At 40.8% G+C, this 126,098-nt stretch overlaps 3 protein-coding genes and 1 non-coding gene across 6 annotated transcripts in view; 1 reads left to right on the forward strand and 3 right to left on the reverse strand.

The window, feature by feature from the left end:
- The window catches only part of frmd5a (FERM domain containing 5a), a 312,218-nt gene extending 303,296 nt beyond the window's left edge, over window positions 1-8,922 (reverse strand). For both annotated transcript variants that reach the window (XM_061925235.1, XM_061925234.1), the window contains exon 1: window positions 8,287-8,922. In XM_061925235.1, the coding sequence (XP_061781219.1) occupies window positions 8,287-8,388 (102 nt within the window). In that variant the 5' untranslated portion in view covers window positions 8,389-8,922. The remainder of the gene's footprint in view (window positions 1-8,286) is intronic.
- Window positions 8,923-28,891: 19,969 nt separating this feature from the next.
- Window positions 28,892-28,963, reverse strand: trnah-gug (transfer RNA histidin (anticodon GUG)). Its single transcript has one exon. It is a non-coding gene; the product is annotated as a tRNA-His (tRNA).
- Window positions 28,964-35,574: 6,611 nt separating this feature from the next.
- malt3 (MALT paracaspase 3) lies at window positions 35,575-84,139 on the reverse strand. Of its 2 annotated transcripts, none has more exons than XM_061925225.2 (14): window positions 83,887-84,139; window positions 83,668-83,813; window positions 72,828-72,987; window positions 71,441-71,616; window positions 70,903-70,999; window positions 70,458-70,493; window positions 70,178-70,381; window positions 64,059-64,236; window positions 63,890-63,964; window positions 63,662-63,789; window positions 55,730-55,879; window positions 51,905-52,059; window positions 48,098-48,214; window positions 35,575-36,351 (listed from the first exon to the last, which is right to left on the reverse strand). In XM_061925225.2, the coding sequence occupies exons 1-14, from the start codon at window positions 83,894-83,896 to the stop codon at window positions 36,010-36,012; spliced, it is 1,974 nt and encodes a 657-aa protein (XP_061781209.1). In that variant the 5' UTR covers window positions 83,897-84,139; the 3' UTR covers window positions 35,575-36,009. The 2 variants fall into 2 exon arrangements, with proteins under 2 accessions (XP_061781209.1, XP_061781210.1); XM_061925226.2 differs by having other exon boundaries at window positions 83,668-83,792; window positions 83,887-84,138.
- Window positions 51,454-120,087, forward strand: alpk3a (alpha-kinase 3a). Its single transcript, XM_061925224.2, has 15 exons — window positions 51,454-51,669; window positions 95,017-95,296; window positions 95,943-96,064; window positions 96,321-96,438; window positions 96,537-97,833; window positions 102,684-102,788; window positions 102,894-105,342; window positions 106,100-106,247; window positions 106,659-106,786; window positions 106,862-106,897; window positions 106,973-107,247; window positions 107,317-107,405; window positions 107,485-107,702; window positions 119,450-119,498; window positions 119,632-120,087. The coding sequence occupies exons 2-15, from the start codon at window positions 95,157-95,159 to the stop codon at window positions 119,954-119,956; spliced, it is 5,499 nt and encodes a 1,832-aa protein (XP_061781208.1). The 5' UTR covers window positions 51,454-51,669; window positions 95,017-95,156; the 3' UTR covers window positions 119,957-120,087.
- Window positions 120,088-126,098: the final 6,011 nt, after the last annotated feature.

The raw sequence follows: 126,098 nt of genomic DNA on the forward strand, positions 1-126,098 counted from the left end.
CAACGTTTACTCACAGCGTGCTCATAACCACATTCTAACTGCCAGCATACAACGCTTCTCAGGGCTACCGCGCATGCTCGTAACTATCGTTGCATGCTGGGTAGTGTAGTTGTTATATTTGCTAGCTCATAACAGCACATTGAGAGACACGCTTACGCGCTTAATTCAATACTCGCCGTCATTCCGGGTGGATTGACAAAAGACCTCCAGCCGCTAGATATTGGTGTCAACAGGGCATTCGAAGCTAGACTGCTAACTGCGTGGGAACAGTGGATGACGAAGAAGCGCGCGGTGCATGCTGGGATATGTGACGTTTCATTTCCATTTGTGTGTTTATGTAAAGACCCCAAAATGGCTCCTATTAAGTGTGTTGTCTGTCTAATTATAAATAATGCAGACGAGGCGTGTTAACTGAGTTCTCAACGTTTACTCACAGCGTGCTCATAACCACATTCTAACTGCCAGCATACAACAACGCTTCTCAGGGCTACCGCGCATGCTCGTAACTATCGTTGCATGCTGGGTAGTGTAGTTGTTATATTTGCTAGCTCATAACAGCACATTAAGAGACACGCTTACGCGCTTAATTCAATACTCGCCGTCATTCCGGGTGGATTGACAAAAGACCTCCAGCCGCTAGATATTGGTGTCAACAGGGCATTCGAAGCTAGACTGCTAACTGCGTGGGAACAGTGGATGACGAAGAAGCGCGCGGTGCATGCTGGGATATGTGACGTTTCATTTCCATTTGTGTGTTTATGTAAAGACCCCAAAATGGCTCCTATTAAGTGTGTTGTCTGTCTAATTATAAATAATGCAGACGAGGCGTGTTAACTGAGTTCTCAACGTTTACTCACAGCGTGCTCATAACCACATTCTAACTGCCAGCATACAACATCGCTTCTCAGGGCTACCGCGCATGCTCGTAACTATCGTTGCATGCTGGGTAGTGTAGTTGTTATATTTGCTAGCTCATAACATCACATTGAGAGACACGCTTACGCGCTTAATTCAATACTCGCCGTCATTCCGGGTGGATTGACAAAAGACCTCCAGCCGCTAGATATTGGTGTCAACAGGGCATTCGAAGCTAGACTGCTAACTGCGTGGGAACAATGGATGACAGAAGGCGAACACACCTTCACTAAGACGAGGAGGCAGCGCCAGACGACGCCAACATCTGCCAGTGGATCGTAAATTTGCCCAACTTTTCACTTCGGACACCGAAGACGAAGGATTTACGAATGAAGAATAACTTCAGAAAGTGAGCGCTATGTTTATTTTGTGTGTTGTGACATTAACGTTCGAGCAACATTATGTTGCTATTGCTCTGCACTATTTTGAATTTTACTATGTTTGTGATTGCACATTTGCGTACATTTTGGGAGTGAACAGAGTTGTTAGAACGCTGGTTTTTAATATATTATTAAAGTTTGACTCACCTATCTGACTGTTTTTTTGACATTCCCTTTAGCGCAGCGTAGGCGCGGCTTATAGTCCGGGGCGGCTTATTGGTGGACAAAGTTATGAAATATGCCATTCATTGAAGGTGCGGCTAATAATCCGGTGCGCCTTATAGTGCGGAAAATACGGTACTGTAATTACCTAACGTTACATTATTATTTTCCATAACAATTTAGCCCCCTCCACAATATTAACCCGACGTTAAAACAGAACTAGCTATTTATTGATTAGCAATTGCCGAATCATGTAACATAAGCTTAATGCTAAAAAGCCAGGTTACTATCACATTCTGTAACAGACAAATAATTTCATGTAGGCTAACGTTACCTACCTGCTACCTCTTGTCTTTTTCTCGTTTCTCCTCCTCTTCTTTTCTCTTTTTTCTTCCCTGGGCACCTGACAGTTTTGGCCGTTTTGACATCTTGTGTTGATTTTTTGTGATGTGGTGACGTCCAAAAAGAGTCATGATACGGGAAGGGAGGGGGCGCACCGTGCGGGGGTCGTAATGTTGTAACAAATAATATTTCTATTAAATAGGCTTTACTTTGCATTTTAATTAACGTGAGATTATTTTTTGTATTTAGAAATAATAGTAACAACTTTTTTTTCTCTTTTTTTTTTTCTCCAACATTTGTGGCACTGGCATGGCGCCCCCTGATGGACGGCGCCCTTAGCATTTGCCTATACGGCCTATGCCACGGGCCGGCCCTGCTTACAAGGCAGGTTAAAGTTTCTTTGGTCAACGTGTTGCTGAATATTCAGAGAAGTCTCCTGGGATGCCTTTTCCCACTACTACTGTGCAGCATCTAAAGAGCAACATGAAACTATTGTAATTGATGTGACAGCTTTCTTTTTCACCAACCCAGAAGGATGCAAAGCATGAAGGGAAAACAGTGCAGCAGCATCAAAAACAAGCATTGGAGGTGCAACAGCTAAAAATGGCTGCTTAGTACTCTACAGGTGTCCTTATTTAAATGTACGAGGCTTTTTAATGATGTTTTAACAGTAGCCCATTTATGAGCATGAAACATGATGAAAATGCACCATCTCCCTCACTTTTTGCTCCACTTTTGAGAGAAGAAGCACAATGAATCTGCCTTGTGCATATGCCCAAAAGTTTGGTTAAAACAAAAAAAAAAAAGGCTACGCTTCGCGAAAAGTGTTCTGTGGTCTGACGAGTCCACATTTCAAATTGTTTTTGGAAACTGTGGACGTCGTGTCCTCCGGAACAAAGAGGAAGAGAACCATCCGGATTGTTCTAGGCGCAAAGTTGAAAAGCCAGCATCTGTGATGGTATGGGGGTGCATTAGTGCCCAAGACATGGGTAACTTACACACCTGTGAAGGCACCATTAATGCTGAAAGGTACATACAGGTTTTGGAGCAACATATGTTGCCATCCAAGCAACGTTACCATGGACGCCCCTGCTTATTTCAGCAAGACAATGCCAAGCCACGTGTTACATTAACGTGGCTTCATAGTAAAAGAGTGCGGGTACTAGACTGGCCTGCCTGTAGTCCAGACCTGTCTCCCATTGAAAATGTGTGGCGCATTATGAAGCCTAAAATACCACAACGGAGACCCCCGGACTGTTGAACAACTTAAGCTATACATCAGGGGTGCTCATTACGTCGATCGCGAGCTACCGGTCGATCTCGGAGGGTGTGTCAGTCGATCACCAGCCAGGCATTAAAAAAATAGTCCTAAAAATGAGCGATCATAAATCTTCACTATGACGTCACTTTCGTCACTTGATTGACATTCACGGCACCCGAGGGTCTTCTGAGATGACGCTGGCTGCTGCCAGCTCATTAAAATTACCGACTGGAAGGCGAGAAACACTTTATTTCAACAGACTGTGGCGCCGTACCTGTCGTCAAAACTCCAAAGACCGACTGCACAGTTGCGCTAACAAAATAAGAGTCTCAGAAAGCTGGCGTGCACAAGCTAGCAAGCTACAGAGTTTGCCGCCAATGTATTTCTTGTAAAGTGTATACAAAGGAGTACGGAAGCTGAACAAATAAGATGCCAAAAACCAACCACTTTCATGTGGTATTGGACAGAAAGGAGGACTTTTTTTCTCCTCCATTCGAAAATGCGGACGTTTTTAGCATCACTGTCTGATTCCAATCAATGCAAGTCATCACAATCAGGTAATACACCAACGTATATTCTTGTCTTCATGAAAGAAAGGAATCTATATGTAGTAAACATGCTTGTATTATCTTTAAACACCTTTAATTTATTAACAATATTAACTATATGTGTTAAACATGCTTGTATTGTCATTAAACACCTTTAACTTGTTAACAATATTAACTATATGTATTAAACATACTTGTATTATCATTAAACACCTTTAACTTATTAACAATATTAACATTATGTGTTAAACATGCTTGTATTATCTTTAAACACCTTTAACTTGTTAACAATATTAACTATATGTGTTAAACATGCTTGTATTATCTTTAAACACCTTTAACTTGTTAACAATATTAACTATATGTGTTAAACATGCTTGTATTATAATTAAACACCTTTAATTTTTAACAATATTAACTATATGTATTAAACATACTTGTATTATCATTAAACACCTTTAATTTTTAACAATATTAACTATATGTGTTAAACATGCTTGCATTATCATTAAACACCTTTAACTTGTTAACAAAAACATATATTTCATAAATAAGTAAATATAAATGATATATATGAATGAGGTAGATCCCCACGACTTGATCAATTGAAAAGTAGCTCGCCTGCAGAAAAAGTGTGAGCACCCCTGCTGTACATCAAGCAAGAATGGGAAAGAATTCCACCTGAGAAGCTTCAAAAATGTGTCTCCTCAGTTCCCAAACGTTTACTGAGTGTTGTTAAAAGGAAAGGCCATGTAACACAGTGGTGAACATGCCCTTTCCCAACTACTTTGGCACGTGTTGCAGCCATGAAATTCTAAGTTAATTATTATTTGCAAAAAAAAAATAAGGTTTATGAGTTTGAACATCAAATATGTTGTCTTTGTAGCATATTCAATTGAATATGGCTTGAAAAGGATTTGCAAATCATTGTATTCCGTTTATATTTACATCTAACACAATTTCCCAACTCATATGGAAACGGGGTTTGTACAACCTTACTAGTGTTCACTTCACACCCACAAATGGTTCATGTACTTATTGATATTATTGACACATGTTTCAGTCACTGTGTTATTTAGTCAATAGTCAGTAGAGTAATTACAACTTCATCCACAGGAACCACATGGGTTAGCCTACTTTATACAGTATTTACAACCTTGCTAGTGTTCACTTCGCAGCCACAGATGGTTCATCTTAGTTATTTACATTATTTACACATTACTTTGGCATTTTTGCTTTGATGGCTCTGACATGAGGCTTCCTGGCAAATTTCTGGGCAGCTTGCATTTTCCTTTTTGTTTCTGCTTTAGTGGATTTTTCCCGAAATTCCAGGACTTTCTCAAATAAAAAACTGTTGCTAATTCAACATTTCTTGACCGATTTAAAAAATTCCAGCACCAACCAATTGAGCTCATGCTCCTAATCATTTCTTTAAAAATCCTGCTTTTCCCAAAATTCCCAAATTTCCAGGAAGTTCCCATTGAAATGAATGGGGACATTTTTGTTCCAAGTTGCACAATTCCCACATTTCTCAGCCTATTCAAAGCATTCCAACATCAACACATTCCACTCATCCTGGACATTCAAACTAACACTTTCCCGAGTTCCAAACCAAATTCAGGTTTCCCTGGAAATTCAAACTCTTCAACATTCAAACCATTCCAACATTCAAACTATTCTTACATTCATACTACATTCTGTCAGCATTTCAGTTCAACTTCATCATTGGAGCATTCACACGCAATTCAACATGTTTACTACTTCAACATTTCTCGACCGATTTGAAAAATGTCAACAAATTTCCCGGAGTTCCCGTTTTTGGGTAACCTATTTCCACCCTTCTTAAGTCCGATTACTCCTTTCACATTTCTCAACCCATTTCAACCGTTCCACTGTCAAATCACTCCTCATATTCAAGACAAAAACTAAGTCGGTTAAGGAACTAGAAAAATTCCAGGTTTTCCCGAAATTCCAGGTATTTCTCAATAGAAAACAGTTACTAATTCAACATTTCTCGACCGATTTAAAAAATTCCAACACCAACCAATTGAGCTCATGCTCTTAATCTTTTTTTTTTTTTTAAACCCACTTTTCCCAAAATCCCCAAATTTCCAGGAAGTTCCCATTGAAATGAATGGGACATTTTTGTTCCAAGTTGCACAATTCCCACATTCCTCAACCTATTCAAACCATTCCAACATCAACACATTCCACTCATCCTGGACATTCAAACTAACACTTTCCCAAGTTCCGAACCAAATTCAGGTTTCCCTGGAAATTCAAACTCTTCAACATTCAAACCATTCCAACATTCAAACTATTCTTACATTCTTACTACATTCTGTCAGCATTTCAGTTCAACTTCATCATTGGAGCATTCACACGCAATTCAACATGTTACTACTTCAACATTTCTCGACCGATTTGAAAAATGTCAACAAATTTCCCGGAGTTCCTGTTTATGAGTAACCTAATTCCACCCTTCTTAAGTCCAACTACTCCTTTCACATTTTTCAACCCATTTCAACCGTTCCACTGTCAAAAGACTCCTCATATTCAGGACAAAAACTAAGTCGGTTAAGGAACTAGAAAAATTCCAGGTTTTCCCGAAATTCCAGGTATTTCTCAATAAAAAACAGTTACTAATTCAACATTTCTCGACCGATTTAAAAAATTCCAACACCAACCAATTGAGCTCATGCTCTTAATCATTTTTTTTTTTTTTTAAACCCACTTTTCCCAAAATTCCCAAATTTCCAGGAAGTTCCCATTGAAATGAATGGGGATATTTTTGTTCCAAGTTGCACAATTCCCACATTTCTCAGCCTATTCAAACCATTCCAACATCAACACATTCCACTCATCCTGGACATTCAAACTAACACTTTCCCAAGTTCCAAACCAAATTCTGGTTTCCCTGGAAATTCAAACTCTTCAACATTCAAACCATTCCAACATTCAAACTATTCTTACATTCATACTACATTCTGTCAGCATTTCAGTTCAACTTCATCATTGGAGCATTCACATGCAATTCAACATGTTTACCACTTCAACATTTCTCGACCGATTTGAAAAATTTCAACAAATTTCTCGGAGTTCCCGTTTTTGGGTAACCTATTTCCACCCTTCTTAAGTCCGATTACTCCTTTCACATTTCTCAACCCATTTCAACCGTTCCACTGTCAAATCACTCCTCATATTCAGGACAAAAACTAAGTTGGTTAAGGAACTAGACAAATTCCAGGTTTTCCCGAAATCACAAGAATTTCTCAATTAAAAACTGTTACTACTTCAACATTTCTCGACCAGTTTGAAATATTTCAACAAATTTTCAGGAATTCCCGTTTTTGGGTAACCTATTTCCACCCTTCTTAAGTCCGATTACTCCTTTCACATTTTTCAACCGTTCAACCGTCAAATCACTCATATTCAGGACAAAAACTAAGTTGGTTAAGGAACTAGAAAAATTCCTATTTTTCCCGAAATTCCAGGACTTTCTCAATTAAAAAACTGTTACTAATTCAACATTTCTTGACCGATTTAAGAAATTCCAAGACCAACCAATTCCGCTTTTTCAGGACATTCATGCTCCTAATCATTTTCCAAAAATCCAGCTTTTCCCAAAATTTCCAAGAAGTTCCCATTGAAATGAATGGGACAATTTTTCCAAGTTCCACTCATCCTGGACATTCAAACTAACACTTTCCCAAGCTCCAAACCAATTTCTGGTTTCCCTGGAAATTCAAACTCTTCAACATTCAAACCATTCCAACATTCAAACTATTCTTACATTCATACTACATTCTGTCAGCATTTCAGTTCAACTTCATCATTGGAGCATTCACACGCAATTCAACATGTTTACTACTTCAACATTTCTCGACCGATTTGAAAAATTTCAACAAATTTCTCGGAGTTCCCGTTTTTGGGTAACCTATTTCCACCCTTCTTAAGTCCGATTACTCCTTTCACATTTCTCAACCCATTTCAACCGTTCCACTGTCAAATCACTCCTCATATTCAGGACAAAAACTAAGTTGGTTAAGGAACTAGACAAATTCCAGGTTTTCCCGAAATTCCAGGTATTTCTCAATAAAAAACAGTTACTAATTCAACATTTCTCGACCGATTTAAAAAATTCCAACACCAACCAATTGAGCTCATGCTCTTAATCATTTTTTATTTTTTTTAAACCCACTTTTCCCAAAATTCCCAAATTTCCAGGAAGTTCCCATTGAAATGAATGGGACATTTTTGTTCCAAGTTCCACTCATTCTGGACATTCAAACTAACACTTTCCCAAGCTCCAAACCAATTTCTGGTTTCCCTGGAAATTCAAACTCTTCAACATTCAAAGCAGTTCAGCGTTTAAACGCTTTCAACATTTAAACCATTTCTACATTCCTTCAGGAATAGCCTCTTCCAGTTCTTTTTAGACTTCTTCTCAGTAAAGGAGCAAATATTTACTACCTATTACCCCACTGACAAGTAACTGTTCCCCTAAAGCTGCAACGGTGACCTTTTATCCGAGCACTGCCTGCAAATGTGACGAGTTCTGACAATAGTGGGTCATGCTCGCATCACCCGAGATGAGCCCGCGGGTGCAGTTAGAAACGCCAACACCGGGAGCACACTGGCAGTGAAGACTCGCTTGCATGGTCGACAGGTGACTCACCTGAACGGTGCACGTATATTCCGAGTCGTCCAGAAGCCTGACGGTGCAGCTGTATTCCCGTTCCAGATTCCTGATGCTGCCACTCACCAATCGGCTCAACATCTTGCTGCGTCTCGGCCGAGTGGAAGGGAACAATAAAGTCAACACAACAGCGGTGTGTGCACGTGAACGTCACAAAGCCCACACTCCCGGGTCCCCCAAACGCACCGGAGCAGCCAACGTGTGCAGCATGGCTCGCTTCGGTCCGGTCAGTTTATCGTCGGCGATGCACATATATATATGTATATATATATATATATACCGCAGAGACGATGCATCCGCTGCGGGATTATCGCCATCCATTCACCGACGCCACTTGAGCCGGGCGGGCGGGACTCAGAGAGATCTGACGTCAAAGTCGACCAACGGGAGGGCGGAGGGAGGAGGGCCGGGTCGAGGTTTGAGAGCGTACTTCCAGGCTTGCGTTCATTAAAGAGAAAAGTCTGCACATTTTCAGCGAAATACTCACAAGATGCACGGCGTGCACACATGTGCCAGCTGGTCACGTTGCTGCAAAAAAACACGTCAAGGCGATTTTGTTGGCGAAAGTTGATGTAAACCTCCAAGAAAAAGCTCATGTTCCTTCGCGTGCACATGGAGAGGATTGGGTGTGTTCTACTGCCCCCTGCAGGATAAAAGCATTACTGCGCCCTTCAAAAAGCCTTTTCTGTATCTTGATGCATTTGTCAAAACATTTCCTCTTAATCAGGACAAAAAGACCAAGTTGTTTTTGAAATCTGCGTTCAAAGAACTCCGGCTTATTAGTGATTCCCAGAGCCCAAAAAAAGTCTGCGGGCTATAGAGCGTTTTCTATTGGGGCTCCAGTACTATGGAATGCCCTCCCGGTAACAATTAGAGATGCTACCTCAGTAGAAGCATTTTAGTCCCATCTTAAAACTCATTTGTATACTCTAGCCTTTAAATAGCCCCCCTGTTAGACCAGTTGATCTGCCGTTTCTTTTCTTTTCTCCTCTGCTCCCCTTTTCCTTGAGGGGGGGGGGGGGGGGGGGGGCACAGGTCCGGTGGCCATGGATGAAGTGCTGGCTGTCCAGAGTCGGGACCCGGGGTGGACCGCTCGCCTGTGCATCGGCTGGGAACATCTCTACGCTGCTGACCCGTCTCCGCTCGGGATGGTGTCCTGCTGGCCCCACTATGGACTGGACTCTTACTATTATGTTGGATCCACTATGGACTGGACTCTCACAATATTATGTCAGACCCACTCGACATCCATTGCTTTCGGTCTCCCCTAGAAGGGGGGGGTTACCCACATATGCGGTCCTCTCCAAGGTTTCTCATAGTCATTCACATCGACGTCCCACTGGGGTGAGTTTTTCCTTGCCTTATGCGTTGTGGCTTGTGCAGCCCTTTGAGACACTTGTGATTTAGGGCTGTATAAATAAAGATTGATTGATTGATTGATTGATTGAAGTTGTTTTTTGAACTGGAAAAATTCCCAAAATTCCAGGAATTCTGTAATACCATTTCAACATGTCACTACTTCAACATTTCTCGACCAATTTGAAAATTGTAAACACCAACCATTTCAACTCATTCAGACCATTCAAGTTGTTTTACCATTTTCAAGAAAATTCCCGCTTTTCTCGAAATTCCCATTTTTTTCTGAAATTTACATTGAAATCAATGGGACATTTTTCCCAAGTTCCACAACTCCCATATTTTTCATTTGATTCAAACTGTTCCAACTTCAAAATATTCAGCCTGTTCCGGAATTGTGTGCTCTACTTCAACAATTCTAAAAAAAAAATCCCGGATTTCCTCTCATTTCTTTTTTTTTTGTTGCATTTTCCCCATTCAAAATGAATTGGCCATTTTTCAAACTTCCACAATTCCAACATTCTTTAACCCATTCAGACCATTCCACCTTCAACACTCATCCTGGACATTCAAACTACTATTTTTCCACATTCAACAAATTTTCAGGAATTCATGTTTTTTGGTAACCTATTTCCACCCTCCACTACTCCTTTCACATTTTTCAACCCATTTCAACCATTCCACCGTTAAAACACTCATCACATTGAGGACAAAAACCAAGTTGGTTAAGGAACTAGAAACATTCCCGGTTTACCCGGAATTCCAGGAATTTGTCAAAAAAAACAATCTGTTACTAATTCAACAATTCTTGTCCGATTTAAACAATTCCGACACCAACCAATTCCACTATTTCAGGACATTCATGCTTCTAATCATTTTCCAAAAATCCAGCTTTTCCCAAAATTCCAAGAAGTTCCCATTGAAATGAATGGGATATTTTTCCAAGTTGCACAAAGCGTGCACATGCAGGCCATCATGGAGATGATTGGATGTGTTCTACTGACCCCTGCAGGATAAAAGCATTACTGCGCCCTTCAAAAAGGCTTTTCTGCATCTTGATGCATTTGTTAAAACCTTCCTCATGATACTAGAATGCTTCAACATTTCTCGATCCATCCATTTTTTGGGGTCGCGGAGTGTGCTGGAGATTCAAACTATCATTTTTCCAACAAAAATTTTTTCCAGGATTTTCCAGAATTCTTGCTTTTCCAAAGCCCTATTTCCACCGTTTTTTCTGGCGACTACTCCTTCCACATTTTTCAACCCACTTTAACCGTTCCACTGTCAAAACATTCCTCTTAATCAGGACAAAAAAACGAAGTTGTTTTTTGAACTGGAAAAATTCCCGGTTTTCCCGAAATTCCAGGAATTCCATAATACCATTTCAACATTCAACATGTCACTACTTCAACATTTCTCGACCAATTTGAAAATAGTAAACACCAACCATTTCAACTCATTCAGACCATTCAAGTTGTTTTACCATTTTCCCAAAAAAAATCCCGCTTTTCTTGAAATTCCCATTTTTTTCTGAAATTTCCATTGAAATCAATGGGACATTTTTCCAAGTTCCACAATTCCCACATTTTTCATCTGATTCAAACTATTCCAACTTCAAAATATTCAGCCTGTTCCGGAATTGTGTGCTCTACTTCAACAATTCTAAAAAAAATTCCCGGATTTCCCCTAATTTCTTTTTTTTTTTTTTTTTTTTTGCATTTTCCCCATTTAAAATGAATTGGCCATTTTTCAAACTTCCACAATTCCAACATTCTTTAACCCATTCAGACCATTCCACCTTCAACACTCATCCTGGACATTCAAACTACTATTTTTCCACATTCAACAAATTTTCAGGAATTCATGTTTTTTGGTAACCTATTTCCACCCTCCACTACTCCTTTCACATTTTTCAACCCATTTCAACCATTCCACCGTTAAAACACTCATCATATTGAGGACAAAAACCAAGTTGAAAATTGTAAACACCAACCATTTCAACTCATTCAGACCATTCAAGTTGTTTTACCATTTTCAAAAAAATTCCCGCTTTTCTCGAAATTCCTATTTTTTTCTGAAATTTCCATTGAAATCAATAAGACATTTTTCCCAAGTTCCACAACTCCCATATTTTTCATCTGATTCAAACTGTTCCAACTTCAAAATATTCAGCCTGTTCAGGAATTGTGTGCTCTACTTCAACAATTCTAAAAAAAATTCCCGGATTTCCTCTCATTTCTTTTTTTTTTTGTTGCATTTTCCCCATTCAAAATGAATTGGCCATTTTTCAAACTTCCACAATTCCAACATTCTTTAACCCATTCAGACCATTCCACCTTCAACACTCATCCTGGACATTCAAACTACTATTTTTCCACATTCAACAAATTTTCAGGAATTCATGTTTTTTGGTAACCTATTTCCACCCTTAAGTTCCACTACTCCTTTCACATGTTTCAACCCATTTCAACCATTCCACCGTTAAAACACTCATCACATTGAGGACAAAAACCAAGTTGGTTAAGGAACTAGAAACATTCCCGGTTTCCCCGAAATTCCAGGAATTTGTCAAAAAAAACAACTGTTACTAATTCAACAATTCTTGTCCGATTTAAACAATTCCGACACCAACCAATTCCACTATTTCAGGACATTCATGCTTCTAATCATTTTCCAAAAATCCAGCTTTTCCCAAAATTCACAAATTTCCAAGAAGTTCCCATTGAAATGAATGGAACATTTTTCCAAGTTGCACAAAGCGTGCACATGCAGGCCATCATGGAGATGATTGGGTGTGTTCTACTGACCCCTGCAGGATAAAAGCATTACTGCGCCCTTCAAAAAGCCTTTTCTGCATCTTGATGCATTTGTTAAAACCTTCCTCGTGATACTAGAATGCTTCAACATTTCTCGATTCATCCATCCATCCATTTTCTACCGCTTGTCCCTTTTGGGGTCGCGGGGGGTGCTGGAGATTCAAACTATCATTTTTCCAAAAAAAAAAATGTCCAGGATTTTCCAGAATTCTTGCTTTTCCAAAGCCCTATTTCCACCGTTTTTTCTGGCGACTACTCCTTCCACATTTTTCAACCCACTTTAACCGTTCCACTGTCAAAACATTCCTCTTAATCAGGACAAAAAAACGAAGTTGTTTTTTGAACTGGAAAAATTCCCGGTTTTCCCGAAATTCCAGGAATTCCGTAATACCATTTCAACATTCAACATGTCACTACTTCAACATTTCTCGACCAATTTGAAAATAGTAAACACCAACCATTTCAACTCATTCAGACCATTCAAGTTGTTTTACCATTTTCAAAAAAATTCCCGCTTTTCTCGAAATTCCTATTTTTTTCTGAAATTTCCATTGAAATCAATAAGACATTTTTCCCAAGTTCCACAACTCCCATATTTTTCATCTGATTCAAACTGTTCCAACTTCAAAATATTCAGCCCGTTCCGGAATTGTGTGCTCTACTTCAACAATTGTAAAAAAAATTCCCGGATTTCCTCTAATTTCTTTTTTTGTTGTTGCATTTTCCCCATTCAAAATGAATTGGCCATTTTTCAAACTTCCACAATTCCAACATTCTTTAACCCATTCAGACCATTCCACCTTCAACACTCATCCTGGACATTCAAACTACTATTTTTCCACATTCAACAAATTTTCAGGAATTCATGTTTTTTGGTAACCTATTTCCACCCTTAAGTTCCACTACTCCTTTCACATGTTTCAACCCATTTCAACCATTCCACCGTTAAAACACTCATCACATTGAGGACAAAAACCAAGTTGGTTAAGGAACTAGAAACATTCCCGGTTTCCCCGAAATTCCAGGAATTTGTCAAAAAAAACAACTGTTACTAATTCAACAATTCTTGTCCGATTTAAACAATTCCGACACCAACCAATTCCACTATTTCAGGACATTCATGCTTCTAATCATTTTCCAAAAATCCAGCTTTTCCCAAAATTCCAAGAAGTTCCCATTGAAATGAATGGAACATTTTTCCAAGTTGCACAAAGCGTGCACATGCAGGCCATCATGGAGATGATTGGGTGTGTTCTACTGACCCCTGCAGGATAAAAGCATTACTGCGCCCTTCAAAAAGCCTTTTCTGTATCTTGATGCATTTGTCAAAACATTCCTCTTAATCAGGACAAAAAGACGAAGTTGTTTTTTGAACTGGAAAAATTCCCAAAATTTCCAGGAATTCTGTAATACCATTTCAACATGTCACTACTTCAACATTTCTCAACCAATTTGAAAATTGTAAACACCAACCATTTCAACTCATTCAGACCATTCAAGTTGTTTTACCATTTTCAAAAAAATTCCCGCTTTTCTTGAAATTCTAATTTTTTCCTGAAATTTCCATTGAAATCAATGGGACATTTTTCCCAAGTTCCACAACTCCCATATTTTTCATCTGATTCAAACTGTTCCAACTTCAAAATATTCAGCCTGTTCCGGAATTGTGTGCTCTACTTCAACAATTCTAAAAAAAAATTCCCGGATTTCCTCTAATTTCTTTTTTTGTTGTTGCATTTTCCCCATTCAAAATGAATTGGCCATTTTTCAAACTTCCACAATTCCAACATTCTTTAACCCATTCAGACCATTCCACCTTCAACACTCATCCTGGACATTCAAACTACTATTTTTCCACATTCAACAAATTTTCAGGAGTTTTTTGGTAACCTATTTCCACCCTTAAGTTCCACTACTCCTTTCACATGTTTCAACCCATTTCAACCATTCCACCGTTAAAACACTCATCACATTGAGGACAAAAACCAAGTTGGTTAAGGAACTAGAAACATTCCCGGTTTCCCCGAAATTCCAGGAATTTGTCCAAAAAAAAAACTGTTACTAATTCAACAATTCTTGTCCGATTTAAACAATTCCGACACCAACCAATTCCACTATTTCAGGACATTCATGCTCCTAATCATTTTCCAAAAATCCAGCTTTTCCCAAAATTCACAAATTTCCAAGAAGTTCCCATTGAAATGAATGGAACATTTTTCCAAGTTGCACAAAGCGTGCACATGCAGGCCATCATGGAGATGATTGGGTGTGTTCTACTGACCCCTGCAGGATAAAAGCATTACTGCGCCCTTCAAAAAGGCTTTTCTGCATCTTGATGCATTTGTTAAAACCTTCCTCATGATACTAGAATGCTTCAACATTTCTCGATTCATCCATCCATCCATTTTCTACCGCTTGTCCCTTTTGGGGTCGCGGGGGTGCTGGAGATTCAAACTATCATTTTTCCAACAAAAAAAATGTCCAGGATTTTCCAGAATTCTTGCTTTTCCAAAGCCCTATTTGCACCGTTTTTTCTGGCGACTACTCCTTCCACATTTTTCAACCCACTTCAACCGTTCCATTGTCAAAACATTCCTCTTAATCATGACAAAAAAACCAAGTTGTTTTTTGAACTGGAAAAATTCCCAGTTTTCCCGAAATTCCAGGAATTCCATAATACCATTTCAACATTCAACATGTCACTACTTCAACATTTCTCGACCAATTTGAAAATAGTAAACACCAACCATTTCAACTCATTCAGACCATTCAAGTTGTTTTACCATTTTCCCAAAAAAATCCCGCTTTTCTTGAAATTCCTATTTTTTTCTGAAATTTCCATTGAAATCAATAAGACATTTTTCCCAAGTTCCACAACTCCCATATTTTTCATCTGATTTAAACTGTTCCAACTTCAAAATATTCAGCCTGTTCCGGAATTGTGTGCTCTACTTCAACAATTCTAAAAAAAATTCCCGGATTTCCCCTAATTTTTTCTTTTTTGCATTTTCCCCATTTAAAATGAATTGGCCATTTTTCAAACTTCCACAATTCCAACATTCTTTAACCCATTCAGACCATTCCACCTTCAACACATTTAACTCATCCTGGACATTCAAACTACTATTTTTCCACATTCAACAAATTTTCAGGAATTCATGTTTTTTGGTAACCTATTTCCACCCTCCACTACTCCTTTCACATGTTTCAACCCATTTCAACCATTCCACCGTTAAAACACTCATCATATTGAGGACAAAAACCAAGTTGGTTAAGGAACTAGAAACATTCCCGGTTTCCCCGAAATTCCAGGAATTTCTCAAATAAAAAACTGTTTGTTAAAACCTTCCTCATGATACTAGAATGCTTCAACATTTCTCGATTCATCCATCCATCCATTTTCTACCGCTTGTCCCTTTTGGGGTCGCGGGGGGTGCTGGAGATTCAAACTATCATTTTTCCAACAAAAAAAATTTCCAGGATTTTCCAGAATTCTTGCTTTTCCAAAGCCCTATTTGCACCGTTTTTTCTGGCGACTACTCCTTCCACATTTTTCAACCCACTTTAACCGTTCCACTGTCAAAACATTCCTCTTAATCAGGACAAAAAGACGAAGTTGTTTTTTGAACTGGAAAAATTCCCAAAATTCCAGGAATTCCGTAATACCATTTCAACATGTCACTACTTCAACATTTCTCAACCAATTTGAAAATTGTAAACACCAACCATTTCAACTCATTCAGACCATTCAAGTTGTTTTACCATTTTCAAAAAAAAAATCCCGCTTTTCTTGAAATTCCCATTTTTTTCTGAAATTTCCATTGAAATCAATGGGACATTTTTCCCAAGTTCCACAACTCCCATATTTTTCATCTGATTCAAACTGTTCCAACTTCAAAATATTCAGCCTGTTCCGGAATTGTGTGCTCTACTTCAACAATTCTAAAAAAAAATTCCCGGATTTCCTCTAATTTCTTTTTTTGTTGTTGCATTTTCCCCATTCAAAATGAATTGGCCATTTTTCAAACTTCCACAATTCCAACATTCTTTAACCCATTCGGACCATTCCACCTTCAACACTCATCCTGGACATTCAAACTACTATTTTTCCACATTCAACAAATTTTCAGGAATTCATGTTTTTTTGGTCACCTATTTCCACCCTTAAGTTCCACTACTCCTTTCACATGTTTCAACCCATTTCAACCATTCCACCGTTAAAACACTCATCACATTGAGGACAAAAACCAAGTTGGTTAAGGAACTAGAAAAATTCCCGGTTTCCCCGAAATTCCAGGAATTTGTCAAAAAAAAAAAACTGTTACTAATTCAACAATTCTTGTCCGATTTAAACAATTCCGACACCAACCAATTCCACTATTTCAGGACATTCATGCTTCTAATCATTTTCCAAAAATCCAGCTTTTCCCAAAATTCACAAATTTCCAAGAAGTTCTCATTGAAATGAATGGGACATTTTTCCAAGTTGCACAAAGCGTGCACATGCAGGCCATCATGGAGATGATTGGGTGTGTTCTACTGACCCCTGCAGGATAAAAGCATTACTGCGCCCTTCAAAAAGCCTTTTCTGCATCTTGATGCATTTGTTAAAACCTTCCTCATGATACTAGAATGCTTCAACATTTCTCGATCCATCCATTTTTTGGGGTCGCGGAGTGTGCTGGAGATTCAAACTATCATTTTTCCAACAAAAAAAATTTCCAGGATTTTCCAGAATTCTTGCTTTTCCAAAGCCCTATTTCCACCGTTTTTTCTGGTGACTACTCCTTCCACATTTTTCAACCCACTTTAACCGTTCCACTGTCAAAACATTCCTCTTAATCAGGACAAAAAAACGAAGTTGTTTTTTTTTAACTGGAAAAATTCCCGGTTTTCCCGAAATTCCAGGAATTCCGTAATACCATTTCAACATTCAACATGTCACTACTTCAACATTTCTCGACCAATTTGAAAATTGTAAACACCAACCATTTCAACTCATTCAGACCATTCAAGTTGTTTTACCATTTTCAAAGAAATTCCCGCTTTTCTCGAAATTCCTATTTCTTTCTGAAATTTCCATTGAAATCAATAAGACATTTTTCCCAAGTTCCACAACTCCCATATTTTTCATCTGATTTAAACTGTTCCAACTTCAAAATATTCAGCCTGTTCCGGAATTGTGTGCTCTACTTCAACAATTCAAAAAAAAATTCCCGGATTTCCCCTAATTTTTTCTTTTTTGCATTTTCCCCATTTAAAATGAATTGGCCATTTTTCAAACTTCCACAATTCCAACATTCTTTAACCCATTCAGACCATTCCACCTTCAACACATTCAACTCATCCTGGACATTCAAACTACTATTTTTCCACACTCAACAAATTTTCAGGAATTCATGTTTTTTGGTAACCTATTTCCACCCTTAAGTTCCACTACTCCTTTCACATGTTTCAACCCATTTCAACCATTCCACCGTTAAAACACTCATCACATTGAGGACAAAAACCAAGTTGGTTAAGGAACTAGAAAAATTCCCGGTTTCCCCGAAATTCCAGGAATTCCATAATACCATTTCAACATTCAACATGTCACTACTTCAACATTTCTCGACCAATTCGAAAATAGTAAACACCAACCATTTCAACTCATTCAGACCATTCAAGTTGTTTTACCATTTTCCAAAAAAAAATCCCGCTTTTCTTGAAATTCCCATTTTTTTCTGAAATTTCCATTGAAATTCCATCCAATGGGACATTTTTCCAAGTTCCACAATTCCCACATTTTTCATCTGATTCAAACTATTCCAACTTAAAAATATTCAGCCTGTTCCGGAATTGTGTGCTCTACTTCAACAATTCTAAAAAAAATTCCCGGATTTCCTCTCATTTCCTTTTTTTTTGTTGCATTTTCCCCATTTAAAATGAATTGGCCATTTTTCAAACTTCCACAATTCCAACATTCTTTAACCCATTCAGACCATTCCACCTTCAACACTCATCCTGGACATTCAAACTACTATTTTTCCACATTCAACACATTTTCAGGAATTCATGTTTTTTGGTAACCTATTTCCACCCTTAAGATCCACTACTCCTTTCACATGTTTCAACCCATTTCAACCATTCCACCGTTAAAACACTCATCACATTGAGGACAAAAACCAAGTTGGTTAAGGAACTAGAAACATTCCCGGTTTCCCCGAAATTCCAGGAATTTGTCAAAAAAAAAAAACTGTTACTAATTCAACAATTCTTGTCCGATTTAAACAATTCCGACACCAACCAATTCCACTATTTCAGGACATTCATGCTTCTAATCATTTTCCAAAAATCCAGCTTTTCCCAAAATTCACAAATTTCCAAGAAGTTCCCATTGAAATGAATGGAACATTTTTCCAAGTTGCACAAAGCGTGCACATGCAGGCCATCATGGAGATGATTGGGTGTGTTCTACTGACCCCTGCAGGATAAAAGCATTACTGCGCCCTTCAAAAAGCCTTTTCTGCATCTTGATGCATTTGTTAAAACCTTCCTCATGATACTAGAATGCTTCAACATTTCTCGATCCATCCATTTTTTTGGGGTCGCGGAGTGTGCTGGAGATTCAAACTATCATTTTTCCAACAAAAAAAATGTCCAGGATTTTCCAGAATTCTTGCTTTTCCAAAGCCCTATTTCCACCGTTTTTTCTGGCGACTACTCCGTCCACATTTTTCAACCCACTTTAACCGTTCCACTGTCAAAACATTCCTCTTAATCAGGACAAAAAAACGAAGTTGTTTTTTGAACTGGAAAAATTCCCGGTTTTCCCGAAATTCCAGGAATTCCATAATACCATTTCAACATTCAACATGTCACTACTTCAACATTTCTCGACCAATTTGAAAATAGTAAACACCAACCATTTCAACTCATTCAGACCATTCAAGTTGTTTTACCATTTTCCCAAAAAAATCCCGCTTTTCTTGAAATTCCTATTTTTTTCAGAAATTTCCATTGAAATCAATAAGACATTTTTCCCAAGTTCCACAACTCCCATATTTTTCATCTGATTTAAACTGTTCCAACTTCAAAATATTCAGCCTGTTCCGGAATTGTGTGCTCTACTTCAACAATTCTAAAAAAAATTCCCGGATTTCCCCTAATTTTTTCTTTTTTGCATTTTCCCCATTTAAAATGAATTGGCCATTTTTCAAACTTCCACAATTCCAACATTCTTTAACCCATTCAGACCATTCCACCTTCAACACATTTAACTCATCCTGGACATTCAAACTACTATTTTTCCACATTCAACAAATTTTCAGGAATTCATGTTTTTTGGTAACCTATTTCCACCCTTAAGTTCCACTACTCCTTTCACATGTTTCAACCCATTTCAACCATTCCACCGTTAAAACACTCATCATATTGAGGACAAAAACCAAGTTGGTTAAGGAACTAGAAACATTCCCGGTTTTCCCGAAAATTCCAGGAATTCCATAATACCATTTCAACATTCAACATGTCACTACTTCAACATTTCTCGACCAATTTGAAAATAGTAAACGCCAACCATTTCAACTCATTCAGACCATTCAAGTTGTTTTACCATTTTCCCAAAAAAATTCCCGCTTTTCTTGAAATTCCCATTTTTTCTGAAATTTCCATTGAAATCAATGGGACATTTTTCCCAAGTTCCACAACTCCCATATTTGTCATCTGATTCAAACTGTTCCAACTTCAAAATATTCAGCCTGTTCCGGAATTGTGTGCTCTACTTCAACAATTCTAAAAAAAAATTCCCGGATTTCCTCTAATTTCTTTTTTTTTGTTGCATTTTCCCCATTCAAAATGAATTGGCCATTTTTCAAACTTCCACAATTCCAACATTCTTTAACCCATTCAGACCATTCCACCTTCAACACTCATCCTGGACATTCAAACTACTATTTTTCCACATTCAACAAATTTTCAGGAATTCATGTTTTTTGGTAACCTATTTCCACCCTTAAGTTCCACTACTCCTTTCACATGTTTCAACCCATTTCAACCATTCCACCGTTAAAACACTCATCATATTGAGGACAAAAACCAAGTTGGTTAAGGAACTAGAAACATCCCCGGTTTCCCCGAAATTCCAGGAATTTGTCAAAAAAAAAACTGTTACTAATTCAACAATTCTTGTCCGATTTAAACAATTCCGACACCAACCAATTCCACTATTTCAGGACATTCATGCTTCTAATCATTTTCCAAAAATCCAGCTTTTCCCAAAATTCACAAATTTCCAAGAAGTTCCCATTGAAATGAATGGAACATTTTTCCAAGTTGCACAAAGCGTGCACATGCAGGCCATCATGGAGATGATTGGGTGTGTTCTACTGACCCCTGCAGGATAAAAGCATTACTGCGCCCTTCAAAAAGCCTTTTCTGCATCTTGATGCATTTGTTAAAACCTTCCTCATGATACTAGAATGCTTCAACATTTCTCGATCCATCCATTTTTTGGGGTCGCGGAGTGTGCTGGAGATTCAAACTATCATTTTTCCAACAAAAAAAATGTCCAGGATTTTCCAGAATTCTTGCTTTTCCAAAGCCCTATTTCCACCGTTTTTTCTGGTGACTACTCCTTCCACATTTTTCAACCCACTTTAACCGTTCCACTGTCAAAACATTCCTCTTAATCAGGACAAAAAAACGAAGTTGTTTTTTTTTAACTGGAAAAATTCCCGGTTTTCCCGAAATTCCAGGAATTCCGTAATACCATTTCAACATTCAACATGTCACTACTTCAACATTTCTCGACCAATTTGAAAATTGTAAACACCAACCATTTCAACTCATTCAGACCATTCAAGTTGTTTTACCATTTTCAAAGAAATTCCCGCTTTTCTCGAAATTCCTATTTCTTTCTGAAATTTCCATTGAAATCAATAAGACATTTTTCCCAAGTTCCACAACTCCCATATTTTTCATCTGATTTAAACTGTTCCAACTTCAAAATATTCAGCCTGTTCCGGAATTGTGTGCTCTACTTCAACAATTCAAAAAAAAATTCCCGGATTTCCCCTAATTTTTTCTTTTTTGCATTTTCCCCATTTAAAATGAATTGGCCATTTTTCAAACTTCCACAATTCCAACATTCTTTAACCCATTCAGACCATTCCACCTTCAACACATTCAACTCATCCTGGACATTCAAACTACTATTTTTCCACACTCAACAAATTTTCAGGAATTCATGTTTTTTGGTAACCTATTTCCACCCTTAAGTTCCACTACTCCTTTCACATGTTTCAACCCATTTCAACCATTCCACCGTTAAAACACTCATCACATTGAGGACAAAAACCAAGTTGGTTAAGGAACTAGAAAAATTCCCGGTTTCCCCGAAATTCCAGGAATTCCATAATACCATTTCAACATTCAACATGTCACTACTTCAACATTTCTCGACCAATTCGAAAATAGTAAACACCAACCATTTCAACTCATTCAGACCATTCAAGTTGTTTTACCATTTTCCAAAAAAAAATCCCGCTTTTCTTGAAATTCCCATTTTTTTCTGAAATTTCCATTGAAATTCCATCCAATGGGACATTTTTCCAAGTTCCACAATTCCCACATTTTTCATCTGATTCAAACTATTCCAACTTAAAAATATTCAGCCTGTTCCGGAATTGTGTGCTCTACTTCAACAATTCTAAAAAAAATTCCCGGATTTCCTCTCATTTCCTTTTTTTTTGTTGCATTTTCCCCATTTAAAATGAATTGGCCATTTTTCAAACTTCCACAATTCCAACATTCTTTAACCCATTCAGACCATTCCACCTTCAACACTCATCCTGGACATTCAAACTACTATTTTTCCACATTCAACACATTTTCAGGAATTCATGTTTTTTGGTAACCTATTTCCACCCTTAAGATCCACTACTCCTTTCACATGTTTCAACCCATTTCAACCATTCCACCGTTAAAACACTCATCACATTGAGGACAAAAACCAAGTTGGTTAAGGAACTAGAAACATTCCCGGTTTCCCCGAAATTCCAGGAATTTGTCAAAAAAAAAAACTGTTACTAATTCAACAATTCTTGTCCGATTTAAACAATTCCGACACCAACCAATTCCACTATTTCAGGACATTCATGCTTCTAATCATTTTCCAAAAATCCAGCTTTTCCCAAAATTCACAAATTTCCAAGAAGTTCCCATTGAAATGAATGGGACATTTTTCCAAGTTGCACAAAGCGTGCACATGCAGGCCATCATGGAGATGATTGGGTGTGTTCTACTGACCCCTGCAGGATAAAAGCATTACTGCGCCCTTCAAAAAGCCTTTTCTGCATCTTGATGCATTTGTTAAAACCTTCCTCATGATGCTAGAATGCTTCAACATTTCTCGATCCATCCATTTTTTGGGGTCGCGGAGTGTGCTGGAGATTCAAACTATCATTTTTCCAACAAAAAAAATTTCCAGGATTTTCCAGAATTCTTGCTTTTCCAAAGCCCTATTTCCACCGTTTTTTCTGGCGACTACTCCTTCCACATTTTTCAACCCACTTTAACCGTTCCACTGTCAAAACATTCCTCTTAATCAGGACAAAAAAACGAAGTTGTTTTTTTGAACTGGAAAAATTCCCGGTTTTCCCGAAATTCCAGGAATTCCATAATACCATTTCAACATTCAACATGTCACTACTTCAACATTTCTCGACCAATTTGAAAATAGTAAACACCAACCATTTCAACTCATTCAGACCATTCAAGTTGTTTTACCATTTTCAAAAAAATTCCCGCTTTTCTCGAAATTCCTATTTTTTTCTGAAATTTCCATTGAAATCAATAAGACATTTTTCCCAAGTTCCACAACTCCCATATTTTTCATCTGATTCAAACTGTTCCAACTTCAAAATATTCAGCCTGTTCCGGAATTGTGTGCTCTACTTCAACAATTCTAAAAAAAATTCCCGGATTTCCCCTAAGTTTTTCTTTTTTGCATTTTCCCCATTTAAAATGAATTGGCCATTTTTCAAACTTCCACAATTCCAACATTCTTTAACCCATTCAGACCATTCCACCTTCAACACATTCAACTCATCCTGGACATTCAAACTACTATTTTTCCACATTCAACAAATTTTCAGGAATTCATGTTTTTTGGTAACTTATTTCCACCCTTAAGTTCCACTACTCCTTTCACATGTTTCAACCCATTTCAACCATTCCACCGTTAAAACACTCATCACATTGAGGACAAAAACCAAGTTGGTTAAGGAACTAGAAACATTCCCGGTTTCCCCGAAATTCCAGGAATTTGTCCAAAAAAAAACTGTTACTAATTCAACAATTCTTGTCCGATTTAAACAATTCCGACACCAACCAATTCCACTATTTCAGGACATTCATGCTTCTAATAATTTTCCAAAAATCCAGCTTTTCCCAAAATTCACAAATTTCCAAGAAGTTCCCATTGAAATGAATGGAACATTTTTCCAAGTTGCACAAAGCGTGCACATGCAGGCCATCATGGAGATGATTGGGTGTGTTCTACTGACCCCTGCAGGATAAAAGCATTACTGCGCCCTTCAAAAAGGCTTTTCTGCATCTTGATGCATTTGTTAAAACCTTCCTCATGATACTAGAATGCTTCAACATTTCTCGATCCATCCATTTTTTGGGGTCGCGGAGTGTGCTGGAGATTCAAACTATCATTTTTCCAACAAAAAAAATGTCCAGGATTTTCCAGAATTCTTGCTTTTCCAAAGCCCTATTTGCACCGTTTTTTCTGGCGACTACTCCTTCCACATTTTTCAACCCACTTCAACCGTTCCATTGTCAAAACATTCCTCTTAATCATGACAAAAAAACGAAGTTGTTTTTTGAACTGGAAAAATTTCCGGTTTTCCCGAAATTCCAGGAATTCCGTAATACCATTTCAACATTCAACATGTCACTACTTCAACATTTCTCGACCAATTTGAAAATTGTAAACACCAACCATTTCAACTCATTCAGACCATTCAAGTTGTTTTACCGTTTTCAAAAAAAATTCCCGCTTTTCTTGAAATTCCCATTTTTTTCTGAAATTTTCATTGAAATCAATGGGACATTTTTCCCAAGTTCCACAACTCCCATATTTTTCATCTGATTCAAACTGTTCCAACTTCAAAATATTCAGCCTGTTCCGGAATTGTGTGCTCTACTTCAACAATTCTAAAAAAAAATTCCCGGATTTCCTCTAATTTCTTTTTTTTGTTGTTGCATTTTCCCCATTCAAAATGAATTGGCCATTTTTCAAACTTCCACAATTCCAACATTCTTTAACCCATTCAGACCATTCCACCTTCAACACTCATCCTGGACATTCAAACTACTATTTTTCCACATTCAACAAATTTTCAGGAATTCATGTTTTTTGGTAACCTATTTCCACCCTTAAGTTCCACTACTCCTTTCACATGTTTCAACCCATTTCAACCATTCCACCGTTAAAACACTCATCACATTGAGGACAAAAACCAAGTTGGTTAAGGAACTAGAAACATTCCCGGTTTCCCCGAAATTCCAGGAATTTGTCCAAAAAAAAACTGTTACTAATTCAACAATTCTTGTCCGATTTAAACAATTCCGACACCAACCAATTCCACTATTTCAGGACATTCATGCTTCTAATCATTTTCCAAAAATCCAGCTTTTCCCAAAATTCCAAGAAGTTCTCATTGAAATGAATGGAACATTTTTCCAAGTTGCACAAAGCGTGCACATGCAGGCCATCATGGAGATGATTGGGTGTGTTCTACTGCCCCCTGCAGGATAAAAGCATTACTGCGCCCTTCAAAAAGCCTTTTCTGTATCTTGATGCATTTGTTAAAACATTCCTCTTAATCAGGACAAAAAGACCAAGTTGTTTTTTGAACTGGAAAAATTCCCAAAATTCCAGGAATTCTGTAATACCATTTCAACATGTCACTACTTCAACATTTCTCAACCAATTTGAAAATTGTAAACACCAACCATTTCAACTCATTCAGACCATTCAAGTTGTTTTACCATTTTCAAAAAAATTCCCGCTTTTCTTGAAATTCCCATTTTTTTCCTGAAATTTCCATTGAAATCAATGGGACATTTTTCCCAAGTTCCACAACTCCCATATTTTTCATCTGATTCAAACTGTTCCAACTTCAAAATATTCAGCCTGTTCCGGAATTGTGTGCTCTACTTCAACAATTCTAAAAAAAATTCCCGGATTTCCCCTAATTTCTTTTTTTTTTTTTTTTTTTTTTTTTGCATTTTCCCCATTTAAAATGAATTGGCCATTTTTCAAACTTCCACAATTCCAACATTCTTTAACCCATTCAGACCATTCCACCTTCAACACATTTAACTCATCCTGGACATTCAAACTACTATTTTTCCACACTCAACAAATTTTCAGGAATTCATGTTTTTTGGTAACCTATTTCCACCCTTAAGTTCCACTACTCCTTTCACATGTTTCAACCCATTTCAACCATTCCACCGTTAAAACACTCATCACATTGAGGACAAAAACCAAGTTGGTTAAGGAACTAGAAAAATTCCCGGTTTCCCCGAAATTCCAGGAATTTCTCAAATAAAAAACTGTTACTAATTGAACATTTCTTGACCGATTTAAACAATTCCAACACAGACGAATTCCGCTATTTCAGGACATTCATGCTCCTAATCATTTTCCAAAAATCCAGCTTTTCCCAAAATTCCAAGAAGTTCCCATTGAAATGAATGGAACTTTTTTCCAAGTTGCACAAAGCGTGCACATGCAGGCCATCATGGAGATGATTGGGTGTGTTCTACTGACCCCTGCAGGATAAAAGCATTACTGCGCCCTTCAAAAAGGCTTTTCTGCATCTTGATGCATTTGTTAAAACCTTCCTCATGATACTAGAATGCTTCAACATTTCTCGATTCATCCATCCATCCATTTTCTACCGCTTGTCCCTTTTGGGGTCGCGGGGGGTGCTGGAGATTCAAACTATCATTTTTCCAACAAAAAAAATGTCCAGGATTTTCCAGAATTCTTGCTTTTCCAAAGCCCTATTTGCACCGTTTTTTCTGGCGACTACTCCTTCCACATTTTTCAACCCACTTCAACCGTTCCATTGTCAAAACATTCCTCTTAATCATGACAAAAAAACGAAGTTGTTTTTTGAACTGGAAAAATTCCCGGTTTTCCCGAAATTCCAGGAATTCCGTAATACCATTTCAACATTCAACATGTCACTACTTCAACATTTCTCGACCAATTTGAAAATAGTAAACACCAACCATTTCAACTCATTCAGACCATTCAAGTTGTTTTACCATTTTCCCAAAAAAAATCCCGCTTTTCTCGAAATTCCTATTTTTTTCTGAAATTTCCATTGAAATCAATAAGACATTTTTCCCAAGTTCCACAACTCCCATATTTTTCATCTGATTCAAACTGTTCCAACTTCAAAATATTCAGCCTGTTCCGGAATTGTGTGCTCTACTTCGACAATTCTAAAAAAAATTCCCGGATTTCCCCTAATTTTTTCTTTTTTGCATTTTCCCCATTTAAAATGAATTGGCCATTTTTCAAACTTCCACAATTCCAACATTCTTTAACCCATTCAGACCATTCCACCTTCAACACATTCAACTCATCCTGGACATTCAAACTACTATTTTTCCACATTCAACAAATTTTCAGGAATTCATGTTTTTTGGTAACCTATTTCCACCCTTAAGTTCCACTACTCCTTTCACATGTTTCAACCCATTTCAACCATTCCACCGTTAAAACACTCATCACATTGAGGACAAAAACCAAGTTGGTTAAGGAACTAGAAACATTCCCGGTTTCCCCGAAATTCCAGGAATTTCTCAAATAAAAAACTGTTACTAATTGAACATTTCTTGACCGATTTAAACAATTCCAACACAGACGAATTCCGCTATTTCAGGACATTCATGCTTCTAATCATTCTCCAAAAATCCAGCTTTTCCCAAAATTCCAAGAAGTTCCCATTGAAATGAATGGAACATTTTTCCAAGTTGCACAAAGCGTGCACATGCAGGCCATCATGGAGATGATTGGGTGTGTTCTACTGACCCCTGCAGGATAAAAGCATTACTGCGCCCTTCAAAAAGGCTTTTCTGCATCTTGATGCATTTGTTAAAACCTCCCTCATGATACTAGAATGCTTCAACATTTCTCGACCGATTTGAAAAATGTCAAAACATTTCCAGGAATTCCCCGTTTTTGGGTAACCTGTTTCCACCCTTAAGTTTGACTACTGCTTTCACATTTGTCAACCCATTTCAACCATTCCACTGCCACTCCTCATATTCAGGACAAAAACTAGGTTGGTTAATGAACTAGAAACATTCCCGGTTTCCCCGAAATTCCAGAAATTTCTCAAATAAAAAACTGTTACTAATTCAACATTTCTTGACCAATTTAAACAATTCCAACACCGACCAATTCCGCTATTTCAGGACATTCATGCTCCTAATCATTTTCGAAAAAAATCCAGCTTTTCACAAAATTCACAAATTTCCAAGAAGTTCCCATTGAAATGAATGGGACATTTTTCCAAGTTGCACAAAGCGTGCACATGCAGGCCATCATGGAGATGATTGGGTGTGTTCTACTGACCCCTGCAGGATAAAAGCATTACTGCGCCCTTCAAAAAGGCTTTTCTGCATCTCGTTTTTTTTTTTTTTTTTTTTTTTTTAAATCAACATAAAAAACACAATATACACTTACAATTAGTGCACCAACCCAAAAAACCTCCCTCCCCCATTCCCACTCATGCACACCCATCCACACAAAAGGGTTGTTTCTTTCTGTTATTAATATTGTGGTTCCTACATTATATATCAATATATATCAATACAGTCTGCAAGGGATACAGTCCGTAAGCACACATGATTGGTCCACTAATAGTACTAACCTATAACAGTTAATTTTACTAATTGTCATTAATTACTAGTTTCTATGTAACTGTTTTTATATTGTTTTACTTTCTTTTTTATTCAAGAAAATGTTTTTAATTTATTTATCTTATTAAATGACCTTATCTTCACCATACCTGGTTGTCCAAATTAGGCATAATAATGTGTTAATTCCACGACTGCATATATCGGTATCGGTTGATATCGGTATCGGTAATTAAGAGTTGGACAAATCGGAATATCGGACATCGGCAAAAAGCCGATATCCCTAATCTTGATGCATTTGTTAAAACCTTCTTCATGACTTTTGTATTAAAAAGAAAAAAAAGAAAAAAAGAAAAAAAAAGAAAAAAAAAAGTGAGTCCTCATGTCCAGCAAAGAGGGCAGGTGTTGGTTATTTTTCTTTTTCAAACAAGGTATATCATTATCGGAAAAAAATGTTACAAAAAAAAAAAAAGTCCCGTTGCCGTGACCCGGATTCGAACCGGGGTTGCTGCGGCCACAACGCAGAGTACTAACCTCTATACGATCACGGCGAACTAACAGGGACCGAGTGCCTGTCACTAAATTTAAGCCTTATATAGACTGTTACACTCTTCCATAGACTCACACGGTTGCTAATGTTAGTACTCAATCGGTTAAGTAAAGTTCTAGCGAGCACCGTGAAACAAACGGTAAAGACGACTATTTTGCTATATTCTACATATTTGTGAACTGCTTGTTGCCTTCAAAGTACTAAGTAGTCGACTTTTTGTCACTGATAAGCAGAGGTGGGACCAAGTCATTGTTTTGCAAGTCACAAGTAAGTCTCAAGTCTTTGCCCTCAAGTCCGAGTCAAGTCCCGAGTCAAGACAGGCAAGCCCCGAGTCAAGTCCAAAGTCAAGACTGGAAAGTCTCAAGTCAAGTCCTAAGTCCTGCATTTTGAGTTTCGAGTCCTTTCAAGTCCTTTTAACCACAGACTAATATATTAACACAGATTGTGTATGCTTTTCAAACGCTGTATTTATTTATTAAAACAAGTGCATTTTAAATTGCAGGAAAGAAAATTGTGCTGACATTGCACTTTATAATAGCACTATTAACCAGTCATTTTAAACATTAACTCATTCCTTTACAGAACAAACACATTGAAAAATAAAGTGCAAATGTACTTATTTGTACAAAAGTGTTAACATTGAAAAAACATGACATATACGTGAACATAACAAAAAAGTTGTACTTTTTATATGTCAGGGCCCTATGCTGCATTGCATTTGCAAAAGACCAAATTAGCCAAGAGTCTGTCAGTCATTTGTGCACGATGGGGGCGTAGTATGATGCCACCATGGCTGAAAACTCGCTCCACTGGAGCACTGGAGGCAGGCACTGCCAAGACTCTCATGGCCACTCGGAACAGTGAAGGAAGAGTCTTCATGTTCAATGCCCAGAACAAAAGGGGGGAGAGAGTTGTTTTGGGTTGGTGCACTACTTGTAAGTGTATCTTGTGTTTTTTATGTTGATTTAATTAAAAAAAGAAAATAAAAAATAAAAAATTCTTGTGCGGCCCGATACCAATCGATCCACGGACCAGTACCGGGCCGCGGCCCGGTGGTTGGGGTCCACTGAGGTAAACAACCAACAGTATGTCAGAAAGCTAGCTAAAACGGTACACATATTCATAATATAGTATACATTTTAACTGACCTTTATTTGACTATTTTTGTCTTTTTTTAGGTGGCTAAAATACGCGGTGCTGCTGACCGCCGTCTAACGTTACGTGTGATATATTGACTAACGTAACCCTGCTTAAAAAAAATCACTGAACAAAAAGTATGAATAAGGTAGTGAACTGCAACAGATTCCCGTGTTTGCAATAACGTTATAACGTTAGCAGTGAGTTTACAGCCTCACTGATTTAACTACACAGCAAATAAAAGTCACGTTACTTAGCCAATAAACGTTATCTTACATTCAAAACTTACCGTTCTTTGTGCAACTTCAAATGCCGGACGAAGTTGGAAGTTGTTGCCTCTCCATCAGTCATTTTCGAACCGCATGTGTTGCATACTGCAAAACCGTTTTGTGTTGACCACCTCGTAATTTTTATACCCAAACGAAATTATTTTAGGTATCATTTTTTGTTCACTGGTGTGTGGTTTGGACATGTCTTCTTCGTTGGTTGTCCTGCAATTTGATTGGATGAATGCTGTGTGATGAAAACAAAGTAGATCTAATTTGATTGGCTGTTGTACTGAGACCACACCAGCTGACACACGCAACGCTGATAGACAAGTACACAATGAAAAATACGGAGCGCTCCCGAATAACTTTTTCATCTTTGGGTTTTGGGGAAAGTAGCAAGTCATGTCAAGTCATGTCAATTCAAAAGGCTCAAGTCCAAGTGAAGTCACAAGTCATTGATGTTAAAGTCTAAGTCGAGTTGCAAGTCTTTTTACATTTTGTCAAGTCGAGTCTAAAGTCATCAAATTCATGACTCGAGTCCAAGTCATGTGACTCGAGTCCACACCTCTGCTGATAAGTGTTAAACATATTAATCGATGCTATTTCATAAATAATGTCCCGTTAATTAGTCATCGAGACAGTTAGTTAGCTGTAAGTTTCCTTAATGACTGCGCGTCTCCTGTCTTGCTTTATTAATACAAATGTTTATGACCAAATTGAAACTTTTATATTAAGACATAATTGTCTTCATCGGAGCATTTCCATCCATCCATTTTCTACCGCTTATTCCCTTTTGGGGTCACGGGGGGGCGCTGGAGCCTATCTCAGCTACAATCGGGCGGAAGGCGGGGTACACCCTGGACAAGTCGCCACCTCATCGCATGGCCAACACAGATAGACAGACAACATCCACACACTAGGGCCAATTTAGTGTTGCCAATCAACTTATCCCCAGGTGCATGTCTTAATTATTTTCAAAGCCAAATAGAACACATACTGGATTCATGTTTTGATGTATTTTTATGATGTTTCTTAGGGCTTAAGATCACATAATGTAACAAGTTTAAACTAGTCAAATATTGTTATGCAAAGGTATACTAACTGACAACAGTGACATCAATTGTTAAAATAAAAATCATGTTAGGTATTTTTTTCCTACACTTTGAACCCCGCGGCTTATAAAACGGTGCGGCTGGTTTATAGCTAGAGACGGACATAGCTTTGTTTTCCAAGCATGGGAAGGAAGTGAGTGTGAAGGACAGTGCTGAGAAGAAAGCAGATGATATTCACTGAATTGAAAAAATAAATCTTCAAAAACATGACCGAGCGTGTAGCAAACTATGTGATGCGATTTGAGCGTAGCACTGCTAGCCTGCACGATACTGAAGCAGATTGAGTCTAACGCCAACCAAGAATGATAAGCTAATATGTAAACCAGGGGTGCTCAATACGTCGATCGCGATCTACCAGTCGATCGCAAAGGTAGTATTGGTAGATCGCATTACATTATTTAAAAAAAAAAAAAAAAAAAAAAAAAATTTTTTTTTTTTTTTTTTTGTGTCCTGTCCAGCTTCTCAGGCAAATCATATAGTTGATGTAGATGCCCATTTCGGCTGTTCAGATTTACTTTACAAAAGAGAAGTGTAGGATACTTCTCTTGTTGCCTTATTTGTATTTGACTTTATTAAATGTATTTATATTATCATTTAGTGCAAACGGACTGCACAGTTGCACTAACAAAATAGGAGTCTCAGAAAGCTGGCGTGCACAAGCTAGCAAGCTACGGAGTTTGCCGACAATGTATTTCTTGTAAAGTGTATACAAAGGAGTACGGAAGCTGGACAAATAAGATGCCAAAAACCAACCACTTTCATGTGGTATTGGACAGAAAGGAGGACTTTTTTTCTCCTCCATTCGAAAATACGGACCTTATCAGCACCACTGTCTGATTCCTATCAAAGCAAGTCATCAGAATCAGGTAATACACCAACTTATATTCTTGTCTTCATGAAAGAAAGGAATCTATATGTGTTAAACATGCTTGTATTATCTTTAAACACCTTTAACTTATTAACAATATTAACTATATGTGTTAAACATGCTTGTATTATCTTTAAACACCTTTAACTTGTTAACAATATTAACTATATGTATTAAACATTCTTGTATTATCATTAAACACCTTAAATTTTTTAACAATATTAACTATGTGTTGAAACATGCTTGTATTATCATTAAACACCTTTAACTTGTTAACAATATTAACTATATGTATTTAACATGCTTGTATTATCATTAAACACCTTTAATTTTTTAACAATATTAACTATATGTGTTAAACATGCTTGCATTATCATTAAACACCTCTAACTTGTTAACAAAAACATATATTTCATAAATAAGTAAATATAAATTATATATATGAATGAGGTAGATCCCCACGACTTGATCAATTGAAAAGTAGCTCGCCTGCAGAAAAAGTGTGAGCACCCCTGCTGTAAACTGTAGTGATGGGTCCGGCAACACCGATGCATCGGCGCATGCGTCGAGCTCATAGAGCAAAACCCTGTGTCGGTGCGCGTACCGCTTTTAGAAAGTCACGTGACCGATCATGAGCTGTTTTGGTCACGTGACCGATACGCCAACTGTGTCGCCTCCTCTGTGGCCTGTGAGCGGCTCTTTTCTACAGCCGGAGAAATAATAACTAAGAAGAGAAATCGTCTAAAATGTAATACGTCGGAAAAACTTTTTTTTTTTTTTTTAAATAAAAATGTGTAAAAAAATAAAATTAAAACAATTCCCAGTCCACAATCATCCACAACACGTTCTCTTAGATTTCCATGTTATGATACATGTTCACATTATTTATTGACTTTATCTAAAAAAGATAAAAATATATTTTTATTTAAATGAAGATATGAAATAATCCTAAATGAAATATTTATATTATTGTATATACTAGGGCAGGGGTCACCAACGCGGGGCCCGCGGTCACCAGGTAGCCCGTAAGGACCAGATGAGTCGCCCGCTGGCCTGTTCTAAAAATAGCTCAAAGAGCAGCACTTACCAGTGAGCTGCCTCTATTTTTTTAATTTTATTTATTTACTACAAAACTCAAATAGAATTTGAAAATCCAAGAAAATATTTTAAAGACTTGGTCTTCACTTGGAATAAGCGGTAGAAGATAGATGGATGGATGGGTCTTCACTTGTTTAAATAAATTCATTTATTTTTTACTTTGCTTCTTATTACTTTTAGAAATACAATTTTAGAGAAAAAATACAACCTTAAAAATGATTTTAGGATTTTTAAACAAATATACTTTTTTACCTTTTAAATTTCTTCCTCTTCTTTCCTGACAATTTAAGTCAATGTTCAAGTAAAAAAAAAAATTTTTTTTTATTGTAAAGAATAATAAATATTTTAGCTTCTGGTTTTTCGACGAAGAATATTTGTGAAATATTTCTTCAAACTTACTATGATTAAAATTCAAAAAAATTATTCTGGCAAATCTAGAAAATCTGTAGAATCAAATTTAAATCTTATTTCAAAGTATTTTGAATTTCTTTTAAAATTGTTGTTCTGGAAAATCTAGAAGAAATACTGATTTGTCTTTGTTAGAAATATAGCTTGGTCCAATTTGTTAAATATTCTAACAAAGTGCAGATTGGATTTTAACCAATTTAAAAACATGTCATCAAAATTCTAAAATGTATCTTAATCAGAAAAAATTACTAATGATGTTCCATAAATTCTTTTTTTAATTTTTTCAAAAAGATTAAAATTAGCTAGTTTTTCTCTTCTTTTTGTCGGTTGAATTTGGAATTTTAAAGAGTCGAAATTGAAGATAAACTATGTTTCAAAATGTTATTTTAATTTTTTTCGTGTTTTCTCCTCTTTTAAACCATTCAATTAAGTGTTTTTTTCATCATTTATTCTCTACAAAAAACCTTCCGTAAAAGGAAAAAAAAAATGTACGACGGAATGACAGACAGAAATACCCATTTTTTTTATATATATATAAATTTATTTATTTAGCTATTCTTGTTTAAATCACACTTATGTGTAACTTACAAATGACAATATATTTATTTATTTAAGTGTGTATCAAACTGGTAGCCCTTCGCATTAATCAGTACCCAAGAAGTAGATTTGGTTTCAAAAAGGTTGGTGACCCCTGTACTAGGGCATAAAAACAGTGTCAGTTGAGTTGGTCCATAGGTTGCCTGTAGGGATTTTTAATGTCCAGCAGATGTCAGTATTTAGTGACACAGTATCAATACAGTTTTGCAATGTGTCGAAACGCTTCATGACGCCTCATCAACCCATCACTAGTAAACTGTCAAGACGTGGACTGTGAGGGTTTGTTTTCCCGGAATGCAAAGGAAAGTTGGAGCGGGCAAGGCGTGAAGGTAAGGACATATTTATTTAAACACTAACAAAAGGAACAAACGAAAAGCGCGCACAAGGGCGGAAGTACAAACTTGCCTAATGAAAACAAAAGACTAGCACAAAGGCAAAAACTATGAACATGAAATATACAACACTTACTGTGGCATGTAAAACGTGCATGGAACAATGGCTTGGAATAAAATGTAGCATGGGTAGTAGAGGGTAATCTTGGCATGAAGTGAGCAGAGGTAATGTCGCCAGGCAGACTGCCTGGCAACTGAAAGCTTAAATAATACCGACATGATTAGTGACAGGTGCGCGAGTGCAAAACGTGAGACAGGTGAAACTAATGAGTAGTCATGGAAACAAAGCAAGGGAGTGAAAGCAGGAACTAAAAAGTGTCCAAAAACCAAGCAGAACATAACTAAACAAAAACATGATCAACAGACATGACAGCAAACATTTATTCCTCAAAATATAGTGACGCTGCTGATGGTGTGTTTGACGAAGAGTAGGTGGAAAGAAATACAGTATCAGTTTTTTCTTACGTTTTTTTCAATCTCCGAATAAACTTCAGTCTTAAACAAAAATAATAAATTGTGTAATGTTTTAAAACATGTTACTCTTTTGAAGGCCTTTTGATCAGATGTCACAGGTAAAATAACTGTTATGCAAATGTATGCTAATTGACAACTGTGACATAATTTGATCAAAAGGCCCTTAAAGGGTTAAAACATTGCATGTTTGCTATTTTTGTTTATGGCTGAAGTTGACTAAGAAATTTGATTTAAAAAAAAAAAAAGAATCCAAACTCTTTGAAAAATTACTTTTATGTCTTGTTTGGCTTTGGTGTAGTGAATAATAACTGCCAGTGTATCTATCGTACACCAGTGAAAGAATTGGACATTAACATTTTTAAATTGAACATAAATAAAAACCCTCCTTGGAAAAAGTATGTATAATGGAATAACACAACAAAAATACAGCAAAGATGTACTGAAAGGACAAAAACGTCAGTCCTTGTCTCCTGCGGGTGAAATGATCAATACACCTTTTTGATTGCAAATAAATACTGTATCCAAGCTTTTCAGTTTTGAGTCATTGAAAACATATGATAAGACACACAAAACAACATTCAATTGTCATCATCATAAAGCGTGTACAAGTAGAAGGCTAAATTAGTAACAATACAATAGAAAAGGCCGACAATGGTTTAAAATTGACATATAAAGTCCATCCATCCATTTTCCTACCGCTTGTCCCTTTTGGGGTCATGTAGCTCATTCTCATCGTTCTCCTCAGGTTCGTTGCACCTTAGGACTGCCACGTTAGCGCCGCACTCGGCCTTCCTGGTGAAAGGGCGACGGGGACCGGCACGTGTGTGATCCACCACGTTCTTGCGGTGTGCGATTTTGCCAGTACTTTGTGCAGAAGCCGAGTCCGGTTTCATGGACGACTTAGTTTGAAGTGTCTCGTAAAATTTGCAGGAGGCCACCATAGGCTCTCCTAAGTCCACCCGTTGACTCTCTGTAAGGCGCGCCCTACTGTCCATGTGAGTATAATGTAGATCCACCTTGATGACCAGTGATTCCTGACAAAGAGCAAACATAACACTCACATTAGCTCTTGTTTCTGTAATTACACTGGTCAAAGGCTTTAAAACACCAACAACCAAAAGGACTTCCACATTATTCTGCAATATTCATGTAAACAGTTGGTCAGGGGTTCATCATGCAGCAATATCATCACTAAGGTTGTCTTTAAATAGGCAAATATTAAACGATTTGATTTGTGATCTGATTCCACTATCAAGTGGTTTTACAGTTGAATCGTCAGAGAGGCTAGTTAAAGATAACTTTAAAAAAAATAAAAATAAGTAAATAATAAAAATAAAAATAATAAATACATTAAAAATAAAAATAAAAATATAACAATAATAAATGAATAAAAGCCTGGCAGGCCACCAGACCGCAGTCCCCGCCGGCCGACGAGGCAATGAGGGGTGCGCCGAACCCCAAACCCCCCATGCATGTGTACAAGGCCCCCAGAGTGTCTACTGTGTAGTTAAAATTAGGAGGTCAGCCGTTACAGCCGACCTCCAGTCCCTATTGATGTGTGTACTGTAGCGTGAGTGAGATATGTATGCTTGTGGGAACTAATAATGCGATTAAAATTGGGGGACATCAAGGTCATGGTGGGTCCCAACCAAACCAAGCCCCCCAAATCCTAAGTGTCTAATATGCAGCTAAGATTGAGGGATGGACGAGCAGGGGACAAGACAGGAGGACTGGAGCCCCATTGGAGGCATCCTCAACCCCCCGCCATGCCTCCCCGCAGGACAATCCCCAAAGTCCTATATATGTGTGACTGTGTGCGCTATAAGTAGGAGGAGTAGAGGGCCCGGACATCCCCCCAGTCCACGCGGCCGACAACCAGGAACTACGGCCAGGAGGCCGCCACCCCCCGCCACAGCCCGTGACCCACACCAGACCACTTTAACGTGACGCCACGCGAGCCCCTCCCCCCGCCAAACAAAGCCAGCCCCCGCCCGCCCCAACCCAACCCTGCAGAGCCCATACCGGCAACCAAACGCAGAGAAACCGCACAGCCCCCACGCCCAATGCAAACACCGCATCCCGGACATCCACACAGCAACGTGCCCATACGAGTCCCGGCCAGGGGAAGGAGCCCCCCAACGGGGCAAGAAGCCAATGCATCCCGTCCGCCCGCCAGCCCCCAAACCAGCCGGCAAGCCAACGCCAGCCAGCCCCACAACCCCACAAGCGCACAGACACCAGCCACAGTCCCCCAACCACTCCAACCCAACACAGCGATGCCAACCGCTGGTATCACCGCAGCAACCATCACCACCACCGCCCGTCCGCAGCGTAAACACCCGCGGCCGCCGAAACCAAAACAAAAAAGCGACCGACCCCGTAAACCACAACAACGCACACCCCCGGCTACCACCGAGGCCACCAACCCACCTACCCCAACTCATCCACAGCCAGGCCAATTGAGCCACCGGACATCCACACCCATGCACACACCTACACATTCATATACACATACATACACACATACATATATGCATATACATATACATACACACATATACACACGCATGCATATACATATAAACATACACATCCACACATATATACACATTAATACACCCACACACATATACATAAGCCCACATATACACAAACACATACATACACAACACACACACAAAAAAAAAAAAAAAATAAATAAATAAATAAATAAATAAATAAATACAAAATTTAAAAAAAAAAAAAAAAAAAAAAAAAAAAAAAATAGAAAGAAAATTTAAAAAAAATAAAAATAAAATAAAAATAAACCCTTTAAATAAAATAAAATAAATAAAAATAAATAAGAGGCCTGTGTTGTTTGCCTATCATTCACAAGCCTTACGTGAGACAAATAAACATGGTTTTCTTTTTTTATGCATTCTAACTCGTAAATAAACGCTAGCAAGAGTCAGCTAACAATGGAGGTAAAGGTCTTCGCTCTAGTTCGCCTATTAAGCGCTCTAAAAAACCTCCATGGTTTTTTTAAACATGCTGTAAGCATATACAGTACCGGTCAAAAGTTTGGACACACCTTCTCGTTCAAATGTTTTTTCTTTATTTTCATGACTATTTACATTGTAGATTGTCACTGAAGGCATCAAAACTATGAATGAACGCATGTGGAGTTATGTACTTAACAAAAAAAGGACTATGGACTGGACTCTTACTATTATGTTGGATCCACTATGGACTGGACTCTCACAATATTATGTCAGACCCACTCGACATCCATTGCTTTCGGTCCCCCCTAGAGGGGGGGGGGGTTACCCACATATGCGGTCCTCTCCAAGGTTTCTCATAGTCATTCACATCGACGTCCCACTGGGGTGAGTTTTTCCTTGCCCGTATGTGGGCTTTGTACCGAGGATGTCGTTGTGGCTTGTGCAGCCCTTTGAGACACTTGTGATCTAGGGCTATATAAATAAAGATTGATTGATTGATTGATTGAATATCATCACTAAGGTTGTCTTTAAATAGGCAAATATTAAACGATTTGATTTGTGATCTGATTCCACTATCAAGTGGTTTTACAGTTGAATCGTCAGAGAAGCTAGTTAAAGATAACTTTAAAAAAAAAATGTTGTTTGCCTATCATTCACAAGCCTTACGTGAGACAAATAAACATGGTTTTCTTTTTTTCTGCATTCTAACTCGTAAATAAACGCTAGCAAGAGTCAGCTAACAATGGAGGTAAAGGTCTTCGCTCTAGTTCGCCTATTAAGCGCTCTAAAAAACCTCCATGGTTTTTTAAACATGCTGTAAGCATATACAGTACCGGTCAAAAGTTTGGACACACCTTCTCATTCTTTATTTTCATGACTATTTACATTGTAGATTGTCACTGAAGGCATCAAAACTATGAATGAACGCATGTGGAGTTATGTACTTAACAAAAAAAGGACTATGGACTGGACTCTTACTATTATGTTGGATCCACTATGGACTGGACTCTCACAATATTATGTCAGACCCACTCGACATCCATTGCTTTCGGTCTCCCCTAGAGGGGGGGGGGGTTACCCACATATGCGGTCCTCTCCAAGGTTTCTCATAGTCATTCACATCGACGTCCCACTGGGGTGAGTTTTTCCTTGCCCGTATGTGGGCTTTGTACCGAGGATGTCGTTGTGGCTTGTGCAGCCCTTTGAGACACTTGTGATCTAGGGCTATATAAATAAAGATTGATTGATTGAATATCATCACTAAGGTTGTCTTTAAATAGGCAAATATTAAACGATTTGATTTGTGATCTGATTCCACTATCAAGTGGTTTTACAGTTGAATCGTCAGAGAAGCTAGTTAAAGATAACTTTAAAGAAAAAATGTTGTTTGCCTATCATTCACAAGCCTTACGTGAGACAAATAAACATGTTTTTTCTTTTTTTATGCATTCTAACTCGTAAATAAACGCTAGCAAGAGTCAGCTAACAATGGAGGTAAAGGTCTTCGCTCTAGTTCGCCTATTAAGCGCTCTAAAAAAACCTCCATGGTTTTTTAAACATGCTGTAAGCATATACAGTACCGGTCAAAAGTTTGGACACACCTTCTCATTCTTTATTTTCATGACTATTTACATTGTAGATTGTCACTGAAGGCATCAAAACTATGAATGAACGCATGTGGAGTTATGTACTTAACAAAAAAAGGACTATGGACTGGACTCTTACTATTATGTTGGATCCACTATGGACTGGACTCTCACAATATTATGTCAGACCCACTCGACATCCATTGCTTTCGGTCTCCCCTAGAGGGGGGGGGTTACCCACATATGCGGTCCTCTCCAAGGTTTCTCATAGTCATTCACATCGACGTCCCACTGGGGTGAGTTTTTCCTTGCCCGTATGTGGGCTTTGTACCGAGGATGTCGTTGTGGCTTGTGCAGCCCTTTGAGACACTTGTGATTTAGGGCTATATAAATAAAGATTGATTGATTGATTGATTGATTGAAATAACTGAAAACATGTTTTATATTCTAGTTTCTTCAAAATAGCCACCCATTGCTCTGATTACTGCTTTGATTTGAACACTCTAGGCGTTCTCTCGATGAGCTTCAAGAGGTAGTCACCTGAAATGGTTTTCCCTTCACAGGTGTGCTTGAAGCTCATTGAGAGAATGCCAAGAGTGTTCAAAGCAGTAATGTGTTCATCCCGAAGCACCTGCTGTGAGCGAACTTGTCCAAAAAGAGGGCGCCCTAGCACTAACAATAACACACCTTTAGGCGCACCGTTTTTTAAGCAGTAGCGGCTTACAGTCCGGAATTTAGGGCGATTGTCTGCACACAAGAATATTTTACTAATAGTGTTGGGAGGGTATTTCTACAAACCCCGTTTCCATATGAGTTGGGAAATTGTGTTAGATGTAAATATAAACGGAATACAATGATTTGCAAATCATTTTCAACCCATATTCAGTTGAATATGCTACAAAGACAACATATTTGGTGTTCAAACTGATAAACATTTTTTTTTTTTTTGCAAATAATCATTAACTTTAGAATTTGATGCCAGCAACACGTGACAAAGAAGTTGGGAAAGGTGGCAATAAATACTGATAAAGTTGAGGAATGCTCATCAAACACTTATTTGGAACATCCCACAGGTGTGCAGGCTAATTGGGAACAGGTGGGTGCCATGATTGGGTATTAAAAACAACTTCCCAAAAAATGCTCAGTCTTTCACAAGAAAGGATGGGGCGAGGTACACCCCTTTGTCCACGACTGCGTGAGCAAATAGTCAAACAGTTTAAGAACAACGTTTCTCAAAGTGCAATTGCAAGAAATTTAGAGATTTCACCACCTACGGTCCATAATATCATCAAAAGGTTCAGAGAATATGGAGAAATCACTCCACGTCAGAGGTGGGTAGTAACGCGCTACATTTACTCCGTTACATCTAGTTGAGTAACTTTTGGGATAAATTGTACTTCTAAGAGTAGTTTTAATGCAACATACTTTTACTTTTACTTGAGTATACAGGTAAAAGCCAGTAAATTAGAATATTTTGAAAAACTTGATTTATTTCAGTAATTGCATTCAAAAGGTGTAACTTGTACATTATATTTATTCATTGCACACAGACTGATGCATTCAAATGTTTATTTCATTTAATTTTGATGATTTGAAGTGGCAACAAATGAAAATCCAAAATTCCGTGTGTCACAAAATTAGAATATTACTTAAGGCTAATACAAAAAAGGGATTTTTAGAAATGTTGGCCAACTGAAAAGTATGAAAATGAAAAATATGAGCATGTACAATACTCAATACTTGGTTGGAGCTCCTTTTGCCTCAATTACTGCGTTAATGCGGCGTGGCATGGAGTCGATGAGTTTCTGGCACTGCTCAGGTGTTATGAGAGCCCAGGTTGCTCTGATAGTGGCCTTCAACTCTTCTGCGTTTTTGGGTCTGGCATTCTGCATCTTCCTTTTCACAATACCCCACAGATTTTCTATGGGGCTAAGGTCAGGGGAGTTGGCGGGCCAATTTAGAACAGAAATACCATGGTCCGTAAACCAGGCACGGGTAGATTTTGCGCTGTGTGCAGGCGCCAAGTCCTGTTGGAACTTGAAATCTCCATCTCCATAGAGCAGGTCAGCAGCAGGAAGCATGAAGTGCTCTAAAACTTGCTGGTAGACGGCTGCGTTGACCCTGGATCTCAGGAAACAGAGTGGACCGACACCAGCAGATGACATGGCACCCCAAACCATCACCCAACCATGCAAATTTTGCATTTCCTTTGGAAATCGAGGTCCCAGAGTCTGGAGGAAGACAGGAGAGGCACAGGATCCACGTTGCCTGAAGTCTAGTGTAAAGTTTCCACCATCAGTAATGGTTTGGGGTGCCATGTCATCTGCTGGTGTCGGTCCACTCTGTTTCCTGAGATCCAGGGTCAACGCAGCCGTCTACCAGCAAGTTTTAGAGCACTTCATGCTTCCTGCTGCTGACCTGCTCTATGGAGATGGAGATTTCAAGTTCCAACAGGACTTGGCGCCTGCACACAGCGCAAAATCTACCCGTGCCTGGTTTACGGACCATGGTATTTCTGTTCTAAATTGGCCCGCCAACTCCCCTGACCTTAGCCCCATAGAAAATCTGTGGGGTATTGTGAAAAGGAAGATGCAGAATGCCAGACCCAAAAACGCAGAAGAGTTGAAGGCCACTATCAGAGCAACCTGGGCTCTCATAACACCTGAGCAGTGCCAGAAACTCATCGACTCCATGCCACGCCGCATTAACGCAGTAATTGAGGCAAAAGGAGCTCCAACCAAGTATTGAGTATTGTACATGCTCATATTTTTCATTTTCATACTTTTCAGTTGGCCAACATTTCTAAAAATCCCTTTTTTGTATTAGCCTTAAGTAATATTCTAATTTTGTGACACACGGAATTTTGGATTTTCATTTGTTGCCACTTCAAATCATCAAAATTAAATGAAATAAACATTTGAATGCATCAGTCTGTGTGCAATGAATAAATATAATGTACAAGTTACACCTTTTGAATGCAATTACTGAAATAAATAAAGTTTTTCAAAATATTCTAATTTACTGGCCTTTACCTGTATTTATAGAGAAGAAACGCTACTTTTACTCCGCTACTTTTATCTACATTCAGCTCGCTACTCGCTACTAATTTTTATCGATCTGTTAATGCACGCTTTGTTTGTTTTGGTCTGTCAGACAGACCTTCATAGTGCCTGCCTTTCAACAAATACAGTCACTGGTGACGTTCACTCCGTTCCACCAATCAGATGCAGTCACTGGTGACGTTGGACCAATCAAACAGAGCTAAGGGTCACATGACCTGACTTAAACAAGTTGACAAACTTATTGGGGTGTTACCATTTAGTGGTCAATTGTACGGAATATGTACTGTACTGTGCAATCTACTAATAAACATTTCAATCAATCAATCAAAACTGTGAAGGAAAAAAGACAATTTTTCCCGTCAAAAGCCTAAAGACTGACTGCACAGTTCCAGTCTTCACAATAAAAGTCCTGCTCCATCGCGCATGCGCTTTCAAAATAAGAGTCTCCGAAAGCCAGCGCAAACAAGCTAGCAAGCTACGGAGTTTGCCGCCAATGTATTTCTTGTAAAGTGTATAAAAACGAATATGGAAGCTGGACAAATTAGATGCCAAAAACCAACCACTTTCATGTGGTATTAGACAGAAAGGAGTAACTTTTTTTCTCCTCCATTTGAAAACGTGGCCGTTATCACTACTGTCTGATTACAATCAATACAAGTCATCAGAATCAGGTAATACGCCAACTTATATTCTTGTCTTCATGAAAGAAAGGAATCTATATGTGTTAAACATGCATGTATATTCATTAAAACACCTTTAACATGTAAACAAAAACGGCAAAATAAATAAATATAAATTATATACTGTATATATATATGTGTATATATATATATATACATATATATATGTATATATATATAAATGTGTGTGTATATACATATATATATATGTGTGTATATATATATATATGTGTGTGTGTGTGTGTATATAATATATATATATATATATATATATATATATATATATATATATATATATATATATATATATATATATATATATATATGATATGTGTGTGTATGTTACTCATCAGTTACTCAGTACTTGAGTAGTTTTTTCACAACATACTTTTTACTTTTACTCAAGTAAATATTTGGGTGACTACTCCTTACTTTTACTTGAGTAATAAATCTCTAAAGTAACAGTACTCTTACTTGAGTACAATTACTGGCTACTCTACCCACCTCGGCTCCACGTAAGCGGCATGGCCAGAAACCAACATTGAATGACCGTGACCTTCGATCCCTCAGACGGCACTGTATCAAAAACCAACATCAATCTCTAAAGGATATCACCACATGGGCTCAGGAACACTTCAGAAAACCACTGTCACTAAATACAGTTGGTCGCTACATCTGCAAGTGCAAGTTAAAGCTCTACTATGCAAAGCGAAAGCCATTTACCAACAACATCCAGAAATGCCGCCGGCTTCTCTGGGCCCGAGATCATCTAAGATGGACTCATGCAAAGTGGAAAAGTGTTCTGTGGTCTGACGAGTCCACATTTCAAATTGTTTTTGGAAATATTTGACATCGTGTCATCCGGACCAAAGGGGAAGCGAACCATCCAGACTGTTATCGACGCAAAGTTCAAAAATTATGGGGGTGCATTAGTGCCCAAGGCATGGGTAACTTACACATCTGTGAAGGCACCATTAATGCTGAAAGGTACATACAGGTTTTTGAACAACATATGCTGCCATCTAAGCGCCGTCTTTTTCATGGACACCCCTGCTTATTTCAGCAAGACAATGCCAAGCCACATTCAGCACGTGTTACAACAGCGTGGCTTTGTAAAAAAAGAGTGCGGGTACTTTCCTGGCCCGCCTGCAGTCCAGACCTGTCTCCCATCGAAAATGTGTGACGCATTATGAAGCGTAAAATACGACAACGGAGACCCCGGACTGTTGAACGACTGAAGCTCTACATAAAACAAGATTGGGAAAGAATTCCACTTTCAAAGCTTCAACAATTAGTTTATTGAGTGTTGTTAAAAGAAAAGGTGATGTAACACAGTGGTGAACATGCCCTTTCCCAACTACTTTGGCACGTGTTGCAGCCATGAAATTCTAAGTTAATTATTATTTGCAAAAAAAAAAAATAAAGTTTATGAGTTTGAACATCAAATATCTTGTCTTTGTAGTGCATTCAATTGAATATGGGTTGAAAAGGATTTGCAAATAATTGTATTCCGTTTATATTTACATCTAACACAATTTCCCAACTCATATGGAAACAGGGTTTGTACATGGAGGACATGATGGAGGCTTTCGGGACATGCTGCTGTCCAGGCACGTGCACACATAGGGCCCTACGGGTGCTTGAGCCCCTGCCCTTTTTGCCTCGTCTTAAAAAGTGCCCTCTGCCTGTGTGTGTGTGTTTTTTTTTCTTCTTTTTTTTTTCTTTGAACAACAATAATAAATTCCTGTCAGGGATGTAAAAAAAAAACAGCGGTACAAAAACTCCACGTTTTCTTGTAATACCGGGTTGTTTGAGCCTGCCGCTTCCGCCAGAGAGAGAGAGAGAGAGAGAGGGCGAGTGAGTGAGTAAGTGAGAGGAGAGAGAGCCAACTGCGGCGCTGAGGAGACGTCACGTGACAGTCGAGCAACTTGAACCTGTGAGTTATGGTCTAGTCGCCGTCCACTTATTCAGCATCTAATATGGGTAATATTTCAGAAAAACGCTGTATTATTCTATTATTCAATGTGTCAGCTTCTGTTTTTGCCGGACGTCGGAGCACGGCACATCAAATCCGCACAGAGCAGAGCGGATCGTGCGGGACAGGAAGTAGTGTACGAAATACAAAATAAAACACCGGGTTAATTTTCAAAATAAAATGCACTGTGTTTACGGCGGATCACATTTCTCTCACAGTAGAGGTTTAGATATAAAGTTTATAGTGACTTTGCTATTTCTGTGTGGGTTAACAAAATAATAATAATAATAACGATAATAAGAATAATGATAATGATGATGATGATGATGATGATGATGATAATAATAATAATAATAATAATAATAATAATCCATCCATCCATCCATCTTCTTCCGCTTATCCGAGGTCGGGTCGCGGGGGCAGCAGCCTAAGCAGGGAAGCCCAGACTTCCCTCTCCCCAGCCACTTCGTCCAGCTCCTCCCGGAGGATCCCGAGGCGTTCCCAGGCCAGCCGGGAGACATAGTCTTCCCAACGTGTCCTGGGTCTTCCCCGTGGCCTCCTACCGGTCGGACGTGCCCTAAACACCTCCCGAGGGAGGCGATCGGGTGGCATCCTGACCAGATGCCCGAACCACCTCATCTGGCTCCTCTCCATGTGGAGGAGCAGCGGCTTTACTTTGAGCTCCCCCCGGATGACAGAGCTTCTCACCCTATCTCTAAGGGAGAGACCCGCCACCCGGCGGAGGAAACTCATTTCGGCCGCTTGTACCCGTGATCTTGTCCTTTCGGTCATAACCCAAAGCTCATGACCATAGGTGAGGATGGGAACGTAGATCGACCGGTAAATTGAGAGCTTTGCCTTCCGGCTCAGCTCCTTCTTCACCACAACGGATCGATACAGCGTCCGCATTACTGAAGACGCCGCACCGATCCGCCTGTCGATCTCACGATCCACTCTTCCCTCACTCGTGAACAAGACTCCGAGGTACTTGAACTCCTCCACTTGGGGCAGGGTCTCCTCCCCAACCCGAAGATGGCATTCCACCCTTTTCCAGGCGAGAACCATGGACTCGGACTTGGAGGTGCTGATTCTCATCCCATTATTATCATTATTATTATTATTATTATTAATAATAATAATAATAATTTCAGCATTCTGGGGATATAAGATGTAGGTTATCTGTTAGGAATATTACCATCTGTATTTAAACTTGATTCATGTTGATTATGCCTGCAGCACAATGCCAAAAAAATAAAGGATACAGAAAAGGAAGGAGAAAGAGCGCCAGGAAGCAGCTAAGGGTAGCAGACCTCTTAATGCATGGCTAAAACCAAGTACTAGCACCAGAATTGAAGAAAGACCACAGACCTCAGAAAGTGTCACACCTGAGAGAGAGGCAGAGACCTTAGAAGCAACACCTGAGAGAGAGGAGGTGGCGAGTGTAGAAGCAACACCTGAGAGAAAAGAGGCTTTAGATGCAACTCCTGACACAGAGGAAGCCATAGAAATCCCGGTAAATGTTGGGGAGGAAGAATCCACAGGAAGGGAGGCAGATGATACTACTGCAGAGGAAGCCATAGATGAGGGGGAAGTTGAAGGAGATACAAGTGATGTAGGAGAAGAGGTCTTATCAAATATTGCAGTATAGTATAGTTGTATAGTTAGCTTCCTATTAGCAAATTTAATTTTACATTCATTTCCATATTGTGTAAAGGACCAAAAAAAAATGTCCTGCCCTTTTCTGACTTTGAGCCCCTGCCCCTCTATAATCATGTGCACGTCCCTGCTGCTGTCAGATTAAAATCCCGCTGTCGATCCTGGTGGGATTGCTCGCCGGAAATTGGACACGTCGCGGCCCGCAAAAGAAAAAATCCTTCCGCAGGTTTACAGACAGAAACTTTGTTACAACTTTTACTTCCTTTATTTAGTCATGTTTAATGTCTTCTTGGAGTTTAGCTCCTCACAAACTTTGGTTTAGCTTTTTCCTGAGGTGTAAAAAGTCGCAAATGAGATCTTTGTTGTGAAAGACTGTACTCCATCCGTAAGTACTTTTAATTAACTTTGGAATATTCACGCATTCACGCTACAGCACATCCATGTGTCGCTACTGACCCCTAGTGACCAGTCAGTGTACACTACTACGGTACACATATCACCATATGTTTATTTGTCTTAAAAAAAACAACACCATAGATTAGACTGATCATCGAAAATGACAAAATCTAATGAATCAGATTCAACTATGAAAATCTTTTGTTGACGAGAGCCCTAATAATTCACCTAAACAAATCCAAGCTATGCCAAAACTGCTTAAGAAAAAGGGACAAGGTGATAAAGCGTCTGAGAGGCACTAGACCAGGGGTGCTCTTTTTACAAAGAACAATGTGCTAATACTTTGGGCACCTGTTGAAACGTATGTTGCTTTCACTCTTCTGTCAAACTGTCATAATTTAAGTTTGGAGACTGTTCAAAGACTTTGACCGGTGGCACACGTACCTGAAGTTTTTGAAGTCCACACACTCGCAGAGTACAGTCAGCTTTGTTAAAGAGTATGGAGTCCATCTCCTCCATCTCCTCCATCCTTCCGGGCCCAGAAAAAATGTCTTCCATGGGCTGAGAATGCACACAAAAATAGCACTAAATTCTGGGCCCCCAAACACTAAACTCCTAAAGCCCCCCCCATTCCACCCTAAACCTAAAAATATATTTTATTAAATCAAATCAAATCAACTTTATTTATAGAGCACATTTAAAATTTACCACAGGGGTAGCCAAAGTGCTGTACAATGAGCAGGTTAAAAGATAAAACGAGTACCGAGCAAACACAACACAACACAAACAGAACACGATAAAAAATAAATAATTAAAATAGAATTAATAAAAACATAAAAACATAAAAACAGGATCACAGCAGGTGTATTATGGGGCGCCATTGCAGGATGGATATCACTCAGTGTTAAAAGCCATGGAATAAAAGTATGTTTTTAAGAGAGATTTAAAAACAGGAAGAGAGGAGGCTTGTCTAACACTCAGGGGTAGGTCGTTCCAGAGCTTGGGAGCAGCAACGGCGAAAGCTCTGTCACCTCTAAGCTTCAGCCTTGTGTCAGGGACCGTCAACAGCAGCTGATCGGCTGATCTTAAGGATCGGGTGGGGCAGTAAGGCTGAAGGAGGTCGGAGAGATAGGTTGGCGCGAGGTTGTTTAGACATTTAAAAACAAATAAAAGGAGTTTAAAATGTATTCGGTAACGCACAGGGAGCCAGTGAAGGGACGCTAAAATAGGGGTGATGTGCTCACGTCTGCGGGTCTGTGTTAGCAGACGAGCAGCAGAGTTCTGCACGAGCTGCAGGCGGGCGAGGGAGGCCTGGCTAATGCCAACATACAGGGCATTACAATAATCAAGACGAGTCGAGATAAAAGCGTGGATTAATTTCTCAAGATCATGTCTTGATAGAAGCGGTTTCACTTTCGCTATTTGGCGTAATTGATAAAAGCTTTTTTGAACGACGCTGCTGATTTGTTTTTCGAATTTAAAATCTGAGTCAAACTTTACCCCCAGGTTTGTGACACAGTCGCTGAGATACGGGGTCAGAGTGCCGAGGTCAACGTTGGGGGAGGGAGAGCGACTTGGACCGAACAACATAACTTCTGTTTTATCTTCATTTAGGCTCAGGAAGTTAGCTGAAAGCCAGACTTTGATGTCGTGCAGGCAGTCAATAAGACGTTGAACCGTGTTATTTTGTGCCATGGGAAAATAAATCTGGCAATCATCGGCATAAAAATGAAATGCAATACTGTACTTCCTAAAAATAGAACCAAGGGGGAGAAGGTAAAGCGCAAATAAAATTGGGGCAAGGATTGAGCCCTGGGGGACCCCATGTGGTAAAGGAGCTGTGGACGACATAAAACTGTCTACTTTTACACAAAAACTCCTGTCGGTTAGGTACGACCGGAACCAGTTGAGGGCGGCGCTAGCGCCGCTACTTTTTTCCCACGCTTTGAACTAAAGATTTCCGATAATGGCTTTTTTGCCGATATCCGATATTGTCCAACTCTTAATTACCGAGTCCGATATCAACCGATACCGATATATACAGTCGTGGAATTAACACATTATTATGCCTAATTTTGTTGTGATGCCCCGCTGGATGCATTAAACAATGTAACAAGGTTTTCCAAAATAAATCAACTCAAATTATGGAAAAAAATGCCAACATGGCACTGCCATATTTATTATTGATGTCACAAAGTGCATTATTATTTTAACATGTCTCAAAACAGCAGCTTGGAATTTGGGACATGATAGGGCTGAGAGAGCATGAGGAGGTTGGGGGGCGGGGGATAGGGGTTAGCAGGGGGGTGTATATTGTAGCGTCCCGGAAGAGTTAGTGCTGCAAGGGGTTCTGGGTATTTGTTCTGTTGTGTTTATGTTGTGTTACGGTGCGGATGTTCTCCCGAAATGTGTTTTGTCATTCTTGTTTGGTGTGGGTTCACAGTGTGGCGCATATTTGTAACAGTGTTAAAGTTGTTTATACGGCCACCCTTAGTGTGACCTGTATGGCTGTTGACCAAGTATGGTTGGCATTCACTTGTGTGTGTGAAAAGCCGTATTATGTGATTGGGCCGGCACGCAAAAGTGCCTTTACGGTTTATTGGCGCTCTGTACTTCTCCCTACGTCCGAGTACCACTCCATACAGCGGCGTTTTAAAAAGTCAGAAATTTTACTTTTTGAAACCGATACCGATAATTTCCAATTTTACATTTTAAAGCATTTATTGGCCGATAATATCGGCAGTCCGATATTATCGGACATCTCTACTTTGAACCATCCTGCTTATAAAACGGTGCGGTTAATTTATTGAATTTTCTTCGCTAACGGCCATAATGATTTGTATTCAACAAATAATTTTCATTGAACACCGACAGAGACACTGAAAAGGTGTGTTATTGTTAATGCTAGGGCGCCATCTTTTGGTCGAGTTTGCTCACTGCGGGTTGAAAATGTACCCATGCGCTCTATAGCCCGGAAAATACTGTAGTCGCCACCCTATACACACACTTGGTATGTTTAAATGCACACAAAAAAAACAAATTATTGCATGGATTTGGTTCAAATCAGCATTTAAAAACACAATTAAAAACCTTCCTTGGGTTTTTGACTTTATAAAGATGGGTTTAACATATCTAGATTAACCCGCCCGAATAATTAGTTTTTGTTTTTAAAATAAAAGTTTGTATTTTTTTTTTTCATGAATTCAATATAAAGTAGCCACAATCTGAATAAAAAAAAAACACATAAAATATTCAGTTTATTCACTTAAATATGATTATAAAAATTTATGAAATTTTTGTTTATTTAAGAGTCTAAAGTAGACATTATCTGATTCACAAAGGATTGTCATCAGTGGATAATACTACTGATAATCACAATAACACATTATTGTTATAATGACTATAATATTGCCTCTCCAGGGAGTTAACTGCCCCGTCTTTAAAAAAACTAGTTAAATTTAAATTTTTGTTATTAATAGTTAAACTTAATCGAGGGTCTTTGAACGCACCACAATTAGATGCAAAAGGGAAACTGGTACATACATTTCTATGCTGCCAGATAGATTTGTTATATGATTTATTATATTTTTACCTCTCTTCGATGACCTCATCTTTTCCCAAAATGCTGGCACTGTGTGTGAATGCTTTAAAGGTGAGCTTTGATGACTTTATGACGTCCGTGTTGAGTGAAGTGTTCAAATTTACATTTGCCGCTATCCATGTCGAACAAACCATTTCGGGGGTGATGCACTTTATTATTGAACATTCGCGACTATATACATTTTACATGATCATTCATGGCCTCTTTTTCTTAACTTATACATCTAAGCACTTCATGCGCCTTGTTATGAGTTACCAAATACTGCGGTGAATATGCCACTAGATGTCAGGATTGCACAAAAAGTGAAGACTGAGTAAAAGGAAACTAACTACAATACTTCCTCTTTGTGGTTTCACTGAGGCGGAAGCTGGATGCCTATATAAGGACGTAATTTCCCCGGACTTGTGAAACGTGGGTGAGTGGTCTTTTTTTTTCTTCTAATGGAAACTGTCAGCAACCCCGGTGAGCAAGATGGAATTTCTAATGCTGTTCAAAGCCTGGCGTCATGCCAGTGGTGAATGCCTTGGCTAGTTCTTCACTTACGGTGTTTCCTGTCATCTGATGTAGTAATCCTTGTGGTATTATAGGTGATTTGTCAGAATGTGTCATAGTATTAGGTCATGTAGTCAAAAAATAGAAACAATATTTACAGGTATGCTGCTCAGAGCGATGGTGCAGTTGTCCGTTTTGGGGCCTGTGGTCTTGATAACTCCAAACGCCACCATGACATTTGAGAACAACGCTGAAAAGCTGACTTCCACTTCTACCCGACAAAGGAAAATCAGCCGCTTCTTTCTTGGTAGCTCTGGGAAAGACATGTAACAAGAAAATGTATTAATTACAACAATATTTGATCAGATCAATAAAACAAAATAATTGGTCAAATTGTTCAAAGGGAATATTTTATCTCCTTTTTTGCAGAATACGAATGCCTTAGAAATCACTAGCTTTGTCCTTGGTTCTACTTAAAGGGGAACATTATCACCAGACCTATGTAAGCGTCAATATATACCTTGATGTTGCAGAAAAAAGACCATATATTTTTTTAACCGATTTCCGAACTCTAAATGGGTGAATTTTGGCGAATTAAACGCCTTTCTATTATTCGCTCTCGGAGCGATGACGTCACAACGTAAAGTCAAAGAAATCTGCCGCCAGACCCCCATTGAATCTGCCGGAGTGTGTGAGCAATTCAGGGACAAAGGGCCTCGGTAGCACGGCAAGCAATGGCGGCAGTTTGTTCCCGCTGACGAGTGTGCTAAACCCCCTGGATTTCTTGGCTCACCGAAGATGATCAAGAGAAGAATATCGACCCTAGCTTCCCTGGCCTGCTGACATCAACTCCAAAACTGGACAGATCAGCTTTCAGGAAAAGATAGCGGATGAGGGTATGTCTACAGAATATATTAATTGATGAAAACTGGGCTGTCTGCACTCTCAAAGTGCATGTTGTTGCCAAATGTATTTCATATGCTGTAAACCTAGTTCATAGTTGTTAGTTTCCTTTAATGCCAAACAAACACATACCAATCGTTGGTTAGAAGGCGATCGCCGAATTCGTCCTCGCTTTCTCCCGTGTCGCTGGCTGTCGTGTCGTTTTCGTCGGTTTCGCTTGCATACGGTTCAAACCGATATGGCTCAATAGCTTCAGTTTCTTCTTCAATTTGGTTTTCGCTACCTGCCTCCACACTACAACCATCCGTTTCAATACATGCGTAATCTGTTGAATCGCTTAAGCCGCTGAAATCCGAGTCTGAATCCGAGCTAATGTCGCTATATCTTGCTGTTCTATGCGCCATGTTTGTTTGTGTTGGCTTCACTATGTGACGTCACAGGAAAATGGACGGGTGTATATAACGATGGTTAAAATCAGGCACTTTGAAGCTTTTTTTAGGGATATTGCGTGATGGGTAAAATTTTGAAAAAAACTAAATAAAGTAAAGCCACTGGGAACTGATTTTTGATGGTTTTAACCCTTCTGAAATTGTGATAATGTTCCCCTTTAAAGAAGATAAACACAATGAACGCACCCTGCTTGTTATTTATGCGCTCTCACACATAAATGATTATTAATGGTGTCATGAGGTACCAGCCTGGAGTGAAAGAGATGGTGGAGAATGTGTGTGCTAGGTACATGCGTCAAGTTACGTTTCAGTTTCGATTCTTGAGCTCAAGGCACGGCAAATTGTAAGAACAAAAGCATGAGAAGGTGGGCAAACATTTTAGAGGCCGCTCCAAACTTTTGATAGCGGAATGGTATCTCTATTGCTTGTACTTACTCCTGTTTTGTAGAATTAATTGTTCAACTTCAGTTTGAGTCACCGCTCAGCATTTTAGAACAAACCTGGGCATTCTGCGGCCTCCGCGTGAGGCCAATCATAAATTACAAAATACATTTAAAAAAGTATCTATCTCGTGTGTGCAATACAACGGTGCTGCTTTTGTTTTGAAAAGCGTTATTTGTATTACTTCCGTGTGGACGTATGCTCGTGCGCGATTGTGAGTGAATGTGAACAGCGGCAATCACAAATTACAAAATACATTTAAAAAAACATCTATGTCGTGCGTGCAATACAATTGTGCTGCTTTTATTTTGAAAAGTGTTATTTATGGGCGTATGCCCGTGTGTAACCTGTGAGTGAAGGTGCACAGCGACAAGTGATGCACGGTTTACACCCGAGACGCTAAAAAGAGAAAAGCAGGAAGCATGAAGTGCTCTAAAACTTGCTGGTAGACGGCTGCGTTGACCCTGGATCTCAGGAAACAGAGTGGACCGACACCAGCAGATGACATGGCACCCCAAACCATCACCCAACCATGCAAATTTTGCATTTCCTTTGAAAATCGAGGTCCCAGAGTCTGGAGGAAGACAGGAGAGGCACAGGATCCACGTTGCCTGAAGTCTAGTGTAAAGTTTCCACCATCAGTGATGGTTTGGGGTGCCATGTCATCTGCTGGTGTCGGTCCACTCTGTTTCCTGAGATCCAGGGTCAACGCAGCCGTCTACCAGCAAGTTTTAGAGCACTTCATGCTTCCTGCTGCTGACCTGCTCTATGGAGATGGAGATTTCAAGTTCCAACAGGACTTGGCGCCTGCACACAGCGCAAAATCTACCCGTGCCTGGTTTACGGACCATGGTATTTCTGTTCTAAATTGGCCCGCCAACTCCCCTGACCTTAGCCCCATAGAAAATCTGTGGGGTATTGTGAAAAGGAAGATGCAGAATGCCAGACTCAAAAACGCAGAAGAGTTGAAGGCCACTATCAGAGCAACCTGGGCTCTCATAACACCTGAGCAGTGCCAGAAACTCATCGACTCCATGCCACGCCGCATTAACGCAGTATTTGAGGCAAAAGGGGCTCCAACCAAGTATTGAGTATTGTACATGCTCATATTTTTCATTTTCATACTTTTAAGTTGGCCAACATTTCTAAAAATCCCTTTTTTGTATTAGCCTTAAGTAATATTCTAATTTTGTGACACACGGAATTTTGGATTTTCATTTGTTGCCACTTCAAATCATCAAAATTAAATGAAATAAACATTTGAATGCATCAGTCTGTGTGCAATGAATAAATATAATGTACAAGTTACACCTTTTGAATGCAATTACTGAAATAAATCAAGTTTTTCAAAATATTCTAATTTACTGGCTTTTACCTGTATATACACATATACATATATATATATATATATATATATATATATATATATATATATATATATATATATTATTGTATATGTATATACATTAGATGCGTGTATATACAGTACAGGCCAAAAATGTAGACATAGTTTCTCATTTCAATAGGTTTTCTTTATTTTCAAGACTATTTACCTTGCAGATTGTCACTGAAGGCATCAAAACGATTGAAGCTCATCGAGAGAATGCCAAGAGTGTGCAAAGCAGTAATCAGAGCAAAGGGTGAATATTTTGAAAAAACTAGAATATAAAACATGTTTTCAGTTATTTCACCTTTTTTTTGTTAAGTACATAACTCCACAACTCAGTTACAATCTACTATGTAAATAGTCATGAAAATAAAGAAAACGCATTGAATGAGAAGGTGTGTCCAAACTTTTGGCCTGTACTGTATACACTGTACATATAGTCATAACTATAATTGCAAGGAGATTTAGTAATGCATGATCAGCTTATAATAAGATTACTTTAAACATAATTCAAATATATTTGAGGAAGTGATGACATGTCAAAAATATATCCAGACAACCAAAACAGGAATAAACACTGAACAAAAAGGGAACTATCTCACAATGTCGCTTCTTTGACAAGAATAACTTTCAGAAGCGTTCTCAAATAGGGGGTCACATGCTGTGATAGTGTAGGAGGTGTGAACAAAAACACCATCGTGATGATTCAAGTTGAAATGGAATGACGAATGAATGCTAATTATATTTGATTCACAAAAAGGGAACATCCTTTTCAGCGAGGCACCAAACAATCTGTTACGTACTATTTGCTTGTCGCCAGCAAGATTCTCTCAGGCGCAGCTCCTTCGTGTAGCCGGCGGTTCGAACCGGATCTGCAAGCGAGCGAGGTTCCTTCAAGGTGTGCTTGATTTCCACAGCCTGCTTGCCTCTCACCAGTGGGTCTCTGCCTAAATCTAACGGAAACACAAGAAGGCCTTCTGTTAAGAAGTTATTCACATTTTTGCAGAATCTTAAAGGCAGGCATACAAAGTTTAAGCCAAATTTACTTTGGAATAAAAACCCAGGAGCATGTGCAGCTTGTTGCAGATGTTCCGAATTAAAGTCTGGTCAGACGACTGACTCATGCAGTGAGAGTTGGTTATGAAAAACACAGGCTTGTATAAGTCATACAGTCAGAAGCCAAAGTTTTAACAACTCTTGCACTCCTCTCCAACATGGGACTTCCTGAGTTTCTTCATAGCATTTATTGAGGTGAAGAAAATATTCATGGAATTCACAATGGTTGACACTAAGGAACTTTGGGGAATAAAAAAAAGCAGACATTAAAAAACACGAGGGAAAAATCAACAATGAATAACCAAAAAGAAATGAGGAAGAAGAAAAAAAACATCTGAGCAAGAGGGGAGATTATAAACACATAGTGTGGGGAGAATTGGTCTTGCAGCTATTCCATAAAATTATTAACTAGATAAGATAAGGTGGTGGAATTTACAAAACGAAAATAAAAAGATTTCTGGAAAGAACAGACCGCTTTCAATAACAAGATAAACAACTTTGCTTCCTCATTATGTAGCATTTATGTTACAAAATTCCAGCAGTTTATTGTTTTGAAATTGTTGCACAGAAAGCCGATAACATAGTACTTCCTCTGAATTATTAAAATCTGTGTTTTTCTTTTTAAACACAACAAAAGTTTGTGTTTTTCTTGATTTTTCTTAAGCTGCTGTGCATCCCTTGACATGTTGGCATTCCAACATTATAAAAAAATAAAATAAAATAAAAATATTAGCCTACAGTTAATGAACATCTTCATGTATGACTTCAGGTAAGATTACTGCCACATGAAAAGATAAAAACAATCTAATCAAAAGAATAAAGTCTAAATATTACAATCGTAAAGTCTTTTACGTAAGACTTCTACCTGGAAATGTAAATCATTTAAGAAAACAGACTTTATTCGCATATATAAAGTGATACCTGCAATTAAGTTACATTTGATAAACAGTTCGTTCTTTGTTTCTTTTTGGAATGCTGCTTATGGCACAGAGGTGGGACCAAACAAGCTCTGCTTCTTCCCACCCCTTTTAGACGGTCGATCACTGTGTAGGAATTTTGAGATTCCTCTATAAAAACTATGACCGTGTCTCAATGTTATGACTTTATTCTTACCAAGTTTTGGTGGAACTGCACGTTTTTTGGAATTGTGTCTATAATTCACAATCCTTATTAGAGATAAGAACACGTCTTTTTTTTAAGGCATTCTAACTCGTAAATAAAAGTCAGCTAACAATTTAGCCAATGGGAGCCATTAGCGTCATTGTGTCTATTGCATTTATTCCCACAGTAAAACCCAATAAATAAACATCCAAAACCAAATCCAAACGGGCACATTTATAGTAAAAGCAGGGAAGCGAGGAAACAGCAGACCACTCGATGACGTAAACATAGGGACAAACTGAAGTGATTACGTCACCACTATAAATAGTTTGTCTGGATTAGCGCTTACAATAATATCACTAATACTTGGTTAATATTCAAGTCACGAAATGTAAATAAAAAATTGTTGGCATTTTTTGAAGGGCTATTTATGCGATTTTATGGGCAGAATAGCGAAGCTCCCATTTTCTCTGCTGTAAGCAAACTTTTATTTAAGTTTATTTAATATTTAGAATGCATTAAAAATCTATCTGTTGTCATGTCTTTTATAATTATTGTGAATGATAGGCAAAATTCCCCAAAAGTGCAGTTGCCATTTTAAGTACGTATATTTGATCAGAGAGAAGCAACTTCCTTATACTGCTGTATTAACATCATCAGCTGGTGAGCTGCTTTCTCATCTCTGACCTCATGAAAGTTAATTCTATTATATATACATTATACTGGATAGTAAAATGATGTGGACATAAACTGCGAAATTGGTCAGCTTTGACAGCCAATTTAGACCCGGAGATGGCAAAAAAGACACGCGAAAGACGCTGGTTTGCACCCACTCTTTTTTTTAACCCTTCGCGAGGATTATAATTAATTATTCATGGGAACATACAAACAAACCATCAGTCACCATTCCAGTGAGAGCAGAAAGTGTCCAGTAAGTGATTGTTGTATAATTCTTGTTGGCTCTCATGAAGTCTGCATGAGTTGTAGTCAGTGTTGTTGAAGGAAAAAGTTAACGTCACGATGCGTCTTTGAAATTAGTATGCTTAAAATGATCAACATACGGTAATATTACATGTTATTAGGGCCCGCAATGGCCCATTGCAAAAGGACTCCCACAGGGAGTCCTTATGCAATGGGACATAAGGACCTATTGTTATTTGTTCGTTTTATTCTTTATTCTTTATTATTCTTCCGCCGCCTCTTTGAGCACTAATTTGACCCACTTAACATGCTTCAAAACTCACCATATTTGACCCACCCATCAGGACCTGCGAAAATTGTCTTTTAGTAAAAAAACTGAACCGCAAAAATCAAAATTGCGCTCTAGCGCCCCCTAGGAAAAAAAAAACTAAACCGCCTGTAACTCCAACTAGGAAGGTCGGAAAGACATGAAACAAAAACCTCTATGTAGGTCTGACTCAGACCTAACTTTCATAATGGTACATTCTCGGGCTAAAATCTACAGGAAGTTGGCAATTCCCCCTTCAATACAAAAAAGTACTAAAAACAGTCACTTTTGCCTCTTTGAGCTGTAATTTGACCCCCTTAACATGCTTCAAAACTCACCAAACTGAACACACACATCAGGACTGGCTAAAACTGTGATCTAATGAAATAACCTAACCCCAAATCTAAAAATTGTGCTCTACAGCAATTTTTTTATAAAACGCACAAAAAACTGCTCCTCGGATGAAAAATCTTACACAACTGCCTGTAACTCTCCCTGGGAAGGTCGGAGAGACATGAAACAAAAACCTCTATGTAGGTCTCACTTAGACCTACATTTCATAAATTGACAACCCCCAGCAAAAATCAACAGGAAGTTTGCTATTCCCCCTTCAAAACAATTTTTTGGGAAAAACCGGTCACCTTCCTTCAAAATCTATCTCCTCTGAGCGCGTTTGTCGTTTCGGCTTCAAACTAACACAGGAGAGAGATTAAACCCTTGTGTATAAATTAACAGAACAGTTTTTTTATAACTGCTCCGGTTTTGATTTTATGAGCCTTCAAAGAACCGCTGCGCTGATGCTGCTGCACTGCTGTTTTTGTAAGATGGCTGCTTAAAAGCAGGAAGCACCAAAATGCCCACACAATGCAGACAAGGTAGGTACACTAGACAAAAGTCTTGGGACACTTCAGACTAAAAGTACACAAAAGTATTGGGACACTTAGGACTAGCACCTGCCAAATACGCGGGCCCGTCCAACGCTGCTTGCAGCTTTAATTATGATTGTGCCTGTTACAGCGTGTATATAAAACATTGATGGAAGTGTTTAGAATGTTTTTTAAGCGCTTTATAGGCAGAATACAGCAACCCCCATCTATTGTTAGCTGACTTTTGCTAGCGTCTATTTACAAGTTAGAGTGCATAAAAAAAAGAAAATCATATGCGTTCTTATCGACATCAGGACTGTGAAAGATATGCAAAATTCCCAAAAAGTGCAGTTCCCCTTTAACACTGTAATTTATTTTGGTATCATAATACTCTGAACCCAAGTGGTGTTTTGTTATTGGACTTTTGTGCCCGTCACGGATTGTCCATAACGAACACCATGTTCAAGCATAAGGGTGTCCATATGTGCACTTGGCACCAGGACACCCTAGGCCGCAGTTCTATGATCGACTTTGTAGTTGTGTCATCGGATTTGCGGCCTCATGTTTTGGACACTCGGGTGAAGAGAGGGGCGGAGCTTTCTACCGCTCACCACCTGGTGGTGAGTTGGCTGCGATGGTGGGGGAGGATGCCGGACAGACCTGGCAGGCCCAAACGCATTGTGAGGGTTTGCTGGGAACGTCTGGCAGAGTCTCCTGTCAGAGAGAGTTTCAATTCCCACCTCCGGAAGAACTTTGAACATGTCACGAGGGAGGTGCTGGACATTGAGTCCGAGTGGACCATGTTCCGCACCTCTATTGTCGAGGCGGCTGATTGGAGCTGTGGCCGCAAGGTAGTTGGTGCCTGTCGTGGCGGTAATCCTAGAACCCGTTGGTGGACACCGGCGGTGAGGGATGCCGTCAAGCTGAAGAAGGAGTCCTATCGGCTTCTTTTGGCTCATGGGACTCCTGAGGCAGCGGACAGGTACCGACAGGCCAAGCGGTTTGCGGCTTCAGCGGTCGCGGAGGCAAAAACTCGGACATGGGAGGAGTTCGGGGAAGCCATGGAAAACGACTTCCGGACGTCTTCGAAGCGATTCTGGACCACCATCCGCCGCCTCAGGAAGGGGAAGCAGTGCACTACCAACACAGTGTATGGTGCGGATGGTGTTCTGCTGACCTCGACTGCGGAAGTTGTGGATCGGTGGAGGGAATACTTCGAAGACCTCCTCAATCCCACCAACACGTCTTCCTATGAGGAAGCAGTGCCTGGGGAATCTGTGGTGGGCTCTCCTATTTCTGGGGCTGAGGTTGCTGAGGTAGTTAAAAAGCTCCTCGGTGGCAAGGCCCCGGGGGTGGATGAGATCCGCCCGGAGTTCCTTAAGGCTCTGGATGCTGTAGGGCTGTCTTGGTTGACAAGACTCTGCAGCATCGCGTGGACATCGGGGGCAGTACCTCTGGATTGGCAGACCGGGGTGGTGGTTCCTCTCTTTAAAAAGGGGAACCGGAGGGTGTGTTCTAACTATCGTGGGATCACACTCCTCAGCCTTCCCGGTAAGGTCTATTCAGGTGTACTGGAGAGGAGGCTACGCCGGATAGTCGAACCTCGGATTCAGGAGGAACAGTGTGGTTTTCGTCCTGGTCGTGGAACTGTGGACCAGCTCTATACTCTCGGCAGGGTCCTTGAGGGTGCATGGGAGTTTGCCCAACCAGTCTACATGTGCTTTGTGGACTTGGAGAAGGCATTCGACCGTGTCCCTCGGGAAGTCCTGTGGGGAGTGCTCAGAGAGTATGGGGTTTCGGACTGTCTGATTGTGGCGGTCCGCTCCCTGTATGATCAGTGTCAGAGCTTGGTTCGCATTGCTGGCAGTAAGTCGGACACGTTTCCGGTGAGGGTTGGACTCCGCCAAGGCTGCCCTTTGTCACCGATTCTGTTCATAACTTTTATGGACAGAATTTCTAGGCGCAGTCAAGGCGTTGAGGGGATCCGGTTTGGTGGCTGCAGGATTAGGTCTCTGCTTTTTGCAGATGATTTGGTCCTGATGGCTTCATCTGGCCAGGATCTTCAGCTCTCACTGGATCGGTTCGCAGCTGAGTGTGAAGCGACTGGGATGAGAATCAGCACCTCCAAGTCCGAGTCCATGGTTCTCGCCCGGAAAAGGGTGAAGTGCCATCTCCGGGTTGGGGAGGAGATCTTGCCCCAAGTGGAGGAGTTCAAGTACCTCGGAGTCTTGTTCACGAGTGAGGGAAGAGTGGATCGTGAGATCGACAGGCGGATCGGTGCGGCGTCTTCAGTAATGCGGACGCTGTATCGATCCGTTGTGGTGAAGAAGGAGCTGAGCCGGAAGGCAAAGCTCTCAATTTACCGGTCGATCTACGTTCCCATCCTCACCTATGGTCATGAGCTTTGGGTTATGACCGAAAGGACAAGATCACGGGTACAAGCGGCCGAAATGAGTTTCCTCCGCCGGGTGGCGGGGCTCTCCCTTAGAGATAGGGTGAGAAGCTCTGTCATCCGGGGGGAGCTCAAAGTAAAGCCGCTGCTCCTCCACATCGAGAGGAGCCAGATGAGGTGGTTCGGGCATCTGGTCAGGATGCCACCCGAGCGCCTCCCTAAGGAGGTGTTTAGGGCATGTCCGACCGGTAGGAGGCCACGAGGAAGACCCAGGACACGTTGGGAAGACTATGTCTCCCGGCTGTCCTGGGAACGCCTCGGGATCCCCCGGGAGGAGCTGGACGAAGTGGCTGGGGAGAGGGAAGTCTGGGCTTCCCTGCTTAGGCTGCTGCCCCCACGACCCGACCTCGGATAAGCGGAAGAAGATGGATGGATGGATGGATGGATCATAATACTCCATCATATTTGTGTGTAAAATCTACTGTCCAAATACTTTTTTTTTCTTTTAGATAACATTAAAAAACACAAAATGTTGTCATTTAAAATCCTAATTTAGATCTCACATCTTTGTATAAAAAAGTGTCTAAGCTGTGGCTACATATTTGGAGCCTCGAATAACAGACACACGGTGCTCTCAGCAGGGTGCCCTGTCTCATCACAGCTGATTTGCGAGTAAAGTCATGCGAGTGGGAGCATTGGGGGGGGCTGTGGGAGGAGGGTCTGAAAAACCGAGCAGCTGTCTTGCGCTGTGCAGCTCTCGGGTTTCTTGCGGTTCTCAGAGCCTACAGTGAGAATTTCAAAAGAACAAGGTGACTTGTTAATGTTATCTTTAAAAAAATAAGATGTTACCAGGGGCAGTACCTATCGAGGAAAATGAGTCGCGAGTGATTATGCAAACTGCCTGAAGTCCTGCCAATGCTCCAGGGAGATAATAAGCGTTCCACTCAGATCTATTTACTTGACGTCCGAACAATAGTGATGTGCGGCTCGATACTGAAATATCAATACTGCCGATACCAAATCTTTATGCTCCAATACCGATTGTCAAATCAAAATATCGATACTTTTGATACTTTAGTTCAGGGGTGTCCAAATTTTTCCACCAAGGGTCGCATACTGAAAGGGTCAAAGTATGCACGGGGGCCATATTGATTACGGGTGTCAAAAAAAAAAAAAAAAAATTCAATTAAATTGCGATTCTTTTTTGTAACGATTTTTAATCTATTCAAAAAAGTAAAAAAAACTATTGATTTAATCTGACCTGTCTAGCCACTCAGGCAAATCCATATTGTTGAGGTCGATGCCCATATTTGTTTTCTTTTAGGTAATACAGAAATTTATCACAGCTGTGTATCTGTTTTATGGAGGAATTTAGTTGATCATAGAACTGGAAAGAATTGTTATTAAAAAGTATTGTTGTTTAATCGAGAATTGTTTTGAATCAAGAATCGATTCTAAATCGAATCGTTACCCCCAAGAATCGAATCGTGTGGTGCCCAAAGATTCACGGCCCTAATATTGATATTTTTTTATTTAAAAAAAATGCTAAAAATAAGATATTGTGTCAGCTTTGTAACATATATTTTATTCTTATTTTAAGAGCGTCTAATAATTTAGATCAGGGGTGTCCAAACTTTTTCCACCAAGAGCCACATACTGAAAAGTTAAGTATGGGGGCGCCATTTTGATATATTTCTATTTAAAAAAAAATGCTAAAAACGAATTATATATATTTAAAGACAAAACGTTGGGGTATAGGTGACTAAGTATATTATTATTGAATATAGACTTCAAAAGTTCAGTTTTTTCTCATTACATTCCAATTATTTGCTCTTTTTTTACACTATTACTGTTGTTTATATATATGTTATTTGAAAACACACAATTCTTGGAATTTTATCAGGCCCATCATGTGTATTTGCACAAAGTATCAGTATTGGATCAGTATCTTTAATACCAGCCTGAATTTTACTCGGTATCGGATCGCAAAGAAAATCAGTGATATCGCACATCGCTACCAAACAACCTCATGGATGTAAAGGCTCCCAGTGTCTAATTTACAGCATTGGAGATGATTTTGTTGACAACTGACCCTCTGACACCCTCTCCAAGACGTGTGTGACCTTCTCCGCCTGAAGGATGTGCTTGTTCAAGTATTTGGTGAAGACTCCTGTGCTTTTCCCTCCATCCTGGACCTCAAAAGCCACAGCATCTTCACATCTGGTACATCAAGTATCATTCAAACAGAAGAAAATATAACAGTAATTGAAATGTTCAAGTGTATGCCAAGTAGGTGAATTTAAACAGAAAAGTGACATACGTGGCGTAACCGTATACTGTATTCCCCTTGGGCTCCAATGCCATGATGGTTGATGGTATGCACTGCTGGTTGTACCTTGAAGGTCATCATACAATTTTTAGGTTAATCTCATCACATTGTAATGACAGATACACTTTTTGAATAGAAACTCATTCGCTGTAACAGTTACCATTTGCGGCAGGTATCCAATAGGATAACACTCAGTGCGGTCTGTCGTTGCTGCATGCTCTGCATGATGCGTTGAACACACAGGCAATTTTCACTTTGGTACGGCACCGGAGCATCAACAGGTACCAAGTAATTTCTGGCCGCACGCTCAAAGCCGTGTCCTGCATAGTAGAAAAGACCTGGAAAGAAATTAATTCTAGATTTAGTAAGAGAACGCTGTAGTCAGACTTTGAGGTAAACAATATGTGCAAATACATTGAAATGTTATGTGAAAGTGATATGAGAATGACATCCAAAACCACAAATAGTCACTACATCTTCCTGTGAACTGGACTTATTTCTTCGTAGCCACACCACGTGACTTGTTTCAGATTACGTTACAGGTTGTTTTTTATATAGCTAGAGTATTCCGTAAATGTCAAATCAAATTAGGATTTAGAAGGTCCTGTGTCAGGAACTCGCATGACTGCGGTAGTTGTGACCGCAAGATCAATCAATCAATCAATCAATGTTTATTTATATAGCCCTAAATCACAAGTGTCTCAAAGGGCTGCACAAGCCACAACGACATCCTCGGTACAAAGCCCACATACGGGCAAGGAAAAACTCACCCCAGTGGGACGTCGATGTGAATGACTATGAGAAACCTTGGAGAGGACCGCATATGTGGGTAACCCCCCCCCCTCTAGGGGAGACCGAAAGCAATGGATGTCGAGTGGGTCTGACATAATATTGTGAGAGTCCAGTCCATAGTGGATCCAACATAATAGTAAGAGTCCAGTCCATAGTGGGGCCAGCAGGACACCATCCCGAGCGGAGACGGGTCAGCAGCGCAGAGATGTTCCCAGCCGATGCACAGGCGAGCGGTCCACCCCGGGTCCCGACTCTGGACAGCCAGCACTTCATCCATGGCCACCGGACCTGTGCCCCCCCCCCCCCTCAAGGAAAAGGGGAGCAGAGGAGAAAAGAAAAGAAACGGCAGATCAACTGGTCTAACAGGGGGGCTATTTAAAGGCTAGAGTATACAAATGAGTTTTAAGATGGGACTTAAATGCTTCTCCTGAGGTAGCATCTCTAATTGTTACCGGGAGGGCATTCCATAGTACTGGAGCCCGAATAGAAAACGCTCTATAGCCCGCAGACTTTTTTTGGGCTCTGGGAATCACTAATAAGCCGGAGTTCTTTGAACGCAGATTTCTTGCCGGGACATATGGTACAATGCAATCGACAAGATAGGACGGAGCTAGACCGTGTAGTATTTTATACGTAAGTAGTAAAACCTTAAAGTCACATCTTAAGTGCACAGGAAGCCAGTGCAGGTGAGCCAGTATAGGCGTAATATGATCAAACTTTCTTGTTCTTGTCAAAAGTCTAGCAGCCGCATTTTGTAAGATGCAGGAAACAGGTGAACGACGTGCAGGTAAGAGTCTTTAATATACTCAAAATAGGAGGCAAAGTCACGCATCCAACAAAAGATCCCTAACATAGTCAATCCTCGAGACCGGCGAAGCAGGCATAAATAGCAGCCTGATTGGCAACTGCAACCAGGTGTGCCAGGCTGCCAATCAGGGACAGGTGAGGGAAACCAACGCTCAGGGAAACATGCAGGAAGGGGAACAAAAATAAAAGCGCCTACAGGAAACAAACACTAACCAAGGAAACACAACCAGACGTGAAGTGACAGGACGTCACTATTTTAAAAATGGTCTAAATATAAGAAAAATGTGTCATCTCTCTCACTTGTTAGTTCTACTTTCCAGAGAAAACAGTTGCTTTTGAGATTATGTGGTTTAGTGTGAATGTTGTCTGTCTATCTGTGTTGGCCCTGCGATGAGGTGGCGAATTGTCCAGAGTGTACACCGCCTTCCGCCCGATTGTAGCTGAGATAGGCTCCAGCGCCCCCGCGACCCCGAAGGGAATAAGCGGTAGAAAATGGATGGGATGGATGGATGGTTTTATGACACGGAAGGAAAAACGTGGCTATGATCCTGCCTTTGACCTGAACCGTCCCTGCCTTTTCCGTTCCGCACGGGACTCAAACACGGGGTCGTCCGCATGAGAGACAAGCATGCCAGCTACGGAGCTAAAAGCCCAAGCTTTCAACACGATAGCGAGCACTGCTCTTGAGGTTGTCAAAGAGTGAGGTATACCAACGTACTCATGGCCCAGCGACACTGGCTGGCCTCCGTTACACTCACCCCCCCTAAACCTCACCTTCCTCCGGGTCATGGCACCACTCTAACCCGCCTGGTTTAGTCCCTGCCTTTTCCGTTCCGCACAGGACTCGAGTCTGAGTCGTCCGCATGAGACACGAGTGTTCTAGCTACTAAGCTAAAAGTCCAAGCTATGAGGTTGTGAGGTTTACCAACGTACACATGGCGCAGCCACACTGGCTGTCCTCCGTTCCACCACTTTATGGAGGAACAGCTCTGAAACAAAAGAAGGCCAGGCTTCGCTACATATTTTAAAATAAAGCCTGTAGCTCTACAAACTATTCATCAATCAGTCACACACGTGGCAGTTGTTTTTGTTCAGCGGATAGGCTAAACCAGCATCGTTGTGTAATGTTAGCATTGTAGTTCACATAGCTATTCTACATTAGCGTTTGTGTCCTCCTCCACTCTGTATATTTTTTTAATGTGATAAATGGCATCTATTATGTTGTACAAGTGCAGAGTAGTTAAAACACTCGGCAGTTAGTATTACTGTCGAATTAAAATGATTGAAAAATCTGGATTGATAGCTGCAGTTTAACAAACTCACGGACGGACTGGCGCTAGCTTAAATGCTAACATGAATTCAAGAGGCATTAACGTCTTTCCCCATTAAAAAAAGGCATATCCCAAATTAAATCTTACATGAACACATTGCTGTCTGAGTAACTGAGTTATTCAATTGTTTACATTGATACATGATACCATGAATTGATTACGTGGACCCCGACTTAAACAAGTTGAAAAACTTATTCGGGTGTTACCATTTAGTGGTCAATTGTATGGAATATGTACTTCACTGTGCAATCTACTAATAAAAGTTTCAATCAATCAATCAAAAACCTACAAGCTGTGCTCTCTTGGCCCAGAGTAATCAATGTATACCGTATTTTTCGGACTATAAGTCGCAGTTTTTTTTCATTGTTTGGCCGGGGGTGCGACTTATACTCAGGAGCGACTTATGTGTGAAATTATTAACACATTACCGTAAAATATCAAATAATATTATTTAGCTCATTCACGTAAGAGACTAGACGTATAAGATTTCATGGGATTTAGCGATTAGGAGTGACAGATTGTTTGGTAAACGTATAGCATGTTCTATATGTTATAGTTATTTGAATGACTCTTACCATAATATGTTACGTTAACATACCAGTTGGTTATTTATGCCTCATATAACGTACACTTATTCAGCCCGTTGTTCACTATTCTTTATTTATTTTAAATTGCCTTTCAAACGTCTATTCTTGGTGTTGGCTTTTATCAAATAAATTTCCCCCAAAAATGCGACTTACATATGTTTTTTTTCCCTTCTTTATTATGCATTTTCGGCCGGTGCGACTTATACCGTATTTTCCGCACCATTAGCCGCACCTAAAAACCACAAATTTACTCAAAAGCTGACAGTGCGGCTTTTAACCCGGTGCGCTTTATATATGGATAAATATTAAGATTCATTTTCATAAAGTTTCGTTCTCGCAACTTCGGTAAACAGCCGCCATCTTTTTTCCCGGTAGAGCAGGAAGCGCTTCTTCTTCTACGCAAGCAACCGCCAAGGTAAGCACCCGCCCCCATAGAACAGGAAGCGCTTCTTCTTCTACTGTAAGCAACCACCCGCCCCCGGAAGAAGAAGAAGCGCGCGGTGCATGCTGGGATATGTGACGTTTCATTTCCATTTGTGTGTTTATGTAAAGACCCCAAAATGGCTCCTATTAAGTGTGTTGTCTGTCTAATTATAAATAATGCAGACGAGGCGTGTTAACTGAGTTCTCAACGTTTACTCACAGCGTGCTCATAACCACATTCTAACTCCCAGCATACAACAACGCTTCTCAGGGCTACCGTGCATGCTCGTAACTATCGTTGCATGCTGGGTAGTGTAGTTGTTATATTTGCTAGCTCATAACAGCACATTGAGAGACACGCTTACGCGCTTAATTAAATACTCGCCGTCATTCCGGGTGGATTGACAAAAGACCTCCAGCCGCTAGATATTGGTGTCAACAGGGCATTCGAAGCTAGACTGCTAACTGCGTGGGAACAGTGGATGACGAAGAAGCGCGCGGTGCATGCTGGGATATGTGACGTTTCATTTCCATTTGTGTGTTTATGTAAAGACCCCAAAATGGCTCCTATTAAGTGTGTTGTCTGTCTAATTATAAATAATGCAGACGAGGCGTGTTAACTGAGTTCTCAACGTTTACTCACAGCGTGCTCATAACCACATTCTAACTCCCAGCATACAACGCTTCTCAGGGCTACCGCGCATGCTCGTAACTATCGTTGCATGCTGGGTAGTGTAGTTGTTATATTTGCTAGCTCATAACATCACTTTAAGAGACACGCTTACGCGCTTAATTCAATACTCGCCGTCATTCCGGGTGGATTGACAAAAGACCTCCAGCCGCTAGATATTGGTGTCAACAGGGCATTCGAAGCTAGACTGCTAACTGCGTGGGAACAATGGATGACAGAAGGCGAACACACATTCACTAAGACGGAGGCAGCGCCAGACGACGCCAACATCTGCCAGTGGATCGTAAATGCCTGGGCAGATATTTCGGTCACAACTGTGGTCCGAGCTTTCCGGAAGGCAGGATTCGCAGAACTGCTGGATAACAGTGACACTGACTCCGATGACTTCGACGAGACGGAACCGTCCATTTTGGATCTCACATTTGCCCAACTTTTCACTTCGGACACCGAAGACGAAGGATTTACGAATGAAGAATAACTTCAGAAAGTGAGCGCTATGTTTATTTTGTGTGTTGTGACATTAACGTTCGAGCAACATTATGTTGCTATTGCTCTGCACTATTTTGAATTTTACTATGTTTGTGATTGCACATTTGCGTACATTTTGGGACAGAGTTGTTAGAACGCTGGTTTTCAATATATTATTAAAGTTTGACTGACCTATCTGACTGTTTTTTTGACATTCCCTTTAGCGCAGCGTAGGCGCGGCTTATAGTCCGGGGCGGCTTATTGGTGGACAAAGTTATGAAATATGCCATTCATTGAAGGTGCGGCTAATAATCCGGTGCGCCTTATAGTGCGGAAAATACGGTACTCCGGAGCGATTTATACTCCGAAAAATACGGTAGTCACAGAAATATGACATGGAGGTGTTTTTACGGTGTGTTCAAGGACCGCTGAACACTCTTATCGGTGAAGCATAAGAATATAATAGAATAGAATATATCTTTATTGTCATTGTACATAAAACATACAATTAATTTTAGTTTTTTTAAGGAATCTAATGATTTCAAAGTACTTTTTGAGCACACTTAACAATAATGATAACCATGATAAGTTTGCTCACAATAACCATGATATGAAATGTTCATATTGTTACATCCCTATTGCAAAGTCACAGTGTATATGTAAAAAAAAAAAAGGAACAAGTGCAGAAAATTGTTTCTTCCTGGAGCAACACAGCTCATTGGCATTAAAGCTACAGGCACGCGAAACGTGTTCTCAGTAAACTGTCTAAATTCCAGCATCAAGGCTAAATTTTAGATAACACTATTATGAAGGGCAGCACGATAGTGCGTGTGCCTCACAATAAAAAGGTCCTGGGTTCGATCCCCAGGCTCGGGGTCTTTCTTTGTGGAGTTTGCATGTTCTCCCCGTGACTGCGTGGGTTCCCTTCAGGCACTCCAGCTTCCTCCCACCTCCAAAGACATGCACCTGGGGATAGGTTGATTGGCAACACTAAATGGTCCCTAGTGTGTGAATGTGAGTGTGAAGGTTGTCTATTTTTGTTGGGGTGCTTCACTCCGAGTGCAGCTGGGCTCCAGCGACCCCGAAAGCATAGAAAATGGATGGATGGTCTATTATAGAACCTCTGAGACTTTTTAAGACAAACAAAATGGTATATGTGACCTTTAAAAATGACACTTACCATAAACTCCTTTGTCTAGAAGGTTAATGAACTTGTCCACAGCAACCAGCATCTCCACTTTGGTGAGATCCAGCAAGGACACCACTCGGAAGCCAAGCTGCTGCAGGAGGTTGGCCAGCTCATGTACATCCATCATGGGGGCCAGTAAGCGAGGGTGGTGGGAGTAACTCAAGTTACCGATGAGCAAGGCAACTTTGTCAACAGCTAAAACACATCATGATTCAAATTAGGCAAGATTTCTTCACAACAGCATGAAAATGAAACCCTTCGATAAGTGTACCTGCATGCGCTGATAGAGGAAGTTGACCATTTTGCACTTAAAGGAAAAAAAAACAAAAAAAAACACAGTCAGCATTTTTTAATGTACAAAGAGTCAAATGATTGCACAAAGTGTTGCAATAAAACACACACTACAAAATAAGCAGCAAAAAGGATGTCGCTCGTAGTCTGGTAATGTAGTCTGTTTGTTTCATCCCCTTCCTGTGTGTATGTTAGGCTCAGACCAAATACTGTACACCCTTTGAATTCTAACAACTTCCTTTTTTATTCTGTAGAAACAGCAAAGTACCTCCAGCATAATGGAAACAATTAAAAGGCTGAGTTCCAAACCAGGACGAAGTGAATGTGAAAGAAATGTGCTATTCATGTAACATGTTAGAAGAAACTAAAGAAGTGAGAGAAGAAAAAAAAAAGGAAATATTTTCTGAGTTTTAACTGGGACTTACCCACATTCACTTCCACGTCTTTGCTCCATATCTCCTGCAGCACGTTAGACATCGAGCACAAGTACGTTCCTTTGTGTTCGGCCCTGGCGCGGTCAATCTACAAGTAGCACAATAGCACGTATGATTATACACCACAGCGCTAACAACCAAACATTGAGTGGCCTAGTGGTTAGAGTGTCCGCCCTGAGATCGGTAGGTTGTGAGTTCAAATCCCGGCCGAGTCATACCAAAGACTATAAAAATGGGAGCCATTACCTCCCTGCTTGGCACTCAGCATCAAGGGTTGGAATTGGGGGTTAAATCACCAAAAATGATTCCCGGGCGCGGCCACCGCTGCTGCCCACTGCTCCCCTCACCTCCCAGGGGGTGATCAAGGGTGATGGGTCAAATGCAGAGAATAATCTCGCCACACCTAGTGTGTGTGTGTGACAATCATTGGTACTTTAACTTTTTAACTTTAATTTGGCTAAATATTAACCCGTCTTTCAAAATAGGATGCATGAGTCACTCTACTGCCACAGTATTGGTGCTTCCTTACCTGGAGAGTGTCACTGATCTCGTCACACAGCAGATTTCCATTTTTGTACCATTCATATTTTGGTGCAGGGTTGCCAAAAGCAACACAGCGAAGTGTAATCTTTGCACCGAGTTGGACCGTCTGTGGTTTTAGGTTGATAGCGATGTGGGGCTCCCCCTTCCACTGCAGTGGCAGACCTAAAATAGTTTTTTTTAAAAACACCCACAAAAGTATTGATAAACCATTCGAGGACATATCTGGTAGTATGCAAGTATTAGGGCTGTGAAACTTTGGGCACCTAACGATTTGATCCCATTCTGAGGCCTGGGGCGACAATTTGATTCAGAACCGATTCTTGATTCACAATTCTCGATTCAAACCAATTCCTGCAATGTATTATTTAAGGGGTTCTAAATCTTTTTGACCTCAGGGCCAAACATTTACACTACTTAGGGGCCCAGGGCCCACTCAAATATTAACACTTAATTCGTCATTTTACTCTTGATTTTAGTCGTATTCAATAATGATATCTAACCTACTTACACTTTACCAGGATAAACCAGTAAACAAATTATATGAAACAAAAAAACCACAAAGATTATATACTGCAAAAAAGGGACACGTAAAAACGGATCAAACATACATGTACATACAATTATGCGGTGTTAAAATGAATACATTCTAACTAAATTAATAATAAATTGTTTTTTTATTCTTAACTGAACAGTCGATAAAATTCAAGTGCAAATGAAAATACAGTTTTGCCACTTTAGTCATAATTTTTGCGCATAAGAAACTTTTGTATGTCTTTAGCTTCAGACTTTTTGTTTGATATTGTCATTACTGTCACAAGTGGTGGAAAAGTGTATTACAACTGAGTACCACTGTGGCCCATACGGACTACAGCTAAAAAAAACATATATTATTTTCATGTCCTTTAGAAGCCGCTGTATTATTTGGAATTAAATTATATTGAAACCTTTTCAAAACAGGTTACAGGTTGGAAAATCTACTTCTGGTTGCATGGAGATGGCCTAAAAAAATGTTTTTTTAAATTGATTCTCATTAAAATAAATAATAATAACAACAAACAACAAATTTTTTTTGTGTGTTTTTTTTTTTAATTATCAATTGATTCAGAATCAGGATGATTTTTTGTACGCTCCTAGCAAATATGCAATAGAAATTATGCCTGGACAGATTAGCATAGAACAGCAAGGTTGAATAATTTTTAGTGCTGTAATGTATTTTATTGCTTGTCAAACAAACACACTTTCTTGGCGTATTCATGTTGTTGTACTATTCATGTCTCCACTGTTTCTGTAGCATTAGTTTATGTGTCGGCCTTATCGAAACCCATGATGGATTTTAGAGAGATCGGGTCTCAGAAAGTATTTCTCCTTCCTACCTGATACACCAATGTCCAGCACCTTGACTTTCACCCACTCGCTGAACACACAGTTGGAAAAGATATCGTTCACCCGGCACACGTAGCATTGGCTTTTTTTGGCCTCAATGGTCAGGTCTGCTTGAGTTCCACCATACACATTTAGTGGTGGTCCATTGGGCTTGGGAAGTTAAGAAGAAGAACAAATCATCAATCAAAAATCTTATTACACTGTCAACAATTTACACATTTAAGATACAACTCCCATTGTCATGTGATGACTCACTCTAAGGCTGAAACGACGCGTCGACGTAGTCGACGTCATCGGTTACGTAAATACGTCGACGCCGTTTTTGTGCGTCGATGCGTCGCATATTTACGTCACACTACCGTCATGAGAAGGAGTCCTATCGGGTTCTTTTGGCTCATAGGACTCCTGAGGCAGCGGACAGGTACCGACAGGCCAAGCGGTGTGCGGCTTCAGCGGTTGCGGAGGCAAAAACTCGGACATGGGAGGAGTTCGGGGAAGCCATGGAAAACGACTTCCGGATGGCTTCGAAGCGATTCTGGACCACCAACCGCCGCCTCAGGAAGGGGAAGCAGTGCACTATCAACACCGTGTATGGTGAGGATGGTGTTCTGCTGACCTCGACTGCGGATGTTGTGGATCGGTGGAGGGAATACTTCGAAGACCTCCTCAATCCCACCAACACGTCTTCCTATGAGGAAGCAGTGCCTGGGGAATCTGTGGTGGGCTTTTCTATTTCTGGGGCTGAGGTTGCTGAGGTAGTTAAAAAGCTCCTCGGTGGCAAGGCCCCGGGGGTGGATGAGATCCGCCCGGAGTTCCTTAAGGCTCTGGATGCTGTGGGGCTGTCTTGGTTGACAAGACTCTGCAACATCGCGTGGACATCGGGGGCGGTACCTCTGGATTGGCAGACCGGGGTGGTGGTTCCTCTCTTTAAGAAGGGGAACCAGAGGGTGTGTTCTAACTATCGTGGGATCACACTCCTCAGCCTTCCCGGTAAGGTCTATTCAGGTGTACTGGAGAGGAGGCTACGCCGGATAGTCGAACCTCGGATTCAGGAGGAACAGTGTGGTTTTCGTCCTGGTCGTGGAACTGTGGACCAGCTCTATACTCTCGGCAGGGTCCTTGAGGGTGCATGGGAGTTTGCCCAACCAGTCTACATGTGTTTTGTGGACTTGGAGAAGGCATTCGACCGTGTCCCTCGGGAAGTCCTGTGGGGAGTGCTCAGAGAGTATGGGGTATCGGACTGTCTGATTTTGGCGGTCCGCTCCCTGTATGATCAGTGTCAGAGCTTGGTTCGCATTGCCGGCAGTAAGTCGGACACGTTTCCGGTGAGGGTTGGACTCCGCCAAGGCTGCCCTTTGTCACCGATTCTGTTCATAACTTTTATGGACGGAATTTCTAGGCGCAGTCAAGGCGTTGAGGGGATCTGGTTTGGTGGCTGCAGGATTAGGTCTCTGCTTTTTGCAGATGATGTGGTCCTGATGGCTTCATCTGGCCAGGATCTTCAGCTCTCGCTGGATCGGTTCGCAGCCGAGTGTGAAGCGACTGGGATGAGAATCAGCACCTCCAAGTCCGAGTCCATGGTTCTCGCCCGGAAAAGGGTGGAATGCCATCTTCGGGTTGGGGAGGAGACCCTGCCCCAAGTGGAGGAGTTCAAGTACCTCGGAGTCTTGTTCACGAGTGAGGGAAGAGTGGATCGTGAGATCGACAGGAGGATCGGTGCGGCGTCTTCAGTAATGCGGACGCTGTATCGATCTGTTGTGGTGAAGAAGGAGCTGAGCCGGAAGGCAAAGCTCTCAATTTACCGGTCGATCTACGTTCCCATCCTCACCTATGGTCATGAGCTTTGGGTTATGACCGAAAGGACAAGATCACGGGTACAAGCGGCCGAAATGAGTTTCCTCCGCCGGGTGGCAGGGCTCTCCCTTAGAGATAGGGTGAGAAGCTCTGTCATCCGGGGGGAGCTCAAAGTAAAGCCGCTGCTCCTCCACATCGAGAGGAGCCAGATGAGGTGGTTCGGGCATCTGGTCAGGATGCCACCCGATCGCCTCCCTCGGGAGGTGTTTAGGGCACGTCCGACCGGTAGGAGGCCACGGGGAAGACCCAGGACACACTGGGAAGACTATGTCTCCCGGCTGGCCTGGGAACGCCTCGGGATCCTCCGGGAGGAGCTGGACGAAGTGGCTGGGGAGAGGGAAGTCTGGGCTTCCCTGCTTAGGCTGCTGCCCCCGCGACCCGACCTCGGATAAGCGGAAGAAGATGGATGGATGGATGGACTACCGTCATGGCGGAGCGCAAAGCAGACGATGTGAGCGGTGCGAGCGAGGGGAAAAAAGCACGCCAAAAGTCGTCAAAAGTGTGGGAGTGTTTCAATAAACGGCCTAATAATGTTGTAGCGGCGAACAGCTGTCTCGTCAGCTGACGCGCGAGCTCGCAACCGTGGCTGCTGAGCAACCAGCCAAACCCCAGTTAATAAAATTGTATTTTATCTTAGAGCACATCCGCATCCCTATTCACCTAGGCAACCCCAGGAAATGTATATAATTCGGCATTATTTCGGCCAATCGGCTTATATGATCAGAACCGATCAGTTTACGTTCACGCGCAGGTATAACGCGGCGCGCTCCCGTCTCATCTGCTGGTGCGCGAGCCCGGTAATTAGACCGCTGTGTCAAATCAAGGAGTACAAAAGACGCCAGCGCAGAGTGGAAAAAGGTTTAGTTTGTTACAGAAAACCCAGAGTTGTGCCAAAAGTGTACCAAAACCAATAGCTGAACGGACAGCCGGTAAGATTGCACTTTAGTTCTCTTTGTGGGTGTGGCGCACCTGTTGCGCTGGTGAGATGGGGGGGGGGGGGGGGGGTGCATGTAGCGTGCTTAGTCTGGAGGCTAAATACACACGGTGTTTTGTGTAACTGTTGTTTAGTAAGGAAGTGTTGATATTCTTTGCTTAGTTTGATAAATGTTGGAGCAGTTTGCTTCATCAGGGGGGTGAAGTCACTCAACTTCAAGTGTTGGATTTAACTGTGTTGGATCATTGGCTGCTGGTGAAGGCATAGAAAAAGGGGCATTTTTCTACCAGTAGACGGCGTTTAAGATTGAGTGTTTCACTGCTAATTTAATAATATATTTATATTGAATATGGATTTTAAATATGTATCTAAATAGGTGGTTAATTGGTTAGGTATTTATGTATTTGCAAATTGGGTTTTCTGCTGCATTTATCTATTGTGTTTCTGGGTTTAAATGTATTTTATATATATCTTGGTGCATTTATGTTGAGACAATTTATTTAAAATCTGTTTTAACTTAAAGGGAAAAGATGTGTCCATTTTCCTGCACTTGTTTAATGGTTAAGAGTTTGATTGCCTAATTAATAATTGTAAATTATGGGATTGATAATTGATTGATTTTTTACAGCATGTTAATCTTGTGGTGTTTTGTCCTTAAAGGTTTTTCACCTACTAAAGAAGCTAAAGGCTACTAAAGGCTACTAAAGACAGCTAATGACAGCTAAAGAAACTAAAGTCTACTAAAGTCTACTAACACTGCTAAAGACTGCTAAAATGACTAAAGAAGAAAAAAGAAGCTGTTTCTTCGTTGGAAAAACTGTTGCAAACTAAAGGAAAATAAAAGGAAAAAGTAACTGCGGTCTGGTCTTTTGAGTGAAATCCAGAAGCCACATTTAGCATTGGTACATCCCTTCAAGTGTGGGATAAGCACAGCGAAAAAAGCAAAACACTTGACAGTTGTTGTATGCACACTGTGTCGAGCGGAAATGGCCTATCATAGCAGCACAACGGCTATGAACGAACATTTGAAAAGAAAACACCCGACAGCGATCTTGCCATCACCATCAACTAGTCAATCGTCCGCGTGAGTATACGTTGTCATCATTACACAAAAACATGAATGTGTCATTTGTATCTGCGTTGTAAATTCATAAACTAAAACACCGTTTCGCTCTGAGAGGCGCGTTTGGCGTGCCTGTTCAGTGTTTACAAAGACGCTAACGTTAATTAGTTGTGCAAATACCTTTTACAACATTAACAGTTACATATACTATGTACAAACGAACAATTAACTTTCACTTTAATCATACTATCATTGTTGTGTTATTAAGCAAAATAAGCAATAATTTTTCTTTTGTTGAAATGTTTACACTGCTACAGAATATTTCGTTTTGCACTTTTTTGTATTGGATGTTTATCTTTATTTTTGTACATTTTAAAGCAAAATAAGCAATACTTTTACTTTTGAAATGCTTATACTATTGCAGAATATTAAGATTTGCACTGGATGTTTACTTTTATATGTCCACATTAAAAAGCAAATAAGCTACTTTTAATTTTGTTAAATGTTAAAAGTTTTAAATGTTTACATTGTTACAGAATATTTTGTCATGTTGTTGTCAATGTTGACTGAGTGGCCATACTTTTTTTTTTGTAAATAAGTCATGCCTTTGGAAAAAACTGGCCTAAATTTATTTTTTCATCTTCATTTTGAATAAAAAAAATAATCGGTAAAAGGAAAAATAATCTATAGATTAATCGAAAAAATAATCTATAGATTAACCGATTAATCGAAAAAATAATCTATAGATTAATCGATAGAAAAATAATCGTTAGCTGCAGCCTTAACTCACTCCAATTAAGATGTGATACAACTTGACAGAATTTGATACCATGTTGTACATTGCAAATAATTGTATGTGATATTAGCTTCTTTCATACAGAGGTGTCAATCAGTGGTTGTGTGTTTATTTGCCAGTGATTTATACACAGAACCTATTTACACAATATGATAATTAGTCAGGGCAGCACGGTGGCAGAAGGGTTAGTGCGTCTGCCTCACAATACGAAGGTCCTGAGTAGTCGTGAGTTCAATCCCGGCCTCGGGATCTTTCTGTGTGGAGTTTGTATGTTCTCCCCGTGACTGCGTGGGTTCCCTCCGGGTACTCCGGCTTCCTCCCACCTCCAAAGACATGCGCCTGGGGATAGGTTGATTGGCAACACTAAATGGTCCCTAGTGTGTGAATGTGAGTGTGAATGTTGTCTGTCCATCTGTGTTGGCCCTGTGATGAGGTGGCGACTTGTCCAGGGTGTACCCCGCCTTCCGCCCGATTGTAGCTGAGATAGGCTCCAGCGCCCCCCGCGACCCCAAAGGGAATAAGCGGTAGAAAATGGATGGATGGATGGATAATTAGTCAGTTTAGGTTAACACAGCAAGGCGAGATGTGAGGGGTTTCTTTATCAACCATTATTCACCTACACACAGAAGTCCTGTCAAATTGATGCATCCGAGCTGTAACAATAAGTCCCGTATTTATTGCGGTATTTACACACAGAAGTCAAGAAGCAAAACACATTAATTCTGCATCCTGCAGTGATCACACCCCTTACACAGGTGTCGTTAGAGGTGGGTGTATCAATCGAAATATCTATAGTAAGGGTATTGGTATTGGATTGATGCTAGTATGCTGGGACCGATACTTTTGATGCCGTTTCTTGTCGGTATGTCCAACAAATTTCTCGCTTTTCCTCAGTTCAATCAATCGTCTCTCCTCATCTGTCAGTCTCTCTACTGCTGACTCAGGCACACTTTACCCCTTCCTCTCCCTGACCACAGAACTTTCCTCCAGAAGGTCTTATCTTTGTCCATATGATGTATATGAAACAAAAATTGAGCTGTTTTGCCACAATACCTAGCAATATGTTTGGAGGAGAAAATGTGAGGCCTTTAATCCCAGAAACACCAGGCCTACCGTCAAGCATGGTGGTGGTAGTATTATGCTCCGGGCCTGTTTTGCTGCCAATGGAACTGGTGATTTACAGAGAGTAAATGGGACAATGAAAAAGGAGGATTACCTCCAAATTCTTAAGGACAACCTAAAATCATCAGCCCAGAGGTTGGGTCTTGGGCGCAGTTGGGTGTTCCAACAGGACAATGACCCCAAACACACGTCAAAAGTGGTAAAGGAATCAGGCTAGAATTAGGGTTTTAGAATGGCCTTCCAAAAGTCCTGACTTAATAACGTGTGGACAATGCTGAAGAAACAAGTCCATGTCAGAAAACCGACAAATTTAGCTGAACTGCACCAATTTTGTCAAGAGGAGTGGTCAGAAATTCAACCAGAAGCTTGCCAGAAGCGCCTTATTGCAGTGAAACTTGCCAAGGAACATGTAACCAAATATTAACATTGCTGTATGTATACTTTTGACCCAGCGGATTTGGTCACATTTTCAGTAGACCCATATTAAATTAATAAAAGAACCAAACTTCATGAATGTGTTTTGTGACCAACAACTATGTGCTCCAGTCACTCTATCACAAAAAAATAAGAGTTGTAGAAATTATTGGAAACTCAAGACAGCCATGACATTATGTTCTTTACAAGTGTATGTAAACTTTTGATCGCGACTATACGTAGTTTGCTCATTTCCCTCGACTGGTGCACCAACATCATGTGGTTTATTTATTTGACATATGTAGCATAATCTACAAAGATACAAACAATTGCTATTGTGACATCTAGGCAGTGTTGGGTTAGTTACTGAAAACCAGTCACTAGTTACAGTTACTAGTTACTTTATTTCAAAAGTAACTCAGTTACTAACTCAGTTACTTCCAAAAAAAAGTAATGTGTTACTGTGAAACGTTACTATTTAGTTACTTCTTTTTTTTTTTTTTAAAGCTCCCATTAATGCCCTTTTAGCCTTCATTTCAGTACTGTTATTGCACTGGAGAATAATACAATCTGTTGATCAACTTGGCATGCATTTGCATCACTGAACTCTGCTAAGCAATGTGCTCTACATACAACACACAAAGACAAAGATATGTTTCAAAGGGCCAATTTATTTCAGGCCAGAACAAATTGACAAAACTATTTTAAATAGCTGCAACATAACATACATAAGTAACAAACAGCATAATAACAACATAGCTGTAAAGCTGGCTTCACCCAAGGAAGGCACACATGACATACACAAAGCCTCCCTGTGGGAGTCCTTTTGCAATGGGCCATTGCGGGCCCTAATAACTAAGCATGACTGACACCAGGTCTATTGCAGCGGGGAGAATGAGCTGCTCAGCAATTGTGTGAGGTGTCATGTACTGTTTTGTCATGTCCGAGCCACCGTAGCATGTGTTCAGTGTGTGACGTCACGGGAGGGAGGGAGAGTTTGGACTCTCGAAGTTGTTAATAAACGGGAGCGATCCGAGGCATTGAGTTGAAACGTGTTGCCTGATTATTATTAAATTAAGACACCTAAATAAGCACATAGGTGAAACCGAGGACAAAACATGTGTTTTTTTGCATTGTGCAATTCTGTATGCAACTCTATATGAAGCCATTTGAGCGTTACTGTTTACTCATGTAGCTTTTACCATGCGCTTCTCCTGTTGACGGTACTCTGTCAGTTTTCTTTGAAAGAAATCAAGTGGCTTATTGACGTGATTGGGGTGTGTGGTCTCGAGGTGTCTCTTTAATTTGTTGGCTCTCATGCTGTCTGCTGCTAGCGCTTTTAGACACAGAACACACAGGGGTCTCTCCTCTGCCTCCACCACCACTGCCGTGAGTCCAAGAGCATTAAGATACCCTTCATCATATTTTCTTTTCGGTTGGCTTTATGGTTGATTAGCCCCGTCAGATTTTTGTTTTTCTGCAGGCGCTGGCTCTGGCTCTGGTTCGACGACCTTTGAGGTGCCAGTCACAAATGTATCCATCCATCCATCCATCTTCTTCCGCTTATCCGAGGTCGGGTCGCGGGGGCAGCAGCCTAAGCAGGGAAGCCCAGACTTCCCTCTCCCCAGCCACTTCGTCCAGCTCCTCCCGGGGGATCCCGAGGCGTTCCCAGGCCAGCCGGGAGACATAGTCTTCCCAACGTGTCCTGGGTCTTCCTCGTGGCCTCCTACCGGTCGGACATGCCCTAAACACCTCCTTAGGGAGGCGCTCGGGTGGCATCCTGACCAGATGCCCGAACCACCTCATCTGGCTCCTCTCAATGTGGAGGAGCAGCGGCTTTACTTTGAGCTTCCCCCGGATGACAGAGCTTCTCACCCTATCTCTAAGGGAGAGCCCCGCCACCCGGCGGAGGAAACTCATTTCGGCCGCTTGTACCCGTGATCTTGTCCTTTCGGTCATAACCCAAAGCTCATGACCATAGGTGAGGATGGGAACGTAGATCGACCGGTAAATTGAGAGCTTTGCCTTCCGGCTCAGCTCCTTCTTCACCACAACGGATCGATACAGCGTCCGCATTACTGAAGACGCCGCACCGATCCGCCTGTCGATCTCACGATCCACTCTTCCCTCACTCGTGAACAAGACTCCGAGGTACTTGAACTCCTGCAGCCACCAAACCGGATCCCCTCAACGCCTTGACTGCGCCTAGAAATTCTGTCCATAAAAGTTATGAACAGAATCGGTGACAAAGGGCAGCCTTGGCGGAGTCCAACCCTCACCGGAAACGTGTCCGACTTACTGCCGGCAATGCGAACCAAGCTCTGACACTGATCATACAGGGAGCGGACCGCCACAATCAGACAGTCCGAAACCCCATACTCTCTGAGCACTCCCCACAGGACTTCCCGAGGGACGCGGTCGAATGCCTTCTCCAAGTCCACAAAGCACATGTAGACTGGTTGGGCAAACTCCCATGCACCCTCAAGGACCCTGCCGAGAGTATAGAGCTGGTCCACAGTTCCACAACCAGGACGAAAACCACACTGTTCCTCCTGAATCCGAGGTTCGACTATCCGGCGTAGCCTCCTCTCCAGTACACCTGAATAGACCCTACCGGGAATGCTGAGGAGTGTGATCCCACGATAGTTAGAACACACCCTCCGGTTCCCCTTTTTAAAGAGAGGAACCACATGTTTCCATTTTGTGTAATTGTGGTTCACACATTAGCCTGCTACCCATCCGCGCGAAAGTTTGATCCGCTTAGCCCCGCCCCCATTAGTTACTGTTGCTATGTCTGTCAAACTTTCGCTCCTACCGAAAAATGTAAAGCCTACAGGAAAAATAAGTAATTTACATTTATTTATACAGGTAAAAGCCAGTAAATTAGAATATTTTGAACAACTTGATTTATTTCAGTAATTGCATTCAAAAGGTGTAACTTGTACATTATATTTATTCATTGCACACAGACTGATGCATTCAAATGTTTATTTCATTTAATTTTGATGATTTGAAGTGGCAACAAATGAAAATCCAAAATTCCGTGTGTCACAAAATTAGAATATTACTTAAGGCTAATACAAAAAAGGGATTTTTAGAAATGTTGGCCAACTGAAAAGTATGCAAATGAAAAATATGAGCATGTACAATACTCAATACTTGGTTGGAGCTCCTTTTGCCTCAATTACTGTGTTAATGCGGCGTGGCATGGAGTCGATGAGTTTCTGGCACTGCTCAGGTGTTATGAGAGCCCAGGTTGCTCTGATAGTGGCCTTCAACTCTTCTGCGTTTTTGGGTCTGGCATTCTGCATCTTCCTTTTCACAATACCCCACAGATTTTCTATGGGGCTAAGGTCAGGGGAGTTGGCGGGCCAATTTAGAACAGAAATACCATGGTCCGTAAACCAGGCACGGGTAGATTTTGCGCTGTGTGCAGGCGCCAAGTCCTGTTGGAACTTGAAATCTCCATCTCCATAGAGCAGGTCAGCAGCAGGAAGCATGAAGTGCTCTAAAACTTGCTGGTAGACGGCTGCGTTGACCCTGGATCTCAGGAAACAGAGTGGACCGACACCAGCAGATGACATGGCACCCCAAACCATCACCCAACCATGCAAATTTTGCATTTCCTTTGGAAATCGAGGTCCCAGAGTCTGGAGGAAGACAGGAGAGGCACAGGATCCACGTTGCCTGAAGTCTAGTGTAAAGTTTCCACCATCAGTGATGGTTTGGGGTGCCATGTCATCTGCTGGTGTCAGTCCACTCTGTTTCCTGAGATCCAGGGTCAACGCAGCCGTCTACCAGCAAGTTTTAGAGCACTTCATGCTTCCTGCTGCTGACCTGCTCTAGGGAGATGGAGATTTCAAGTTCCAACAGGACTTGGCGCCTGCACACAGCGCAAAATCTACCCGTGCCTGGTTTACGGACCATGGTATTTCTGTTCTAAATTGGCCCGCCAACTCCCCTGACCTTAGCCCCATAGAAAATCTGTGGGGTATTGTGAAAAGGAAGATGCAGAATGCCAGACCCAAAAACGCAGAAGAGTTGAAGGCCACTATCAGAGCAACCTGGGCTCTCATAACACCTGAGCTGTGCCAGAAACTCATCAACTCCATGCCACGCCGCATTAACGCAGTAATTGAGGCAAAAGGAGCTCCAACCAAGTATTGAGTATTGTACATGCTCATATTTTTCATTTTCATACTTTTCAGTTGGCCAACATTTCTAAAAATCCCTTTTTTGTATTAGCCTTAAGTAATATTCTAATTTTGTGACACACGGAATTTTGGATTTTCATTTGTTGCCACTTCAAATCATCAAAATTAAATGAAATAAACATTTGAATGCATCAGTCTGTGTGCAATGAATAAATATAATGTACAAGTTACACCTTTTGAATGCAATTACTGAAATAAATCAAGTTGTTCAAAATATTCTAATTTACTGGCTTTTACCTGTATAGCGGATTCCACAGACAGAATCACAAATTGATTTACAGTGTGTATAGAAAATGAAAGCATAGTAAAAAAAAAAAAAATCTAAGAATATAATTTTTTTTTAAATAATTAAAGTGAAATGTCCTCCCGTTCCTCGCGCCCCCACCTGTCATGTCTCTATTCCCCACACTTTGAGAAACGCAGGTGTACATACCTTTTTGCCATCGCTGGTGAACCACTGGTAGCTGAGGACGCTTGCACCCTCAGCACGGACACTCAGCGTGGCCTTGCAGTGGACAGGCACACACACAGAGACAGGTTGGCGCACAATCACAATGTCTGAAAACAAGGCGGCAGACTCTTATTATGGCGTGTTGGTAAAGTCCCAGGCCAGGTTGTTGATGTACGTCACAACACGTCCCACTCAACTCACCTGCGATCATTATGTTTAACGGTGCATTTCCTTATTTTTACCCGCGACGTGTTCCTTTCAGATGCGACATTTACTGTAAAAAGATGCTACTAATCGAATGTCGAGCTGTTTATAGCGCGCTGAAAGTTACCCTATATACTTCCCTCTTTTAGCCTTTTTAAATCCTACTACACAACGACAAAGATAGCAGGAGCGCATAGCTGCCATCAGCTCTGCACCGGCAGCGTCGATGCTGTGGAGACAGTTTCGCTTATCAGTACTTTTATAACCTTGAATGATTTTAATAAACCCTCCTCTCTTTCCCAGAACCAGACAATACCGTAAAGCCCCAACTACAGACGCAGCTCAATTGATTTAAAACCACGGATTTGCCGTTTATTGAGGTCGCTGGTGTGATATAATCTCAAACAAGCGCATTTCTATGCACACAAAGTGTTAAAGCGAGACCATGTTTAAAAGTGCGTCTGAAAGAAAAGCAGGAGGAGACCGTTTTTTACGCATTACGGTATTACGCCTCCGCGTTCATATCCTTGTGCCCGTAGAAGATGAGCAGTTTGTTTACCAGGAGGAAATTACAAAGTGTGAAGCGTATGCTTGAAATGATAATTCCACTCCTATGATATGATTCTTTGTATATTTGATGATTTCAAAAACAAAAATCCCATTCTGCAGTTCAATCAATCAATCAATCAATGTTTATTTATATAGCCCTAAATCACAAGTGTCTCAAAGGGCTGCACAAGCCACAACGACATCCTCGGTATAGCCCAAATAAGGGCAAGGAAAAACTCACCCCAGTGGGACGTCGATGTGAATGACTATGAGAAACCTTGGAGAGGACCGCATATGTGGGTAACCCCCCCCCCCTCTAGGGAGACCGAATGCAATGGATGTCGAGTGGGTCTGACATAATATTGTGAGAGTCCAGTCCATAGTGGATCCAGCATAACAGTAAGAGTCCAGTCCACAGTGGGGTCAGCAGGAAACCATCCCGAGCGGAGACGGGTCAGCAGCGCAGAGATGTTCCCAACCAATATACAGGCGAGCGGTCCACCCCGGGTCCCGACCCCGGACAGCCAGCACCCCATCCATGGCCACCGGATCTGTGTGTCTTCCCCTCCACAAGGGATAGGGGGGAGCAGAGGAGAAAAGAAAAGAAACGGCAGATCAACTGGTCTAAAAAAAGGGGGGCTATTCAAAGGCTAGAGTATACAAATGAGTTTTGAGATGGGACTTAAATGTTTCTACTGAGGTAGCATCTCTAATTGTTACCGGGAGGGCATTCCATAGTACTGGAGCCCGAATAGAAAACGCTCTACAGCCCGCAGACTTTTTTTGGGCTCTGGGAATCACTAATAAGCCGGAGTTCTTTGAACGCAGATTTCTTGCCGGGACATATGGTACAATACAATCGGTAAGATAGGCTGGAGCTAGACCGTGTAGTATTTTATACGTAAGTAGTAAAACCTTAAAGTCACATCTTAAGTGCACAGGAAGCCAGTGCAGGTGAGCCAGTATAGGCGTAATATGATCAAACTTTCTTGTTCTTGTCAAAAGTCTAGCAGCCGCATTTTGTACCAACTGTAATCTTTTAATGCTAGACATAGGGAGACCCGAAAATAATACGTTACAGTAATCGAGACGAGACGTAACGAACGCATGAATAATGATCTCAGCGTCGCTGTCATTTTGCTGATGCGGGTTGCAATTGAATCGTTAAAACAACCAATTAAAAAAAATGCACAATTATTACAAAAAAATAATTTTGATCATTTTGTAATTTTATTTCAGGAAAATGTTGTCGTGGTTTAACTCTTATCTTACTGACAGGATGCAATGCGTCTCCCATAATAATGTGACCTCGGACTATGTTAAGGTAACGTGCGGAGTTCCTCAGGGTTCGGTTCTTGGCCCTGCACTCTTTAGTATTTACATGCTGCCGCTAGGCGACATCATACGCAAATACGGTGTTAGCTTTCATTGCTATGCTGATGACACCCAACTCTACATGCCCCTAAAGCTGACCAACACGCCGGATTGTAGTCAGCTGGAGGCGTGTCTTAATGAAATTAAACAATGGATGTCCGCTAACTTCTTGCAACTCAACGCCAAGAAAACGGAAATGCTGATTATCGGTCCTGCTAAACACCGACATTTATTTAATAATACCACCTTAACATTTGACAACCAAACAATTACACAAGGCGAATCAGTAAAGAATCTGGGTATTATCTTCCACCCAACTCTCTCCTTTGAATCACACATTAAGAGTGTTACTAAAACGGCCTTCTTTCATCTCCGTAATATCGCTAAAATTCGTTCTATTTTATCCACTAGCGACGCTGAGATCATTATTCATGCGTTCGTTACGTCTCGTCTCGACTACTGTAACGTATTATTTTCGGGTCTCCCTATGTCTAGCATTAAAAAATTACAGTTGGTACAAAATGCGGCTGCTAGACTTTTGACAAGAACAAGAAAGTTTGATCATATTACGCCTATACTGGCTCACCTGCACTGGCTTCCTGTGCACTTAAGATGTGACTTTAAGGTTTTACTACTTACGTATAAAATACTACACGGTCTAGCTCCGTCCTATCTTGTCGATTGCATTGTACCATATGTCCCGGCAAGAAATCTGCGTTCAAAGAACTCCGGCTTATTAGTGATTCCCAGAGCCCAAAAAAAGTCTGCGGGCTATAGAGCGTTTTCTATTCGGGCTCCAGTACTATGGAATGCCCTCCCGGTAACAATTAGAGATGCTACCTCAGTAGAAGCATTTAAGTCCCATCTTAAAACTCATTTGTATACTCTAGCCTTTAAATAGCCCCCCTGTTAGACCAGTTGATCTGCCGTTTCTTTTCTTTTCTCCTCTGCTCCCCTTTTCCTTGAGGGGGGGGGGGGCACAGGTCCGGTGGCCATGGATGAAGTGCTGGCTGTCCAGAGTCGGGACCCGGGGTGGACCGCTCGCCTGTGCATCGGCTGGGAACATCTCTGCGCTGCTGACCCGTCTCCGCTCGGGATGGTGTCCTGCTGGCCCCACTATGGACTGGACTCTTACTATTATGTTGGATCCACTATGGACTGGACTCTCACAATATTATGTCAGACCCACTCGACATCCATTGCTTTCGGTCTCCCCTAGAGGGGGGGGGGTTACCCACATATGCGGTCCTCTCCAAGGTTTCTCATAGTCATTCACATCGACGTCCCACTGGGGTGAGTTTTTCCTTGCCCTTATGTGGGCTTTGTACCGAGGATGTCGTTGTGGCTTGTGCAGCCCTTTGAGACACTTGTGATTTAGGGCTATATAAATAAAGATTGATTGATTGATTGAAAAACTACGGAGGCTCTAAAGCAGGGGTCCCCAAACTACGGCCCGCGGGCCATATAAGGCCCATCAGCGTCCAAAACCCAGCCCGCAGGGACTCCCAAGTTAAAAAAAAATAAAAATAAAAATTCTTTTTTTTTTAATTACTTTTTTTTTTATCTGTCCTTTTTAATTCATTTTCTACCGCTTGTTACTCTCGGTTTCTCCTCCGGGCTCAGGCAAATCATATTGTCTAAAATTTTATTTTCCCATCGATAACGTGACATCATCGGCAAGTGCGCGCTCTTTTTAGTCTATTAGTGCGCGAGGAATATATATATATATATTTACGTTAGGTCAGGAAAAACACAGAGGCTATGTCATCCCTACAAGCCTGTTTCGCAGGTTTATATATATAATCAATTGTTTCCCTGAAACAAACCTTGACTAATACATATATATATATATATATATATATATATGTATGTGTGGGAAAAAAATCCCAAGACTATTTCATCTCTACAGGCCTGTTTCATGAGGGGGGGTACCCTCAATCATCAGGAGATTTTAATGGGAGCATTCGCATACCATGGTTTATATAGGGCACAGAGTGGGTGGGTACAGGCTGGCCTAGGGGCGTGGTGATTGGCTCATGTGTTACCTAGGAGGTGTTTCCGTCTATGGCGGCATGCTGTTACAATTTCGCTGCGCTTGTTGAGGGATGACAGGTCTGGACGGTAAATAATAAACAGTTTCTCTTTCAAGCATAGGTTGCATCTTTTATTACCACTATTGTAAGGTGTGCTGGATGCAAGAATTTGCCATGTTATTGAATATTCAACATTATTGTCTTTGAGGTCCCAAATGTGTTTGCTGAGTTCTGTGGTATTTCGCAGGTTTTTGTTCCTGAAAGAAGCCTTGTGATTGTTCCATCTGGTTTTGAATGCCGCCATAGACGGAAACACCTCCTAGGTAACACATGAGCCAATCACCACGCCCCTAGGCCAGCCTGTACCCACCCACTCTGTGCCCTATATAAACCATGGTATGCGAATGCTCCCATTAAAATCTCCTGATGATTGAGGGTACCCCCCCTCATGAAACAGGCCTGTAGAGATGAAATAGTCTTGTGATTTTTTTCCCACACATACATATATTGCGCTCTACTACGGTATCGAGCACTATTTTTTGGATAACCTTATTAAGACATATATATGTATATATATATATATATATATATATATATATATATATATATATATATATATATATATATATATATATATATATATATATATATATATATATGTATATATATATATATGTATGTATATATATATATATATATATATATATATATATATATACACACAACCCGGCCCCGACCAAAATGTTTTAACCCAATGCGGCCCCCCGAGTCAAAAGTTTGGGGACCCCTGCTCTAAAGGGACATGGATGTTTTGCGAGATCTCGCTGAGGAGAAATATAATCTTAGAGAAAAATGTAGTTTAAAACATTTGTATGCACGTACAACACTTAAGACCTTCAGTATATCAGTATGTGGAATTAAATTATGAAATGGATTAAGCAAAGCAATCAAACAATGTACTAATATGATCCACTTCAAGAAACTCTTCAAACTTAAAGTGTTTACAAAGTACAAAGAAGACAAACCATGATAAACATTCTGAATTTATTTCATCCATCCATTCATTCATTCTCAAAATAATCTTACTCATCTCATCATATGAAATATAACTTACTTCACCAATTATCATTTATTTGTTTATTTTTATTGTGATTACTCATGGAGTATATTGTGAATAAATTGAGAACAGGAAGTGAACAAAAGTTTTAGCAACTGCTATGTAAAGGAAAAGGGGTAGGATTAAATAAGCTCTGCTTCTTCCTACTCCTTTTCGAACATGTTGAAAATAGAAACTGGAAATTGTGATGTATCATGTTGTATGCTTGCATGTTCGAAATATACTCAAACTTTTGCGAGATCTCACAATACTTTCTGCGGGATCTCGCAAAAGGTTTTTTTCCTACGTCAGTGAACCGGAAGTAAAACAGACACAGCGATAGAGGAGCAGGAGCATGCTCTGTGCTCTGTTGTGGGACCATAATACGATTTGATGTCTTTATATGTTAGGCCAATACTAAAATAGAAATCAAGAAACTTCTCCCACGGATGATGGGTAGGCTCCTCCATCGCGTTGTCGGTTTCACTTCCGGTTCACCATTGCTGTGTCTGTTTTACTTCCGGTTCACTGACATAGGAAAAAGCATTTTGCAAAATCTTGCAAAAACATTTTTTCCCCTCCATGTCCCTTTAGGGCATGGGTATCAAACTCTGGCCCGCGGGCCAAATTTGGCCCGCCGTGTAATTTCTCTTGGCCCTTGAGGCGATATCAAATTAACACTAAAGCTGGCCCGCCGATTATATATTGCGGCGGTGCCGCAGTAACACCGCTAATTCTAATTCTTGCCAACCCTCCCGGGTGTCTTCCAAACTTCAGCGCCCCTCCCGAAAATCGTCACGTCTGCTTTTCAGACAGTCCAATGAGTGGCTTCTGCACGCACACACAATTGAATGCAACGCATACTTCTTCAACAGCGATACAGGTTACACTGAGTGTAGCCGAATAAAAAAAACTCTAACACTGTTAGAAATATACGCCACACTGTGAATCCACACCAAACAAGAATGACTACCTGTATCGCTGTTGATGAAGTATGCGTTGCATTCACTCGTGTGTGCGTACAGAAGCCGCACATATCTTGTGACTGGGTCTGAAAAGCAGACGTGACGACAGCTCGTAGAGTACGTTAAAGACAGTGCATTTAAGGCACGCCCCCAAGACTTATGATATAATGACTGATGAACACCTTCGTTCGATAATGAAGGTTGCCTCAGCTCAAAGCCTGAGCCCCGACATTAATGAACTAGCATCCAAGAAAATATGGCGGGTATCTGGCTTGGGCACATCAGATTAGATCAGTGTGTTGCAAACTGAGCAGTTTAAAGTCCTGAATAGTTGTTTTATTCATTGTTATTTTATTTTCACATTTATTAGCCTGTGGAAAAAGTTAATGTTGATATTTACATCAGAAGGCTGCAAATAGAAAAGAGGCATTCAATTTTTATTTAAATTGTGTTTGATATGCCATTGATATTTTTTCATTATTATTATTATTATTTGAAACTCGATTTTGCATGTCACTATAAAGTTATATAAGCCTTGCTTGTTCAATATTCAATGCAAAACTTGTTTGGGTCCCTATTAAAAGGTGAATTTGTTCAACCTTGGCCCGCGGCTTTGTTCAGTTTTAAATTTTGGCCCACTCTGTATTTGAGTTTGACACCCCTGCTTTAGGGGCTCCGTAAAAAACAGATACCTCCAAAGAAAGGGTTTTTTTTGTTTTTTTTTGCAAATACAGACTTCTCCTATGGTGTCAACCTCCCAGCAGGCTCAATACATTGTTGATTATACATACAGTACCTGTCCTTTAAAACTGACTTTGAAACAAAGTTGCAAGATAGCTGTATTTGAAAAATTGAGACAACGTTGATGTCCAAAGTTGGATCCACGTTGTTGGTTGGGAAATGACCAAATTTGAAAGGTCAAATCAACGTCACAACCTGACATTGAATAAACGTCGTCAAAAAGCATGTTCTGCCACAGTTGCATTTGTGTTGTAGAATATTGGTAGGGAAATGACCCAAAATTCAATGCTCAATTCAACGTCAGAACCCAACATTGATTAAACGTCGTCAAACAGCATGTTGTTTCAACGTTATTGTTTGAGTTGCTCGACGTCAGGACCTAATTCAACAAGTTCTCTATTTGTTTTAATGTCTTGTGTCTGCTGGGAAGGCTCTAAAAAAATTGTAAAAACAGATCTGTTTTTTCAGAGGAATGTTATTCCAATACTATAGTGAATTAATTTGGTCCAAAAAAAGTGTTTGTTTGGATGTTTGAACCCTGCCGGGAGGGGGCGGGAGGGAATCCTGGGTTTACATTGGCCGCTACGTCACAAGACAACAACAGCAGAGTAAACACAAGACACAGTTTGAGACAGCAGTGGCTACACATATGTATTCTGCACATTATGTACACAGGTCATAGACGGGAGTTTTCCCACCGCACCGTGTAACCATTTCTTGCTCACAGATCTATCAGGACAGAGTTTCATATTGAGCCCAGTAGGCAAGGGCACCACATGTTTACTGATTTCATCAAAGTTACTAAGGACTGGATAAGATCAGCTTCTTTGTACTTCTTTTTTGGACATGTTGTCATGAGAAAATGGGAATATGTGATGCATCACATATATTGTAATGCAGGGGTCACCAACCTTTTTGAAACCAAGAACTACTTCTTGGGTACTGATTAATGCGAAGGGCTACCAGTTTGATACACACTTAAATACATTGCCAGAAATAGCCATTTTGCTCAATTTACCTTAAACTCTATGTTATTATTAATAAGTAATGATATTTATCTTTGTGGAAACACTGATCATCTTAATGATTTATCCCAATAAATATATATAGAAACAGATAAATATCAATATGCAACACTTTATTTTTATATTTTCTCTAAGTGCACATTTTTCAAATTGAACATTTTCAAATGATCACTTCTAAGACAGTCTTGTGAAATCACAATGTCCCATTTTATCTAGCTAGCCACTAACATTTTTTAACAAATCATGAATTACTTTGCACCATGTTTGTAGAAATAATAACTCATGCAAAATACAAATATCAACTCTCAAATTTTTAAATAAATCATGTCACACTTTGAACTGGACACCAAATCTGTTATCTGTTTCTTTGTCAGTTAGTGAAGACCAAGTCTTTAAAATATTTTCTTGGATTTTCAAATTCTATTTGAGTTTTGTCTCTCTTAGTATTAAAATTGTCGAGCAAAGCGAGACCAGCTTTCTAGTAAATAAATACAATTTAAAAAATAGAGGCAGCTCACTGATAAGTGCTGCTATTTGAGCTATTTTTAGAACAGGCAAGCGGGCTACTCATCTGGTCCTTACGGGCGACCTGGTGTCCGCGGGCACCGCGTTGGTGACCCCTGTTGTAATGTATGCATGTTTGAAATAGGCTCGTACCAAAACCATAACCATTATTGATGCTTTCATCTCGTTACAGTCGCGGCAAAACAGACACGGAGCAAGCGAACAATGGGCGCAACAATATTGGATGATGCCATCAAGTTTTGATGCACGGATGCACTCATTGGTCTGATGGATTTGTCTGCTTGTGTCAGGAAGAGAGCGTGGCGTTTGTCCGTTTCTGAACTAAAACGGAATATTCATTAGTGAAATGCGAAAGATAAAATAAAATGTAATTTACCTCTTCGTAGAGAATGATGTAAACTATTTTTTGGTACATCACAGCTCAATATCGGCGGCAATGGCGTTTATTGTTTTTGCGCCTGAACTCTTCAATTGTATATATACAGGTAAAAGCCAGTAAATTAGAATATTTTGAAAAACTTGATTTATTTCAGTAATTGCATTCAAAAGGTGTAACTTGTACATTATATTTATTCATTGCACACAGACTGATGCATTCAAATGTTTATTTCATTTAATTTTGATGATTTGAAGTGGCAACAAATGAAAATCCAAAATTCCGTGTATCACAAAATTAGAATATTACTTAAGGCTAATACAAAAAAGGGATTTTTAGAAATGTTGGCCAACTGAAAAGTATGAAAATGAAAAATATGAGCATGTACAATACTCAATACTTGGTTGGAGCTCCTTTTGCCTCAATTACTGCATTAATGCGGCGTGGCATGGAGTCGATGAGTTTCTGGCACTGCTCAGGTGTTATGAGAGCCCAGGTTGCTCTGATAGTGGCCTTCAACTCTTCTGCGTTTTTGGGTCTGGCATTCTGCATCTTCCTTTTCACAATACCCCACAGATTTTCTATAGGGCTAAGGTCAGGGGAGTTGGCGGGCCAATTTAGAACAGAAATACCATGATCCGTAAACCAGGCACGGGTAGATTTTGCGCTGTGTGCAGGCGCCAAGTCCTGTTGGAACTTGAAATCTCCATCTCCATAGAGCAGGTCAGCAGCAGGAAGCATGAAGTGCTCTAAAACTTGCTGGTAGACGGCTGCGTTGACCCTGGATCTCAGGAAACAGAGTGGACCGACACCAGCAGATGACATGGCACCCCAAACCATCACCCAACCATACAAATTTTGCATTTCCTTTGGAAATCGAGGTCCCAGAGTCTGGAGGAAGACAGGAGAGGCACAGGATCCACGTTGCCTGAAGTCTAGTGTAAAGTTTCCACCATCAGTGATGGTTTGGGGTGCCATGTCATCTGCTGGTGTCGGTCCACTCTGTTTCCTGAGATCCAGGGTCAACGCAGCCGTCTACCAGCAAGTTTTAGAGCACTTCATGCTTCCTGCTGCTGACCTGCTCTATGGAGATGGAGATTTCAAGTTCCAACAGGACTTGGCGCCTGCACACAGCGCAAAATCTACCCGTGCCTGGTTTACGGACCATGGTATTTCTGTTCTAAATTGGCCCGCCAACTCCCCTGACCTTAGCCCCATAGAAAATCTGTGGGGTATTGTGAAAAGGAAGATGCAGAATGCCAGACCCAAAAACGCAGAAGAGTTGAAGGCCACTATCAGAGCAACCTGGGCTCTCATAACACCTGAGCAGTGCCAGAAACTCATCCACTCCATGCCACGCCGCATTAACGCAGTAATTGAGGCAAAAGGAGCTCCAACCAAGTATTGAGTATTGTACATGCTCATATTTTTCATTTTCATACTTTTCAGTTGGCCAACATTTCTAAAAATCCCTTTTTTGTATTAGCCTTAAGTAATATTCTAATTTTGTGACACACGGAATTTTGGATTTTCATTTGTTGCCACTTCAAATCATCAAAATTAAATGAAATAAACATTTGAATGCATCAGTCTGTGTGCAATGAATAAATATAATGTACAAGTTACACCTTTTGAATGCAATTACTGAAATAAATCAAGTTTTTCAAAATATTCTAATTTACTGGCTTTTACCTGTATATATATTTTTTTAATCATTGCATAATGCAGCTTAATATTTTCACATTGGCCTTGTTTGTGTCATTGATATGAAGTGTATGCAGCGTGATGTATGTTTTAACCATGTGTTGCAACATAGCATGAGGGAGGGGCATACTGTCTATTTAGCAAAGCATGAGGTGTCATCATCTGCATCTAGCCACCAGTCTTCACAGCAAACACGTTTTGGAGGCTCACAGATGATCTAGCACTTTTTTCCAACTTATCCCGATCAATATTGGATTTGTGGTATTGATCAAATGTTTTGTCCAGACAGTACCTGTTGATATTTGTTACACCTCTCTGTTAAGTCTGAAGTGGTTTTGGAAAATCTGATGTGCTCTTGCACCTATTTGTGGGCCCGCTAAAAATAGGCCCCTGCTGGCAACACATGCGCCTCTATGATAGGCAGTTCCACAGACTTTCTTCACAGACACAGGCTCCAAAGAAACACCGACAACATCTCAATGGTAAGTCGGAATCATTTGTTGATATCGAGCCCGAAACGTGAATTGAATGCGTAAAATCTTATGGAAATGCCACATGTTCAGTTCGTATTTGATAACAACTTGATAGCTTCAACTATTTATAACTTCCTCTCATGCAAGTACTTTGCTTGGTCAGAGAAGACAAGCATAGACTCTTTATTGTGAGCTTGAATATTGTTTAGAATCACCTTTTGTGTGTTATCCAGTGATGTAATGATTTCCCTTCTTTTCTTCTGTAGGGGCATTTATTTGAGTGACAAAAGTCCACTCTGATCCAAGGCAGTGAATTTTGACCGGCAGTGGACTTGACCTTGTTTTATTTTGTGGTCGGCAAAATAAGAGTGGATCACACATTTTTAGTGAATTACTGCAGTGAACAATGACTTCCAGGAGACCAATGACTCGTTCTTTTTCTGCCAATGGGAGGACAAGCAGTTTCAGTGAAGAGGACAGCAGCTCTTCAAATGGCCGTCCTGAAACCCGCAATAATTACCTATCAAATGTGAGGCCTGAAAACAGGTAAACACTCTGCAATCCAATCATGTGCACGGCATTGTTTTGTTATTGAAACATAGAGTATTGATATTGCATTGGAGTAAAGACAAAAGAGCTGCGTCCATGAGTTAGAACCCAAAACGCCTGGCTGGCTGTGATGAATGATAAGTAAACAATCTAAATAACACACATGTATATTGAAGAGGAAAGCCTTAACTGAAATACTTCGCAATACAGATTTCAGTTATTCATTGACAATCCTTCATTTGCCTCCTCTCTAAATAGCTATTCAAGGTATTCTCACTACAGGCCGATGAGGTAATCCATACTTTTGAAACATTCCTCCCAACTAACATCTTAACCACACAATGTGGTTCATCCTTGAGAATGAAAACCACACAAGTCTTAACAGTGATTGTAAGTGTCCAGTTGTTGTCCAGTTTTGCACTCAGTTTTAAGTGGACAACATCAGTTTCAGTGTTGCATTGGCGTCCTGTTTTCCCAAAAGTGTTTATGTCAACCTCTCTCCACTACCAAAATGTCTATTAACAACCTTTTCTTCAAAGAAAATGGAATGCACCGTTGTGAGGAGGAAATAATACTGACCTAAAAAACATATGTCTGTGTGTTTGAAAACGACTAACACACACAGCAATGGGTTTTTTTCCAGGAGCACGTTGTGCACCGTCATGGCTCAGCTCACAGAGGACATACAGCCTTCTTTTGAGACTACGCTGAAGTCAAAGGCGGTGTCTGAAAACTGTAACGCTAAGTTCACCTGTGTTGTAACAGGTACGCTAGATCCATTTCCCAAAGCTGCTTATTCTTCTTAGAGATAAATTGTGTAAAGCTTCAATTTTACATTGCTGTGTAAATTTAAACTGGCATGAATTGTAATGAGCAAGACAGGTGGTGAGTAAACTGTCAAACTAAGGAACTGACTTCAAATGTGCAATCAGAAGTTATAAAAAAAAAGTGAAGTTCTTACATGACTACACACTTTCTGTAACAGCCATTCATCATACCAATCACTGTTATGTTTTTACAGGTTATCCGGTCCCTGAACTAAAATGGTATAAGGATGATATGGAAATGGACCGTTACTGTGGACTTCCAAAGTATGAGATCCGCAAAAATGGAAAAATTCACACTCTTCATATTTACAAGTATGTTACACAAAACTGTTAGAGGATGAATATCATTGTTTAAATGACTGGAAATGTAGATTTAGAATTGATTTGCCATTGCTTCCTGTTTTTTTCAGCTGCACACTGGATGATGCAGCTATCTACCAGGTCTCAGCTAGCAATAGCAAAGGCATTGTCTCCTGTTCTGGGGTTTTGGAGGTCGGCACCATGAGTGAGTTCAAGATTCACCAGAGGTTCTTTGCCAAGTTGAAGCAGAAAGCGGAAAAGAAGAAAAAAGACTTGGAAGAGCACCCCAAGAAGGAGGACAAGAAAAATATTCAGAGAGAGGAACCATTAGTTAATCCGGAGCCTCCTCCAAGGAAACGCCCTGTTCCACCACCGGAGCCGGTCCAAGCAACCAAGGTGGAGCTCGGGGCTGCCAGAGAGGTCAATGGAGTTAACTCTTCTGACGTCAAAGAAACAGCCCGTGTGGCACATTTGGACAATAGTCTGGAGAAGGACATACCGGCCTCCGAGGAACTCTTGGCTAAAAAGAAACTAAAGATCACCAACGGTGTCGATGCTGGTGTTAATACAACCACAAACGGCAGCGGGAGCAGAGTCCAGATGATGGGGAACGGAGGTGAAAACCACTATGACGGAGGAATTGGCTTGGCACAGTTTCTGTCAGAGACACTCCAAACCCAGGAAGATGAAGAGAGCCAAACCACCCCACAAGTAGAACAACCACAAGAGATGGACGTATTAATCACAAATACTAGTAAAGAGAAAGAAGAACGTGAAAGAATACAGACAGAAAAGGATGAGCATGAAATGACAAAAGAAAAAGAATATTTTATAGAAAGGGAGAAAGAGAAGGAGGAACGGTTGCAGGAAGGGTCCCAACCGGTAGAGCAGCCAAAACATCACAGAAAAGCTCACAAGGATCACGACCATCATAACATCCAGGAAACCTTCTCGTCCATGCTGCACACTGTCAAAGACTTCTTCTTTGGAAAGGGCAAAAGGGACTCTTTTGAACACATTGAAAACAAAGAGAAAGATCATGACCAGCTCCCAAACTCAATCCAGCCTAAATCTCTACAATCACAAGCATCGCCTTCATATCGGCTGCACAGGAAGCCTCAGCCAGAGGTGGAAAAACCTCCTACGGATCAAGTTGTACCTAAGCTAAAGGAACTTTCAGAGTGCGCAGATATAGACCAACAGTCGCAAAAGCTCATGACTGCTCATGAACATGAGGTTGTACAATCATCAGCTCTTGAATTACCGACCAAGAGCACAAAGGAGCCTACAAGACGGACTATCAAGGTGGCTGATGAACCGGTTGAGAACGTGAAGGTATCATTAGAGGAAGAGATCAGAGTACCAGGTGAAGACCCGCCATTGTCCGGCCTTCATGTTTCCACTGAGGTATGTACAGCGATCTTGAAAAGCAGCTGGCTGCCACTTGACTTCAGAGTTATTTTTAGATTCAATTTGCGTGACAAGATAGTGAACACGGTCAAGCCACGTCACGACTGAATCCTAAACCATGATCACTATGACATACTTTTGGATTTTAGGTTGCAGCTCATAAAAAGTGGTGTGAAGCACACTCAAGGACTCAGGTAGATTTACTGAGGTGTGGCAGTTATAAGCAGCGCTAACATCAAATTGAAGCATGACGGTCTTCCAGCCAATGGAAAGCTGTTTCTGACAAACTGGTATCACCAGACAGAAGCAAGTCGAACAAGCGTGTGAGAAATGAGGAACCATAAAAGTTTGTAATGATACATGTGGGGGTGGGGGATGTTGTGTAGCTTCACAGTGCACTGTAAAATAGGCCGGGCAATATCTCGTAGATGTTGGCTGAGTGAGACAGCAGTCAGTGCGTCAGAGCACATGTCCAAACCTGAATGCGAACGACAGCTCTCACGTTCTGTGAGGCTTTGTAGGCTCTGTCTGTAGGCTAGTCTGTGACTTTTGTGGCGGGTCCCAGCATGAGAAGGAAGGTCTTGAAATATTTTGAAGATTCCTCACTACCAGCCCTCCTTTGACCATCCCCAAAGTCTAAAAATAAACCCTTATGTAGACAAGAAGAAAGCAATGCTCCTTTTATCAGGGGATAGCCAGGAGAATTGGTTTGCATATGCTAATAAATGACTACTGTACTATTTGTTTCATGATTTTATATCTTTCTTTGTTCTTACCCCAAATTTGTCAATATTACAGTGTATACAATAGATTGATAGATTGGCCTGTTAAAACCTAAAATGGCAGTAAAATTGCAGGTAAAGGGTTATGTTGTTGAAATCACGCAAACATTATTATTATGTTTGTAAATATTCAATAATATAAAGTCAAAGTCAAAGTCCCAACAATTGTCACACACACTGGGTGCGGTGAAATTTGTCCTCTGCATTTGACCCATCCCCATGTTCACCCCCTTGGAGGTGAGGGGAGCAGTGAGCAGCAGCGTGCGCCGCGCTTGGGAATCATTTGGTTAATATAATCTGCTGGCCTGCTGCAGTTAACAGCTGAAATATAATCAAGTTTTACCAAAAGGAGTAGAAATGCATGTGGCTGCTATTTTAACCAATGAAAAATGAAATCAATCAACCAACGTTTATTTGTACAGCTCTTAATCACAAGTGCCTAAGGGCTTCACAAACCACGACATCCCCTGATCTGAACCCACATCCAGGAAAGGAAAAACTTCATAATGTAAATGTTAAATTAGACTAGAATAAAATAGAATTGAATGTCATTGCACTTAAAATATTTAATAATGATAATAATAATTAGAGTAATAATAATAAATACAATTATACAAAATTGTTAGTTTTGTTGTTCATGTTTCAGAGCTGCAGCAAGTGCAGATCAACTATGTTACTTTGTCAAGTTAAACCGATTGCACATGAAATACGACTGGTGTTGCGCAAGATTTAATACTGCCACAGTGGTGACTTGACTGATGTCCATTAACATGCGACACATGTGGAGAGGAACTGAAGTCACCACGTTTAAAATAGACCCATTTTATGGGCGATCTCATGTCAGTAATGGGGAACTACAACTATTAATTTATTATGTGACGTTAAAAAAGAATAATGCCTTGCTCGTAAGCGGATTGAGGATGTCTACTCCTTTGTTCTTGTTTTCTCACACAATATCACACTCTGTTTTCACACAGCTTCCGGACGCTGAGCTTCATTTTTAGACTGATCACAAAACCATTTCCCTTCCATTGAAAGCACCAACTTCTTTTTTTTTCCTCAGTCATCACTGTCGGTGTAATTTGTCACAAGGCCACATGCAGCTTTTTTTCCTTTCTGTATAGATTCTAATGGTGTGAAGTAAATAGCACAGTAAGGAAAAACATACATATTACAAGTACATAATCAAGTTATCCTTACAGAATACTATTTTTGTGCACATTTACAAATTATGTGTTTGGAAGTATTTCCTGAGTATGTGCACTTTAATTGATTTAACTTTAATGAATTATTAATTAATCATAATTAATTTTGAGTATGATGAAACATAATGTTGGTGGTTTCTGCAGTGTGATCATTGATTTACACATTCTTTGTGTAAGCAGTAAGCAGCTGCCCAAAATGTGCGGGAATTTCCCTGGTTTTGGTTCAAAATAACTATAGCTTACACAAGCAGTTAAGCAACTTTGGCGGCACTTATTCAATCCGACGTTCATCCTCTTCAGTGTCATCAAATCAAATCAAATCAAATCAACTTTATTTATAGAGCACATTTAAAATTTACCACAGGGGTAGCCAAAGTGCTGTACAATGAGCAGGTTAAAAGATAAAACGAGTACCGAGCAAACACAACACAACACAAACAGAACACGATAAAAAATAAATAATTAAAATAGAATTAATAAAAACATAAAAACAGGATCACAGCAGGTGTATTATGGGGCGCCATTGCAGGATGGATATCACTCAGTGTTAAAAGCCATGGAATAAAAGTATGTTTTTAAGAGAGATTTAAAAACAGGAAGAGAGGAGGCTTGTCTAACACTCAGGGGTAGGTCGTTCCAGAGCTTGGGAGCAGCAACGGCGAAAGCTCTGTCACCTCTAAGCTTCAGCCTTGTGTCGGGGACCGTCAACAGCAGCTGATCGGCTGATCTTAAGGATCGGGTGGGGCAGTAAGGCTGAAGGAGGTCGGAGAGATAGGTTGGCGCGAGGTTGTTTAGACATTTAAAAACAAATAAAAGGAGTTTAAAATGTATTCGGTAACGCACAGGGAGCCAGTGAAGGGACGCTAAAATAGGGGTGATGTGCTCACGTCTGCGGGTCTGTGTTAGCAGACGAGCAGCAGAGTTCTGCACGAGCTGCAGGCGGGCGAGGGAGGCCTGGCTAATGCCAACATACAGGGCATTGCAATAATCAAGACGAGTCGAGATAAAAGCGTGGACTAATTTCTCAAGATCATGTCTTGATAGAAGCGGTTTCACTTTCGCTATTTGGCGTAATTGATAAAAGCTTTTTTGAACGACGCTGCTGATTTGTTTTTCGAATTTAAAATCTGAGTCAAACTTTACCCCCAGGTTTGTGACAGAGTCGCTGAGATACGGGGTCAGAGTGCCGAGGTCAACGTTGGGGGAGAGAGAGCGACTTGGACCGAACAACATAACTTCTGTTTTATCTTCATTTAGGCTCAGGAAGTTAGCTGAAAGCCAGACTTTGATGTCGTGCAGGCAGTCAATAAGACGTTGAACCGTGTTATTTTGTGCCATGGGAAAATAAATCTGGCAATCATCGGCATAAAAATGAAATGCAATACTGTACTTCCTAAAAATAGAACCAAGGGGGAGAAGGTAAAGCGCAAATAAAATTGGGGCAAGGATTGAGCCCTGGGGGACCCCATGTGGTAAAGGAGCTGTGGACGACATAAAACTGTCTACTTTTACACAAAAACTCCTGTCGGTTAGGTACGACCGGAACCAGTTGAGGGCGACGCCCTTAATGCCCACACAGTTCTCAAGACGAGTCATCTCTCACAGCAACTGCAAAGGTCTAGATAACAATTGATGAATCTGATTTAATTATGCTAAAAAAATAACTGAATTCAGATTCAATGTGTTATAATGTCATAACAATATCTTGGTGCCATGCTAGTGTAAACCTTGCACGGGACACAAGGTAGGGACGCTTTTCGAAGAACCCCAATGGGTAACAAAACCCACGAATATAATGTCAAAGTATTTGTGTTGTGGTGATTACGCTAATAGGGAATTTGAGCTGGGTTTAGATCGTCGTGAGACAGCTTAGTTGTATCCTACTGATGATGTGTTGTTGCAATAGTAATCTTGCAATAGTATCTGCCAGTTAATAATTGACTAACTTTTACTTTTTTGTTTTTCTTGTCTGAGGTGTAAAATTGTCAAGAAAATGAAACTAATAGAATATATTTGTTTCTCTGTTACTTTTGAGTGATGCATGTTTCTGTCAATAAATGTCAGTGGCAAAGGTCAATGCTACAAAGCATGTAAAACATGTGACACTGACTGAGTGCTTACACTGTTACGATCCGCTGCCCGGATCAGAGTTTGTTTATGTTTGTGTCACGTGTTTTCAGCACCTTGAGTTTAGTTTGTTTCTGTTGCCATGACGGCAGATTGTACGCACCTGCCTCTGGTTAGTGTTCGGGACGCGCACCTGTTGCCCGGGCGCTAATCAGAGGGCTATTTAGTCTTTGCTCTGGCCTCACTCTGTCTGGCTTCGTAGTTTGTTCTCACACAACTGTGACGACGTGGTCGCATCGTGATGCGGGTGTGGTTCTCCCAAGGATGCAGACGGCTTCGGACACAGCTTGCAGGTAGGAAAAATGATTTATTTTAAATATAAATAATATGATGAATAAACAAAAGGGGTAGCGTGGGAGCTAGCAAACCAAAAAGAGCCTAGCGTGAGAACTAGTAGCTAAGAAACAGTAAATAATCGTCGTCATCAGTTGTGTGAGAACAAACTACGAAGCCAGACAGAGTGAGGCCAGAGCAAAGACTAAATAGCCCTCTGATTAGCGCCCGGGCAACAGGTGCGCGTCCCGAACACTAACCAGAGGCAGGTGCGTACAATCTGCCGTCATGGCAACAGAAACAAACTAAACTCAAGGTGCTGAAAACACGTGACACAAACATAAACAAACTCTGATCCGGGCAGCGGATCGTAACATACACACTGCTCTACAGTGTTCAGGCTTTGGTCAGAGTCATTAGAATCTTCAGTTAACGTAGCATGCATGTTTTTTGACTGTAGGAGAAGACCAGCGTACCTGGCGTAACCCCACGCAAGCACAGGGAGAACATGAAAACTCCACACAAAGAGGACCAAACTGAGATTCAAACCCAGTACCACTTGAAGGTAAGGAAGACCTCATAACCACATGTGCTCTTAGATTGTATTTATTCATTAAGAAAAAAAAAGCATAGGGCCTACAATAAAAATGGTTTGTTTGTTTTCCAATAGGTTGCAGAGCAAAACACGAAAGTGGTTTCAAGGGTGGATATGGTTCTCTCACCCAAACAAGAGCCAGATTCTCTCATAGCTTCACTGCAGCCTCATCACCCCAGTGCAAGAGAAGAGTTTACATTTGGCAAAGAACTGCATGTCTTTCCGCAGAGCCAAACCTCTTTTGACAAAAGTTTCCCTCCAAAATCCAACCTTTTAGAAGTTAGTCAGGCTCCCTCTCCCAGAGTTATTTTAGCTATGGAGGGTAGTGACCTGATTCCCACAGAGCTTTTGCAGGGAGGAGGGACACATGTTGATGAGATGGACAAAGAAGGTGGACCAGTCAAAGACGTAGACGACCCTCCTAAGAAATTGCGTGTGAAAGAGAAAACTGAAGTGAAATCAAACGAACTGCCCTGCTCAGATATAAAGAGACCTCAGGTGACTGAATTAATGCTGTGTTTGCTGAAAGAGACAATTGAGACAATGGAAAACCAAACACCTTATCAGACACTTTCCCCTTTCTCTGATACGGAGACAAGCAATTCACAGAGAGAGAAGGTTGAGAATACTTCAGTGACGCAGGAAACTAATGTAGGGTTTCCCCGTACTGCCGCCCCAGAGATGGGTGACCTAAAAATGCGGCCTGAGAGTACTCAGCCTCTAGTGGATGAAAGCAAAGCAGAGCGAAGCCACAGACTACTTCAAAGTTCAGAGTCAGGTTTTGGTAAGAGTGAGACAGGAGGCGAAAATAATGATAAAATAACTGATGCTATACTAAAAGATGTAGAGAATTCAGCCAACATTCGGAAAAAACAAGAGCTTGTCGGAGAACTTAATGAAGTAAAGGATAAGGGTACAGAAATGGAGACTGACAGGAAACCACCAGCAGAAGCCAACAATGTGGATGAAGAGCCAAAGATCTTCAAAGTGGCACAAAACAAACTAGATGAAACTAGTGTTGTGGAGAAAAATAAGGTGCATGAAAACCATGAGAAACCGCAAAGTCCCCCAGAAAGAGTTGCACTTGCATCTTTGTGTATTGAGAACACAACAGATTTCAAAGAACCTGTGTCAAATGTATGCTTAAATGAATACTTTGCTATCCCAAAGATTGAAATTATAAAACCTGAAGTTAAAAAATTCACTCTTCCACTGACTGTATTAGCGCTCAACAAGATAGAATCAGAGCCAGGTATTTTAGAAAAACACATAAAACCGCAAGCAATAGCTGGTAATGTTGTTGATTCCTCGTTGCCCAAGCAGAAAGTTGTGCGTGGTGATGATAACCCTCCACCCATGAATAAAGCGGACAAACTTGAACAATTGGAAATCCAACCAGAAATAGCTGAGCCAGAACAGACAAGCATAAAAGCTATTGAGCAACTCCCCCAAGTGAACCTCAGATCCATTCCCCAAATAAATGTTTCATGCAGCGACGATAAGGAGAATCATACATTCATAAACACCTGTGTTTCGGATTCCCTACCAACCTTTGAAAGGCCAACTGTGCCATTAGTTGTGGTGCCGCCAATTTCTGTCACTTGTCACGAGAATGAGAGTGAACTAAAGAAGCCCAGTCACAGTGAGTGGATAGAAACTGAAACCTCAGTGTCAATGCGTGGTACCGGTAGCGACATGGCAGCCAAGTCAGAAAAACCTCGAGAAAACATGGCAGAACAGAGTTTCACTGAGACCACTTCCTCTATGCCAAATGAAGCTGTGGGACCGCGGGTGAATGACAAAGGACTGCCAATCAGTAGAAATACAGAGGACAATATTTCCCCTGAAATACTCAAAGCAAAACCCTTAAAAGAGGGTAGGATTGAGAATTCTATGACTTTCGAAGACTTCTTCAAAAGCAGGACCTCTGTAGAAAGACTCACACACAAACCCCCAACTCACCCATCATTGAGCCCCGGCAGTATTCGCAAATTTATGACCAAGGCAGCTCAAGATCTGGAAATTGATGCCGGGACAGGAGTCCCTGTCATCACAGTGGATGACCGCCAGAATGATAGGACGGACGAGGATCTAAGTGGCGGATCGACACCCACGTCATCAACACCGACCTCATCGCTGTCCTGTGAAAGCAGCCCAAGGCTTAAACGAAGGGACAGTCTATCACTCATACGCTCTGCCACGCCCGAAGAGTTGGCCTCGGGAGCCCGCCGCAAGATCTTCATCCCCAAACCTAAAGAGGATGCAGACATAGCTCCTGGAGGGCTGGAAGCGCAAAACAAGAAGGAGACCCCTTACATGTCCCCCAGCCAGGCTCGCAGAGCAGCATTGCTCCAAGCCCCTGTTGGACAAAATACCCCACCAATGGAGAGGCGCTCTCCGCTGATGAGTCGCAAGAAGGCCACACTGGAGGTACCAAAGGTTGTAGAAGAGCCGCCGAAAGATGAGCCGGTGAAGGCAGTAAAGGAAGAGAAAGTTGCTGAAAAGAAGTACGACCCTCTGAAAGGTAAAATTTGAATGCAGCCTGGGAGAAAAGATATATCATGCGTGCGAAACTTTAATATGGCCTCTTTCACAGAAGTACTGTAAAATGTGTAGATCCGGCATTTATTTGCTTTAACCTTTCACACAGACGCCAGCAGAGTGGAACATTGCTAGAACTTCAAGCAATATGCATGGCATATTCTTAGACGCATGCCGATATCTTCGCTGGCGTTTGCGGTGCAGCGACAATTACTGTTAGACTTTACACTCTGTTCCAAACATTGCAAATCCCCCTTCACACAGGCGGCCCTCCTGCATCTGTTACAGCTCTTACACTCTGAGTTTGCCCCCCCATCCTGTGTCAGTGCTTCTCCTCAGAACAGCGAGCCATTAGAAAGAGCAGTGTAAGCACCAAGAGGTTTAATTAAAAGGCTTTCTACCGACACAGCCGTGTTTCACTTATCTACAAAATTCTCTGGATATCAATTTAGTTTTGCGTACTGCTGCTGTAATTTACAAACTCTGTCAATTTCGACCTTATTATTGTAACTTACATCCTGGTCAGCTACAACCACACAATTCTGGTTCTTCTACATGGTCTTGCTCATAAACAAACTGTTGAAGTTAATTACATTTTTATGTTGTGCTGATAATAGTCCAAAGGCTGGCCTCTGTCCAGTTGAATTTGACAAACATTGTAAACATTGGCGGGGGCGTTTGGCACGTGTATATTTAAATCCTAATGCTTGTTCCGCACCTGCTTCATCATGTGCCAACAGCGCCACAGGTCATCCGTAAGATCAGAGGGGAGCCTTTCCCAGATGCCTCTGGACACCTGAAGCTTTGGTGCCAGTTTTTCAACGTCATTGCCGACTCCACCATTAAATGGCTCAGGGATGAAGAGGAAATTCTGGAGGTCAAACGAAGGTAAATCAGATCACCACAAATAAGCTGTTGACGGAATGGCATTTGTGTGTTACTATCAAGGGATATTGACTTGTAATAAACAATTGCTGCTATAAAACAAATTATGTTACAGTATAAGGATTAGGAAGGTTTATTTTACTTCGAAAGCGCCCGGTGGCCTTCTGTCATTCTCATATTATGACTGCAGCTCATGTGACTGTTAGCCAACCTGGAAACTGGCTAGACGCAAGAACTGTAACCTGACACAATATTTTTCCCATCTCCGGGAGTCATTAAAAGTCTATATATAAATGCACTTTTGCTCTGCCATATCAGCAGTCTATGGCCACATGTCACTGTGTTGCAGTGACACCTTGTGGTCAGCTTTGATCACTGACTCCCCTCATTGCTGCCTTGCCTTTTGTCTTCAAGTGCAGGGGATGAAACCCAGGTAGCCCTGGCTATTGTCCTGGCCTCAAGCCACGACTGCGGCGTGTACGGCTGCACTATAAACAATGAGTATGGCACAGACACCACCGACTTCCTTCTCAGCGTAGATAGTAAGAAGAGTCAAGTTAAATTCTTCAGTCTCATTATTTTTGCTTTGATGAGTTCCTTTAATCCTTTTGTTTCAGTTCTGTCTGATATACTTCTCAGAGAGGATTTGGAAGGTAACTATTAATTCAACGTACCATACCATCTTCTATTCATTCCACCGTGTAAATATCTCATTTTATTTCCTTTAGTTGGAGAAGAGATAGAGATGATGCCGCTGATGTTCACCAAAGGTCTCGCCAACTCGGGCAACTGGGGTGATAAGTACTTTGGTCGCATCATGACCGAAATGGCGAACATTGGCGACGGTTGCGGCCATAAAGCCAGCAGAGTAAAGGTCATCTACGGTCTCAATCCCGTCTTTGAGTCTGGAAGCACGTGTATCATTAAGGTTCAAAACCCCATCGCCTACGGGACCAAGCAGGAGTGCAACCTTACGGACAGAAACATGGAGATTACAAAACAAGTGAGAAAGAGAAGATGTTTCAATGTTGAACTGAAATTAAACTCTTTTTGTTTAAATTTCTTCTACCAGGAATGCAAAATCCAGAACATGATCCGAGAATATTGTAAGATCTTTGCAGCTGAAGCGAGAGCGATTGAAAATTTTGGCTCTTCCCTCGAGTATGTCACACAACTGGTGCTCTCTCCTACTAAAAATATTGCTATCGTCTCCAATATGTTTTGTCTGCTGTACCTACAGAGTGATTCCTCGGTACCTGATGTACCGCCCCGCAAACTCAGTGCCGTACTGCACGGTGGAGGTTGACCTCAAGGGGGTGTTCCTCAGGTACTGCATGACGGATCCCAAAGGCCGACCGATTGCGCAGACCGTCTCTGAGATGGAGCAGAAATGTTGCAGCTTGCAGCACTGGATTCATCAGTGGACACATGGCAACTTACTGATCACTCGCATGGAAGGTATAAGTGTACAAACACCCACACACACATGCTAAAACCACATGTTTGAAAATGACCATGATATCGTGAATAATCCTGGCTGGAACCTCTATGTGTGGAGTTTGCATGCCATCCCTGTACTCTTGTCCAAAAATACGCTTATTAGGTTAATTGGAGAAAACAAGTACAGTGGGGCAAAAAAGTATTTAGTCAGCCACCGATGGTGCAAGTTCTCCCACTTAGAATGATGACAGAGGTCTGTAATCATCATAGGTACACTTCAACTGTGAGAGACAGAATGTGAAAAAAAAAATCCAGGAATTCACATTGTAGGAATTTTAAAGAATTTATTTGTAAATCATGGTGGAAAATAAGTATTTGGTCACTTCAAACAAGGAAGATCTCTGGCTCTCAGAGACCTGTAACTTCTTCTTTAAGAAGCTCTTCTGTCCTCCACTTGTTACCTGTCTTAATGGCACCTGTTTGAACTTGTTATCTGTATAAAAGACACCTGTCCACAGCCTCAAACAGTCAGACTCCAAACTCCACTATGGCCAAGACCAAAGAGCTGTCAAAGGACACTAGGAAAATAATTGTAGACCTGCACCAGACTGTGAAGAGTGAATCTACAATAGGCAAGCAGCTTGGTGTGAAAAAATCAACTGTGGGAGCAATTATCAGAAAATGGAAGACATACAAGACCACTGATAATCTCCCTTGATCTGGGGCTCCACACAAGATCTCATCCCGTGGGTTCAAAATGATCATGAGAACGGTGAGCAAAAATCCCAGAACCACACGGGGGGACCTGGTGAATGACCTGCAGAGAGCTGAGACCAAAGTAACAAAGGTTACCATCAGTAACACACTACGCCGACAGGGAATCAAATCCTGCAGTGCCAGACGTGTCCCCCTGCTTAAGCCAGTGCATGTCCAGGCCCGTCTGAAGTTTGCCAGAGAGCACATGGATGATACTGCAGAGGATTGGGAGAATGTCATGTGGTCAGATGAAACCAAAATAGAACTTTTTGGTATAAACTCAACTCGTCGTGTTTGGAGGAAGAAGAATACTGAGTTGCATCCCAAGAACACCATACCTACTGTGAAGCATGGGGGTGGAAACATCATGCTTTGGGGCTGTTTTTCTGCTAAGGGGACAGGCCGACTGATCTGTGTTAAGGAAAGAATGAATGGGGCCATGTATCGTGAGATTTTGAGCCAAAACCTCCTTCCATCAGTGAGAGCTTTGAAGATGAAACGTGGCTGGGTCTTCCAGAACAACGAAGGAGTGGCTCCGTAAGAAGCATTTGAAAGTCCTGGAGTGGCCTAGCCAGTCTCCAGACCTCAACCCCATAGAAAATCTGTGGAGGGAGTTGAAAGTCTGTGTTGCTCGGCGACAGCCCCAAAACATCACTGCTCTCGAGAAGATCTGCATGGAGGAATGGGCCAAAATACCAGCTACTGTGTGTGCAAACCTGGTAAAGACCTATAGTAATCGTTTGACCTCTGTAATATAACCTTTGTTGGCAATAACAAAGTATTGAGTTGAATTTTTGTTTTTGACCAAATACTTATTTTCCACCATAATTTACAAATAAATTCTTTAAAAATCCTACAATGTGAATTCCTGGATTTGTTTTTCAAATTCTGTCTCTCACAGTTGAAGTGTACCTATGATGAAGATTACAGACCTCTGTCATCATTTTAAGTGGGAGAACTTGCACAATTGGTGGCTGACTAAATACTTTTTTGCCCCACTGTATGTCATATGTAACTGGCGACTACTCCAGTGTGTACAGCGCCTCCAACGTAACCTAGGGTAGGCTCCATCCCACAGTGACCCTGAACAGGATAATTGGCAGGAAAAGAAACGTACGGATACTTTTTTCCTCCGAAAATACATTAATGAGCGTTTGTTTCGTAACCCGGTCGGGTTGTGTCAGGAAGGACAAAAAACTATAGTCCTGATCTGATATTGATATCAGCCAAAAAAAAAATCTGATTATTTGGGGTAGCATCTAAAACCTCAGCAGCGCGTTTACTTTACTAAAAAAAAAAAAAAAAAAAATGTGTGTTGTTGTATTGTGCAGGTTTGAAATAAATACTTCAAATTCAAAAATTCAAAAACTTGTGCAAAGCTCGACAACTAAATGTCCTCCAATAAACACACAAGCTTGGTCCGGTTTTGTATTTTAGTGAAGTAAACATGGTAGGCAAAGGCTACTAGGAGCTAGCAGCTACACAACAGCTAAGCACACAAGCTACACATAGAATAGGTGTCCTTCAATAAACAATGTTGTAGTCTATAAGAGGACATTTGTCAATACTGTATACACACACATTAAATACATATAGTTCCATATTACTTACAGATAATAAGTCTCCAAGGTGGAAGCGTATTAGAAAGTATCCTGTAAGAAAAGTGTCAGCATTGTTTAACAGTAGTTATAGTATCATAACGAGCTTAATGTAATAAATAATTTTTGCCACAAGATGTCGCCAAAAAAAAACAATTATCCCTCCACATAGTTGGATAGATAGATAGATAGTAGAGGTGGCCATCTTTTGGCACCTCACGATTCGATTCAGGAGATGCGATTTGATTAAAAATCAATTATTGATGCATCTTTCATTTATGTATATAGATGCAGTTTTACATTTATTTTTGTTTGTGCCAAAAATGTGTGTAAAACTGGACCATAGGTGCCCGATAGCAGAGGTGGGACCAAGTCATTGTTTTGCAAGTCACAAGTAAGTCTCAAGTCTTTGCCCTCAAGTCCGAGTCAAGTCCCGAGTCAAGACAGGCAAGCCCCGAGTCAAGACTGGAAAGTCTCAAGTCAAGTCCTAAGTCCTGCATTTTGAGTTTCGAGTCCTTTCAAGTCCTTTTAACCACAGACTAATATATTAACACAGATTGTGTATGCTTTTCAAACGCTGTATTTATTTATTAAAACAAGTGCATTTTAAATTGCAGGAAAGAAAATTGTGCTGACATTGCACTTTATAATAGCACTATTAACCAGTCATTTTAAACATTAACTCATTCCTTTACAGAACAAACACATTGAAAAATAAAGTGCAAATGTACTTATTTGTACAAAAGTGTTAACATTGAAAAAACATGACATATACGTGAACATAACAAAAAAGTTGTACTTTTTATATGTCAGGGCCCTATGCTGCATTGCATTTGCAAAAGACCAAATTAGCCAAGAGTCTGTCAGTCATTTGTGCACGATGGGGGCGTAGTATGATGCCACCATGGCTGAAAACTCGCTCCACTGGAGCACTGGAGGCAGGCACTGCCAAGACTCTCATGGCCACTCGGAACAGTGAAGGAAGAGTCTTCATGTTCAATGCCCAGAACAAAAGGGGGGAGAGAGTTGTTTTGGGTTGGTGCACTACTTGTAAGTGTATCTTGTGTTTTTGATGTTGATTTAATTAAAAAAAGAAAGAAAAAAAAATTATTTCTTGTGCGGCCCGATACCAATCGATCCACGGACCAGTACCGGGCCGCGGCCCGGTGGTTGGGGACCACTGAGGTAAACAACCAACAGTATGTCAGAAAGCTAGCTAAAACGGTACACATATTCATAATATAGTATACATTTTAACTGACCTTTATTTGACTATTTTTGTCTTTTTTTAGGTGGCTAAAATACGCGGTGCTGCTGACCGCCGTCTAACGTTACGTGTGATATATTGACTAACGTAACCCTGCTTAAAAAAAATCACTGAACAAAAAGTATGAATAAGGTAGTGAACTGCAACAGATTCCCGTGTTTGCAATAACGTTATAACGTTAGCAGTGAGTTTACAGCCTCACTGATTTAACTACACAGCAAATAAAAGTCACGTTACTTAGCCAATAAACGTTATCTTACATTCAAAACTTACCGTTCTTTGTGCAACTTCAAATGCCGGACAAGTTGGAAGTTGTTGCCTCTCCATCAGTCATTTTCGAACCGCATGTGTTGCATACTGCAAACCGTTTTGTGTTGACCACCTCGTAATTTTTATACCCAAACAAAATTATTTTAGGTATCATTTTTTTGTTCACTGGCGTGTGGTTTGGACATGTCTTCTTTGTTGGTTGTCCTGCAATTTGATTGGATGAATGCTGCGTGATGAAAACAAAGTAGATCTAATTTGATTGGCTGTTGTACTGAGACCACACCAGCTGACACACGCAACGCTGATAGACAAGTACACAATGAAAAATACGGAGCGCTCCCGAATAACTTTTTCATCTTTGGGTTTTGGGGAAAGTAGCAAGTCATGTCAAGTCATGTCAATTCAAAAGGCTCAAGTCCAAGTGAAGTCACAAGTCATTGATGTTAAAGTCTAAGTCGAGTTGCAAGTCTTTTTACATTTTGTCAAGTCGAGTCTAAAGTCATCAAATTCATGACTCGAGTCTGACTCGAGTCCAAGTCATGTGACTCGAGTCCACACCTCTGCCCGATAGTAAAGGAGCTGGTCGGATCTCTCGGTGAGGTGGCTCGCTGGAGTTGGAACTGTCTGCATTATTTTATTTACAATAAATAAGTCGATTATTGATTATTGACGTTTACTAATCGATTCTATAATCGTCAATGTCCGAACTGCGATGCATCTAAAAATCGATTAATTCCCCGAGACAGACAGAATATAGATAGATAGACTTTTATTCATCCCACAATGGGGAAATTATATGGTTGCGGTGCAGGTTTTTATATACAGTAACAAAAGTAAAACGTAATGAAAAATAAAAAAATACTTATATTAGTACCACATATCGGTATCGGCCAATACTTAAGGTTCCAAGATGGTAACAGGTGTGAAAATGTTGTATCTCAGCCAAACAACTGCCTCTGCTACACCGTTATATTAAAATTAGCATCATAAAGGTTACGCTGTAGTGTGGTGACTCTAGGAAGCAGAGATGGTGGTAAGGTGCAGATAAAAAAAAGTTTAGGCTAACAAACCTGGATGTTTGTTGCCATAAAGGGTTGTAAAAACGCCTCAAGATGAAAAAACTACAAAGATAGTAGTAGATGCTCCACAAAGCAACAAACTTTTAAGATACCATGACAACTCCACTTCCAATGATGGTTACCGTTAGAAACACAAACAATGAACCAGCACTGTCCAAGTAACCATGTTGAGAAAAGGAATCGTAGTAGTTTGAAACAACAAACAGCTGCTTCCAGCATCTCCTTCAGCCAGGAGTAAAGTGACTTAAAAAGAGCACAAAACAGGAAACAGGTGTTCAAAATAAGAGCGCAGAACATCAAATAAGGAGAGACTAAAGCAGGGGTGTTAAACTCATTGAGGAGAAAAATCTACTCCCAAGTGGGCCGGACTGGTAAAATCACGGCACGATAACTTAAAAATAAAGACAACTTCAGATTTTCTTTGTTTAAAAATAGAACTAACACATTCTGAAATTATAATGTTGTAGTTTTTTTTTTTTTACAATTACCTGTTGCGGTTAATAGTATATATACTTTATTTGTTGTTATTTATATTTTCTGAATAAATGATGTGATAATTTTCATCAGTCAACTCATTGGTGTTAATTTTCAATCTATCAAGATAAAAAAAATGATATCAAAATCAAATTACAGGATGTTATTTATGTAGTTTGATCATTTTCCTCGACTGATGTACTAACATCATGTGGCTTATTTTGTACATATGTAGCATCATCTACAAAGATACAAAGAATTGCTATTGTGACATCCAGTGGACACATTTAGAACAGCAGTTTCTTTCATTCAAAAATTTCAGGTTCATTTTTATACTAAACAAACTCATCCGGCGGGCCGTATAAAACCTATTTGCGGGCCTGACTCCGCATGGAGAGGCTGAGCCTCTGTGAGGCTTGGAGATGATCGGCTTCTTCTTTGTCATCTTCTACCAGTGACGTGCGGTGAGGTTCATGGCTGGTGAGGCACTGACTTCATCACAGTCAGATTTACAAACATATGAACCCTAAAGAGTATCTTATTCACCATTTGATTGGCAGCAGTTAACGGGTTATGTTTAAAAGCTCATACCAGCATTCTTCCCTGCTTGGCACTCAGCATCAAGGGTTGGAATTGGGGGTTAAATCACCAAAAATGATTCCCGGGCGCGGCGCCGCTGCTGCCCACTGCTCCCCTCACCTCCCAGGGGGTCATCAAGGGGATGGGTCAAATGCAGAGGACAAATTTCACCACACCTAGTGTGTGTGTGACAATCATTGATACTTTAACTTAACTTTAACTTTACACATACAAACTGTAGCACACAAAAAAGCACATTTAATTAAAAAAACTGTATTATGGTCTTACCTTTACTTATAAATGAAGTCCATGCGCAGCTCCTTTTGAACAAAAGCATCGATAACTTGTTTATAGAAGTCTTCCTTATCTTTCTTCAGTTTTAAAAGTCTCTCTGTCTCGATGGAGATTATCCTTTAAGTATTACCTCCTGCTTCGATTGAAAGTCCAGTTTAGAAAACGGTTTTATTTTAGATATGTAATCCTCCATGTTAAAAGTTCAGGCGAGAGGAAAAAATAAACGATCGCTGCTAACTGTTGCTGCTTGTTGTCACTTCTTCTGCAGCCGAGTAGTCGCATGAATGATCTCTGGGATCACTAGCGCCCTCTACCACCAGGAGGCGGGATTACTGCGAGCCTCACACAGTGCGTCTTCGCAGCAGTTTATGATTGCTACCTCAGCTAACTAAACTATGGAAATGTATAATATAATTCATATAGCAATACGGTCTCACTGCACAGCAGGCCAGCGGTTTGCCGAGTCATTGCGCAATCCATGGTGAGGCTCAACTGGCTGCTGACTCACCGCAAGTCTCTTCTCAGTATTTGAACGGCAAATGTGAAAATTCAGCGATTTTGAATAAAAATAATCTAAAACTGGTGAAGTTAAATGGAAAATAACTTTATAGTATAATCACTGGATACATATAACAATTTAATTATTTTGTATTATATTTTATTTTATTTTATTATATTTTTTATTTTTACATTTTTTTTTCTTTCCATGATGGCACGTGAGGCCTCGCCTCACCTGCCTCCCCTGACTGCACGTCACTGTCTTCTACGGTTATCTGGGGTATGACGCCCCATTTTTATAGTCTTTGGTTTGACACCCCTGGACTAAAGGAACACAACACTAAAGAGTCCAAACTGTCACTGTGTGTAGCTCTGTTGTTTACTAACCTTTTCTTTCCAGTGGGTCAATATGTCACTGGTGGATGTGAATGGAAAAAAAGGATAGAGAGATACATTTAGTGCAGTGGTTCTTTACCTTGTTGGAGGTACCGAACCCCACCAGTTTCATATGCGCATTGACCGAACCCTTCTTTAGTGAAAAATAAAATGTTGTTTTTTTCAAATTCACGACAATGTTATATGTTTTTGGTAACACTTTAGTATGGGGAACATATTCTAAGTAACAAAGACTTAATTTAGAGTTATTTGGTTAGGGTTAGGGTTAGAGAGTTAGGGTTAGAGCAGTGGTTCTCAACCTTGTTTCAGTGATGTACCTCCTGTGAACATTTTTTTAATTCAAGTACCCCCTAATCAGAGCAAAGCATTTTTGATTGAAAAAAAGAGATAAAGGAGTAAAATACAGCACTATGTCGTCAGTTTCTGATTTATTAAATTGTATAACAGTGCAAAATATTGCTCATTTGTAGTGGTCTTTCTTGAACTATTTGGATAAAAAAAAAGATATAAAAATAACTAAAAACTTGTTGAAAAATAAACAAGTGATTCAATCATAAATAAAGATTCCTACACGTAGAAGTAATCATCAACTTAAAGTGCCCTCTTTGGGGATTGTAATAGAGATCCATCTGGATTCATGAACTTCATTCTAAATATTTCTTCACAAAAAAATAAATCTTCCATCCATCCATCCATCCATCCATCTTGTTCCGCTTATCCGAGGTCGGGTCGCGGGGGCAGCAGCCTAAGCAGGGAAGCCCAGACTTCCCTCTCCCCAGCCACTTCGTCCAGCTCCTCCCGGGGGATCCCGAGGCGTTCCCAGGCCAGCCGGGAGACATAGTCTTCCCAACGTGTCCTGGGTCTTCCTCGTGGCCTCCTACCGGTCGGACATGCCCTAAACACCTCCTTAGGGAGGCGCTCGGGTGGCATCCTGACCAGATGCCCGAACCACCTCATCTGGCTCCTCTCGATGTGGAGGAGCAGCGGCTTTACTTTGAGCTCCCCCCGGATGACAGAGCTTCTCACCCTATCTCTAAGGGAGAGCCCCGCCACCCGGCGGAGGAAACTCATTTCGGCCGCTTGTACCCGTGATCTTGTCCTTTCGGTCATAACCCAAAGCTCATGACCATAGGTGAGGATGGGAACGTAGATCGACCGGTAAATTGAGAGCTTTACCTTCCGGCTCAGCTCCTTCTTCACCACAACGGATCGATACAGCGTCCGCATTACTGAAGACGCCGCACCGATCCGCCTGTCGATCTCACGATCCACTCTTCCCCCACTCGTGAACAAGACTCCGAGGTACTTGAACTCCTCCACTTGGGGCAACATCTCCTCCCCAACCCGGAGATGGCACTCCACCCTTTTCCGGGCGAGAACCATGGACTCGGACTTGGAGGTGCTGATTCTCATCCCAGTCGCTTCACACTCAGCTGCGAACCGATCCAGTGAGAGCTGAAGATTCTGGCCAGATGAAGCCATCAGGACCAAATCATCTGCAAAAAGCAGAGACCTAATCCTGCAGCCACCAAACCGGATCCCCTCAACGCCTTGACTGCGCCTAGAAATTCTGTCCATAAAAGTTATGAACAGAATCGGTGACAAAGGGCAGCCTTGGCGGAGTCCAACCCTCACCGGAAACGTGTCCGACTTACTGCCGGCAATGCGAACCAAGCTCTGACACTGATCATACAGGGAGCGGACCGCCACAATCAGACAGTCCGAAACCCCATACTCTCTGAGCACTCCCCACAGGACTTCCCGAGGGACACGGTCGAATGCCTTCTCCAAGTCCACAAAGCACATGTAGACTGGTTGGGCAAACTCCCATGCACCCTCAAGGACCCTGCCGAGAGTATAGAGCTGGTCCACAGTTCTACGACCAGGACGAAAACCACACTGCTCCTCCTGAATCCGAGGTTCGACTATCCGGCGTAGCCTCCTCTCCAGTACACCTGAATAGACCTTACCGGGAAGGCTGAGGAGTGTGATCCCACGATAGTTAGAACACACCCTCCGGTTCCCCTTTTTAAAGAGAGGAACCACCACCCCGGTCTGCCAATCCAGAGGTACTGCCCCCGATGTCCACGCGATGCTGCAGAGTCTTGTCAACCAAGACAGCCCTACAGCATCCAGAGCCTTAAGGAACTCCGGGCGGATCTCATCCACCCCCGGGGCCTTGCCACCGAGGAGCTTTTTAACTACCTCAGCAACCTCAGCCCCAGAAATAGGAGAGCCCACCACAGATTCCCCAGGCACTGCTTCCTCATAGGAAGACGTGTTGGTGGGATTGAGGAGGTCTTCGAAGTATTCCCTCCACCGATCCACAACTTCCGCAGTCGAGGTCAGCAGAACACCATCCGCACCATACATGGTGTTGGTAGTGCACTGCTTCCCCTTCCTGAGGCGGCGGATGGTGGTCCAGAATCGCTTCGAAGCCGTCCGGAAGTCGTTTTCCATGGCTTCCCCGAACTCCTCCCTAAGTGAGGGTCAAACCATCATGGCATGGGGAAAACTCTGGGTTTATGGTAATGAATGGAATAGCCTGCTTGATTTGATGTTCAGTTTATGAACTTACATTCATATTTTGTTGAAGTATTATTCAATAGATATATTTATAAAGGATTTTTGAATTGTTGCTATTTTAAAAAAAATCGCACGTACCCCTTGGCATACCTTCAAGTACCCCCATTTGAGAACCACTGGGTTAGAGGGTTAGGGTTATAATAAGGCCATGCCGAATAAGGCATTAATAAGTACTTAATAATGACTAGTTAAGAGCCAATATGTTACTCATTTGCATGTTAATAAGCAACTAATTAATGGTGAATATGTTCCCCATACTAAAGTGTTGCATGTTTTTTTTTTACTGGTGCACAAAATGAAGCGTGCATGAACATCACCTTGTTCAAAGAACAAAACCAACACAGTGCATAAACTCACACCAAATTATTATACCGTATTTTCCGCACTATAAGGCGCACCGGATTATTAGCCGCACCTTCAATGAATTACATATTTCATAACTTTGTCCACCAATAAGCCGCCCCGGATTATAAGCCGCGCCTACGCTGCGCTAAAAGGAATGTCAAAAAAACAGTCAGATAGTTCAGTCAAACTTTAATAATATATTGAAAACCAGCGTTCTAACAACTCTGTCCCAAAATGTACGCAAATGTGCAATCACAAACATAGTAAAATTCAAAATGGTGTAGAGCAATAGCAACATAATGTTGCTCGAACGTTAATGTCACAACACACAAAATAAACATAGCGCTCACCTTCTGAAGTTATTCTTCATTCGTAAATCCTTCGAATTCTTCGTCTTCGGTGTCCGAATTGAAAAGTTGCGCAAGCGTGGGATCCAAAATGGCCGGTTCCGTCTCGTCGAAGTAATCGGAGTCAGTGTCGCTGTTGTTGTCCAGTAGTTCTGTGAATCCTGCCTTCCGGAAAGCTCGGACCACAGTTGTGACCGAAATATCTGCCCAGGCATTTACGATCCACTGGCAAATGTTGGCGTATGTCGTCCGGCGCTGTCTGCCCGTCTTAGTGAAGGTGTGTTCGCCTTCGGAGCTGTGTGAAAAAAGCCACCCGGCCTCTTCGCGTAAACTTCCCTTAACCACTCGCTCATCTTTTCTTCATCCATCCATCCCTTCGAGTTAGCTTTTATGATGACGCCGGCTGGAAAGGTCTCTTTTGGCAAGGTCTTCCTTTTGAATATCACCATGGGTGGAAGTTAGCATGGCAAGCTAGAACCACAGTGAAGGATGACTTCTCATTCCCTGTGGTGCGAATATTCACCGTACGTGCTCCCGTTCCACAGTGCGGTTCACAGGAATATCAGTTGCTGTGAAATACGGTAGTAATCCGTGTGCGGATGGAGAGATTGCGTCTTTTTATGAACCGGATCCTTGTCGCTTAGTAGGAGCCATTTTGTGGTCTTTACAGATGTAAACAGGAAATGAAACGTACGGTGATATCCGCGCGTTTTTTCTTCTTCTTCCGGGGGCGGGTGGTTGCTTACAGTAGAAGAAGAAGCGCTTCCTGTTCTATGGGGGCGGGTGCTTTCCTTGGCGGTTGCTTGCGTAGAAGAAGAAGCGCTTCCTGTTCTACCGGGAAAAAAGATGGCGGCTGTTTACCGAAGTTGCGAGATCGAAACTTTATGAAAATGAATCGTAATAAAGCGCACCGGGTTATAAGGCGCACTGTCAGATTTTGAGAAAATGTGTGGTTTTTAGGTGCGCCTTATAGTGCGGAAAATACGGTACTTCTGCTGTTGCCTTATCCATAATACGCCGATAGGGAGAAATTTTTATTTACACGATGAGTCGGGTGTGTGTTTTGAGTTGACCTCCACCCAACCCCTGAGGCCGACTCACCGAACCCCTAGGGTTTGATCGAACCCAGGTTAAGAACCACCGATTTAGTGCCACTTGGTGATTTGCCTGTGTAAATCTCTAGACCCCTGCTGGGAATATGTAGAGGAAAGTTATTTTTTTCATACTTGTCTACTTTGTGAAACCTGTAGCTATAATAATCATGTGTTTTCTGCAGGTGTTGAAAATCAGATTACAAATGTTCGAGTCGTAACCAAGACTAAAGGGTAGGTTGTACTATCATTTCTATCAGCTGCTATTTAGACTCAGACAAACTTTATTGTTCAATTTTCAATAGTTCAATATTTAACACTACTTAGGTTGCTTCTATTTAAAACGCCCCCCACCTTGGTGTTCCAGATACCAGGGCCTGACAGACGGCAGCTCCCCGGACGTCTTCGAGCATTTCCTGACTGTCCACCAGTGCAACTACTACTGTGGACTTCTCGGCCTGCGCCCACTCAAGACGGCGGACAGCCTGCAGCAGTCCGCCAAGACCAAGAGCTCCAGGAGTCCCTTGCTGAACCGCAAGTTGACTCCCGGCTCCGGCAGCCCGCAGCTGCAGCGTAAAGGACTCAGCCCTCAGACGGCCCGAAAGGCTAACTCCAGCCCGAAGGTGCCGAGGAAGATGGAAGGGAGCGAAGTCAAAATTGTCGAAACCACTGATGTGCTTGAAATGAGGTAGGAAAGGGTTTTAGATTGTTCTCTCTAGTTACAAGCCAGAATGAACTAAGAAGTGAGTTTCTTGTCACGACTGTGAATGACTAGACATCTGTCTACCTGCCAGACAGTTGACTAGATGATAGAACATTTACAGGTTTTGACCGGTTTTTTCAACTCTGGGTCCTATTAGAAGTGACCATACTCTACTGAATCCTCGCAAACACGTGCTTCAGAGTCTTATCAGCTCTATGAGTGGACTCTCGCAGCTCCATTTGTTCCAGCAGCAATGACTGACTTACTTTAAAAAGTCACATGTTTGTGTTTTGTTTGAAAATTGCACATTTTGAAATGTCCACGTTACACTCAGCATGTTTATCTTTAATGCAAAATCTGTGGCAACAACAACAAAAGTACACTGCAAATCTGAGCTCAATTATAATCAGATATGGACCTGCACAACTTTATGAAGCTAATACTGCTATGTTTTAGAGCTGGGGTGTCAAACTCATTTTAGCTCAGGGGCCGCATGGAGGAAAATCTGTGCACACGCGGGCCGGACTATTAAAATCATGGCATTAAAACTAAAAAAATAGCAGAGGTGTGGACTCGAGTCACATGACTTGGACTCGAGTCAGACTCGAGTCATGAATTTGATGACTTTAGACTCGACTTGACAAAATGTAAAAAGACTTGCAACTCGACTTAGACTTTAACATCAATGACTTGTGACTTCACTTGGACTTGAGCCTTTTGAATTGACATGACTTGACATGACTTGCTACTTTCCCCAAAACCCAAAGATGAAAAAGTTATTCGGGAGCGCTCCGTATTTTTCATTGTGTACTTGTCTATCAGCGTTGCGTGTGTCAGCTGGTGTGGTCTCAGTACAACAGCCAATCAAATTAGATCTACTTTGTTTTCATCACACAGCATTCATCCAATCAAATTGCAGGACAACCAACGAAGAAGACATGTCCAAACCACACGCCAGTGAACAAAAAATGATACCTAAAATAATTTTGTTTGGGTATAAAAATTACGAGGTGGTCAACACAAAACGGTTTGCAGTATGCAACACATTCGGTTCGAAAATTACTGATGGAGAGGCAACAACTTCCAACTTCGTCCGGCATTTGAAGTTGCACAAAGAACGGTAAGTTTTGAATGTAAGATAACGTTTATTGGCTAAGTAACGTGACTTTTATTTGCTGTGTAGTTAAATCAGTGAGGCTGTAAACTCACTGCTAACGTTATAACGTTATTGCAAACACGGGAATCTGTTGCAGTTCACTACCTTATTCATACTTTTTGTTCAGTGATTTTTTTCAAGCAGGGTTACGTTAGTCAATATATCACACGTAACGTTAGACGGCGGTCAGCAGCACCGCGTATTTTAGCCACCTAAAAAAAGACAAAAATAGTAAAATAAAGGTCAGTTAAAATGTATACTATATTATGAATATGTGTACCGTTTTAGCTAGCTTTCTGACATACTGTTGGTTGTTTATCTCAGTGGTCCCCAACCACCGGGCCACGGCCCGGTACTGGTCCGTGGATCGATTGGTATCGGGCCGCACAAGAAATAATTTTTTTTTTTTTTTTTTTTTTAATTAAATCAACATAAAAAACACAAGATACACTTACAAGTAGTGCACCAACCCAAAACAACTCTCTCCCCCCTTTTGTTCTGGGCATTGAACATGAAGACTCTTCCTTCACTGTTCCGAGTGGCCATGAGAGTCTTGGCAGTGCCTGCCTCCAGTGCTCCAGTGGAGCGAGTTTTCAGCCATGGTGGCATCATACTACGCCCCCATCGTGCACAAATGACTGACAGACTCTTGGCTAATTTGGTCTTTTGCAAATGCAATGCAGCATAGGGCCCTGACATATAAAAAGTACAACTTTTTTGTTATGTTCACGTATATGTCATGTTTTTTCAATGTTAACACTTTTGTACAAATAAGTCCATTTGCACTTTATTTTTCAATGTGTTTGTTCTGTAAAGGAATGAGTTAATGTTTAAAATGACTGGTTAATAGTGCTATTATAAAGTGCAATGTCAGCACAATTTTCTTTCCTGCAATTTAAAATGCACTTGTTTTAATAAATAAATACAGCGTTTGAAAAGCATACACAATCTGTGTTAATATATTAGTCTGTGGTTAAAAGGACTTGAAAGGACTCGAAACTCAAAATGCAGGACTTAGGACTTGACTTGAGACTTTCCAGTCTTGACTTTGGACTTGACTCGGGGCTTGCCTGTCTTGACTCGGGACTTGACTCGGACTTGAGGGCAAAGACTTGAGACTTACTTGTGACTTGCAAAACAATGACTTGGTCCCACCTCTGAAAAATAGACAACTTCAGATTGTTTTCTTTGTCCTACTTTGGCCAAAAATAGAACAAACACATTCTGAAAATATTACAATAAAAATATATTAAAAAATATCGGCAGCGGTAAAGTTTAGATCCATGAAGGAAAGAAGAAAGTGCATGAATGTTTATAACTGAATACATTTACATATGCATAAAAATGTGGGTTTTTTTGTATTGTTTTTTTTTAATGAATTCAGAAACGTTTATTACAACCTTTTTCCAAAACACAACATAGAATGTGAGATATAACAAGATACATTTATCATTTGTTTAAAAAAAAAAAAAAAAAAAAAAGTGGGACCCCAAAAATTTACTGTGGGACCCCATTTGTATGACTTGATGGGGTCCCTGGGACCCCATTTTGAAAATTCCTAGCGCCAACACTGATGGAGTATTGGTGCGTGCAAAACAGCAGCTGGCAGCTGTGGCCTGCGGGCCGGTTGTAATACTAATCAAATATCATCCCGGGGGCCATAGATAATTCATTTGCGGGCCGGATCTGGCCCGCAGGCCTTGACTTTGACACCCCTGTTTTAGATTATTGGAGAGGGTATGTTGGCTTTGCACTGCATCAAACTGAGAGCTGTTTTTGATATTTTCTTACCTCATTTAGATGCAAAATATTACAACAAAGCACTACAATTTACAAACCCCGTTTCCATATGAGTTGGGAAATTGTGTTAGATGTAAATATAAACAGAATACAATGATTTGCAAATCATTTTCAACCCATATTCAATTGAATGCACTACAAAGACAAAATATTTGATGTTCAAACTCATAAACTTTATTTTTTTTTTGCAAATAATAATTAACTTAGAATTTCATGGCTGCAACACGTGCCAAAGTAGTTGGGAAAGGGCATGTTCACCACTGTGTTACATCACCTTTTCTTTTAACAATACTCAATAAACGATTGGGAACTGAGGAAACTAATTGTTGAAGCTTTGAAAGTGGAATTCTTTCCCATTATTCTTTTATGTAGAGCTTCAGTCGTTCAACAGTCCGGGGTCTCCGCTGTCGTATTTTACGCTTCATAATGCGCCACACATTTTCGATGGGAGACAGGTCTGGACTGCAGGCAGGCCAGGAAAGTACCCGCATTCTTTTTTTACGAAGCCACGCTGTTGTAACACGTGCTGAATGTGGCTTGGCATTGTATTGCTGAAATAAGCAGGGGCGTCCATGAAAAAGACGGCGCTTAGATGGCAGCATATGTTGTTCCAAAACCTGTATGTACCTTTCAGCATTAATGGTGCCTTCACAGATGTGTAAGTTACCCATGCCTTGGGCACTAATGCACCCCCATACCATCACAGATGCTGGCTTTTGAACTTTGCGTCGATAACAGCTTGGATGGTTCGCTTCCCCTTTGGTCCGGATGACACGATGTCGAATATTTCCAAAAACAATTTGAAATGTGGACTCGACAGACCACAGAACACTTTTCCACTTTGCATGAGTCCATCTTAGATGATCTCGGGCCCAGAGAAGCCGGCGGCGTTTCTGGATGTTGTTGATAAATGGCTTTCGCTTTGCATAGTAGAGCTTTAACTTGCACTTACAGATGTAGCGACAAACTGTATTTAGTGACAGTGGTTTTCCGAAGTGTTCCTGAGCCCATGTGGTGATATCCTTTAAAGATTGATGTCGGTTTTTGATACAGTGCCGTCTGAGGGATCGAAGGTCACGGTTATTCAATGTTGGTTTCTGGCCATGCCGCTTACGTGGAGTGATTTCTCCAGATTCTCTGAAACTTTTGATATTTTGGACCGTAGATGTTGAAATCTCTAAATTTCTTGCAATTGCACTTTGAGAAACGTTGTTCTTAAACGGTTTGACTATTTGCTCACGCAGTTGTGGACAAAGGGGTGTACCTCGCCCCATCCTTTCTTGTGAAAGACTGAGCATTTTTTGGGAAGCTGTTTTCATACCCAATCATGGCACCCACCTGTTCCCAATTTGCCTGCACACCTGTGGGATGTTCCAAATAAGTGTTTGATGAGCATTCCTCAACTTTATCAGTATTTATTGCCACCTTTCCCAACTTCTTTGTCACATGTTGCTGGCATCAAATTCTAAAGTTAATGATTATTTGCAAAAAGTTTGAACATCAAATATGTTGTCTTTGTAGCATATTCAACTGAATATGGGTTGAAAAGGATTTGCAAATCATTGTATTCCGTTTATATTTACATCTAACACAATTTCCCAACTCATATGGAAACGGGGTTTGTGTAATAGCACAGTTTAATTCTGCAGTTTTGCTTGCTTTAACCACCTATCACAGTCCTTCCAAGCCAAAGTAAGGTGCTTACAGATCAACTATGCTATGATGCAGCTGGTTGATATGTTGGCAGCTAAAAAGCTGCTGAGTGAGTTCCAACGCTGTTATCTGGACCTGACCCATGGACGGACTGGGCAAAGTAGCATTTAAAACAGTCGACTCAGGATTGTTCCCAAGGATTTCGACTGACTATGCTAAAGCACCTCAGGTATGTCAGCAGTAGCAGTAAGCGCAATACTACTTCTCCTTGAACATTTCTTATCTCTGGCACCAGTTTTGCAAAGACTGGAAGGGTTTTGTTTTCGAATCCCCACACAGAACAGACATCAGGCATTTGTGGAATAGATTGGGGGTTAATAATCAACAGGAATCCTCAAATGAGCCACTGGAGATGCTTGGAAAACAATCTTCACCTCCATGCAATAAATATGAAACGCAATTTACAAAACGGGTTTTGGTAAAAAAAGCTGTACAAAAGGACTAAAAAAATATGCAAGCAAGTGAGAGACAAAGATGTGCCTTTTTAACGTTTGGTCTGTTACACCATGTCAAACTAATGTATTTTCTATTTTTAATAAAAATGTCAAACCTTGTTTTTGAGTAGGATTCATTCAGGTCTTTTTGTTTGTTTATTTTTTTCCACAAGGTACAACTATACATTTCATCATCTTTAAACAAAGTGACATGACCAAACATTCATTATGTGGACTATATGTACATTCATCAAAAGTTCCCTGAGGTATTTCATCTTCGAGTCCTTTTTAAACACAGCCTTAAAGAAATTCAACTTCTTATTCAATTTACAATATACAGGTAAAAGCCAGTAAATTAGAATATTTTGAAAAACTTGATTTATTTCAGTAATTGCATTCAAAAGGTGTAACTTGTACATTATATTTATTCATTGCACACAGACTGATGCATTCAAATGTTTATTTCATTTAATTTTGATGATTTGAAGTGGCAACAAATGAAAATCCAAAATTCCGTGTGTCACAAAATTAGAATATTACTTAAGGCTAATACAAAAAAGGGATTTTTAGAAATGTTGGCCAACTGAAAAGTATGAAAATGAAAAATATGAGCATGTACAATACTCAATACTTGGTTGGAGCTCCTTTTGCCTCAATTACTGCGTTAATGCGGCGTGGCATGGAGTCGATGAGTTTCTGGCACTGCTCAGGTGTTATGAGAGCCCAGGTTGCTCTGATAGTGGCCTTCAACTCTTCTGCGTTTTTGGGTCTGGCATTCTGCATCTTCCTTTTCACAATACCCCACAGATTTTCTATGGGGCTAAGGTCAGGGGAGTTGGCGGGCCAATTTAGAACAGAAATACCATGGTCCGTAAACCAGGCACGGGTAGATTTTGCGCTGTGTGCAGGCGCCAAGTCCTGTTGGAACTTGAAATCTCCATCTCCATAGAGCAGGTCAGCAGCAGGAAGCATGAAGTGCTCTAAAACTTGCTGGTAGACGACTGCGTTGACCCTGGATCTCAGGAAAC

This window comes from Nerophis lumbriciformis, linkage group LG29, assembly GCF_033978685.3.
Source record: "Nerophis lumbriciformis linkage group LG29, RoL_Nlum_v2.1, whole genome shotgun sequence".
NCBI classification, from domain to species: Eukaryota; Metazoa; Chordata; class Actinopteri; order Syngnathiformes; family Syngnathidae; genus Nerophis; species Nerophis lumbriciformis.

Coding starts and splice junctions, on each gene's coding strand:
- malt3 (XM_061925225.2), bottom strand. Junction 71,617..72,827: donor GCTGGACATTGGTGTATCAG/GTAGGAAGGAGA, acceptor AAACTATTTTAG/GTCTGCCACTGCAGTGGAAG. Junction 63,790..63,889: donor ACAGTATACGGTTACGCCAC/GTATGTCACTTT, acceptor TTGATGTACCAG/ATGTGAAGATGCTGTGGCTT.
- alpk3a (XM_061925224.2), top strand. CDS start 95,157: ATGACTTCCAGGAGACCAATGACTCGTTCTTTTTCTGCCAATGGGAGG. Junction 106,898..106,972: donor TCTCAGAGAGGATTTGGAAG/GTAACTATTAAT, acceptor TATTTCCTTTAG/TTGGAGAAGAGATAGAGATG. Junction 107,248..107,316: donor ACATGGAGATTACAAAACAA/GTGAGAAAGAGA, acceptor TTCTTCTACCAG/GAATGCAAAATCCAGAACAT.